Genomic DNA, 116983 nt, shown 5'->3' with positions numbered 1-116983 from the left:
CTTACAAATTATAGTGTGCTTTTAAAAATCACCTCAACATTTAAAATATTTGTGAAACATAATTGAACAAAACTATCTATTTACAGTTGATGCATGTATAAACTACAATATAAAATAAGAAAATAAATAATGGGATTTTAACTATTAAATAAATTTATTTATTGGGTGAAACGCTAGGTTAGCTTTAAATTATTTTAATTCCAAGAGTCTGAAATTACAATTTCCATATTAATTTCCATATTAATCTATAAAATAATAATAACGTAATGCCCAATGCGTTATATTATATTATGAATATTAAATGTTTTTGGTGATTTATCTGTAAAAAATATGTATTAATCTAAAATATTTAGAAGAGTAGTACATCTTCGTTGCCAGCCATAAATATTAATTTCACTCTCCTCGCTGTGGTTGTTGCTTCATTATAGGTTTGCCGGGCAGCAGGCACACCGGCAAGCCGGCAAACCGGCCAGAAGAATCCCGGCTCCTACAGTGGCAGCCTCGGAGGCAATAGAAATCATTAGCAGCAAACGGCGGCGCTATCTAATCTGCGGTTTCGGGGCGACAGTTGCCCCCAAGAGCCATGGTTTCGTCGTGGGTTTGGTTCCGAGTGCCGAGTGCCTGCCTTGGTTGCCTCTTGATTTCTGTTGATTTAAAGCGCTGATTACTAATTTTATTAATTTTTCAACGATCCCCAGACAACCGTTGTTGTTGTTGTTATTGTTGTTAGTGCTGCTTTGGCCAAGAACTTATGGCCATGGAAGAAAATAAGGCCTTAGGTGCTGTTGTCGCTTTTGATTTAGTTGATGTCTTTATGAAACATTTGAAATACGACACTTTTTTATAGCGCTCTTATTGTGTTCGTTCATTTTTTTTGGGAATCTGCGCAGGGCAACTGAAATTAAAAGTGATTTCATTTAACGGTAAGGCGAGGCGAGGCGCCTTTTGAAGTGGCATCGGATGTTGCTCGTGATTTTGTGTGGACTCCTTTGGAATGCCAATTTAAGGCGCTGCTGCAGGCAGCTGTCTGCTGTCTGTTTTCCTTAACCCCTTGATGGCCGGCCGAGAAACGGCGTTAATCAGATCGTTTACACAAACGGCACGCACACACACGGACACACATCTGCCTGGAGCAGCTGACCCAGGGAAAAGGTCCTGTGTGTGTCCTACAAGTGGGAGACCACCATCAGCCAACTAAGATGTCCTAATAGAACCAAACCCCGTCCATTCACATCCACTAAATATGAATCAATGTCAGCACGAAGCGTGTGCTGGACAATGAAGCAGCTTGCCGAAGGTCCGGGCACGTCCTGTCCTGCCACGCCATCAGGATATCTATCGTCTTGGGTCTTAGGCTACCGAACGACGGAAAGACAAATTGAATGCAAACAACAAGTCAACTAATTCCTGGAACAAACACACAGGGCAAAAGGTAGTAGGGGAAGTCTTAGCCGGCCGAGTGAATGAATGAAAAACGAAGCGAAATGCAATGAAAGGAAGCCAACTGAGATGAGATCGTGTACGCAATATCAGCGGATAATTGAGCCTAATAGGATTTTAAGTGCACACGCACACACAGAGTTCCAGTGCCAGACGATCTATGGCCGCATTGTGTGGCTCTGGCTCCCACTGTGCCTGTGCCTCCGCCTATGCCCGCATCCCGGGAAGATCGCAGGACAGAGAAGGACAGGACGGCAGCGGCAGGATAACGGCTGCCGGCTGGGGCGTTCAGAAATCCGTTCCGCTCATTAAACGCACCGCCCAGACTCCAGAGGTCCGGTCCGAGGTTCCCATTTCCACGTCCCTCGCATCCGAACAAGCAGTTCCAGGTCGCCTGCTCGTCAATTTCAACATGAGTCAGCTGACTTTGTTTTTGTTTGTGTTCGCTGGCCGAGGCAAATTGTGCGTGTTGCGGCATAAAAAATACTCATATCACAGGCAGAGGAAGCCAGCCAACTCCACTGCGCGAAAATGTGTGAAGTTCTTGAAGAAATCTACAGTTTCTGAGTAACAAAATGTACTTTAAGAAATGATTTTCATTGCTTTGAAAATATATTTGACATATCACTGAACCAAACAAAAGGTGTCAAAGTCAAGTGGCTGGAAAGAAATCTCGATTTAATTTTACATGGTATAAGAACAACCAGAATAAAAATTGCAATATCCTTATTCCGTCGACTTTTCATAATTCAGCGATGAAGGACAATAGACAATTTTAAAAATGTTCTATAACTGTGAAAACTGTCAGTTCGACTGACTGTTAAAATTGTTTTGGATTCTTCTTCAAAACCCTAGGATCAGCATATTATAACCTTCTGCATCTCAGCTCATTTAGAACTATGGCTTCAAAAATTGATAAATTTGTTTGATCATGTTGAAATGGTTAAGTTAAAATTACAATAACAGGCATATATATAACTAAAAATATAAAAATATTTGAAAATAAAAATGATATACGAATGGTCACTTTTTGCAATGCCAAATATTAGCGGTTTGGAATTATCAGTACACATTATATCGAAGTAAAATACTTTTATTCAAAAATTAACATTCTAGAAGGTTGAAACACATAAATCGGTGTTTTTAAGAACTATGAAAATAATCAATAAAATATTTACCAGTAAGAGTTTTTAGAAGTTTTTCAGGTCTATCGACCATGTCTTTTCTCCCTGTGCAGCTGTGATAAACAGGAAGAATGACCTGCTGCTTAGACAGACACAAAAGAACGACCGGGACCGGGGCAAGAAGTTGCAGCAGCAGCGGCGGCTTATGACGCGCACACAGGCAGGGACAATTAGCGACACAATGAGATTGAGATGCCGGAGGAGACGGAGGTCTGTGTCCCAATGCGCCTTCCGGCAACGGAAGCAGACACCGGGCACCACACACACAGTCTGCAATCCGCAGTCCATCAGCTAGATAAAGTTGTCAGCTGATCGGGGATTGCAGCAGCGAACAGCAGCAGCAGCAATGGTCATTGCATCTCCGACAGCAACATCGGCAGATGAGTAGCTAGAAAAGGGGGCGTGGTTGTGGGGCTAGCGACTACCGAATGATGCGGCACTTATGCCACATTCGGTATTAATTGAGCCCGGTCTAGGTCCGATCCCGCGGAATTCCTGAGTCAGGCACCGGCAATCAGAGGGCCGGAAAGGGAGACAAAGCCCCCAAAGACCCAAAAGCCCGAGACAATGGGGCAACGCTAAGATTTATAAGTGGATATCGAGAATATATGGCCAAGAGACTGGCAGAAATTTCAAAAATTTCCGCGCAAACCAAAAGACATTCAATCAACGCTGACTGGGACATGATGAACTGCCGCCAGGGAAACAAAAACGCATTTTTGGGTCGGGCAAAACAAAAGAAATTCCAGGCGAATTTATGCAGATGATTTATGCATTAAACCGAATTAGAAACAATGGATTATAGCGATTAGAGAAACTGTATAATGCAACTTGGATTCGGATGGACTCAGATTTGCTGCAGCTAATCGTTAAAATAGAACTGAATTGGCCGCAGCTGCAGCAACAACTCAATTAGGTGCCGCCGTGGCAGGGCCATAAAATTTAATGACAACGCTTAATTATAAAATCAATAAGGGAATGCCGCACACGCTGGCTAAAATACAACAAAAAAAAAATAAGCAGAAAATCAGAAAAGCAGATGGGGAACGCGGTGCCATAAGTTTGTCAATTTATACGGCTGCGAAAAGGGCCAACACAACAGCCGGCAGAAATCACGTTAAGCGCAATAAAAAGCGCGAAACATTTTAACGCATCCCGGCGATAAAGTATCTGAAAACATTGCCCCAGACAATGTCCCGGCCATTCCAAGGCGCTAAGCCTCGACGCGAATTATCTTATGTTGCCATATCCCTCTGATTCCGAGTGTATATCTCTGTGGGTCTGTGGGTTCTGTGTGCTCTGTGGGTTCTGTTGTGCCAGGGGCCCACCCCGAAAACCGATAAGTGAAAGGGGCGAGGAGGAGATGATTTGATGAAATGTCTCAATTAGCTCATCATCATCAACCTCATCCGGATCTGGATGCAATTGCGTGTGAAAGACTCAGCTCATCTCGACTCGAGTGTTTTTCGCTTGGCACAACAACCAAGCCAAACCACCCCGTTGTTAAACTATTGGGAAAATATTTTGCCAATTCATTATCGGCGCTGTCCAAACACTATTGAATAAAATCGAAGCAACCCCAAGGGTTTCCAAAAATTTCCATACATAAATCGTAATTAAATTAAAACGCACAAAGCGCTAAGGAGAGCGAGGCCAAACAAAGGACCGAACAATAATAAATAATGACAACTCCTCGCCAAGCAAACGAAATCAGAAACACGAAAAAAAATATATGTGAAGAAGGAAAACAGGAGTTGCAGAAGGAGCACACAAAGCCGGGCAGAATAGGGAATATTTGGTATATGAGGAACCAGGAGCAGCTGCCACAAGGATTCAATAGCCGGGACACACTTCCCGAGTGACCTTTTTTTTTTCGTTCTTCGCTTTTGGTTCTCGGTTGTTGGTTTTGGGTTTTTTTTTGGGTTTTTGGCAGGAGCCAGTGACGTTCGCTTCCCTTTTGCACCGAGGATTCGAGGATTGGGGAAGCGAACGCCACATGCGCCACGTGCTAAGTCGTTGATCCTGCCCAGAAAAACAGCTGCCATCCGCACACAAAGGAACCGTCTGGCCGGGCTCGATCGCTCCCTCTCTTTTCGGCAGGACCTGCCTGGGTTTCTTCTTTTCCTTCCTTTTTTTCGGATGCTATAGCACCTGCTCGTGTATCTGTATTCGTATTTTTTGGGGCGTGCTAAGTGAGGTGCTGGAATGGTAGTCGCTTAAGCGGAGCTGCTCAATCAGAATGTCACCGCAGTTGGCAACAAATGAGCAACAGGCCAACTTCCCTAATTAATGAAGGTAGCCGCGCCGCTTTATCGAGGACCACACACCAGCGCCCACGGACAGGTTGCTTTGCCAGTAAATAAATACGCAATCGGGTTGTGAGTCATGTGGTTAACCCCTGGCTAAATGCCTTGACCACGTGGTTTTCATCCAGCTAAGCTCCTCTTTGGGCCACGGCAGCTGCAGCGGCACCTGCCCATTAGTCCTCGGTCGCCGCAACTTGTTGTTTATTCGCATTCAAAAAGCCGCTTTATAATTTGAACGAGCTTCGCCTCCTGCCGCACTAACTGCATTTAACAGTTGCACAGCTGGCGGGCTTAAGTTGCAGGAGTGACATGCAACGGGCTTCGGCTTGGGGCAGAGCCGACTAATTTGGAGGTATTCGGTTCGGCTCTTAAGGGTGGATCCAATTGGCAAGGGGTTGGGCTTGCCCTAATTTTATTAAGTTGGTTCAGAAAACATCATTTTTAGTGCACCAGTTGCACATCCATAAATACTAACTTTAAATTCTTAAATTAAAATACGTTATGAATATATCAAAACAAATGTATACATTTTAATAATAAAATACTTATAAATCTTAATATTCAGCATTCATTAAAAAACTAGGAACATTAAGGTGCTAACTTATTTTTATATTAACTGGCACTAGTTACACATACAACAATTTAAAACGACTTTATTATTAAAATAACTATTAGCTCTGGAAATTCATGATCGAGAATACTAAGGACCTATAAATGCGGACTTCCTTTTAGACTGTTATACTATTACTATTTATTATTTATTTACTATTTTAAATCTTATTAAGCAAATAAATCAAAACTAATATTTTTTATCCATGATTACTTGTTGTTTGCTGAGTTTCCCACAGCTTACATTCAAATATTTTAATTTATCCTCTGCTTAATATGATAGAGATTTTAGAAGACACCAAAACATCATTGTCGATTGATGTACCGTTGATACACCTGATAACAACTACTATTTAGTAAGGATTTTATTATGTTTCAAAGCGGAATCTAAGAATTTATTCAACATATTTCAACCGAATATATAATTTATTATTAATTATTCTAATGCTAACCTCTACCGACGAGTAAACCCACCCAACATTCCTTTGCTTTTCCCATATTTCCCTTTCCTTTTTCCCAACTTTTAACTCCAAAGCCAACTTTCTCACCTCAAATTCCTTAGCGGAGATGCTGTTCACCAGACGACAAATAGTCTAATAGAAATGTCAAAACGAAATCTGTCCCAGAAACGTCGTGGGGCCAGTCATCTTTCTATTTGCCTAGCCCCGGCACAAGTAAGTGGGGTTAAGACGACGTCTGCGACTGTGGGGGACCGTGGCCAATGCCAATAAACAATAATTCCCATGACTGCCACTAAGGCGAGACGAACACAGCGACTTCCCAGACACTGCGTCGACTTCGTGCACAACAAAGACGGTGGTCTACTAGACCCACGGAGGCAGCAACATCAGTGGATGTAGCAGCAGCAGCAGCAGCAACAGCAACATTACCACCACCATCAGCAACATCAACAAGCCAGCTAGCCGGCGATTCAGGCAACAACAGGTGAGAGATCTGCCTGTTTGCTGCCCCACCGAAGCTGGTTTTTGTTTCTACTTTACTTTACTTTACTTTACGATCGTCATCAGCAGCAGCAGCAGCAACAGCAGCAACATCAGCAGCACCAGCAGCAACAGCAGCAGCAGCAACAGCAGCAACAGCAACAACAGCAACATCAGGCACATTTGCTGCACACTTTCGCGACTTTGAATCCTACTCTCTAGTTTAGCCTTGGGTGTGGGGCACTGAAGTGCAGCACAGTGAAGTGAGGAGAACTGAGCTTGATCTTGTCATTAAACGTGGCCTGCAATGATGGTGCCGCTGGCTGATTGGTTGGGTCTTCGAGCCACAAGTTGCATGACCGATCGCCACCTGTTCGCAGCAAGTTGCTTTATTGAAATTGCAGCTGTCGGCTACTGGTTTTTGCCTTGCATTTCCTAAATCAAATAGTTCACAATTTGCAACTGCTTTTCCCGTCCTTGAGGCAGCAACAACAGCAGCAACAGCAGCAGCCCTAGTTGTCTGGCCAATTCGATCCAATCAAAGCTCCTCATAGTAAATAACTTGTTATGGTGAAATATTTCAGTACCTTGGGCAGCCGAGACAGTGCTTAGTCAAGTTGACAGGCCTGGAAGCCTCGACTTCACTCGCCTCGCTAAATATCTGTCTGCGGTATTTGTTGATAAGCGTTCGCTGGGCAAGGAAGTCTGGAACTTGGGAACTCGGGAACTTGGAAACTCTGGGACTCTGGTCCTCAAACTGAAATGCCAGACAGCCGGCAGCGCAATATGGAACTGGTATGAGTAGATCGTGATGCAGTTCGTCGCCTGGCTTTGTTATTACACTCTAGACTGCACGGCGTCCCCCATTACGAGTGAGCTCTCTTTGGCATCTGGATTCTGGCTCACTTCACTTGGCTTAAGAAATGTCGCTAACTCGGCTATGGGCTTCCAGATCGTACGGCTTATAAGCCGAATCTGACTTTGGTTGCCTTGGAAATTATCTGAATAAGTCGAATGCCATGGCAATTATCGAGCAATTCGGTAGCTCTGGATTCCAGAAGAAGTCAGGCATATTCAGGCAGCAGAACAAATTGCGTTAAAAAGGGGAACAGAATGTTTAGAGCTCACATAACTAAGATGCGATTGTTTGGGTTTTTAAACTTACTCTAACCAGTTTGCACTTCAGTTCTTAACTTATTGACTGAAAGCTACCCAAACCTTTCTTTTGAAATGGCAATGTGGATCACATACTTATAGTTTAGATGATTATTTTTGTATGTCCGTTAGGTTAGGTTAGCTTAGCTTAAATTATGTTTTTATCTGTGAAAACGTAGCTTTATTTATACAGTTCTTATTTTATCTTATATTTCAGCCCATCTTGGTGTTTTAAAATCTGAAATCTATATTAGAACTAGTACAAACTCACAAGGAAATAAAAAGCTAAACAAGTTTATTGGTTAAAAATCTTAAAAGTTAGGAACAAATCTCATCTAATTATTCCGAAGTTCTCTAAATATGTTTCATGTATTTGAACACCAGGCAGAACCCGAGGTTCATTTTCCTTTCCTTCAATCGCTCAGGAAATCAGGCAAGCTCGGATCCCAATTGCCCACACACACGCTGACTATTCAGGCTCTGTCCCGGTGTCCCGATGTCCACCGGTCCGGATCCCCAGTGCCCCCTACTGAATCCCCTTTGCTGGAGCTCGCAACCAAGATCACATAACAATCTCCAACGTCACGTTAAAGATTTCACTTGAAGCTCGCGAAAAATCACCTGATGACTAAATTAAAGTGGCGCTGGTATGCTCTGGGCCTCCAAGTTAGCCAGCTCCCCGCTTGCCCCCGATCCTCGCCAGCTTGTGAACTAATTTCGTAAATTTTTCGAGCTGCTCTCATTCCATGGACAATGTTTTTTTTCGTGTTGTTCTGAATGCTGGATGCTGGGGCTTTCAACCGGCTTTTTGGGCAGACGACTCACACACACTGCTGAATTTTTAATGAATTCCAATGAGAGCGACGGCGGCGGCGGCGTTGGCCAAAATCGCGGTGTGCGGTCGCCTTCTCATGGATGCGCGTTGCGGACCCAATTGCAGCTCCCCAAGCTCCCAGTTTTCAGTTTCTTAGCTTCCAGCTCCGATCTCCCAGCTACCAGCTCCCAGCCTCCATCATTTGTGCCCCAAAAAGGGGCAGGATGGCAAGAAGGCGGGCGGCTGGTCGGTCGGTCACTTCACTTAACTTGCTGCGACTGCGATTTGGTTAGTTAGTTGGACAACGCGGTGCGGTCGACGTCGACGGCGCTGCATTTTGTGCGCCTTGTTAAGAATTTCATTAAAAATGAAGACCTGAGACCCAGAAGAATGTCTCTCGAGTGTGTGTGTGTGTGTGTGAGTGTGTGTTTGCCCCAGCAGGCTGAGACCAAAAAATGTAGTTGTTGTCGCTTTTTGTTAGCCTGCCACCGTGTAGGTAGTGCGCCGGCGTTGCGCCACCCCTTTCCATTCCTCTGCCCTCCTCTCCCCTCCCTTCCCTCACCCTCCTCCTGCTGCCTCAACTTGCATATCTGCAAGACAATCAACAGCAGCAGCAACTCCACGTAGAACTCACCCAGTGGCGCTCAGTGGCCACAGAAACAGATACTACTCCTCTGGCAGTGCCACCAGCGCAGTCGCAACCACGGAGAAGCACTGCGAGAAAAACCCTATCTAATCTTTGTTGGAGTGAATAAGCTACAGAAAATCTTGTTAAAAATTAAGGAAAAATCCTATGATTTATGCTGAAACATCCTTAAGCTATAAAACTACAATATGATTAAAATGAAATCTCAATTTAATTTGACACAAGTAACAGAACCCGTTTATTTGTCGAATTGTATACAAATCTTTAAACGGTCTGTTCCTATTGAGGTAAAAAGTTCACAAGGCAGTCATTTAAGACGGGGTCGAAATTAATATCTCATTGAGAAATCAGCCCCAAAGCTAAAACTGGTCTTAAGAAGTATCCGAAATTTTTAAAGATTCTGTTTACCTTATAGAATACTTGTTATTAAAGTTTATCTTTTAAATTAGTTGGTTTTATAATCTCTACTCTAAGTTTTAGATATTTCTATAACACTAAGATTTCAAATTCGATTGAAAATGTCTTTTAGCAAGAAAGAAAGAATTTCCTCATCAGTATATCAATTTTCCCTAAGTCTGTTTGATTTCGGAATAGTTTATCATTCACATTTAAAATAATAAGTTTTAAAGGAAACTGTTTTGGTTTCAGAAAACAGAATATGTGTTTTGGTCGTTGCTCATTTTAAAATGAAGCGTATAATGCTCGAGTTTTTCGCAGTGCATTAAAATCTCCCTGTCCGTCCCTTTCCCTTCTCCCCGCCAGTGGCCAACGAATCTTCGTTTTTGGGTGCAACGAAACATTTTTAATTGGTTTTGTTTCATTTTGCGCCGCCACAGTCCCGGACAGACTGCCCCGCCACAGTGGCTAGCGTTTTGCTGGGCTTTCGGCCCGGCCATTGTCTCTCCAGTCGGGCTAAAACTCAGATTCAGACTGAGGCTCAGACGGCAGAAATTGACGAACTGCCTTAAATAAGCAACTCAAGGTTGGCTGCCAGTTTTCCCTGAAGACTCCACGCAAACACGGACTGATGCTCGTACTGGAACTCGGACTGCCAGTCGATCGGTGGCCACATCAAGTCAACAAAAGATTGAAAACTCAATATAGCACCGACGAATGGGGCAGGCCCAGTGATGGAATGGATATGGGTATGGGTATGGGTATTGGGATGGGTATTGGGATGGGCATGAGTATGGCTATGTCTTTGGCTATGGGAATGGTAATGGTAATGGGGGAGAGACGCGACAGGGACAGACACGCAAAACGTTGGCCAGTTCAAATCCCAAAATTGGCAATTTATCCTTTATGAACTTACAAAATAGCCGCCGTTTATACCAAAACAAGTTAATTCGTCCGGGAGTCGGAGCCGCAGCTTGCAAGTTGGCACTGGGAGCTGAAAGTTGGAACTTGGGAGCAGTTGCAGGAACAGAAAACGAAACAGTCACAGGCACATATGAAGCCTCTGCCAAGCATTGGACACTCAGAAAAATAATAAAAAAACATATCACTTTAAAATTTGTTGTTCACTGCCTGCCAATAAGATCTACATTTACGATTTGTTTGGTTACAAGAAAAATATTTATCTTTTACCAGCAAGACTATCTCTTACTTTCGAAGCCAACCCAAACCAATATTCATAACAACAGTAATTAATATTTACAGAAAATTTAATTTTACATTTTTTTAAACTAAAGGAATTTGAAATTTTTGTGGAATTACCAAATTAAAACATCATTTACAAATGTTTTCTATTCTCAAATAATATAAACAATATAGAATATGAACTTAAGAAATACAGTAGAATCCGGTTATAGCGACTTTCAAGGGACCGACGATTTTACGTCGTTATACCCGGAAGACGCACTAACCATATAAGTTTTTATGGGGACCAACCAAGCCACCGAGTTTTCGTCGCAATAAACGGACGGACACTATAAGCGGAGTCGTTATAACCGGATTCTACTGTACTATATTACGTACCTACCTATATATTAAAATGAGTAAATCTTTTAATGATGTTCATAGTTTTATTGGATATTTATAGATATATGTAATAACTTGTATTTTGTTTGGTATTCTAGAAATATGATGCCAATTATTTGTGTGTTTAAGTAACTATAAATTTCGCTTTGCTGGCTTCTTTTTTCTCTGTGCATAAACCGTGGCTGCTGACGATGACGAAGGGCCGCCAAGAAAACAATGAAGCCAACACAGACGGACGAATTGGAAGGAGCCAGGTGGGCGAGGAGGAGGAGGAGGAGGAGGAGGCGGAGGAGGAGGAGGAGGAAAAGGAGGAGGAGGATGAGCGGGATGGCCAGGAGCTGCGCAGGCGGCGATGGCGGCGCATTAAAGGCCAAGCCGAAAATGCAACGCTCTATGGATCCGATCGCAGTTGGCTTCTGCCGCCGAGCATGGCTTTAAATAGATGTGCCCAAGTTTAGACAATAAAGCCATAATTGTGCATAAGTGCGCTACACGTAGACGTGAGCGAAAAGGACGACTGTCGCCGGGGGAGGACGACAAAAGGGACTGCGGTGCCGGCCAAATTTGTTAAGGTTCCCACAGTCTCCAAATAAATGTGGAAAGGCAGTTTTTTAAATGCAGATTCACATGATATTTTAAGGTACCTCGAAAGCAGACTACATAATTTGTTGTGGCTCTACAATTAAAATGCTAATTAGAATAAATTATAAAGCCACTTGGAGTATTTTAAGTCATTTATATACGTATTCACCAAATTCTTTTCGAACTTCTATTAATCAGAGTATATTCTTATTTTGCTTTTTTAAACCTTTTAGTAAGAGTAAGATGAAGTATTAGTTAATTAACTGTAATGATTATAAAATTACAACATTTCACAGAAGTATGCTATAAAACTCATACTGATTTACACATTTTCTGAACTAGGTATATAATTGTAAACCCACTTCCTGAGTGTAAATAAAATTATATGTAATAAAACTCTTTGAAGAGCTACATTCAAAATATCAGTTGCACGTTTAATTCCTGAGAATAAACACATTTTATAAGTGTTATAAAAGTCCTAAAGCAATAGTGAAGAGATTGGCTATTTAAGTGGGGCAGTTTAAATTACAAATTGAGTTTTCAGCGGGTCCATCGGGTACCATATAATAAAACTCTTTTGAGTGTTACTTGCAACTCCCCCTGCTCTGATTTACTCTCCTTTTCATGTTGCCTCCACCCCTGAGATCTCTCTTTTGGGGCGTCAAAATCAGTTGCAAGTTTATGGACAGCGCCTGGCTGAACTATCGGTCCGCCCGATCTTTATTTGCCATTATGCCCGACTGCACTTGGCCGGCATGTCATTTGCCGCGGAGTCCCACTCCCCTTCCCCTTCCCCGCCTTCGTCATCCCCCCCGGGGGCAGATGGGCTGCTCCCATGGCGACTGCCTGGCTAATTGCACACAAATCTGTTAAGGCAATTGGCAAGGCAGGTACCGTGGTAGTACCACCAGCTGATGATGATCGGTGCTGGCCGGGGCCAATCAGCGGCGGCAGCGACAGGTGCCACACGAAAGCGCCAAAAAGGCAGGCTAGAACACGACATGCTCCCAGCTAGCAGCTACCAGCTAACCAGCTAACCAGCTAGCCAGCTCCCAGTCGATCCCATCCGATCCCATCCAGATCTGCAGACTTATAACCAGACTGCGGGCAGACACAACATGAAACAGTCCGCACTGCGGCAGTCACAGCCAGAGTCGCGGTTTCAGCTATGATAATGTATATTTTATGAGTTAATTTCAAGTGCGGCCTGCCAACGTGGAGATCGCGTGTTGCACACAGTCAGTCGGTCGTACAGTGAAGCCTCGCTGCGATACTTATTGCTGCCCTTCCAGCTGGGCTCCCATGGCCATGCGCTCATCACGCTTCACAAATTCGCAGCTTGGGCAGACGCTCATAATTCTCAGGGCCTCCTAACAAGATGTGGGGGACTCGGGGTGGCAGGTTTTAGGTCTCTGTTCTCAGGTCCCACATCCACATCCACATCCACATCCTCAGATGTGCGGCTGCTTTGTTGCGGTCTGTTTTCGGTGTGTCTGGCCATTTCGCTTCGCTTTCGGCTCAACATCAGCTCCAACTGCGAATGCGACTGTGCAACAGCAACAGCAACAGAAACACAGCTCGCTGCGATTTCGATTGCGACGACTCCTCCAATTCGCACTTTGGTTAAATTAGTTGCGGTCTGGGAAGTTTGGCCACCATAATTTCCCGTGGCGTTTGCCGACCCGACAAACTCCAACACTCCACTTAACAAGCCGACAGACGCCGCAGTTTCTGCTGATTGAAGCCGCCTGCATCAACGCCATCTCCATCGCCATCGCCATCTCAGATCTTCATCGGTATCGGTGTCGTTGTGTGTGTGGATGTTGCCGGTGTGTGTGCTCAGATGTTGCTGGTGTGCCATTGGTGTTGCCGCCTTCTGCTCACGTTTCGCTGGCCCCGAAAATTGCAGCAGCTAAAGGATTAACCTCAAATTTCTGCTGGCGGTGTTTGGCTTTCAACGCTTAATTGGTTGTGAAATCATCATTATCACATGGCCGACGGTTGGCGTTGGCGTTGGCGTTCGCGTTGTTAACCTACCTCTCATCTTCATCTTGATCTCTCCCAGGGCAATGTTGTTGTTGCTGATGATTGTTTATTAAGCAGCGCCAGCACAGCAAAGCTGCGTGTCCTGCCATCTGTCCAGCATCCCAGCATCCCAGCATCCAGCATCCACAGTCCAGATCAGATCGGTCCATCCATCCAGTCTTGGCCATATAATTTGCGCATGATTCATTTATGATTGAGAGGCTGACTTCGACTTGTTTATACAAAACCCGTCAGCATCGGCATCAGATGCGATGTCTATCCCAGCAGCAGCAACAACAGCAACAGCAACAGCAGCAGCAGAATCAGCAGCAGCAGCAAATTATAGGCCAAGACCACCAAAGCGTTAACTGAAATATTTAGCGAGTTTGTTTCTTTGATTTCCAGGAAGCCTCTCGGGCCCAGTCAAATGAGCGCCGCCGCTCTTTAATTAAGCTCCTCGGCACCGACTTGGCCGCCAGCAGGAAGTGCATTTTTTCCATCCCACCCCAGCCCAGTCAAAAAAAAAAAAAAAGAAAATGGAAAAAATATAAAGAAATAAGACTGAAATGCCCAGCAAACTCAGCGAAGCGTTGACATGAGTTCACCTCTGGCCCGCTGCTCCTGCCGCCCTCCCCCACAAATACACTGAACACTATATTTATTTTGCGGATAAGTTAACATAATCCCTATAATTTGAAAAAATTTTATTAAAGTCTCACGAATATTACCACGTTAAAATTTGAATTTTGAAATTAAAAAACATCAATAACACCTATTAGTATAAAATCACTAGTTAAAATGTTATTCCTTTCAAGTCGAATAATTTCTTAAATAAATTATTTATAATCACCTGAGAAATATTAAATTAAATACCTAAAGATCCTAAGGATTGTCAAAAATATTTATAAGATCTCCCACCTTTTAATATTTTCCATGTCATGTGGACTTACCTCAAAAAACAATCTTACCTAAATTTATGAAATACCGGAAATATAAAAGCAATCACTTTACAAACTGCCAAGGCAATGTATTGGTCATACTTTAGGTAATTTTCTTTTTTGTTATTCTCTGAGTGTAGATAAGATTTTTATTTGAATTTAAGAGAAAATGGATTTCCGCAAAAAATAAAGGTTGGACTGTTTTAAAAAATGTATGAAAGCATTTCAACTATTGTACTCAAATGGTAGCAAGAAAAGCTATATTTTCTACAATTTATATGACTTTTGTCTAACATTGTAAAGTATTTTCTAGTAGCAAGGATGATTTGCGCTCCTTTTTTCTTAGTGCTGGCATGTTCGCAAGTGCCTTTCTGGCATTCCACTCTCCAAATCGTAATAAAAGACACAACAGGAGGGTTGCCAAAAATGGTACGCTCCGATTTTTGCCCCAAAACGCAATAACAACAACGGCAACATCTTCGACGACAGCGGCTGCCCAACATTAATCATAAATTACCAGGTCGTTGAGTTGGCCAAGAAGTCGAGTGGCGGAATGGGGGAAGGGGGAAGGGGGTGTGGTTGGAGTAGCGGGCCAGAGGAGGGCCAACATCGAAGTAGAGACGCCCCAACGTGTGGCGAGGTGTTCGCTGTGCGCGTTTATAAATTTTGCCAAGCGCCAGGCCAACTCTTTGGCCCCAGACCAGACCAGGCCAGACCAGACCAGACAGACCTGGCCGGAGAGCAAAAGAAATGATCATCTTCATCATTGCCGACCCGGCCACGTACTAAAAAATGTGAGATATGGCGGCAGCAGGCCAAGGTTATAATTGGCCCAAAGCGGCCAAACGAACGAGAGGAGCAGCTCGTAAAGCAGCGAGAGGAGGCGGCAACCGTCGGGCATCCAAGGAGCCAAGAAGCCAAGTAACCAAGAAACCTGGTTGAGATTATGGCCAGGATGCCCATGCCCAAAGCCCGATTCCCGATGCCCTATGCCCACAGTGATGCGCACGTGCTTAACCTCTGACTTTGTTTCCGACCATCATCATCATCATCAGCCAGTCAGCCAGTCAGCCAGCCAACTTCGGCGGCAGCTTCTTCAAGTGGTAGCCTGGCGATTAGCCGCGGATCGTTGTTTACTGGGAACCGACGAGGAGCAGAGGCCGTGAGAGGTTGTTTATGGCCCGCCCAAGTCACGCCCACTTGATGGGGAGGAGGCAGGGAGCGGGGGGCAGGAGGCAGGAGTCTCACAGCTTCACAGATGAAAGGTGTATTCGGAGTATTACTTTTGGCCGGGTTAAAGGGATAGAAGCTGGGCAGTTGGGCGGTCATGGGTTTATTACAAATATGGACAGCGAGATTATTTGTCTAATTATTTGGAGAGAGTGATTTATCCCAGCTTCAGAACAGAAAGGTTGCAATGGAATTAAAGAATTTAATTTAAATGATTTGCGGATTTTATAACATCTTCACGAAGACTACTATTTCAATTATAACTAATCGTAATAAATAATACTAATAAATTAAATTTTAAAATATACTATTTTTCATATAATTATTAAAGCAATAATAAAGAAGAAATTCAATCAAAGTGAGCACTTAAGGATAAATGATAAAAGAATGATTTTAAATAAACAAAGGAGCATAGGCAGAAAGTAAAACATTTTATGAAGTTCTTGTCAAAGTCCGTTCTGTAACAATGAATGCCCTGCTTGAAAATAAAGTCTGTGATAACGCACATTGAATAAAAAACCTTAAATAATCTCATTAGTAAAATATGTGGTCAGTCCTAGCTCTGAACTTTGACCACATACTTCGCCTTAGGATTTGCAAGGTAATATTTTTATAGTCTTTTAAGAATATATTCGCTTGACTGCACAGAATTACTTTATTACTTACTCAATATGTCTTGCATTGTGATGAAGTAACTTGCATATGATACCATACTTAACCATAGATGGTCGACGTGTCGCTGCACATTTTCCAGTCACTGAACTCAAAAGCCATCTTATGCCAAAAAAAAGGAGTTGAGGGAAGCACACCCACGCACCTCGCAAAGGACATTTTGCGGCATCCATCCTTGGCAGACAGTGCAATCTATTCTGCGAGCCGCTGACAGGCATTTGTAATACACATTCGAAGAGTAAGGAGTGACGGTCATGGCGCAGTGACCAGTGGCGGACAGCCAAAGGACAACTCGCAGGACATCGCCGCCTGGCTGGCTGCGAGCCAAGCGTATTTACTGCATATTTACAGGGCAAATCATAAAAAAAGAGGGACAAGTAAAGCAATGTGGCCGCTTTAATTGCGCCACAAACTGCACTGGAAATTCAATTTAAAAGCGAATTGCTGACATGAATGGAAGAAGATGGTCGGGGGCACAATTTCAATCTGTTCTTTTCATAAATACGCAAATTTGTCCATTGAGGCGGATGTAAATATTTTGCCAAGACACTTCCATTTAGCTATGCCATCTATTTCGCTATGCGCCTTTTTTGCAGCCACATAAAAATGCCAGCATAGCCAGAGTGCAGAGAAAAATCACTGAAAATGTCTCCGAGGCGAAAGGATACACGAGTAGTAGCGAAATCATCATAATCACCATCGCCGTCATCATCATCGTCAGCAAGGATAACGGGCGATGCTGCGTTTGTGAGACTGTCTGCGTATTTGTAGCCGACTTACAGGAACCGCGGCGCCAAAAACTACTAAAAATAAAGTTTGCATTTTGTCTATTTGTTTCCTGTCGCCTTGTCCCAGTCCCGCATTCCCTTCCTTTGGCGACATTTTCGCTTCCCGCCAGCAACATAAACACAGAAATGGCCATAAAGACAGGTTGACATGCCTGCCATATTCATATGTAGTTTCTTGCAGCTGGCGCAAAACCGAAAACAGTAGATTTTTTACCATTAGCAAGGTAAAATAAAACTGTATTTTCTGAATTAAAAAGATTTTGAACAACTTTGGAGTTATTATTATCGAAATGCTAAAAACTCTTACATTGAGCAAGATTTACCAAATTGCTTATTCGTAATTTCTCTAGTATTTAAAGAAATAAGACAAGGACATTGCTAGTGACACTCCTTTGAAACTTTGTTCATCTTTTTTTTTATGAAAGTTATGATTAGGTAGACGAACTGTCCTACTAATCTGCCCTTGAATGTGGGGGCTATTTATATGTATTCAATTATTTAAATCAATCATTTGGTCATATAGCCAATAGGTTTCAAAAACACCCTTACTTTTCCAAGTAACTCCACTTCGACTTACTCCTCCAACCCAACATCAGTTTTTTCTGTTATGTCGAATTTTTCACAACCGATAAACAAATCTTTCACGGGTTTTCCCCATTTTCTTAGTTTTTCCCTATTTTTCCAAATCAGCCCTCCACCACCAAAACTTTGAGACAGTGCCCCTAGCGGTTGGTGGCAGAACCTGCACATTTTGACTATATTTTACATACGCATCCTTACATTTTACTTACGTTTTTGGTGGCGCCATCTATTGCTTGATGGTTATTAAAAGATGAAGTACGATTACGCTCTACGTAAAAAACGTAATTATTTTTGACTCAACCCGCGAAAAACGAAGTTTGGAAATTGTGTTATTTAATTTCTGTAATTTTTTTATTTTTTTTTTTAATGAATAATGTTATTTGGAAGTTTTGTATAAGGCACACAAAAACATGTTAAGAAAAATAGATGCTCAATATCGGAAAGAACTTCGGGAAATACTTTGCCGAAGTTTAAACCAGTTTAACCTATTGAAACGTCGTAGTGGAATGCAAATTATTTTAATTATTACTTAAATATTTAAAATATACTAAGTACTAACTAAGCATTAAGCTTATAAGCTTTTTATTGACTAAATTGTATAAAGTCTGAAAATATATTATAGAAAATAAATGCCCGATACTGGAAAACAGATTTTCTGGAAATCCTCTAAGCCACATACTCTCCCGCTTGTCAGATGAGTTTGGGACACCGAAACTTGGAAATCCTTTACGGATGCAATTTAGAATTAATTATGCCACACTTACTTGCCACTTGGTCGGGAACTTTTGGGCCAACTCGAAGACCAGCTTGTGCTGAGGTTACAAATTCTCATATGTCGCCACACACACAGGACGCAAAGTGATGAACGGACGGACCGCTCGGGTGGGGGATTGGCAACAGTTGACACAAGAGCATTTAACGCTTCAGCACGTTTTCAATTCAATTTCCACAGCTAGAAGAAGGCAGCGCCAAGGAAGCCGAGGCGTTGGAGCGTGCGAAAACTTAAGCAGACGCACCGGGCATGACAAACGAGGCCGAGGCTAAGGACAATGCCGGCAGGATAATGATAATGAACGCCAGCGGTAAGCGAATTATTGGCGCTGTAAGACGTTGGTGGGTGTGTCCTAATGAAGATGCCTGCAGTGGCAGCCGTGCAATAAATCAACAAATTACGCGGAAAGGGCTGCCCAAGCCTTTGTATCTCGCAGATACCGAGATACTAGCACTCGGCCATATTTGTGCGCAGAAACAATAAGTGAACCGCTTAAAAATGCATAAATCAAGGCGCAAAACGCAGCCAAGGGAACTGAAACAAAAGCGAAGCGAGAAGCAACTGTCAAAATGATAATCGCCAACAACTGTTGAGGCTGTCTTGGCCGTATGACAAATGTTGTCGACTCAGAACGAGGGTGGTCCCAGCACCCAGTACACAGTACCCACCACGCACTAACCAAAATCAATGCACGCCGACAAGACCGAAAAACACATTTTGCTTATTAGTTTCTTTTGTTTGAGGGAAAGGGCACAAACCAAATAACGCATCATAATGGAAAAGAGCAGAACTGAACGATTCCGATCCATCCATGTCGCTCATAATCGTAAAAACAAATGCAAAACGTAGAAGCCTAAGTCCTGACAGGACATTCGCCCAATTGTCAACCCCTTAATCCACTTGTTTCCCGAGCCCAAAATCCTCTTTTGAGTGAGGTCCATTATCATTGGCGGTGGTAGGAATTCCAGATAGCGCAGCTGACCATTTGAGGAATCTCTTCGATATCTTTTTCAAAATTTTGTATGGCTTAAGTCTCGCAATCCGATTATCAGCGGTTCAGGAAAATAGTCCTGCCAATTAATCATTGGTTAAGTAAACATGAATAGTGAATTTAATTAGTATGGCATTAGTTTGAGATGATGGACGCAATGAGTGTTTGAGGGATTAGACTTTAGAAGTCAGCACCAGCCAGTTTGGCATATGAATGATTAACGAATTCAGAATGATCTTCTTTGTTTTGCCTAAAGGGTCGCTTACACTGGGACTGCGTAACTTCGTTTTTTAAAAAATATATACTACGTAAAGGAAAACATTTCCTTATAAATTACACGTGTAGCATCCCATATCTTTTTTTTTAGAAACTAATGTTTGCTCTACAATATCAATAAAAAACAAGAGAGAACGCTATAGTCGGGTGCCTCGACTATCAGATACCCGTTACTCAGCTAAAGGGAGTGCGAGGGAGATGTAGATAGAAACTTTGATCACGCATAACTTTTTAACGAATGGTCCGATTTGAAAAATTTCTTCTACATTTCGATAGGTATTGATAAACACAATAAAACTGCATTTTTACTTTTCCGAAATATTTAAATTTTTAAAATATAAGCGATTGTGGGCGTCAGAGGGGGCGTGGCACCATTTTGAAACAAACTTGCGCTGCGTAGGAACTGCTCAAATCTACATGCAAAATGCCAATCTTCTAGCTTTTATAGTTTCCGAGATCTCAGCGTTCATACGGACAGACAGACAGACAGACGGACAGACAGACGGACAGACGGACATGGCTATATCGACTCGGCTAGTGACCCTGATCAAGAATATATATACTTTATAGGGTCGGAAACGCTTCCTTCTAGCTGTTACATACTTTTGCACGAATACAATATACCCTTTTACTCTACGAGTAACGGGTATAAAAAGAATAGCGATTTCTATCATACAGAAATATCACAAAAAAATTATATAAACATTTTTCACAAGTTGCTGTAAATGTCAATACATTTACGCTTGTAATAGACACTTATAATTATTTCGACCAAGAAAATAACAACATTAAAAATAATAACAAAATTTAATGGCCATGGCATTTTTAGTCTATTTCTCAAATTATGTTTTAATCGTTCGTACATTTTTTTCAATGGAATGCATATTATAAAATTTTATAAAGTTATTTGGGAAAAACAAGTAAAATTTGGTTACATAGCCGATTTGACTTTTTAGTCACAACGTTTGTTATTCTCTAACAGAGCTTTACAGTGCATAAAATCAAAAAGGGTCGACTCAGATAACTAATCTGAATCATCACCGTTGAAATCTGCCATTTTTTTAAACAACATTTAAAATTTTAAATTGCTTGTAGTCCAAAAAGATTTTTAAATGAAGTTAGTTTGGCATTTCTTGGGGCAAAGACTTTTATAAAAGGACAGATCTCTTCGAAAAACGACATAAAGTCAGCACTGATTAACACGGTATGACCTTACTTGGAGCTTTTAATTCGAGTTTCTACGCTTATCTCTTTTGTCTTATGTTCTTTAGTCAATAGAAAATAATATTAACTCTAATTGCTAAGCAAGTTCCAATTAAGCCAAGTTACTACAATTTAATTTTTTAACGAATAATGGGTGAATTGCAAGCAGGAAAATCGCCGTTCAAGACAGAAAGTAATTATGATAATAACCTCAAAATCTGGAGTGGTGGCGAAAGGCGGACTTTATTTTCCACCGACTTGTCCATCGGAGAGATTATCTTCCGGCAAATGGAACGTCATCCAAAACTCATTGCTCAGGTTGGTGATAGATTTAGCAAAAATCAAAATAATTTGGGGATAACTTTCAGATTTCGGTCACGGAGGAAACTGTGCTGACCTGGGAAGAGCTCCATATGAACGCGAAGCGAGTGGCAATTTATATGCGGAAGTTGGGCCTGGAGCAAGGTGACTTTGTGGGAATCATTGGCAGACTGACCACTCACTTGACGGCCGTGGCATATGCCTGTTTTTTCAATGGAACCCCATATCATGCCCTGCACACTGAATACGATGAGTCTACGATTGAGAGACTTTTCGGAATTAGCAGGCCACGACTGATCTTCTGCGATGGAGATGATTTTGAAAAAGTTCAAGCAGCCACGGAGGACCTCCAGATACAAATAATTACAATGCGCAATCATCCAGAAGGATCGCTTCGGATCCAGGATATTTTGAGAATTCCTGTGGGGCAGAACTTTCAGCCAGTGCGATTGAAAGATGGCACTGATCAAACCCTGGCCATTCTTAGTTCTTCTGGTACCTCAGGAAATCCGAAGGCAGTCACCATCAGCAATAGTCAGCAGATTATTGCGAGCTTTGTGTAAATACCCATAATTACCAACAATAAGTTTGCCTTTTAAATAGGATTTTATTTCAGCCCATTAAGCAGCTCTGATATCTTATATAATCCAAACACACTGGACTGGGCCTCGGGCATTACGATGACCGTTAATGCTGGAGTGTTCAGTACAACGAGCATTATTGAAGACAGTGGCTTCAATCCTGGTGCTCTGTGTAGCCTAATTAAGAAGTATAAAATATCGTTTGTGTTTTTAAGTTCTTCCCAATTGGCCATGTTGGCCAACTGCCCGGAATTCGAGTCGGCTGACCTATCTTCTCTAAGGTTCCTAACCTACGGCGGATCCAACTGTTCGCTGGACGTTCAGAAGCAAGTGCGAAGGCGTTTATGCCGCGACTGTCTTAATTTTAGTTATACGCTGACTGAGTTGAACGGCCCCGGATGTATGAACTTCAACTTCGATGAGAAACCCAATTCAGTTGGCCGTCCGGTAAGGGGCATCAAGGTAAAGATCATCGACAAACAGGGCGTAGCCCAGGGACCTAATAACTTGGGTGAAATCTGCATCTATAATGGACAAAATTGGTCTGGCTACTATAAGAACCCGGGGGAAACTAAAAAAATGCAGGATTCCAAGAACTGGTTTCACACTGGAGACCTGGGCTACATGGACGAGGATGGCTATCTATTCATTATTGATCGCCTAAAGGATATGCTCAAATACCAGACCATTATGTACTATCCCAGCGAGATCGAGAATGTCATCGCAGAAATGCCGAACGTGGTCGAAGCTTGTGTCTTTGGCATATGGGACCCAGTAAATGGCGACGAGGCAGCAGCCTCTGTGGTAAAGAAACCGGGCACTCAACTTGAGGCCCAGGAGGTTGTCGACCATGTTAAGAAGCGTATCACCACCAAATTCAAGCAGTTGAATGGAGGCGCTTTAATCGTAGATCGAATTGTTCAGAGTGGAAATAGAAAAACAAACAGGGCAGCCACAAAAGCTGAATTTATAAAAATAATGAAGAAAAATACGCTCTAAAAATATGTATATTATCAGGTTAACACCTAAGCATGTGTTCATAAGTGTCCTATTTATTAAATTAATTTATATACTACGTTATACATATAGCTTAAAGTTTCATCAATTTGTGCCAATTGTAATTCAAATAGCTATAAATCCGAATAGAAAAAAATTGTCTAAAAGTGTAAAAGAAAATGGTTTGGCTAAGCTTTTTAATTGTTACTAATAAATGTTTTAAAAGTGCAAAAAAAAATTTAAATAGTCTCTGCCTTATGTATTAATTATAATAATATTTAAAAAAATTATTGGTATAATTAAAATAAATAGTGAATAATAACTGGTAGTAGAGACAGTATGTCGTAAATGGCAATCATTTTTATCGATTGTTAGGTAGTCATATGTTCCCAAATATTCCCTCTTTAGATAAGCTTTTGTATGTATGTGCTTTTACTTTTAATTTTAGATTCGTGCTTTTAGTCGTGTCTTTTCTGCCTTAATTCAATAGATCAGAAGATTAATATAATAATCCACTCCACAAATCTAGAAAAATTCTCTTTGATAAAGTACTACAGTTACAAAATTCGTAATCATAAAAGCGAAATTTTAGCACTGAATATTGGTTAAATTGAAAGCAGACGAAAAGATGGAAAGCAACTACGATGATAATCTAAAGACCTGGAGTGGCGGCGAAAGGCAGAGTTTGTTTCCTGCGGACTTGTCCATTGGAGAGATTATCTTCCAGGAAATGGAACGCCACCCAAAACACATTGCCCAGGTTCGTTTCGGAGTCTCGAGGAGTCTGACTATCATACTAGCTATTGAACCATCAGATTTCCCTCACGGACGATAGTGTGCTAACCCGTGAGGAACTTTTACTTAACGCAAAGAGAGTGGCAAGTTATATGCGGAATCTGGGTCTTGGACAAAATGACATCGTGGGAGTCATGGGTAGACACACTAATCACTTGGCGGCTGTGGCGTATGCCTGTTTCTTCAACGGAACTCCCTTTCATGCCCTACATAATGCATATGAACCATCTACAATCGAGACACTTTTCGGTCTCACCAAGCCACGACTGATCTTCTGCGATGGAGATGACTTTGAAAAGGTTCGAGCAGCCACTGAAAGTCTCCAGGTGAAGATAATTACCATGCGCAATCATCCGACAGGATCAATTCGGATCCAGGATGTTTTGACAACTCCCGTGGACCGGAACTTTAAGCCATTCCGATTAAAAAATGGCACTGATCAAACCCTGGCCATTCTTAGTTCTTCTGGCACCACAGGAGTTCCCAAGGCAGTCACTATCAGCAATAGTCACCAGATTATTGTGTCATTTCTGTAATTATAATTACCGAAATTAAGTTCAAATTTTAAATATTACTTTTTTTCAGCCCCATGAACAACTCGATCGTTCATTATACGTCAAGTACCCTGGACTGGTTCTCGGGACTCACAATGACCATTATCGCAGGAGTGTTTAGTACAACGAGCATTATTGCAGACAGTGACTTTGATCCAGGTCTTTTATGCAACGTAATCAAGAAGTATAAGATCTCGTTGGTGCTTTTGAGTTCCTCCTACATAGCCATGTTTGCCAACTGCCCGGAGTTCAAATCGGCTGATCTATCTTCCTTAAAGTACTTATTTTATGGAGGTTCAAACTGTTCTCTGGAAGTTCAGAATCAAGTGCGTAGCCGTCTAAGCCACGATTGTCTGCATTTTTGTTATTCCCTAACCGAATTGAACAGTGTCGGATGCGTAAACTTTAATTTTGATAGGAAGCCCAACTCAGTGGGCCGTCCTGTTAAAGGCACTAAGTTAAAAATAATCGACAAGCAGGGCGAATCTCAAGGACCAAATAGTGCCGGTGAGATTTGCTTTTATAGTGGTCAAAAATGGTCTGGGTATTTTAAGAATCCAGAAGAATCTAGAATAATACAGGACTCCCAGAACTGGTTTCACAGTGGAGACTTGGGTTACATGGACGAGGACGGATATCTATTCATTATTGATCGCCTAAAGGATATGCTCAAGTTTCAGAACATAATATATTATCCCAGCGAGATAGAAAAGGTCATTGCCGAGATTCCAAATGTTGTCGAGGCTTGTGTCTTTGGCATATGGGATGCAGAGAATGGAGATGAAGCTGCTGCTTCAGTGGTCAGGAAGCCAGGAACTCAACTGGAGGCCCAGGATGTGGTGGACTACGTGCGGAAACGTATAGCTGCCAAGTATAAACAGTTGAACGGCGGTGCTTTAATTGTAGATCAAATCAGTGGTTGTGGAAGCAGAAAAATAAACAGGGCAGCAGCAAAAGCTTACTATTTAAAACATATGAATAATAATTAAGTTTACCAACTTTTTAAATAATTTTAATAAGAATTAGGGAAAATAAAAATGAATGATATCCAATTATTTCAACTTTACCAATAGCAGAATAAAAGCGAATGGGAAAAATACGTCAACTAATGCAAAAGTACTCATTAAATCAACACCACAAATTTTGGCCAAGACGAGACGCTCCCTCCCCCGAATCCTTGCAACCAACCCCTTGTAGGAAACACTCGAGTCTATTAAAATATGCGCATATGTAATAAGTAAACCACTAAACAGGCGCTACCAAATACGAATCAACCACTTAGCACCCAATTGAAAAGTGTGTGACCCAGTTTTAAAGTCCTTTTAAAAGAAGATTTTGCAAACGCTTAATGTAATTGCCAAGGTCCATTTGCAGCATCAACATTTCGACATATGAGGACTATTCGAATGCTTTTATGGGACACAAGCACATATGGGAGAATCCTTCGTAATGGATGCCATAATTCCGCGCTAATGTTGCAAAAATCTACAAAGCTGGAAGAGCAGAAACAACAATATCGGCAATACCCAAACAGTGACAACAATAGAAACTAAGCTCATAAATTACCATGACAATGGAATTATGCTCTAATTCACCCCGAAAAGTTATTGAACTCTCTCGGCAGAAATTGAAGCCACAAGCGTAAATCTTGGCTGCCTGTCATAAATTTCGCTGTTTTCGCATTCGATTTTCGTTTTTTTCGATTCGATTCGAATAGAATAGAATATTATTTATACGCATGAAGCAATGGCTGAAAATGAAATTGCAATTTTAATTCAATTAGCCCGAGGAGAAATATCAAAAATGGATACCATTATTATTCCTTCTTCTTTTTGTTAAACAATTATTTCTCGTTTAAGGCAGACTTCGAGAGTAAATGTAGAGTAAATTTATTCCGCATGATTAATTCAAGATTCGATTTTGAAAATCAACAGCGATGGAGGTGGAGTGTGGCGGCCCCAAAAAAGCCGAGCAAAGAAAATATTGATTCAAGGTGTTTGAACTTGAAGCACAGGCAAATAAAATCAACGAAACGACGTCATTACATATGATAATGCAGCAAATCGGCATTCGCTAAAACTAATGTTATGAAAATTCGATGAGCACTCAAGGCAAATTATAGATTGTTTATTGGAGCGAAGAACAAATGTTTTTAAATGTTTAAAAGAAGCAATGTTAAATTTGGGGAAAATAATAGTTTGAGGCGTTTTAAAACGATATAATGTGTAATCTCTAAGCAATATTAACTGTAGGTGGTAAAAAATTACAATGTTTTTAATTGGAAAGCCGTTTGGAGCATTACATATGAAAATATGTGAATTAAAAATCTATTTATCTTTTTCTGTCTAGAAATAGGTTAGGAAATTAGTTAAATTTGTCTTTTAATTTATTACATTTTTTATTTATTTGTAGTGCATAATTAATTTTATAAATCGTATACTTGTATATTAACATTTAAAAAGGTAACAAGTCGTTTTTCCTTATTTTAAGTTTCAAAGTATCTAAAACTAGTTTTAATGATAATAAAGAATGTAATTAATCAATTCAAAAATTATCGTTCAATTTAACTTTTATTGTGCAATATACTGAGTAATAAAAGTTCGTCTCAACTTAAATTAAAAGGCCAAAATAATTGTAACCCAAAGATAATTAATCAGAGATAGGACAAGACTTTAGCTGATCTAAATGTAGAGCTTTAAAGATGCCTATCTCCTGTTCAAATGAAATCCAAAGCGTAGATCAATCTAAAGCGAGGTCAATTGGGAATTTAGCTGCAACCGCAACTGATCGATGCACGGGTGGATGGGTGTACATGGCCGAAGGGACCAGCATATGCTGATGCCACATTAGATCGACAACTCACTTGTCAGTCTGTCGGACTGTGTGGCACCAGCCGGCGATGCTTATCACCCGGCAGTGGACCAGTTCCAATCAGAGAGTCAAAGGACGAAGGGCACCCGGGGGAACTGGAAACCGGGGATTCGTAGCTCGTAACTGGGAACTGGAGAATCCCGCGGTGCGGCGCATTTCTCCGCGCATATGTCAGCATTTTTTCCAAATTGGAATCGAAAAATGCTGCACTAACAGCATTTTGTGGTTTTCAGCATAATTAAAGGCAGACGGAGAACCCCCGGCAACGCCCCGGACAGATCGTAAACGTCGAAAAACGTAAGGTGTCCGGACGGGGTTGCGAGTGAGCGGGATTTGGGATTCATGAGGAGTGGTTGGGATTGGCATTGGGATTGGGAATGGGAATGGGAGTGCAGTGTTCGGCGAGTTAACAAAGCCATCAATGGACCATAAACTAAACACTTTTTAAATGCCGAGCGGGGGCTGAGCAAAGGACCTCGGAGAGTCCTTGTTACCATTGTCGAAATCGCACAGATGTTTGCTCAGCGCGAGTGTGATTTTGTTGCCCAGGAAGAACGCACTTTATTAAAGGGTAGTTTTCATCGTTTACGAACTGCTCACAGTGGGAATCCCTGCAATTGGAACTGTCCTCTATCCGGCCCACTGTGCACAGCATTCCGAGCTGATTAGATCTGATTTCGCAAGCCGATTCCGCCCTGTCAGTTGGACAGACAGACAGTGAAACAGAGAAATAGAGAAACAGGTTCCAGGGCAGGGTCACAATTTATGGCACCAGAAAACGTATTGAGCAACTTTAAATGCGGGTCATCCCGGACTGGATGGATGTGGATGTGGATGTGGATGAACCGGGGTGGTGGCAACTGGTGGTAATGTCGGTGTCGTCTGGTGGTGACTTGGTGGTCGCTTCATTTGTGCAGCTTCGCTGAGCATACGCTGCACATCCGACTCAGCCCGAAGAATCCGGCAAATGTTGCATGTTTTCGTTATGAATATGTTTTACAAGTGGAACCGGGTGTGGGTTTTAAGGACCATAGCTGATGATACCTTTCAAAAATTTTAAAAAATATTTAAAAGGTAAAAGAGAAATATTCATTTAATTAATAAAAATGTATATTCAATATTCCCAAAAAAAAATCTTTTTTAAAATTTCAGATATTTTTAAAAACATCATTAGGTTAAAAGAAAAATTAAATTAAAGCCTTTAAAAAAATGTTTTTAGTCTGAAAACTTATTTTTATCAAAGGAAACAACTATGTAATATTCAAGGTTCAAAAACTAGACCGTTATAAAAAGCATTTTAAATAATATTTTTGTTATTTATACTTTTTAAAATTTTTCCTTCTAATTTGTATTAAGTTTTGAAGTTTGGAGTTTCATTTTGGTTTGACTAAATAAACTTAAAACAGAAATAAAATTTGTAAAAATTCCCCGCCAAACCCAATCAATATTCTATTAAGCTCTCATTAATACCCTGCAAGGATTGAGCCTAAGGACTCAAAGTGGATGTTCCTGTTCCGGTTGCTGCCGCCTCTTCTGGCCCACTTGAAGGGCTCTTGACATTATGGTTGTTCAGCAACCAAGTCCAACACTTGGCAACTGTTGCGAGTTCTGTTTGTGTTTTACGAGCTCGAATTGTGTGTTTGAGTTGCGGAAAATATTGCCACATCGAGGCACATAAATATTTATGCCGCATTCGATTGAAAGCTTCTCAAGCGTAAGCATTTTAGATAAAGTCCCAGCCACCACCCACCATTTGCCACCCACTCAGGTGCAGTTGCTCGCTGGCGTTTTGCATATGACAGCAGAAAATGTTGTTGCGCCTTGATTGCGAGCGAATGTGCGTCTCGAACTGATTGGACCGACGCACAGCAAACGGGGCAAGGCAGGAATCGAATCGCATCGACATCGACATCGACATCGTCATCAGCCGATTTGTTAACCAAAACAAGGGCTCTAATCCGACTAAGACTAAACCGGAGGCAACCACAAGAGCCACCACCCAATGCAGTGGCCCTCGGGCCTTGTTAGAGCCAAAAGTGCGACCCTCGTTCGCGCATTTTTAATCCGTTTAAATGAATGACAGTCTAATTGGAGGATTTGGCGAGCTGGAGGACGAGCCGAGCCCAGACGGCTCCTTAATAGTGACAAAGTCCTTGCCATATGCTTGGAAAAAACCACATGTTATTCACGGTATTTAAACAAACAGCAACAGGGGCGGTCGAGGCTGGCAACAACCCTCCGAAATACTCCAGATTCAGATCCAGATCCAGCCCTCCAAATGCATAGCTCTCCAACCCTCACACAATTAGGTTCTCGCCCTGCTCACGTGAAATCCAATTCGAATTTTTATTTAATGCGCGAAAAGCACTTGATTGGATCCAGAGCAATACTGGAGTTTTAGTTTACTCCGTTCTCCAGGGACACTCCGAATTCATTGGGGTGGCAAGTGCAGGACTCTGGCAGGATGCAATCTGTGAAGCACAACTCCGAGGAAACTTCCACTAGGCCAGCACAACAAAATCCCACTGCTAAAAAATGATACAAGATTAGATGAAAAAGATCATATTACCTATTTCAAAAACCCGTTTCCATGATACATATAAGCTGATTAACCAAACTTCGAGTATATCAGGTTGATCTCTATAAAATTATAATACGGTTTAACCCGATTTGGAATCATGTAGTTAAGATATTTTTGCATTATTTTGTGTAAAACAGTCACTGCATTACAGTGCGTCCACTAAAGAGTGAAGCCCGATTATGTAAACCCCTAATAAAAAACTGGATTGTTGCTACCAAGGTCAAAAATCTTAATAAAAATTAATATTTTCTAATCATTTGCTTAATTTTTCATACTATTTGTATGTGAATATGGAACAATCGTAGTTAAAACTACTTTAAACATGAATAAATTAGGAAAAATAAACACTTAATAATACTATCAAGGCTAAAGTTTAGGTAGTTGGCTAAACTTGTAGAATATCATTATATTAATTCACGTTTAACAAATCAAATTGATATTTCATTTTTTTATGTGCAGAGTAAGCTTGAACTTCCAGGCAGCAAGAAGATGTTTCCACCAGGATTTCCCCACAAACCACTAAGATTATGGGAGACAGGCAGCGCATTAACATCAACCAAGGCCGCAATCTCCGAGGAAAAGGTGTCTGCTGTCTCTACGCAAAAGTTGAAGCAATTAGAATTTACATTTTGCTATCTTACCTCGGATAATTGAAACCCGCCGAGGATGCCATGCCAGGGCATAAGGAGCACGTAGCTGTGTCTAAACTCTAGTCGGGAGATTGTCATCTTAGTTTTTAATTTGCTTCCTGGGACGTTTAGTCGCTTCCTTTCAGTTTCTCCGGGCTTGACTTAATCACACAAAGGCAATTTCACGCCTTTTTGCGCATTGTCTGAACCTGACAACGGGGGAATCACTTTGTCACTTGGCAGTTTGATGTATCGACAGTCGCTAAACCAAACAACCAACCCACCTAAAATTCCACCCCATTCCGCAATGACAAGCCGAAATCTTTTAGTTGCGATAGATCAGCAGGGGTAGATAAGCCTTTGGGTTTAGTGGAAATTTTGTGCTCGATTTGTATATCGGAGATTTGCGTTAATTTCTGCGCAAAATGTTTAAGCCAATGGGCCAAGAATGTGTTTGGGATTTTCACTTGACTTCATTTGTGGACACGTGTCACATATGTGGAAATCCAATTGAAAAGAGGGGTAATTCGTGGTAAAATTTGACAATACCCAATAGATTGAGTTAATTGGTTCTAAATAAGATACGATTTTAGGTATTTTGACTTTTATTTAACATTAATCGCTGATATTATTTTTAGAACTTTTATTTATTTAATAATGGCATCTAATTAAAAATACATTTTAAGCAATTTATTTTTTTCATATCAATAAATAACAAAAGGTCCTATAAAAAATAACTATAAATGTTCATTGAATTGTCCTTCCAAATTATTTATGACTACGATACAAGAAATCTTAAACACTTTCAAATGTTTTGGTTGCCATAAGGTAAATTAATTTAATAGTTTACTGTAATATTGTGGAGACTATTTTTAGAATAATCTTTAATTCTTTAATTATGATATCTGATTCAAAATAAGTTTTAATTTTTTCGACCTCAACCAAAAGTATGAAAGCCCATTAAATAGGTTCATAACAATCTTCTTATATTTAATTAAATTGAGGCAAATCTAACACATCTACTGACTTATATACAACAAATCTTGAACGTTTGGAACTATCTGCAGGAAATCTACAGCCTAATCCTTTTCAATACCCAATAATTTATCAATTTTTAATCATATCAGCTTATGGATTGTGCTTCAATGGTTCGATCAGCAATTAATTAAATACAAACTAAACAATATTTTTAATGAAATGACCATGGCCGAAGGCAATCATGTGTTTAATATTAATTTCGTCGACAGCCAACATGGCGGCCAGTGGAATTATAGGCTCCGGCACACAGATACCCACTCGCACACAAGTGCTCGGTGGCTATAAATATTAATTAAAAATGCAACTCATATGGCAAGTGGAACAATTAGCACCTGAAAATATGCAAACATTAAATTGCCGCTGCACCAGACGCACAGCCACATAAAAACTGCAACAAAAGAAGGGAAATTTAAATAAAATATTCGTGAGAGTGAGTGGCGATGGTAGCTGCAAACCTTGTCCACGACTGACCATAACAGACACATATTTTGTCCTGGCAATGGCCACATCCTCACATCTAGGGTCTAGCCGGAAAAAAAAGGAAATCGGGGGAACAGAACGAGACGGAAAACGAACGGAAAACATTGCACAATTTGCTATTGTTGCATGCCCAACACACATATATGTGTATATTTACTGGTCAGTTTGCACTTTTTCCACATAGAGCGAACAATTTAACTGACAAATAAATATTTCGGTCCGTCGAAATCTTTCGGCGCTCAACAGTCGCCTACAAAACGGGGGAACCCCATCGCTATATCTATATCCCTTTGTGTGCCTGTGTGTGTGTGTGTGCCCTGCAATATGTAAAAGCTACGCGCAGCATATACTCAAAATCCAGCCCAGCAGCAACAAATGCAAATACAACAAATGAAACAAATACAACAAATACAGCAACACAAAACATGGCCACATATTCACACAATCTCGCCTGGCGCTGCTAAAAAATCGACAAAAACAACCTGTTCGGAAACACTTGCAACAAGGATATCAACGTCAGCAGAGAGAGGGATAGAGCTAGAAAGAGAGGGCAGGTCCTGCCATATTTTTTGGGGTGGGTGTAAGAGGCGAAGAGAGCGAAAGCGAGAGCAGGCCAGAACCAAGCACCGCCTCTTTTCGAAAAGTTGTCTGCACCGCGAAAGAGCACAGTGGAAAAGGAAAGCAAGGATAATTGGAAAAATTAAAATGAAATTGGCCTGACAATCCTTTTTGATAAAATATTTAAAATAATTTACAAAACAAGATCTAGATTTTATTAGTTGTACAATTTTTCACAATAAATACTACTATATTTTCTGGGCTCATGACTTGATTTAATAGGTTTCATACTCCTCACAGCTTGTGGCTTAATTTTGTATTTGGTTTGGAATAATTCAGAAATATCTTTTAACTAATTTTAACCGAAAGGCATTATAAAGGGATTACTGTAGCACATTAAAATAGGTACATTTTTATAAAAGTTTGGTACTGCAACTCTTTTTAAAATTTCTAAGCTTCATAACCCAACAAACAAAGTATTAATTTTAGTTTGCATAAAAAAAAAGTTCTATCTTTCCCTGGAAATTAATAAATTAATTTTATTTTAGAAAGCCAATCTTGGCTTCCAGCTACAATGATTTTGGAGATTGTAAAAAATAAATAGTAATATAAAGTATGGAATAGTAATAAATACAAAGGCGTAGACACCGGATACGTTTCGGTAACTATTAATGGGCTCAATTATTTGATTATTTACCATTTATAAAAAGTTTTTGGTTTCTCAAAATCCAACTGAATACTTTCCAGAACTACAAATCAAATCTGCATATTAATTAGTATCCGTAAAACCAATTAATTGTGTCCGAACAAAAAAAATCAAATCTGAATAGCAAAAATAAAACAAATGCATGGACACCACTGTGCCCTGCATAACATACAATACTGCAACGTTTTCGAGTGAGCCAACCTGGCCAGTGATGCCAGCCAACCAGGACTCGTCCTGGCCAGGACCCGCACAATAAAACCACAGAATATGTTCGCCAACTGGCAGAGCAGATGGACATCCCAGAGACAGAGAGTGGGCCAGAGAAAGAGAGGCAAGACCCGAATAGAAAGAGAGGGGGCGAGCGAGAAAGAGAGCAGGAACATAAGGGTGGTGACTGCGGCTCTCTGCAGGACCTGGACCTGGACCTGAATCCGAACAGACTCCGAGCAGAATCAGGACAGATGGGCCAAGTGCCGCGAGTGCGGAGAGCTGCTTTTCCCATTTGAATGGGACAATATGAGAATACGAGAATTCCAACTGGACGCGGTGGTGGCAGCGGGTACTTAAAGAGGAACAGATTGCGGGCGGCCAGCAGTCGAAACTGGAATTTCGAAACGCAAGGAACTAGAGAAACCACGACCAGACCCAAGTCCACAAAAACCAAGTGAAAGTCGAAAAGTGTATTGAAGTGAAAATGAATCTGCTCATGGATAGCCTGCCGTCGCACGCGAATCCTGGCCAGCGTCGCTCCACGCCGCCTCAGCATGCCGAGCTCAGGATCTCGACATCGTCGCCGCAGCAGCAACACCAATCACCGCATCTAAGTCAGACAACCAATCTTAATAACAACAATGAGACGCCCACATCGCCAGCCGGTGGAAAGACCACTCTGAAACGCGCCTTTGATGTGGCCTTCCTGATGATGCCCGACGAGCGGATCAAGCAAAAGCAGGCCGAGAAGCAGGCCCGTCTCCAGGAGGCACTGCATCTTCATCACCATCAGCAGCAGCAGCAACAGCAGCAGCACCAGATGAACCACTATCCCACAGATCTGTCTCCTCGAGGAGCATCCTCGCAACCACCTTCGCCGGCGGCCTTGGAGTACATCAGCCTGTTGGAGGCACGCCAGCGGTATCCACAGATCAGCATCCGTTCGCCGCGGGTGTACGATGATCCCAGTGTGATCATACCCCTGGTGGATTCACCTGAGGCACCCTTAACTTCTTCACCACCACCGCCGATGCGTAGTGCTTTCACCAAGGTGGCCTCCTCGTCGCTGTCCACTGCATCGTCATCCCCGTCCACAACTTCCCGTTTGGAGTCACCCGTGGATGTGGGAGCTCCTCCCCTGAGTCCCGATCAGCTGAGCTGCCACTCGATGAGTCCGCCATTGGTAACGCCACCGCCCAGAACCAATAGCGGTGGCCAGAATCCGAATCCCCTGCCCGCAAATCCCATTGTGTACCACAACTTCCGGCCGGAGTATCAGTTCAATGGAGCCTTCCAGGCGGTGAATCCCATGCAGGCGCTGCAGGCGCAGCAGCGACTCAAGCAGCAGTTGCTGTACACTCGTCCACCAGGACCAGGAAATCCCAATGGAGGCGGAGGTCCCATGCCGGGTAATTCCCCACCAGGTCCGCCGTCGGAGTTTCTGCATGCTTATCCGGGATTTGCTCCACCACCGCATCCTTTTGCAGTGGCTCAGCCTCTGCAGAATCCCGCTGCTGCTGCCATACTCTCCACGCTGATTCCACCCACTTTGGCATCCACTTTTACACTGACCGCCCAGAACGTGTGCGCCAAGTGCAACATAAGTTTCCGGATGACCAGCGATCTGGTGTACCATATGCGATCCCATCACAAAAGCGAGGTGGCCTGCGATCCGAATCGCCGCAAGCGCGAGGAGAAGCTCCGGTGTCCCGTCTGCCAGGAGACCTTCAGGGAGCGGCACCATCTAACGCGACACATGACTGCCCACCAGGACAAGGCCAGCGATCACCAGCCGCAGCTGGAGGACTCATCCTCCTCCGCCGGCGACAACGAGATCATCAATGTGGTCGGAGGCACACCGCCTGGTCGCCGAATGGGCGGCATGCCCAAATGATCGAAGCATTTCTTCGGATATTTTTAAGACATCTCCCCAAGACCCATCACCCGTTCGTTGGTTTTCCTTGGTCTAGTCCGTAATGCCCGTTTTCGATTGTGATATTAATTTTAGTTTTCCCCACGCTCCGATTTCATTTCCCTTAGCCTTAAATGTAGTGCAATTTGTATCTTAATTGTGTAACTGGATCTCCCCGTATGTCTATTAATTCTTTGTCCTTTGCAGGGATCCGAAAGGATCTCGAGTTTGATCATTGTAAGATATTATAGTTAAGTTGCAGATCTGCTAACATTAGCATTTAATGTGTGGCAGAATGTTTTAATAAAAATCTAATTGTTATGCCAATCCAATAATTATGGCCTGTTATTATTTCAAAATTGGGGATTGGGGCTTACATTTTTTGCAAATAAAACGTCAAGAATAAGTAAACGAAATCTATTTCGAAAAGGTCTCAACATATTTATTTGAGATCTCCAGTATAATATTACGTACAATAAAAATTTGAAATTTAAAATTTAATTAAAGTTAAACTTTTATGATTGGTTGGTTTTTTGGGATTTCGCTTTAAAAACTTGTATTTAACTGTGTTTAAAAGATTCGAAATTAACTCTAGTAACTCACAAGCTTAAATTTGATTATGGATAAAAATACAAACAAATTTGTAGTACAAACAATGAAAACTGTGAATACTAAGCTAGCGTTCCTGAAAAGGAATCGTTTTCAGATTATGCAGGAAAAAGTGGACATTTTTTTTAGAACAATTTTCAGTTGTTGCTTCGTTTTTATGAACAACTCTCAAATATAGAATATTACTCAAAAATACTCCTCTTTTATATAATTTCTGTATACTTTTGCAGAAATGAATTTTACTTAAATTACTCTACGAGAAAGGCGTATAAAAACAACCAAAATTAAAACACAATACACAAAAAAAATTTGTATAGGCCTATGGATCTTTTTGATTTGACAGCATATGTAGTTCTTGAAAGTTTTTGGCCGGCAACCATTCCTATTGTGAAGTAGAGCAAAAACATAGGTTCCCAGGCCTAGAAAAACCAGCAGAAATCCGCGGGCACATGCCTTTCGACCGAAGTAACATACGCCATGTAAGTAGGGCGAAGAATATGTTCAACTTGTTAGCGCAGTGAAGCTGAATCCTGCAGTCGCGCATCTCCAGGATGCAAGTTGGCCGCATGCAGCAATTAGATGCGGCCGCAAAAACTACGACGCCGACGCTAATGAGCTGGGAACCGAAATGGTAACAAGATGAAAGGATGTCCTGGGGTTGTCCTGGGCCCAAAAGGCTTTCATTCGGCCAGACGGCGCAACTAATACAACGAGCTTCCAGAGTGTTCGTGCAGTTTTTGGCAAGAATGAATTTCGAATTTCAATATTTCCACACTTCTGGCAACCCCCTTTGGACGGATTGTTGAATTCAGTTCCCATGAGCCTCGAATTTGTAGCATGGCAAATTCCTACAAAGCGCAACGAATTCCTTGGGTGGTGGCTGCTCCCCCTTGCGATTTTCTTGCCTCGTTGCTGCACCCAAATGAGCCACATCGAATTGCGTTGATTTAGCGTGGCCAAATCCTGTTAGCCCCGTGCCACAAAAGCCAAGCAGCCACGCGGGATTCTCACAGGATGTCTTGCTGCCTTATCGACTGATGTATCAATTGATGGCATCGCTAAACGGCAAACGTTCTGCTCCGATCCGCTCTGCTCATTGTTCCCATGATGGGATTAGCATTTTATGGCTTTGTGTTCGCTGCTTGCCACTTGATAAAGACATTTTGTCTAGCTCCTTTCGCATGCAGGAAGCGTGGGGTGAAAACAATTGCTGGGAACTGTAATGTAAGCAAATTGGTGGGGAGCATAAAGGTACAGAGATAAAGAGAGGTGAAAGATATATATGTTACGGTATCATGTGGATTTCTTTAACTGACTTTTAATGTCAAAGGTCTGAAATACAAAAGCATAGCTCAGACACTCAACATATTTATTAATCACTCAAAAAAGTAATTATTATTATAAATATAGTAACCTTTGTAATCTTATTTTTAGAAAATCATTTTTAAAAATGTATAAAACTTCAACTTTGATCTCTTAAAGTCAAAACTAAATTTTTGAGGTTCCGAAAACGGTACATACTTAAATTGCTCTGGAATTCGTAAACAAAAGGTGTTCATTTAAAATCTGTGGACATTTCAAGAAGATACTTTTTAGCTATAAAACTAGGAACTTATTTGATATACTTTTGAAAGTTTAATGAAATAATAAAAAACGTCTATTTTTATTTTAAATAACAAAACGAAATTTTTGAAATATTGATTTAATATATATTAAGATTACTTAAACGCTCTTAATTAACTAAAAACTAATTAAGCAACAAAAATCGTTATTTTCCTGCCTTTTAACATGAAAACAAGCTTAAGACAATTCAGTTTTAGTTTTATTTCTTTGCCCGAACCCAACTTCCACGGTTATAGTCGCTGCCCTTGATTTATTTCGTGCATTTCCCCAATGAGCAATTCAAGCTTCCTTTTAAAAACAATTACAACTTCCGGCGCCCACACAAAAACAAACAAGCGACACCCACATGAGTACCCATTGCCGCAAAGCGAACACATCGTCAAAATCACATTTCCTCATTTCATTTACAAGAGGCCACCACATACAGGATGGAAAGAAGGAAAGGCAGTCGGTCTCATGGCAGCCACTCACTCAAAACGACGCCCAAGGCAACACAACCGCAGATTCGCCAAGGCGAAGGCAACTTCATAATAAGCCTCATCATCATCCTGCCGGGTGCTACATAATAGCAGCCATAATCACATTTCATATTTATCACATTTTTACGCCCACCAAGGAGCAATCCGGGGGATCCCATTGCGCAGCGACCTGCGCCGCTTTGTTTGCCTTGTCTAACCTCGCAATTTGACCGTAAATAAATTGCCTGCTCATTTGGTGAGCGGTGGTTCGGGCCCCCTTTAACCATCACTGGATTCAGCCTCATCCAATCCAATCCCCTTGACTCAAAATCGTGTTCAAATACGTTTAAACACAATGCAAATACCGTCATAATAGCACAACAACAAGGCGGCAGGAGCAAGAAAATCCGACAGCTGGAGTAAGCCTGAGCCCTGGGCTTTGGCTCCGCCCCATCAACCCCCTTAATGGCTCCCCGTGCGTATGAGTGATTTCTGCTCATCTGCGCTTAAAAGTATGCAAATGCCGTGCTGGAGTCGCAGGATTGGGGCAGCTTCGCCGCGGGGAGGGGCGTGTCAGGAGATGACTTTTATTACATTGTTGTTACTGCGACTGGTGCCTGGCCAAAGTGTTTTTTAACTGCAGGCAATTTAATTTCCACTTGCTCCCGGTCGTTTTTAATTTTAACCGCAACCACTGCTGCAATCGATGTGGTTTGAGTGTTTGCCTGATGATTAGCCCGGTGGTTCGGGGCACTTAATTCCTTGCCACACGGAAAAAAAACAAAAATGCAAAAACAAAATAGTTGTTAAATTGAGCTTGCTTAAAATTTTCGTTCTGTGGGTAATTACAAAAGTAGATTTGTTGATTTTTGCTTTTGATTAACAAACTTATCAATCCCCAAACTTGTTTAAGGATTCACGTTAGTGATAATAGTGAAGATTTAACAACATTTTTTTGCCGAATTATTTACTAAACTTTTAAGTGTAAAAATTAAAAAATAATGTTTATTAAAGTTTAAAGGGGATTAATGTAAGACCCCTAATAACTTATATCTAGAATAAACAATAAATCATTGCTTAATACAAAATTAAAGAATTACTTTAATATTTGCCAAAATAAGATTCTTTCGTATTCAAGGGACTTGATTCACATTAATTGATACAAAAACAAAGCTCCAACGTTTTTAATTCGCAAAATTAAAAATGGAAGAACTTTCATTGAACTTAAAGTTGATAGCAAAAAAATAAACGAATCGAACTTCAAATGTTTTCTGTGCATTGAGCGCGGCACTATAAGAGCCCCAGAAAAACTGACAGCCAAGCCGCTTAAACTTTGAACTTTGTCATTTCAATTTTCGCCAAACGGATGCGCTTTGTTTCAGGCCACATCCACATCCACAGCCAGGGAATGGATACTCAGACTCAGACGCCATGGATGCTGGATGGCTGGAGAGCTGAGCAAGAGGATGAGGCTGAAATTCGGGCCGAGGACATCCATGAGCCGACCGGAAACATTGAGCCTGACAATGCGACTTTCATTTGCCGAAGCTGCGGAGGAGCTGTGCCATTGTTTTGGCCACGGACAGGACAGGCTGAAGGCTGAATCCTGAAGGCCTGGGGCCAAGCCACTCCCGTGCAGGAAGTTTTTCATGCGCCATGACACTTTTTGTGCGCTCTGCGGTGGCCATTTTGTGCCGTGGCAGGATACCTTTCTGCCAGGAGGCTCCACTTCCATTGAAATTTTCGAATATTTTTGGATGCATGGAAGCTGTTTGCCATGGCCAAAAGACAGGCGGCGGCTTACCGCACACGTATATAGTACATATATATCCAGGCAGATCCCAGGAGGAGCTGGAGCAGGAGCTGGCACATCCTTGCACTCCATGGCCGTGTCCTGGCCGTAATTTATGATGTGCGCTTCCCTTTGCTCGCTGGCAGTTGGCAGTTTTTAGTTTCGCTGCTCGAGTTCTGCGGCTGTTTTCTGCTGTCATAACTTTGGCCCGCATAATTAATAGTTGTAAGCCGCAGCGCAGCGCCTGACTTTTTAGTTGGACCGATGCACAACTTTTGTGGCAGCCTCTCCTGCGAGTCCTGCGAGTCCTGCTTGTCCTGCCAGCGTTGTTTGCTCAATTAACTTAGCAGGTAGTTAATTTTCCGAAAAGCCGCAAGGCATCAAGAGATCCCCATGGGTTTCATGGTGCTTGTTGTGGGTGCTAATTGATTTACGAGTGAATGTTTCTGCGGTCGCCATTTAAGCTGACTTTAAGTGTTGTTTCTCCATCACTCGTAGGTTGTTTCTCTTTGTACTTCATTTTTTGTAAATTTTTCTTGGTTTACTGAAGCATGAAACGCATTTGAAACGCAGACAAGTTTAAGTGACTGGAAATATGCAATAGGTTTGACACATTTGGTATTTCGACACTTGTTTGTTTGAATAAAATAGATGTGTGCTGTTGCTCAGGGATGAATGTGTACAAAAAATCAACCCCAGTTGCCCTACCAGTTAACTAAGAGATTATTCTAATTCAGAGGTTCTAAGAATAAAAAACCCTTAATCAGCTATAATTTAATCAATGTTGATTAAGATTGTATTATGAACAGAACAATTCTTGTTATAATTGTAAAGGTGCTAAGCCAATTGTTAAAATGAAAATATTAAATAGAAAATATGACTTTCCTATTAAATAGAGTTTGAAATACATTTATGTATTTAATTTAAGTACGCATCCTAGCTTCTAGTCGTCCTAACTAAATTTCTAAAACGTTTCCCATAACTTTCTCCGACACATTGAAATCCTGGCCCCATAAATATTCAGCGAACGCCAAAAACCATTTAATTAAGTTAACTTTTATGGGTCGTAAATCAGAGAAACAACGTGGAAAAAACACATATTCAACATTCGCGTGTTTTCCACTGGCCTGTTCCATATTCATGTGAATCGGAATCCCCGAAAAGAGAAAGGGGGTTCCTTTTCACATTCACATTGGTGGCAAGGTGGCGCTGGACTGGCAAAAACAAAAATTCTGGCTAAATAGAATAAATGGCATGGCCAACGCACGACGCTGACCATGTTGTTTGCTCCCAGCTCTTAATGCACGATTTTAATTTGGAATATTCTCCGGGCAGGGGCTGCATATGGGTGAACACATTATGAAATTATGAGCATTAAAATGAAGAATGGCCACTTATCTAAATTACACCATGTGTGGAACGGGCGATGGCGCCGTGGGGTTGCTTGTCATCGAACAAGTGACATACTACCCGGGAATAAACGTTCGCCGCGATCTCTGGCTGGGTTAAGCACACAGCAGCTATATATCATGGCAAATATGCTGAGTATATGGAAATCCCGCCAAGTGATAAATGAAGCACAAAGCGGCAAAAATGACAGCGATACAGCCACCGAGGCACACATATGCCAGGTAAAAACCAGAGAAAGAGAGCAAAAACTGGCAGGAGAAAGCCAAGTAAGACACTTACATCCTTGGCCAAATCGCGGTCGTCCTCCTCCAAAAAAAAAAAATAGCAACCCGCAAATATGTCATTTGACATGCTAAATATTTTGCCTGCGACTTTAGCACGAAAAAAAATCCAACAGCAAAGAAACATGCAAATCAAGTATACGCAAGTAAGCCAAAAGTTGGTTACCAACTAGAATGGAAGTAAGGGTTTACTTTATGACAGTATATTTATGACTTCTGGGTGAAAGGTAGGATTTTAAGAATAAAGTAAAGAATAAGGGAATGTTTTCGATTATTAGTAATACCAAAGTTACGGAGGTTATTGCGGCAGAGAATTGTAATTGGGTTTTATTAATAAGTTAGTTAATCATTCCTTTTAAAACTATTTAGTATTCAATTTCCTGGATTAATTTTGGTTATGATTGTTTGAAATATCATAGTCTTACATACTTTCCAAAGCAACTACAAATTAGATTAAAAAACTTTTAACCAAAAATTTTAAAGACTCATCAATAGTAATTTTTCATCGATATCAATAACAGTTTAAATTAACTTAAAATAATTTGAAACAGTATAGAAAAGATTTAAACTAATAAAGTAATTGATTTATTAGTTGCATTCCCTCGCAGACGCTTAATGGGCAACCATTATTTGTCTTTTTAGGAAATTTACGATGGAAACATTTTTCGATATAGCAAAAGAGAAGAACTTTTCCTTTTTAATAGTTAAAAGTTGCAAATTTTCAATGGCGCGTCTCTGGCAGAGATAAGAAACAGGTTCACCAATAAATATTGACACCATTTTGTGTTTATAGAACTGGAATCGGGAGGGCGAAGGGGAGGGGGGAAGTTGGCCAGATAACGGTGGCTATAATGTCTTTCCCCAGACAAAACACAAATTGAAACTGAAAAGTTTTATTTTTCTTCCTTTTCATAGGGCAAAACAGCAGAGGGAGAGTGAAAGAGAGTGTGGCATGCATATCGTAAAAAATAAAATTATGCAAATTTTTATTATTTGATTATGCAAATGTTCGCGCTTGACGACCCTTGGCATAAGGACGACAATATAGCCCCTCTCTCGCCTTTAGCCCTTCACCATATCGCGGGCTTGGAACTTCCGCTGAAAGCATGGAAAAGCGAAAAAAAGTAAAAAAACGCGACAGTTAGTTGGCCACTCTTTCCCTTCTGACCCACTACTTGGAGTAAATTTGAATTTTTTGCCGGCGATTCCACGAGAGGATCCTGAAATGCGGAGGGGCGCCTCTGTGGAGCATTGTCATATGTGGTTGGAAATTTTGAATCTGTTTGCAACCCCTTCGAGCGTATCCGTTTCCTTCTGTCGCGTGCGTTTCCCATCCCCGCACGCTTTTCCATTCCCCCTTCGTCGCACTTGTCGTATGCGTATTTATATTTTCCCCTGTTATGCTTTATACTCATTGTTGTCTCTCTCTCGCTTCTCGCGCGATTTGAATCTTTTAAGTGAAATATTGTTGAAATCATTTATGCTTGACTGGGCCACCACTTTTGGGGGCCACTGTGCAGTCTGGAGGTGGTTCCACCTCAAACTCCCTAATTTATAAATACAACTTACTCCGCGAGAAGTCACGGAAAATGAGTTTAAATCTTGGCACAGATAAAAAACGTCAGGAAACCCAGAAAGTAGATAAAACTTGAGCATAAAGTTTTACGAGTCTAGGCTTGTAATCAGTTTGAATAATTACCAAAACGTGCTTATGGTTCGGGGAAAAATTAAGAAAATAGGAAAGGTTTCTTAACCAAGAAATTTTGAACTTTGCTTCGCGACAAAATGCATGCCACAATAAAAAAATATAAATATATGGGAGCAAACTTTTCATTAAGATGGTTGCCAGACTAATTATATATTCAAGTTGAAAATAATTAAAAAGATATAATGGCATTTAATGGGATTAATTAATACATTTTGAGCTATGAATTTTAATTTTGGCGAGTCTAAAATTTACATTGTCATGATTTTATTAGTTTAGTACTGCAAATGTAATACATTTTTTTGTTCTACAATTTGGAATATTTGAGAGTTAAACTTTATTTGATTGTTACATTTCATTTCTTTCTAAACGCTCAAAATAAAATAAGTGAACCAAAAGAAAACTGACGATTTAAAAGCATTATATAATAAGTGAAGTAAATAGCATTACACCGCCTTCCAAATACTTATGAAAACTTTTCCCAAAATCAAACCACTACAATGTCAAATTTGTAAGCTGTCAGGCAAACAAATTCACCGTCTAAATCGCGCTTGTGGACAAAAAAAAGTGAGAGCCAAGTTAAGAGCAAACCCATCAATCATCTGGACAACACAACATAAATCAAGCTGAGAGCCAAAGGAAGAGGATTAGTTTGGCCGCCAGGCAACTATTGATGGGCAGGTCCATCAGCATGATGGGCCATAGCCCGATATCGGGCTTAAGCGCCACTTCCGGCATGTGGCATAACCAAAATCCGGAGCCGATACCAGCCAGCCCTATAATAATAAAACAAAATGCTTAGAGCGAAAGAAGAAGGACCAAGGAAGTCGCTTTTGTGGTGGCAGTCTGTTTATTTACGCCGCATTGTATGTAGGAACTTACATATGGGCGAGCCTGGAGGGCAGCAGGGAGTCCGGGGGCAGGAGGAGCCCGGACTGAAAGGGGCTTCCATACGGCGGGGCACACATCACACATGTTGTTGCGAGTACACACGTATGTTGCCTGCAAGCGATAGCGTCGGGACGTCGCCATTTTTTTCGGCAGCCGCTGCTCCCTTTTCCACTCGCAATCTTGGCCAGCAATCGCAGGCGGCACATATGTGCAATCATGTGCAGGCCACCCGTCCTCCAGACTCTTCTGCCCCCCAATCAATTTCCTGTCCCGCTCCAACAACTTTGTGGCGACTCCATTTTGACATTTGCCATTGGCGCTTCGCCGAAACACGCCCCTTTGGTTGCCAGGCGCATGCTCTGCACTTTCCCAACGATTCTCTGCAGAAATCCTGTCGAGCTCGAATTTCGAAAGAGAGAATCAACGGCCACATGGACCATTCTCAACCGCATCTGCTTAGTGTCAAATGGGAGCGCCAGCGGATGGCGGATGCTTTTTCAATAAAAAAAAAGCCCAGATAAGATAGCTGCCAGTGCAAGCTGCACTTGTCAAACTCACATGTCCAGGAAATCCCGACAAGAAATCATGAGAGCGTTAAATTGAAACTTGGGATTTTACGCAGCTTAAGTTTTTTAGCAATTACAATAGAGATTCGAGGTGGTGGCGGGCGGGTGGGTAAAAATAATAAACAAAACAGGCGTTAACACTTGTCATTCGGTCGGCAGGAATATGTCACCTGTGCCGTCCGCATCCCGAAAACTCAAATATGAAACCCACCCATGGGCGAATTCAATCAACACGCCGGACCACCCTCATCTATAAATCTCGGTCCGTTCAAAAAAACAATCTCGCATAAATTCCTATTTATGGCCCGACCATTTGAACCTTTTTGTGCGAACACACAATCAAAAGTCGATTAGCATTCAGGGCAGGGCGGGCAGTTCCCATTCCGAGTTTGGAGGACCGCAACCGAACAACAAGCTACAAATAGGCAAGCGCAGGTAATCGCATTTCGGGATTCGGAATTCGGCTACCCATTTCCAACCCCCTTCTCGTGTGGAAAATCTGCTGAAACACAATGAAAATATTTTGCCACGTCCACAAGGGGATGGAGTTGGGCTGTGGCATGGGGCATGGGACATGGGGCATGGGGGTTCTTGGCTGTGTGTGACAAGTACAAGCCACTTGTGCGTTGATGATAATTTTCGAACCATTTTTCGGGGGGCTAGTGGCTGGGAATCGAGAACTGGAGCCCGGCAGAGATATCCCTGAAAGCGGCTTATGTCGCCTGTGCCATTGTGCTGACACGGCTGCAGGATTGGGGCTTTTGTCTTACCGCCCAACGGCCAGTGAGTCGAGTCGAGTGTCCTGCCCACTCAGGTGATTTATGCTGAGTTTTAATTTAAATGCAATCAACTTGAAATATTATTTGGCAGAACGAAAAGTGAGGATTAGATTGTGAATTGAATTGATTTCTGAGGAAACACTTTTTAAATAAAGTTAAAGACTAAATTGAAAAGTTGGAAAGCAAACTTAATAGATAAAACTATAATACTGGGGCAGGCTTTTGCATTTAAAACTAGGAATTAAACTAGCTTTTCCCAGAGTCATTAAAATTATAACAAGGATGACAATACTTTCAATATATCCAAGCAAAATAAAGTGCTGAAAATCTTGGTGATTCAATAATATTGCATTTTTTAAATAAAAAGCACACTAAGATCATCAACATGTAATGGAATAAAAACATATATTTAACGTTTTATTCAATTTTGAACTAATTTTTGTGTAGATATTTGTTTATTTTTAAATATAGCTGATTTGGATATGGTCTTAATGGTCTTAATGGCCAACAAATAAAATTTATTTTAGGGATCCCCAACGACCAATATTTAATAAACCAAATCCTGCCAGGTGAGTTGCTTTTAGCGTTAAGCAAACATCATTAGGACCATTAGTAGAAGAGCTTAAAAAGCCAAATTCAATTATGTCAAACATCTAGGTGTAATCTAGATGCATTATCCTTGTCTAATGAGCCGCGCTTAGCCGCGGATCCTTATCGGGAGCCAAGGAGCCAGGACAAAAGACACACAGACGCAAATGAAATCAATTAAAATTTATCACATGCCAGTTGCTTCATTAAGACACAAAAGACGCAGCCAACAGCCGTGTCCCCAAGGTGCAATTCGTTATCCACTCGGAGGACAATGGCGGTCAGGATGCGGCTGCCTTGTAATTTGTCCTGCCACCGACTCTCCCACAGACAGTTGTTATCGGCTTAAGGAAGACAATAAAACGGCGTCGGCGTTTGTCGCTTTAAATAATAAAAACATTTGATTTGCCAACTCTGGCACGTGGCAGGACCTCCGAAGTCAGGAGAGTTATCCAGGACTGGCTGAGAATGCGCAAGCAAATCGCAGATAAAGCCAACGCGTAAATTAATGGGCGGCACGTGTCACTTGCTGCTTGAATTGTATTGGATGGCTTGAGATTGGTATGGATTGAATGGAATGGCCGGACACGCTGGGTGGTCCAAGGTTTATGGCATGTGTGGGAGCAGCTTATGGCCAGCAAATTATCGCCTCTATATGATGGCAAGTGGTGACCCCCAGAGTTTGCTCTGCGGCTGATAATTGAGGCGTAAATGTTGGCACACGTCCGGAGTTTGGACCGCCGCACGTCTGGGGCTTAACTTTATACATTGTTGTAACATTCATAGGGCTTATGAAGCGGACTCATTCGCAATTCCAGCTCCGTTTACTGCTTCCTCAAGTGCCATTCTCCCAGTGTTTTAGTGGCCCGCCAGTGCATACAATGTTGATGATAGCCCTATCAAATTTTGAATGCCAACAGCGGCTATAAGGATGCAGCTCATTGTCGAGTCCGTAAAAAGTTAATAAACCCTCCAAGTATCAATGGCTGCGAACAAAAGAATGCGTCCATAAACAAAGGCGAGCTTTTGATTTTCCAGTTGACGTTGCGGTTTCAAAGCGCCAGCCGAAACCTTTGACCATATGCGCTAAAAATATTCGTATATGTATACCTTAGAAGTGGTTTCAAGAAGGGCAATACAAATTCATAAATCTATTTTATATTTGAGTTTACTCAGAGAACTTCGGAACTGAAATAAATACTCACTTATACATTTTAATACAATAATGTATATATAGTTCAGTTTCTTTAGCATTTATTTGAATTTAAATAAAGTTAAAAATACACATTGGTTCAGGCTTAAGTTATTAACCAAACTAGCTTTATGAATTTTAAATAATTATAAAGCCAAAAATCTTACTGAGAAAACCACAAATAATCATATTTTAATACCCCTTGAAAGGGTATCAACAGCAAACGATTAAAGCCACCCCAGTCAAGTATATTCATTGAAATCAAAGTCACACCACCAAGCCGAGGATTACTGGATGGATTTGCAAGGGACGCTTGGCATATGGCCACTTGGCAACACCGAAGAATCCGTCAAACAATGCGAAAAGATGGGTTAACAATTGTCAAATAACCACAGGATATGCACATGAGTGCATTGCCGTTTGATTGCCGAGCATGTGTGTGCGGAAGGATAACCGAAGGTGGGCAGTTGCTTTGATCCTTGATTGGACTGGGGCCACTTGGGGCGCATCTGGTCGAGTGATTGATGGCCAAGGCACAGATTCCAAGATTCCGCATCAGCGATTGCTTTAATCGAGTCCGCAGTGTGAAGGAAGGGAAACTCTACAGCTCCAAATTAAATGGTGTCAACTTTCCTGGAAGGACACCATAAAAACTGATGACCATAACAGATAAAATGTTTTTTATGTTATTGCTCCGCGCTGCGGCCAAGTTGCAGAGAAACCACAAAACAATATTTAAATTTCAAAAGTTGCCAGTGTACCAGTTAAATGAAGCAGAAGCAAGATTGTTGTCGCAGAGGAAACATTCTGAATCTGTGGTTTGCATAGAGGAGTTGGAGTGCCAGCACAAAATAGAAAAAAACAGGGAAATATAAATGTTTAGGGTTCGAAGGGGATGGCCAAAAAAAATATAGTTAGCACTCAGGACCGACCACGCCCCCCAAATCGAATTGACACTCATGGCGGACACATTTTGGAAATTGATCCCAGGGACGTGCGGCACACAACTATCCAAGTTACACTCATAAATCATAAATCAATAGGAGAGAAAACCCTCCGAGGCAGAATAAAACGACTCTCCCCTTCTGCGACAGACCCGGCTAATGATGCCTTAAAAAACGATTCGGCAACTGGTCAAGTGACAGCAAATGGGGGCCAGGACCATCGATGTCCTCAGGTCAAACGCATTATCAAAATTGCCGTTTCAGCTGCCGAGGAGCTGCGCGCCAGCCTGGGAAATTGAATTTCCACGTCCCAAAGTGGGCAGCAGCGGCAGAGTAACAATATTTTTCCAAATCGGCTTTAAGTCATGAAAAGTAATAGACAACCCCCGCTCGCAGTAAAAAGCAGATTGCGAGGCGCGTCAGCCCAAGAGCCAGGAGACGATTGTGGAACACATGCTGTGCGCATATGATGACTGACGACGGCGATGATGAGGCTGGGCCGCTTATCACAAGGGAACAGGCACACGCACGGGTGGCGAAAATCCGGGAGGAGCTGGCTGGCCAAGCAACATGTGAGGCAGGAGGATGCTAAGCCCCCGAAACATGTTTGTACCCAAAACATTAAACAGCTAGGCTGAAACGTATAAAAATATTCGGTAGGCTCTATTTGCATAAAGGATTGAGTTCGCGAAGAGTTTTTCTAATCCTCTAAAGGTTTTCTCAATCAAAATTTAAAGATAGCTAATTTATAATAACAATTATGAATTTATATTAAAATGTTGTCCTTAAATTAACCACATTTATCTGAACGATAGTGCAAAGCCACAGATATCAAAGTTCCACCTTCACGTGCTCAACATTACCTACAGCTCAATAACTCTTCCCCACAAAACCCATAAATTTTAATAAAAAAAAACAAAAACTAATTTAAATTAACATAATTATTAAACTTACGTTAAGGTTAACTATATCATAACTACTCCACATCGTCCGGTATCTCCGAGTCCTCAATTGTTCGCGTGGCGGGTATGTACACTTTGAAGGCAAACTTGGACTTGACAAAGGAGCCGGTATTGAGGACAGTGCATCCGTGCTGACTGCTGCTAAAGCTCTGGCACGAGTCCCCCATGACTATTAGATCGGGCAGCGGGTACAGCCACAAAGCAGGATCGTAGTCCCAGTGCACTGGCATGGCAATCGGATGAATGGGCACCAAGTGACCCTGGCACACAATGGATCTGGCAAAATGCTGCTCGATCTGCGACGTATCCTCGGGAAAATGTAAGGTATTCCGGCAGAACTTGGCCATCAAGTCCAGACGGCAGACAACAATCTGCTGGGTGCAGTACTGCAATCGGCAAGGGTTTGTGGCCAACTGGGTGCGTGGCCAGGTCTTCAGCAATCCCGCTGCCAAGCACTCGGGTATGGGAGCTCGCGGTAAAATATTTGGTGCTGTGGGATCTTCCGACGAGGGCACGAGTATCAGATCCGTTTGCTTCTTCAGCTGCTCACAGCCAGCTGCCAAGGCACCCAATGCATCTAGGTGATGCCGAAGCTCATGGTGATTCCTTGCGCTGGCCGTAAAAGGACCCATGAGCACTATAGCTTGCGGCGGGCAGGAATCGTAGCCCACAAATAGTTGGCGCAGCTTGTCCATGACCACGGGCAGATCCAAGCGGACATCGGATAAGAAAACTATCGTCGTTTCTGTGTTGGTGCGTTCCAGTTCCTGCAGACGAGGTGAGTACTTTAGCAGTTTGGCCGACTCACCGCCCCAGGTGTTGGCAGTGCCGAAAAACGCACGACTACTTGTTGCCGGCTCTGCTGGCGGGAAACCCAAGCCATCAACTGAGGGAAATTAAATAAATTAGCAGGAAAAATATATATTATATATAAATCGAGATTACAGTCGCGAGTCCCTTGCTCGATTTTTGATAAATTAAATTTATTTTTTACATACCCTTGAGCACCCCATTGTTATAGTTTCCCTCGGCCAGCACAAAGCAGCCCTCGCAGAAGAACCCGGCATGAAAGCGGGCACCTGTGAGGTCCAGCTGGACACAGCCGGTGGGATCCTCCACATAGAACTTGCCCTCCTTGAGCTGGGTGAGCAGGCCCAGGACGACGGCCTCCTTCATCGCCGAGGTGGCCAGCAGGTTCTCGGCGAACTGGAGCTTGAACTTCTTGGCCTGGGCCTCGGCACCGACGCCATCCTGGATGACAACCGGGGCAAAGAGATCGTGGCGCAGGGTTTTCTGGAGTAACATGGCATATCGCTGCTGCATGTACTCGGATTTCATGCGGGGAGCGGTCAGAAGTTGGCGAGGCTGGGTGTCCGGTTCGAACTTCTTGATCCGCTGGTTGTACCGAAAACGGGGCACCGTAAATGCATCGATCAGGGCGAATACAGTCTCCCCCTCATCCAAGCCCACCCGGTTCAGCTCGTTGATGGCCTTCTCCAGCGCCGCCCGCTCCACATGCGGCGTCAGTAGCTTCTGACTCTGCAGATTCTCCGTGATCACCGTCAGCCATTTGTCCCGTTCCGCTGCGTCGAAGGGCAGCAGCTGCTCCGCCAGGTAGGAGCTGTTCTCCGAGCGGATCATGAATCCGCATAGCTTAAAAGTGTTTGTTATGCGTTTTCTCAGCGGCAGCAAATCTGCATCCATTGTTATTAAAGTGATTGGCGCGCAAATTAGTGGTGGGACCTAGCATGGTCTATCGGTTGATCGATATTTTGATGGTTTAGTGTGACCAGCCAGACAAGGCGGCGAAAATGACACTCGTATGAGCTATCGATAGCGATTGGCGGTAAAATAATTGGCTTTCAGTTTAAAATTTTGAATGTGAAGGAATGAATATAATCGGCCTAAATGTTTATATTTGGGCTGCATGATTTTTCTTAGATATGCAAATCCTAGGTTTAATTGTAAAAACTTTGTGCAAAAGTACTAAAGAAGATTAATACAAAATAAGAACGATTTAAAAGAGTTTCTCAAAAGTTAAGTTCAGCAAAATTTATAAACTAAAAGAGAAACCCTTTATTTATTTTTAGTGCCAGAACAGTTGGCTTTTAAAGAATTTGGATTTTGTGTGGGAAATAATTCGTTTTGAAAATGCCTTCAGAGGATTGCAAAAAGTATGAGAACTTCCTGCCGCTCATTGGAGACTTTGGACCCTACCAGAGGCGACTGATGTTTTGGATGATGCCCGCCGCCTTTCTGTTTGCATTCACCTACTTTGGCCAGATATTCATGATACACGTGCCCACCGGTCACTGGTGCCGGATTCGAGAACTGGAGGGGCTGCCCAAGGAGGAGCAGATCAAGCGGGGAATCCCCATCGGGAAGGATGGCGAATTTGAGAGATGTCATAGGTACAATGTGCCCTTTGAATCGGATACGAGTGAAGAGACCAATCAGACCAGGACCAAAATACCCTGCAACGATGGTTGGGTGTATGATCCTGACGAGATGCCCTACGAGTCCATCGCCACCCAGTACAATTGGGTGTGCGATAAAGACGGGTTGGGCACCTACTCCGTCATGGCCTTCTTCATAGGCTCCATTGTGGGTTGCCTCTGCTTCGGATACGCCGCCGATCACTGCGGCCGCTTGGTGGCCCTGTTCCTGGCCAATTCCTGCTCCATGATCGGCGGCTGCATCTCTGCCCTCTGCAAGGACTTTTACTGCTTTGCTGCCAGCAGATATGTGGTCGGAATGGCCATGAATAACTGCTTCCTTCCCATTTATATCCTAAGTGAGTGCCTCTAATTCGAGTGCTATTTTCGCTCACATCTGCTTATACAGCTCTGGAGAACGTTGGCATCCAATACCGCACTCTGGTGGGCAATTCGGCTCTGGCCATTTCCTTTACCTTGGGCGCATGCGCGCTTCCTTGGGTTGCCTATTTCATCCGAAATTGGAGACATTATGCCATGGTCGTTGCACTGCCCGTGATACTAATGATATTGATGAGCTTACTGCTTCCCGAGTCACCAAGGTAAGTTTTTATATTATAATAATAGTAGAGGAGATAGCGATTTTTTGAACACCTTAAATTGATAATACTCTTGAAACGATTTTTTAAAACTTTTTGCAACCGAAGCTGAAAAAGTTATTGACAAGCCGATCGAAAAATTTGTCTTAATATTTTAAGATATAATATAATATTTAATGGAATAATATAATTTATTTTTTAACTTTTTGACAAGTTAACACTCCACTAATTCCTAAGAAAAGTCCTCAAAGAATTCTAGTTTAAGCAATTTCTAATTTTTGCAAATCAAAAATAATAGCTGTTTGCTCCTCTTAAATTTTTTCGAAAATATAGAGAGAATATATAGACACTTAATTTTTTTATATTTTTTGATAACAATTAAATCCTAATTTCAGTTGGCTCTTTTCGGTGGGAAAGGTGGAAAGAGGAATGGAGGTGCTGAAAGAGGCAGCACAGAGCAATGGAAAAACCATTTCCGACAAAGAATGGTCAGAGATGCAGCAGTGCCATGAACAGAGTTTCGCCAAAGAGAACTCGGGTAAACATTACACTATTCTGGATCTCTTCAAGACCTTTCGCAGATTTGTCGTTACTTCGATATTGATTATGTGTTGGATGATTGTGGCTCTGGTGTACGATGCCCATGTTCGCGTCGTCTCCTTGTTGGATACCGATGTATTCATTACCTTTTCACTTTCCTCGCTCGTTGAGATCCCGGCTGGAATTGTGCCAATCCTCCTGCTAGATCGTGTTGGTCGCAAACCCGTAATGGCAGCCGTGATGCTGTTCTGTGCGGTATTTAGCCTTTTGGCTGGCTTATTGCAAAGACAATGGGATGTGGCAATAGCGGCAATTATAGCCAGGTTTTTCGTCACAATCGCCTACAATGTGGGCCAACAGTGGGCCTCTGAAATCCTGCCCACTGTGGTGCGCGGTCAGGGATTGGCTGCCATCAACGTTATGGGTCACACAGGTGCCCTCATATCGCCGATTGTCATCTACACCCACCGCTATTACCGTGCTCTACCCATGTTCATAATCACATTGCTCTCGGTGATCGGAGGTGTGATAGTCTTTATTCTGCCGGAGACCAAGGGCACTGTGCTGCCTCATACGATGGACGAATCGGACAAGCGATGGACGCTACGTTGCAGAGAACGACAAAATAATTGATCAATAAATTTTAAATATTTGTGTTTTTCTATTTGAATTTTTATAATTTTTTTTCTAAAATAGAGCGTCACAAATTAAAAATTTTAAAACTACTGCATTTCTATTAACATGGTTAGAAAATACACAGAAGTCTGTGCTAAAAGAATCACAGACGAAGGCGTTCAGTTTTTATATAAGTAAAAAATTTGAAAATGGCGCCCAGTGTGTCAATGTTATCACCTTAAAATCGATTTTCCGATAAATGTGTATCACAGATCCCATTCATGGTTTGAGTCTGAGGTAAAAGTTTGGTATTTTATTCTTTAATGTAATTAAAGGTATTTTCTTAACTAAATTAGGGTCACACCAGTCAGCACGTGTACGAGGAATTGAATTTGCTTTGCTGTTTATTCCCCTCAAAATGGATGTTGTCAAGGAAGTTTTAGCGAAACACCAAAAGGAATTGGAGAAATACAAGCCGATCACAGTAGAAAAGCATTTGGAATGTCGCCTGGACGTAGGAAGTCTACTGATCACAGATCCCAACGATTTCGATGACCGGGAACTGAGGTGAGTGAAAGATCCGGCGAGGACTACTGATCACTAACTGACTTTGGGCTTCTTCCAGGGACAACAAGGAGGAGTACCTGGCCGCACTGACCCGGGAAAACACTCAACTCCTGGTGAACGCCATTTGGGAACTGTCCACCGAGCGGGTGGACGAGAGCATTGTGGCCAAGCTGCCGGAACCCACGACCGTATTGCCCCGCCTCCGAAAACCTCCAGGCCCTCGTCCCCTCACCAAATGGGAGAAGTTCGCCAAGGAGAAGGGCATCAGCAAGAAGAAGAAGGACAAGAAGACCTACGATGAGACCATGGATGCAAGTTTTAATTCTTTAATCCTAAAGAAACCCCAACTAAATCTACGAATCCTTATAGAAATGGGTGCCCACATATGGCTTCAAGCGTGCCGAGGCCGAGAAGGCTAAGGACTGGGTCCTGGAGGTGCCACAGAACGCCGATCCCAATACGGACATGTTCCAGAAGAAGATCGACCTGCGCAACGAGAAGGTGGCCAAGAACGAAATCCAGCGCATGAAGAACATTGTGCGGGCCAAGAAGATCGACATGCCGCGCAGCGGTTACCTGGGACCTGAGGCTGCCTCCTCCAGTCAGCTCTTGACCGCCGTCACTGTGGCCAAATCATCCACAGCCTCTGTGGGTAAATTCCAAAACAAATTGCCCAAGGAGAAGGAGGCACGTGGTCTGGGCATCAAGGAACTGATACCAGGCGGCAAACGCAAGCAGTCGCATATCTCACAAACGCCCGAAAAGGAGGCTAATCTGGATCTTATCAAGAGCGTGCTGAATAAGAAGCCCCGGCTGGACGTGGACAAGGCGATATCAATGGAAAAGCGCGACAATCGTTTGGCGTAAGTTTGATACAATTATTATTCAATTGAGTGTGCATAAAACCTTTATTTATTCAACAGACGAGAAGCAGAGGCTGAAAATGAACCGACCAAGAAGGGCAACAAGAAGCCTAAGGGCAAGGGCAGTCGCAAAGCGGTGGGCAAGAAGTCGAAGGGCAATCGCGGGCAGCGGGCTCCGGGCAAGAAGGCCCAGGCAGGTCGCAAACGTCGCTAGGAAGGATTAAACACGCCTTAGGACACTTTAATTAACGACAAACATTTTACACTTATGCTTAATAAATCTTACACATAAGACAAACAAAAAACTAGGTTCAGTAAAAACGTAAATCCACCGGTGTAGTATGCCGTTTGAGGTATTCGTACACAAAATTACGGAAAACACGGTTAAAATTGCGTATCGAAGGCCAGTGCAGATTAGCGGCATTATCGCGAGGTGTGTGCCAGACCTCGGGGAAAGGAGTGGCCACCAAGTGCAGCACAGGAACATCTAGAAGTAAAACCACTTGGTAATCATGTATAAACGCAAATCCAAACAAAACCTACTCTCATCCAAAAACGGACGGTGATCGTCGTCGACCAGACCGCCGCTAGCACGACTTAAAAACATATTGTTTTTTCCCTCCAGCTTGCCAGCAGACCGCAGGGACTTTTCAATCTGTACAAGACTGGAGTGCAGTCCATGGGTATTTTCATAGAAACTAGAAAACTTCGGATTCCGCGCCCCAATAAGATCCAGCAGCACCAGCACTTCCTGTTATTGATTCAATTTTAGCAAACTGATAATTTCTATTAAGGTCATTGACTCACAATTCGATCTATATTCCGTGGACCCTGCTGAACTTGGCCGGCAGTTTGGGAACGGGTTCGGGCTAGCTTTGACGCCAGATGCTTCGAGCCGTACACGGAATCAGAGGCAGTCCAATCTTTAAACGCCTCCTCGCCATCGAAGAATATGAGCTGGTGAGTTAAGAAATTTTTTTTGGGTTAATGACATACGGTTATTCTATTAAAAATTACTATTTTGTTAAAATATAATTTATAAATGAATCAATTAAAATTCTATAGTTTTAAATCAATGATTGGCACAGTCCTCTTAAACTAATACCTTAATTAGTGGGTCTGAAATATTTTATATTATTCAAAGGGAAACAAATCAAAGAAAAACCATAAATGTACAAAACCAATTTTTAAGGCTCATTTTTCGGTGCTTTACAAAAAAATTATTATTCAATTAATTCAATTCTTACCAATTTTTCTCTACAATAAATCAAAAATTGTAGAACCATTTAAAATCTTTTTTAAATCGAAATTCTATAAATTATAGTTAACTATTGACTATAATTAATTCTAGAGAAAAAATATACAATTTTTAAATATTCTTTAGAGGAGTTCCCAATAAATAACTGGTTCTCGCATAGTTTTTTACGTAGAGTTTCATGAGAAACTATCAAGGTCTGCTATTGTGACCGATAATGTAAACAACTCACCATGAGTCCCACGTCGTTGCGATTGAGAAACTCTTTCTGGAGATACCCGCTCAAGGTCTTGGCGGTGTTCAGGAGAATGGCACAGGGCACCGCGGAGTCTGTGGCCCCCACAAATCCGGGATCGTTGGGGAAGTACTTGCTGTCGTAGTGGCAGGACAGGGCCAGGAAGTTCTGGGCTTGGGGATTAATCGTACCCACAACATTGGCGAACGTTAACTCTCCGAAAACTGGAACTCGCTGCTTGAACTCATCCACTTCCGTCTGAAAGCCAAGGCCGTTCAGCGATTGCACCAGGTACTCGCGCACCTGTTCGTAATGTTAATTTTAAAAAATCAAATGGTATTCCAATTTTATCGCTCACTTGTTGATGTCCCCGACTGCCAACGACGCGTGGCACCAAAATGGAGTCCAGGGTGCGGTTAAAATGGACCTCGTCGTCTCGCCACTGTGATCCAATCTGAAATATAGGTGAAGTTATAGATGGGTTTTTGGAAACCTAACCAACTGTGATTTCCCAAGTGAGTCACAATGGTTTTAATTGTTTTCAGAGGGGGAGCACTAACGTTCCCTGCTGGAGCTTGTGGCTTGGAGGGCGGGAGGAGGAGGAGCAGCAGGCCGGCGGCGGAAAAAAGTACGGAACCGATCCCCATCTTTATGCTTCGGAGCTTGGCGACGCACTAACTGCGGCGATCGACGCCTGAAAGATCGATCTTTACCGTAGTTTTTGTTGTGATTGCGATGCGATGGTTGCCTCTTTGGCGGGCAAAATCATTTCGAAAGCTTTCGGGCTCGGCTCGAGAGAGTTTTTTTAAAACTCTATCATTTTGCGAGAGGCCTCGCAAAGCTTTTAAGCCTACGGTCGTTGGGGAAAAGTTCTCTACAATGACTGCTTTGTCGATTAATTACCGCTGATAACAATAATTACATTGCTCTCGTTCATAGGAAGTTTTATTAATAACCTAGCTTTGATTAACCCTAGAAAGTCCAACAAAAAAAGTAGCTATTTGTAAAAATAAGTCGTAATTTTCATCACATTCTAAAAATATTTTCTGTACGACTCATTTTTTTGAAACCCATAATTAATCTAGAATGTAATAAAAATAAACACCATAAGATAAGTAATTTAAAATGTGCTTATGCCTTTTAATCTTCAAGAGAATCTGAAACAAAAACATTCTTTAAATTCACATTGGTGGCCCATGTTTCCAGGAAATCATGCACAAATCGGACCAATATTTGTATCATATTGCGAATAGTAGGCCAATGTAAATTTTCGGTGTTATCAGCGGCAGTGTGCAGAACCTTCGGATATTCTTGTGGAGCTACATGCATGACTGGTACACCTAGGAAAACAATTAAATAGGTAATAGGTAACGTAAATATTTTTTATAAATTAAACATTGTTACCAAGTTCATTTAATAGACTATGATCGTCTAGAAGATCTTTGTCGTATTGTTTTTTCTTCTTGAACAACACATGAGAATTCGTCAGTTGTCCGGATTTTCTTAGTTCCAGTTCTATGTCAGCAGCCAGATTATGCAGGTCATTGGTAACTTCAAAGTAACTCGCAAAAGTTTGATTAGGCGCTCCAATATAGCTAAGAGTAACTGCAACAACCTATAAAAACATTATAATTGATTGAACTTTGTATAACGTTCCTTTCAAAAAGAAAGTTTTATATATTTATTTCCCCATCTACTTACCATATTTTCTAAAGGTATAATTTCCGATTCCATGAATTCTTTTGCGCCAATGAATCGAATTTCATCCAGGGGATCCGCAGACAATGAATAATGGCCGTCAAAGAAGATCAGCTTTAAAAACTTGTTCAACCTTTGAGTTTTAACATGCTCGAAAACAACTTACAGCCAAGCCCATGTCTATGTTTTCGGAAAACGTTTTTATAAAGAACATTCCCATGGTTTTTGCTAAACTTAGGAGGATGGCACAGGAAACCGCTTCGGTGGCTGAAAGGAAATCCTTCTTATTCCAATCCTTGGGCATTTTGCTATCGTAGTGGCAGGTTAGCATCATAAGATTATCTGCATCCCTATTCATAAAACCTGACAAATTTGTAAAATTTCCCCCTTCTTGGAAGTCTTCCCTTATGACGCTAAAGCCCAAATGATTCAGCTCATGCTCGATAAAGTCATGAACCTCGGAATGTCCTGGACTGCCCACATATCGCGGCCTTAGTAGCTTTGACAATGTTGTATTAAAGTACTCCTCATCGTAAAAAAATGTGAACGGTAGCTTTCGAGTAGCCCAGCGCAGGAGAATAATATTGAGGACCACATAGAAGATGCTAACGATTAGTGCAATCCTACCCAGCATTGCAAAATATATTCCCGGTAAGACTGGCAACAGCGAATAAGTGACTGTCTAGCCCACTACTCAATGTTTCCATAATTTCCCCCATGACTAAAGCATTCGACATGAAAGTTGTTAATTAATAAAGGTCTGTTCCGGGAACCGTTTCTGAAAAATATTAGTGTAGAAAAACAGATTCGGAGGCTTCAGCAGCCGTAAAAACATAATTTTTGTATATAAAAATTACAGTATAATATGGTTATTATTTTTTGTAGATTTTTTATTGTAATAAGACTCTACTTAGACCGGAGGTCAGATTTAAAGGTCCATTTTGGTTGCAGTAAGAAAACCTATCAATAACTATTTGTTAATCGTGTTTAATGTAAGTTAATACGATCTCAAAGAATATTAGATAAATTATTTTTTTATTAAAAGTGAAAATTTGTATTCAGAAGATCTCCACTTCTCTTCAGGGAAGACTTAATCTAGCCATTATATTTATATGTTCGGATTTCCCTCTCCTCGGAATTCTTATTTTCACTGGATGTCGGGCTCGTCTCCCGGTGGACATATGCTGTTTTTCGAAACATCCTGCTGGAGCGGAACTCTTCTCGCGATAATGTCCTTAAGCTGGAGCCCCGCCGCCAGGCGTGTCTGCCGTGGGATCTCCTAGATCCCGGGCCACAGCAGGGCATATGCCAAATCCTTTGATTCCTTCCAAATTCAGCTCCATCGCTAAGGGTTTGCGGGAGTTCGTGGTTCAAGGTTTCCGGCAGAAGCAGGGCCAGCAGTCCGCCCAAGATTGCCATGGCTCCCAAAACGATTAACATGAGGGAGAAGGACACTTCGGAGAGGTACACCACTGGTGGGGACAACATCATCGCCACGAAACCCATCGTGTGGATGAAGGCCACTCCTTGGGCCCTCACCACTGTGGGCAGTATCTCCGCAGCCCACTGCAGTCCAATATTATAGCAGGTGTTTGCAAAGAATCTTCCAGCTAGGGCAGACGTCCTCATAAGCATCGGATTAGTTAGCCAGGCGCCCATCAAGGTGAATACCCCACTCAATGAGGTGTAGAGAAAGGAGCACCAGCGACGACCACACCGATCCAGAGTAAGGATCACCAGGATATTACCCGGCAGCTCTGTGGCGCAAGCGATGGTGAAGAACACAAAGATGTTCTCCGTGTCCAGGACACTGGCCGCCCGAACATGACCGTCGTAGACCAGGGACATCATCATCCAGATGAGGATCAGCATGATCATATAACGGGCCATCCGCCGGCGCTTGAAGATCGAGAACACAGTAAAGTCCCGTCCGTAGAGCTCCTCCTTGTAGAATTGCGTGCAGCTCGACTCGAAGAGTTCGAGTACTTCCGGGGCCACATACTTCTTGTTGATACGTATCACCCGTTTCAAAATCACCATGGCCCGTTCGATGTCACCCACCGACACCAGCCAGCTGTGATCGGAAAATGGTATCATGGATTTTAAGGTTTAAGGTATGGTTAAGAACTACAAACCGAGCAGATTCGGGCAGCACACAGAAGGACAACATGGCCAGCAAAATGGGTAAGGCTGTGAATGCGGAGAACCTCCTCCAATCTCCGGCCGACAGGGCGATCCAGGGCATCAGCATCGTGGAGGGGGAGTAGAACAGGGCCAGTGACAGGTTGGCCACCAGGGTGCGGTACTTGGGACCCACATATTCCAGAACTACAAATAGAAAGAGAGGGTAAGCACATAAATGTAACTTAATCCTTTTAAAAAGTTTAAAGAAATAAAACCATGTTAAGTAGTTGTGAGAAGCGACCTAATGTATGACCTTTTTTATTCATTTAAGAAGGTTCTGTACCATTTTAATAATCTATTCTATGAGGTCATTATTACCTAGTTTTGGGTGATTTTTATTATTTTTTATGTCATATTGTTGGAGAAGCGACCTAATGTATGACCTTTTTTATTAATTTAAGAAGGTTCTGTACCATTTTAATAATCTATTCTATGAGGTCATTATTACCCAGTTTTGGGTGATTTTTATTATTTTTTATGTCATATTGTTGGATGTATTAAGATGCCTACTTTTTGTAGTAAATATATGAGAATACTTTATGGGATGAATTTATTAGTTTGTTAAAGCTTAAATATAAACTTTATTATTTTTTAAGTCAACTAATTAAAGCTACCTATTTTTTTCCAGTCGATTGGACACCATTCTTACCCAAGATATATATCATTGTAAAGCAGGTATCATAAGAGGCCCCGACCAGAAACCGCGACATTGCAAAGGAGAAAAAGTTGTAGGACAACGAGGTGGCCAGGCTGCCCAGGAAGGCGAGGAAGCAGCTGCTGACCAGTGCCGCCACCCTTCCACAGTGATCCGCAAAGTGGCCATAACCCAGACCTCCCAGAATGGAACCCACGAAGAAAATCATCTGGGCGTACGTGGCATACTTGTCGTCATCGCACAACCAGCCGAATTCCATGGTGGCCGAGACGTAGGGCTTTCCCTCCGGCTCGAAGACATATCCTCGCTTGCAGGGAATCGTGGGCAGCGAAGTGTTGATATACTTTCTCTGGTCCTCCGCAAAGTGGATCTTGGTGTAGTTGGTGTCGTACATTCGACAGCGACTGTAGGATCCATCTTTTTCACGCGGGATCGACAACTGCTTGCGCAGTTCCACACTCCTGATAATCATCAGTTCCGGCACATAGCAGTAGTACTTGTGGGGCGTCAGGGACATAAAGATCTGGCCCAGATACACGAAGGCGGTGATGAAGCAGAAGGGGATCATGAACAGGAACAGCATCACCTGAAATCGGCCGAACTCGCCGATCAACGGCAGGAGGTCATCGAAATCTATATAATCTTCAGTCTCCCATTTCCGTCGCGGTAATGAGGTACCCGATATCGTCTTTTTCCAAAAAGAGTCGTAAGAGCTATCATCCTTGTTCGGCTCCATATATCTCACTTTAACCTCATCCATGGAATCACCCGCCTGAACTCCTACATCAGCCTTCTCCGGCTCATCGTAAAATATTCTGTTTCAAATGGGTAGTTTGTGGGATACTCTTGCTTATATCACGTTTACTTACGGTTTCGTGAGACGTGCCTGTTGCCCCCTTTCCTGTTTTTTAAGACGGTCGCTATTCTTAATTGATCCATTTCGATTGTCTTCATTTGCCATATTGAATGTCAAAGATAAATTGAAAATATGACTTATAAATCTTGGCCACATAATAGAATTCTTGAAATAGTTGTAGTCAAGTTACAACCTTAAATATATGTAAATGGAATTTATTGATTAAATACACATAATAAGAAAACATTGTTAAAATTTTTTTATAAAATACAATTTAATACAGCTTTTAACAAAAATTATTAAGATTTTGATGATTAAAAACATTTACGCTAGGTAAATTTTTTTGAAACTTTGTTTTGTTGTTTATATGGTTGTCCAATTTTTATAAATATAAAACAGTAATTTTGCAATCGTTAAAAATAACTATATCTCGGAGTAAATGGGTATATTTTAAGAAACAACGAATGTATAATTTTTTTTTCCCTTTTTTAATTGTGAGTCATAAAAATGGGCTACAAAATGTATTAAAGTTAAGTGACAAATTTGAATGAAAATTTTTTGAGAACCAAAACTTAAGTCTTGAGAGGTATGTCACTTTGAAATCCGCTTAAATTTGGTAAAGTAATGGACTCTAGAAGGCTAATTGTGGAACATCTTTGTACAAGTCGACTAAAAACTAACATGAAAACGGATAAAAAATAAATCAACGTTAAATTTTAAAAGAAAATAGGCAAAGCTAAAATTAGATTTGATTTTAAGAGAAATATCCAAATTTTTAAATGCAATACCAAGTTTACCTTATACATGTTTTCTTATATTGTTAGCTTGCTTATTTGACACATATCTAATGAGAATTCCCATAAACCTTGATTATTTATTGGATCTCATCCAAACAAATCACATCAAATCACTATCATCGGCCAAACATTAATCCCATTTAACCAGCTCTGACTTGTTAAATTCTTCCTATTCATTACCATGATGACTTGGTGATTTTCCGTTCCAGTGCCTGGGCTACTTTTGCTTTCATTTCCGATTCGGTGGCAGCAATTGGAGCACGAAATGGGCATTGTCATTGACTCAACCCGACTCTTCGACGCCATCATTCCTTTTGCGGTTAACTTATTTCAAAAGGTATCCCGCAGAGCATTTTCCACGTTGACCAAATCCCATCGAGAATTAATTTGCAGCTGTAATTTGTGGTATTGGCAAAGCTAAACACAGTTTGTGGCTAATTGCATGAAAATTCGGTGAGCCACAGCCGAGATGCAAGGTGCCCGAAACCGCCTGTTGCTGTTGTTTTCTTAGGAGGCGCATGCGTGAGCCCCAGAATCTCTTACCCCACTACAACTTTCGAACTTTCATTCATAAAATGTATGTTTCGAAATTGAAATCAATGTGGTAGCCTTCGAAGAACCACTAAGCCAGTCCCGATGCGACTTTCAATGACAGCGGTTCCTTTCGGAGTCTCTCGTGCCGGGGATCCCACACTTCGGGCCACACAAATATGCCCGGTCATGCCGCATAAATCAGTGTCATAAATCTGCGCGTCTTGTGTATGGAATTATGTGTCAGTGTCCCGCAACCATCCACAAAATATCCTAGATATTTATCTGCGGAGTGCCAAATAAAAACTCGGCCAAAGAAAAACAACTAAGGCAAGCAAATTAACCGTTTGGCGGGAAGCGAGATAAAGTGGAATTCCCGCGGGCGAAAGTGTAGAAAGTCAAGTGAAAGTGGCGGCTGCCGTTCCCCCCGAAGGAAATCCTTTTGTGTCAGCGTGCTTGGAATGCTCATCTGCGAGGCGTGAGCGACTGAAAGATGGCCATCCTGGAGTCTTGTTGCTTCTGGAAGGATGTGCGGAGTGGCAGTTTTGCCTGCGCCATCTACACATTGGTAGGTTGCTTCTCATATGAATAATTTCTGGCGATAAGATGTGGCCTAAAGCATGGCGAATATATCAGAATTTCCCTTGAATTTTTCAGCCAAGTGCCAAAAAGTTTTACAAAGTTTTTTGGCTGTGTGAGCAGTTTAAGCAGAAGCAGTCAAAACTTACTTTTTATTATACAGTTGAGCACCTACAAATGTCGGATTAAAAAGCAACTCCTCACAATTAATTCAGAAAAGTTATAATAACTTAAGCAAAGTCATTTATGGCATTATGTTAACTTAGACGTAGTTTAACGTAGAGTTCCTTAAATTAAATTAAGAGTTAAAAAAGTTGATCACCATCTAGATGGTAATCAAATTACACATAAAATGTGTTATTTTTAGCGGTATTAATTTGTTAGCGAGCAAAGCTATTTTCATTTGGTCAAATAATCCAAAATATTACATCAGTGCAAGAATTTTAGTTTATTGATAGAAACAAGAAAGGAAGCAAACTTCGGCTTGCTTAAGTTTATATACCCTTGCAGGTGTTACAAAAATTAAATATTTTATATTTCGATTCTTTTGCGTATATGCTTAAAAACAATGCAGATATGTCGAATTTCTGATACATTTTTCGATCGTTTTAAAACAGCTATAATTTTGCATTTTAAAATCATCCAAAAAGAATATATCTTAAAGTATATGGGAATATGTTAAGAAACATTGAAGTTTTAATTTTATTTCTCTGATTTTTCTAATGGGAGCTATATGATATAGTGGACCGATTCCTCCAGTTTCGACTTATATACTTTATCCAAATAGCTTTAAAACCAGCATGCATAAGAACATTAGTCTAGATCGAATCTCCTGGTGATGCTATATAAAATAGTATGTATAAATGTATATATACATTTTTTTCACTGCGTTGCAAACTTTTAACTTAAATTATATTACCCTCTGCAAGAGTAATGTACGTTTTAAGACCCAGACTCTTACAAATTGTTCCAAAATTAAATAAACGAAGATTAAATATCGAGTTTATAAACAGAAATTAATCAAAAGCTATTAACTCCCGACACCCACTTTGTTATTTGCTTATAAATTACCTAATCATGCTTGACTATTCAATTACTAATGAATTTCAAGAGTAATGCCGCACATTAATTGCCAGTCTCATTACAAAAATTCTTGTGCTCGTTGAATTACATTTCCTTAAATGATATTTGTCAAAAGGACCTAACTTAAATTAACAAAACACCTAGGCAAACATATAACAAAGTCGAGTTTCATGCTGCTTGAGCAATTACGGCACTCGATTGTCACATGAAGGGGATTTTGTTGGGATTCCGTTGGGGGGTTTTCCCACACATAACAAAACATATGCCGGAATTTCCATGAACACTTAAATGTTCCTTAAATGTTTTGCGAAATTTCTCCCCTACAGGTTTACTTTGGCTTCTCGACGCTGATGTTTTTGTTCTACCTGCGCGGGGAGCAGGAATTTCTGGTGGGGAACCGCGCTCAACCGATGGGCGAAAGTCTGCTGGAGAAGGGTGATGTGACTGTAGGTGAGGCTCAAGGATGCGGATACTGGAGTAGTCGGAAGGATACTCCGTCCGACCCAACCCATTGTTCCCTGCGAGCGACTCAATTACGTGTGATTTATGCTTTTTGCAGTGACTGTGATATTCAACGTTTTGTTACTGTTTTGCTCGATGCTGATGGTGCTGTCGTCCGTTCTGTTAATATTGGGTCTCCAGCAGGTGAGTCTATTGGAGTGTACTTTGTCCACATCAATTACCAGCACAACCAACCTCATCCTCAATCCCGCATGGAATTGCAGAACAAACGACAGCTGCTGATACCCTGGATTTGCTTCATGCTGGGCGACATGCTCATCGAGTGCTTCCACCTGGTTTATTTGGCCCTCTCCCGCCGCGTAAAGTTTGATCCTATCGTCGGTTTCATCTTCACCATGGACTTCTTCCTCCTGTGCCTCAACGTGAGTTTAGTGTGCAGGGAAAAGCAATCAAGACTATTAAATCTATTGACAGTTTTTCTCTTAATTTGTATGTTATAAGTATGTTTATTTTGTGTGTGGGCTTCTAGCCTGCAGTAAATATTGACCAATAAGTTTTTTTTCATTTTTCGTCGAAATAACTTTTGGCTCCAAGTCAAAATCAATTTAAAGCTGCATTTTACTAACGCTGACTTTTTTGCTGTATTTAATCCGCCTTAGGATATTAAAAAAATTGCAATCAATTTTAATTTAGCTATAAATCAAAAAACAATCGCTATATATACCAAAAAAGTACAAATTTAAAAAAAATTATACAAACGAATTTGAAAGGTATAAAAGTATATTAAATAAAATTAAATGAAAGCATGAACGGGCAATATAATTTGTAAAACCAATTAACCTTTTATATTTTTTTAAAAACCTTTTTGCAGCATTTTGTTTATGTCAACATATTTAAGAAAAGAAACCACAACTTATAAAAATACCCATGTTGTTATGCTTTCATAAGTCACTTTAGCACTGTGGTCATAAAACCCAAAAACTAAGTTTACAATTATGATTTTGGCAACGATCCAAAAATGTTTGTGTACATAATTTATCAAGTGTAAAGAATGGCAAAGGGCGTTTTGAACAACTGCTGACCCCCCTTCCATCACTTGTATTTGCAGCTCTACTGTCTGCTGTGCGTCATCTCGCAGTACCAAACATTCCGCGCCCAGCGAGCGGAGCTGCAACAGGCGAACTCCTCGGCATCGGTAGGTATTCGGTGAATGTGTTGTGCCACTCCCATGTATGCTTACCTGCCCTCCCCCCTTGAACACCGTGTGCCTCCGCCCAACCCAAGCCTATTGTGGTCTTCACAGCAGCCGAGAAGCTAACCAAAACGCAGCAGCAACAGCAGCAAACGCAGCAGCAGCAGCAACATAATCGGCAGCAACAGTTGGAGACCGGAACCGGAAACGGGAAGCGGCGACGAATGCTCGCGGCTGCCAGTCCGCTGATCACCTCGCAGCGGCTCACCAACTTCTCCACCATCACCGAGGAGGAGGAGCAGCAGTCCCGGATAGGTAAGACCCCCTAATGCCCACGTCCCAACCATTTTCATTTAACAAAATATAATAACATATAGGCCACCCACCGGATCAGACGAATGGAGAGCAACTGGCCCGAATTCCAATTATTACTCTGGCTTCCAGCCCGGCTCATTGCAGTGATGCAAGTCCCACTCGTCACTAAGCCAACGTTACGTATTTGTCCCCGATCCCAGCAGAGATTTAAGCAAGAATTCAGATATTTTTACAAATTGATTGTCCCTAGATGGCAGAATTAAAAAAAAAATCAGATTTCCAAGAGGCACACCAGGCTTTTTCAATATCCTTCTTTCACAGCTAAAGACTTACGCATTTCATGCACACATGCCTGGTTCATGTAAACGGAGCAACTTAATCTAAGTGGGAGACACAACAAGGTTCCAGGAAATGATAAATGCACTCTGCCTTTCAGTCCCCAAACAACACAAACTGTCGTAAGCTTGCCTCACTTCGGCTACTCAACTGTAAGTACAGTAAAACTTCAGTGATGTGAACATTCATTCTGACACTTTAAAAAATCGGGAAAATTTGGATTCTGAGAGTATTTGGCAACACCTATTTTCGCATACAGAAGACGCAGGGCTTCTTTTTCCATTTACTAATTATAAAATCATTTGCTTGAAAACCATCATAAATAAGGAAATTTCATCTTTAATTTCAGTGGAATCTTAACAAGTTTAAGGTATACAAATTATTTTCTTTAAGTTACCATACGTTTTGAAAAATTCATAAAAAGTTATGTCCAGTACCAAAATCAGTAAAGTGGTAAAAAAAAGTTAAACTACTATCCATAATTACCATATAATTCAAAATAATCTTTAATTGCTCTGTTTTTTCTTAACTCAACTCATTTTATCCCAACAAAATACGAAGCATTAAAGTTCTCCTTTACCTTAAGGGTAAAATCCGGTGCTTTTCAATGCCAACAGGATGTGAGCTCTGTTTAAGCTCTAGTGCTTTGCATAACCAAAATACAAAGTCACTCGAGCAGATGACCCCAGGTCAAACATTTTTAAATAATTATTCAAATGCTGAAGTTCTGAGGGGCAGACAGCCGTAGGTCCAAAAAATAAACCTAAAACAACAAGGGTTCAGGGGAAAAAATAGACTTTAAAAACTTAATTACCATTTAGAAAATGCTGACTTGACCCGAATAGGGTTAAGTGGTTTTAGTTCCCGGCTAATGATATTATAATTATGCTTTAAAGTCCTAATTAAAAATCCTTTGAAAGTCAAACCAATCTTGTATACAACCTGGCAAAATAATTAAAAATCCTTTGAAAGGCAAACAAATCTTGTATCCACTGCAACCTAATACAACTGCTGGCAAGGGACTACAGACGTCATCAGACCAGAATAGAACCTTCATTAAAAGGCACTTAATCACCCGACTGAATTGGCACTCTTAATTAAACCCCCAGGTGAAGTTGCAGGGACAACTGACACCGGATCGCTACCTTGAAGTGCATATATAGTTTAGGAACTGAGCTGGGCTTCCTGCCGCCAAATGTCGATGACAAAGCGTTGCGCCGGAGAAGCCACACAATTCGGTGGGCAACAGTCCTGACTGTAAAAATGCCATGATGCAGCAGGTTTTACAGGTGTAATTGCTTCTGTCACACTGAGAAAAATGCCCATGAAGTTATAGTCATTTTCACATTTAATTAGCTCTTAGATTATTATATTTAATTTCGGTTGGTTTCATTTTGTATATTCAAAAGGTTTGCTGCAGGTTTTTATTTATATTATTTTAATTATTTCTTAATAAAATGTATTAAATTTTAATATGTTAATTGAAATAATATGCCTAAAACAAGGGGATACAAAAATAAAACCTCATGCATAAAGAACTGTGAAGATATATTTTCAAAGAAAAGCAACAAATTCAAAATGAGTTTTAAAAGTTCAAATAATTAATCCGTTTGAGAAGTTTCTCTTGTCAATCTAAACACTAAACAAGAAATACATAGCCAAATAATGAATGTCACTTACTTTTTTTTTTTAAAACGAAGTAATAAGATTTTTTTCCAGTTGTTTTGTACTTTACAGGAATTGAGAGGATGAGTTCAAAAGACATGTACACATGGTCATGGACGCTATGGAAACTTCCACATAAAGACTCAGCGAATCTGGCAATTTTATTACATTCGGCGGCCAAAAAAATAAGTTGCTTAAATATTGACATTGCCACAGGCAACAGCATTCCGCACATTTCTCTGACAAGCTCCTTAAAACACTCAAGCCAAAAATATCAAGACATTGGTCGAAGTTGAATGTCAAAAAAAAAAACCTAATCTAATGGATTCCTAAGTGGTGGAAAGTCTGCTAGATAAATATCGAGTTTCCGAGGAATTTCTTGCACAAACATAAGTGATTAAGAGTCAAAAATGCTGGCCAATCGATTACAAACTTATTGTTGGACTTAAATTATAAGACAAACAGCAGCCAACAAAAATAAATGGCAGTCGATTTTGGCCTTCGATGAATGTATTTTTAGACCAACATGGAAGAGATTCAGAAGCCATGGAATGCAGATGTAATTACTCATGTAGAAAGATTGTGGAAAGCCATAAATATTTGCATCAAAAAAAATATATTTTTTAATAAAAAGCTCGGCTTATATCTCTAGATTATTTTATCTCTGCATTCGTGGAAATTGTGGAAAGATATGTTGCACTCGCGTTGCAAATCCATGGAATTACTTTGGATTTATTTTATCAACAGCCAGCAGTTGGCACTTTAAAGTAACCATTGTGGGGCACTTAAGGGATATAGCGCCAGACCAGAATGCTAGATCCTTGTCGTGCACACACAATTGACAATAAGCTCACTTACACGAGCCAGAAATGCGCACGCTTTCTATCTAATTGTGAAGGTGGCTGCGCTCCCTGACTCTCGATGCCAGGATAATGAGTTTTCCATTAGCGCTTGAGTGCGGCGGGCAGTGGCAATATTTGCCAAACGTCTTGACTCCTTAAGTGAAAATTCAATTAAAGTATAAGTGAAATCAAATGAAATTCCTGTCGCCCTCAGCAGCCGCAACTTCGGACTCTTTGACTGGCACCACTAGTGGTCGCCATCGAACTTTGGAGGGAAGTATATACACACATGCATTTTTGATGGGACCCAAAAACCGACAAGATGCAAAGTTTTGACAACCGCCCTCTGGCTGCAGGATTAACAGGAACAGGAAGTGTAACAAAGGATGTCCAACATTTCTGAGCATGCATCAAGCCATCGATTTTCGCAACAATAGAAATCCGAAACTTGTGTGTGTCAAAATCAGGAGATAGAACCCTTTAGATTTAATTAAATGTTAAATTTTAAAGCTATCTTATTACTTCTCCCCCAACTCACAAAACATACTGACAGATTTAAGCAAACTTGAGGCCCAAGGACTTTTCCTGCCTTCGCCAGACTTTCTGGACTTTCACTTGATTTATAGCATATGACAACAGGCTAAGGTTATATATGTGTGTGTGTGTTGGTGTATTTTAAAAGGCAGAAAGTAAACAGAATTTTTGGGGCAACTTGACGCTTGACGAGAGCGGCAGCCAGTTTGTCACTCGCTTTATTGCGTATACGCAGCGTGGCCGGGAAGGGGCCGATATGAACGTCCGTTGGCAGGAAATTTATGTAGATTTATGTGCGTGTGCTCGCTTAAAGCCCATCACATTCGCTCACGGTTACGTGTCTATATACATTCAATTAGAAAATTAGCATTCAAATGAAGCTAATTTACGCTCCAAGGAGATGCCATAAAAGATGTAAGCATCTTAATGAATATTAAATGAAGAAAACCATTTGGGATTAAAATTCCTTGGGCCCATTCAAGGGAGGCTTTAATTGAAACATAAAACTCGTTATTCCCAAGAAGTCATATTTGTTCTTGAATATGACCAGCTCTCAATGGTCATTTGGGGGCTGACAAATTGCTTTCTTAATAAGGCAATGCTGCCAAGTGTAAAATCTAAACAGCTTTGTGGAATTAAAGCAGTATTTTCGTGCCGATGACTGAAATATCCCTCCGTCTTTTTAGGACTTCCAACGCACTTCAACAGACACATATCGAGGCGAAAATAATTAGGACATAAGTCGGCAAAGCTTTCGCATAAGCAAAAACCGTTTGTCAGCAATAAATCGTGAAAGTAAATTATGTGGAACAAGGCCCAGACATCAATCTTGTAACCTATAGAAGATGTGGGCTTTGGTGACACCTCTGTGTTGAAATATAACGAGGATTCGTTGGAAATTAGGCAGATGTCGCACATGTGAATGCTTTAGGCCACCATTAAGAGTACAAGAGGCTTTTTCCGGAAACCTTAAGCCATTTTTAATTGAGCCTCTTATTTAACGCGCTGCTTCAAAGTAAAAACCGCGCACTTTGAAACGAAAGCAAACATCTGACCTTTTTCAGACGGAACAATATTAGCATACAAAAGGCTTGAGGTCTTTTTCACAACAAGACAAACTGTAAAGAGAATCCATTTTGCAAATAAAGCCCCACTGGTTTCCTTTTTTTATGAATTAAATTCTTAACCTTTTACATTACTCTTGGAGATTCTGCCAGAACGAAATTTATTTGTTTACCCTTTAAGCATTTCGTGATCTTCTTACATTTTACGAGACTTTTTTAATTGGCAATACACCCACGCTCTGTATGAAAGAAATAAATATAATAAAAACAACATGAATAATAAAACATTTGGCGGTTGGACAGTGCACATACCCTTTTCAAGTTAAGTGGTAAAATAAAACGCAGACTGCTTAAATATAAAAAAAATGGCTTGCATACATTAATATGAATTTCTGCCAAAATTTGAAGGTCGTCTTACCCTCCAGTCCCAACATACCCCCTTTTTTTAGAGGGTACTAGACAGACCGCAGCTGAAATAGTTGCCACGACAACGATTCGCGGGTAAATAAATCCGCAAAGGGAAGTCGGGTGTAAAGCGATTAATTTTTCAGCAATAAATATGCAAATTTGAGAAGGATGAATACCACCAAGTTAAAGATTGTAAAATTCGGAGCCTTGTAATTAAATCCAATTAGCACGGTATTTGATGCATTTAATTGAATATGCCCTAATCGACTAAAAATATACTACGAATAATGCTAGTTTTGTAGCTAAAACAAATTTACCAAAACTGATTACAAATTATAATGTAAATCATCTCCTTGTGTTTAACCAACTACGCATTTTCAAACTATTCCGGAGCGATCTAAATGCAGTATTAATAATAATAGTTTTCCCCAAAAAAACAAACTTTAATGGTGCAAGCACTGTTGTTTGTTGATCTTTCATTAGAGGAGAGCCATTTTAATTTGTCGGCTGGCGTGTTTGCATTTGAAATTCGCTGTCACAACTTAGTTCTGACGGCGCGAGTGCCACTTGACATTTTGGCCAAAAGGAGATGGGTTTTCTAAACTGTCTCATGGAAAAGTAAAGTTGACCTCTTTGACATAGGGAGGCAAAATTTTCATTTTAGTAGGAGAATTTCTATAAATGATAAACCGTCTGAAAGTGCTTGAGCTTAAGTGCGGTTGACAATTGATATGCTTTTAAATAGAATTCTCTTGGAGCGTCAACATAAGAAATAAGCTTATTGCAATGGGCTTTAAGGATTTGAAACTTGTTATGGAACTCGCTGAAAAGGAATTCCTTATCCCTTTATCTCCTTTCCGCCGAATTAGAAGCTCGAAACCTTGACTGAATTACTCATAATATTTGAATGGCTTTTACGTGTCCTTTGGGTGACATTTGCGGATGCCATTCTGCGTTTGCGTCCATTAGTTTCAATCAAATTTCATCGGCAAACATGCCGGACCAATAAACACATGAATATGTGTGTTTATATATATAGGCATTAGCATGCATGATAAATAATAAACATATTATAAATAGCTTTTTCCTCTGCAAACACCATGGCCATCAATCAATGGTGGGCAAACGAATGGGACCAAAGGCCGTTGGCTTCACTTCCACATCGAATTACTCAGCATATCCCACTCAAATAAGTTAGAATGGCATTGGCAAATAAGATTTATGCCCCCTTTTGGGGCTATCCATACATTTGCTGACATTAAATTTGCCAACCCGAAATTAAAGGCCACGCACTTTTGCCCATGAAAATGTTTTTCATGGTTAATTTAAACTTGTGGGCTTTCGATTAGCATATTGAGTGCCAATACCCGACTTCTTCCTGTCAGTCGTGGTTGGCAGGGACCATTGTCAGACGCTTTAAATTAATTAATTAACTTTCGATGTAAACATTTGTTCAATCAGTGTTCCGGCTAAAAATAAGGGCTGTTTTTGACACGGGCCATTACAGTGGAAAGTGGAGAACAAAATGTATTCAATTCTTACAGGCCGTATTTATATTTACGCGTGGTCAAATAATTGCAATTCTAGACTTGCAGTTGTTGTTTTAATGAGCCTGATGTCTGTGCACGCATCAGCAGTCAAAGCATTCTATATTACGTATTTATTAAAATTATTTTTAGCAACAAGCCAATACTATTTTCATTTGATTGGCAGCATTTATTTGTGAAATTTAAATTGGAATATGCAGATCGATATGTTCGGATAAACTTTAATTTGCTTTGGCTTAACAATTTCGCACATGCCACACAACCAACGCAGGCCTCTCAATCACTTAATCCTAGAACATTTGCATATCTGATTGCCATGCTGCTATGTGGAAATGCATTCAGCCGTTGTCACTGAATGTTTATTCATTTATCAGCCTCGAGCGCAGATGTTCCAGAACAATAAACAGGTACAACTAGACTTAAACTAACATGAATGGTTTAAGCATTTGCAAACGGCGAACACGGCGTATACGTAATACAAACTTTAGTAAGCTAAACCAAACAAATGCAATCAGAAACTTAAACGTGGACAAATGCAAGCCATGCCGAAAATGTTAACACAACAATACGTATACGCAGCGGGGCTTATCCATGTGAAATATTGTTGCCATTGTTCTGTGTGCACAACGTGTGCTTTCCATCAGTTCTTTGAGCCTATGTTGGTCCCTCCATCAAATCAAGAAAATCGGCTTTGACAGCAGTAAAGGAACCGAAAACGCAACCAAGTAGGAAAAAAAGTTGTCAGCGTTGTGTTGACATGTGAAAGTAAGCGCTGCTGCTTGTCGCCAAAGTGAACGACTTTAAGTGAAAGCATTACCCAGAATGTAAGCATACTTTACATTTCATCTGCTTTAAAGCTACAACCGCAAGGTAAAAACAGATACCTAAACACGTTATCAATGGGTTCATCTTGAGGGCTGCAAAATTTAATGTCGCTAAATCCACTGGGCAACTTATATCCCCGGGCTAATAAAAACTCTCCCAAAAAGGGTCCACTTATCGCAGGCCTTCAAAAACAAGCACTCGCCCTTAGGAGATTCGCATCGATGTGACAGTCACCATCACGGGAATGGCTTAAAGGAAATTCCTATCTGTGAGCCATAAATGGTTCCTAATGGACAATGCCTTGCTACAGCAGTTGCCCGGCAACGGGATCACATAAAAATGTTTCTCCGAGGAGGAAAAATTCTAAAAATATAAAATTGAATGAACTGCAGTATGAATTGAACATTGGCCCATGTACTGTTGAATACTGAACACCGTGATATAATCCGCTTTCAAATAGAAAATACAGCTTGTGCCAAAAGTGGAAGAGCAGAAAACCCTAAAAAGGTATTTACCTCACGAAAACACAAAGCTGGCAAGCCTTATTGATTGTCAAATGTTTCACTTTCAAATCAACCTTTACTTTTCACGTTTTTATGTCATTTGTTGTCTATTTCCTTGCTTAACAACAACTGCATTGTCAGAACTCCCAAGTTTTATTAGCTGTTAAAATACAAAATTAAAACACTTTAACAATTTACAATATGGCACAGAAAACTATAAAGAATATATATAAAAACAATGGCGTTCTTCCTAGAACATCATAACTTTCTGACTAAGAGAAACACAAAAAGTTTCCGAAACAAATTTGTGAAACTTTCTTTTGCGAAAACTTGTTAAGTTTTCCATTCGCATTATTAAATTGAGCACATATTAAATTCGACTATCATTTATTATCGCTATTTGTTCCAAAAGACCGCACAACGGTGGTTGACGATGACAGAAAGGCAAAGCTCATTGTATTGTTAGTGGTCAGGTTAAATACAAAAGAGCATGAAAAAGCCAAAACCACGTGAATTACTCGCCTTTAACCTACAACTTTTTGTATTCACATCGATAATGAATCAATGAAAATGCTTGGCTGTTGAAATTAACAAAGTCAGCAGGGAGCGAATATCTTTCAAAGTTTTATTAAATAATTACAGTGCATTGAAGGGAGCAAAACTTGACAAAATACAATCAATCAATCAATATACAGCAGCTGTGAACGGAACCTTTCCAACTCCCTGCGGTGAGCCACGTTGAAATACATTAAATTTCGTTGCCAACAACAGCCATCGATGAAATTTCTTTTAAATTTATTATGCAAAAAAATAGACATTTCATATTTACACACAAATTCCTAGAAAACAAGCTGAAAACAAAAAAATTTACTGACAGTTTCTTGCTAATCGGTGGTCATCCATTTTTATGGTTTCGGACACATCATCAAAACATATCAAAGCGACATGCACACATTGTTATGTGAGCAATAATAACATATGCTAACGTTTACGCAAATTTGCTATGACAACCTCAACAATCAAGCGGATGGTTTGGCAAATGTATTTTTAGGCACCCAACATGGCAGACCCAAATAAAACCCAAAGTTTTCCAAAGTTTTGTTGTTCAACTGTCACGCAAATTGAACTTTTGCTTATCATCAATCGCCATCACCGTCTCCACCCACATATGGTACACAAATGGAAATCGAGCATTCTTCCGCACAGATGCCAAAATCAATGGAATTGGGATCATTCATTGTCCGAGAATGCAACTGCAGTGCTTTATTAGCATGAAATTAAAATTTGTGCACACAGAGATTTGTTTATTGGGTATCCACATCTTCGACCCACTACGAGCAAAGGTCCTCGATGGATTCTCCTTGGAGGAGCAGACGCTGCTCCTGTTTGTTCTTCTTTGTTCCGGATTTGCCGCCAGCGGCTTTTCCACGCCTTCGATTTAACACACCATCCGCTTCATCCATCATTCGTAGAATAGTGGTCTGAAATTAAGAGCAAGGAGAATAGGATATTAAAAAATTGTGTATGTAAATTTCTTTTTATTTTTGCTGAAAAATATTACAAATGTATTGAATGAATCTCCAGTGGCGCCCAAAAAAAATTATTTTATGCGGTGTAGACCAAAACTCGCCATAAATGACAACAAAAAACAAGAAATAAAGCAAACTTCGAAGTTTATTTACCCTTTTAGCTGTTATAAAAATTAAATATTCAATAATTAGATTACGATGCCTAAAAACAATAAAGATAGGTCGATTTTCTGATAGTTCCTATGAGAGCTATATGATATAGTCGAGCGAATTTTATAAAATTTCTGAAATTGGTAAAGAATACGATATACGAACAAAGTTATAATTTTATTTTAATTTTTTCCCTATTGTTCCTAGCTGATCAATAATATGTGATTTACTTTAGAGGGTCGAAAACGTGCTCTTCACTGCATTACAAACTTTTGACTGAAATTATAATACCCCGTCCAAGGGTATAAAAATACATTGGTCAAAGGACAATTTTGCTGAAACTACGCCATCAGGTTTTTTTATATTTTGATTATCACTCGGCGCAAAACAAAAAAAAATTACATGTTAATTAAAATAGAGAACAAAAAGTCAGTACTTCAAAAAAAATAGCAGTCGTATTCGGGTTTTAATTATGCGTTTTATATTTAAAATTGTAAAAACAAATTGGATGTATATATTTTTTTCACTATCCAAATCTCACTCAGTATAGTGTTTAAATTGGGAAGGCCAATTTAAGAGAGAATTATTAACTTTCCCAAACCCTACTTTGTAATAGAAATGTTTACATTGCTTTTTATGCTATATAGCTGCCAGCAAAACTCACCTGATCAGAGCAGTCCATTGGAGCCACCGATATATCCCTGACCGCTCTGAACTTGCCCACGTTGTTCAAATGCTCGTTCTCCAATCGGAAATAATTCCAAATAAAACGACGGAAAACCTCCAGGGGACTGAGAATGGTCATCATTACATCGCCTTCGATGTAGCCAGCCTCAATTAGACTCATGGACAAGGTCCAGCTGAAGCGCAGAATTAAATCCTCAATTATGCCAAAGTAGTAGAACCACTAAGGAACGAGAAAGGAGGGGGATAATGAATGCTTTCAAAGGTGCTGTTCGCCCAAATATTTATCGTGGCCATTATTTTCGGAAGGTCCACCTTCTCCGTTCCCCCAAAGACAACACCCATCCGACTCACCGTCGATGAATAAACGATTTCCTCACGCAAGAATCGATTGTCGCCCGCCTTCGAGTCAAACAATCCCCAGTCCATTTTGATGTCCCATGTGTAGGCGTAGCAGGACGAGAAGATGGCCGCCGAAATCCAGCAGTAGACCCAGGGATTGTCCTTGGACAGAGGATAGGTATCTGTAAATCAGAAGAACACAGAGTGAGTGGGATGGAGATGCACGTGCCCCACTGCCAAAACACAATTTACATGAATTTTCGGCCATGAAGACGGGACTAATTGGCACCGGACCGTAAACAGCACGCATAATGTAGGTATATATATTTGCTCTTGCGGTGACGTTGGTCTAGCCTAATGAACTCACGAACCCATAATGAATCCACTTACCCGTGGTGGTGTGATATTTGTGGGCAAATATCACCACAAAGAAGGAGGTTGCATACTTCGCTGCGTTGACCAGATGCGGAAATGACTCCTTTGTGTCGCGGTATCTGCGGATGCACTGGGCGAACCGAAAGTAGGCGGGCAAAATGGCAACAATAGGATGCAGCAGGGACACATATTCCACACAGTGACTGGCAGCTGGAATGGAAATAACAATGATGGTTAAATAACCACTTTGCGGCCCCTAATTAAATCATTCATGCTGGCGATTCCCGGAACTGAATTGACGATTTATATTCATCTTTTATTATGTATGCTAACTTAAAAGCAACATTTACTGGAAATGAACATTTTTCAGGAAAATTACATGTTTTATTCAAGTTTAAAAAGGAAAGCGAAATGTCCGAGCAACGCACAAGAAAACTGAACAATTTGAATTACAATTTTTTAAAATGTCTAAAATTGAAGTAATCCATATGTATAAATTCACTTTACTTTAAATCTTAAGGTAGGAAACTGTTTGGCTCCAATATCAGTTCAAACTTCGATTTATGATGAAACGTTTTATGGTTTAGTAAGCTCATAAATTGGCCAACAAATCGACTGCCTTGACCAGACATTCGTATTTATCAGAAATCTGGATTCACTCACCCTTTCCGGCTTTGTGCCACGTGGGACTCCGACCAAAGAAGCAAATCAGGAAGGGTATATCGAGAAAGGCTGGAACCATGCTGTTTAGCTGATCGGCCAGCCAGAAATCGGCAAAGTTTACGAAGCAGAAAGGCGCCATGATTACTCGGCCTAGGACCCTTAAGGCCCAGTACCTAGCCTCGTGGTGGAAAGTCTTTGTGGGATTGAGCAAAAAGGCAGCCATCAATGTGTAGAGGCACAGTGGAGCTGCGTACTGCGGGATGCCCAATGGATCGCAGAAGATATAGCTCAGCACACAGATGGCCCAGATGACTCCAAACACCGAAGCCACCTCCATGATGTTCTGTTCGGATAAGTGATTGCGTGGATCCAACTCAAAGATGAGGACGTGATTCACACCAGATGACCTCCAACCGTAGACGTTGACGCCCCAGAGGAAAAGGCATTCAATGATCAGGAATGGAGCTCGGAACATCCTCATTCCAGCTCGCCAATTCTCTCCGAATCCATAGAACATGGCCGCAATCACAACCGTTATGAAGAGGACTACGAAGGCGCCGGAGAAGAGGCCCACTTTGAAGGTAGTCCAAGGACTCTGCTGCTCACCCAGTGGAGGCACACGTAACCGCTTCATCGCCCTCTGTCGATCACCTCCCTCAATGTCCTGGGTAACGGCCTGCTCCGTTTCCTGGATCAACCGATCGATATCCTTGTTAGTGTAAAAGTGTGCCGCCTCCACGTGATCCGTGCGCCACCTTGCACCATAATCCACGCTCAGCAGCTTGTCATGTTTCTTAAGTATCTTACGGAAACCCGTGAAGTTGAGGTTCTGGTAGTTCTGGAGCAGTATCAGCCCCAGATAGAATTCACTAAATGCCAACTTGAGATCCTGTATCTTGCGTGCCGGCACATTCTTCTTGCCCAGCGGAGTGCGCCTCTTCCAGGCCGGTTGCTTCTTCGGATGACCCATTTCCAGGGCCTCGGTTAGTTCGCTGCGCAGACTGCCATATTTGCGAGTCGCCTCGGCCATCTTCTCCGAGTAGAATGTGTTGATCTTGGCCAGCTCCTTGTCGCAGTAGTGAAAGAACTCCTCATCGAATTTGGCAAAGTATCGGGTCACCATTTCGCGCTCCACGAGCTCTGCGGATGGCGATTGTTCGATGGCCGCATAAAGCATGGCTTTCATCTCCTAAAAGGAATAAATGTACAAGAACATTTAATATTTGTATTAATTTTGAAGATTTATTAAGGCGCTTATTCAGATTTACTGCATGAAACCGATAAATATTAATATTAATACTAATACAGCACATATTATTTATCACTGTGCATAATTTCAACGCGAAAAAAACCGTGTAACTTTATTTTTCTTATGAAAAATGGCCTTCATTTTGATTAATAGAACTTTTATATTTATTCAACTAAGACGTAAAACTTATCTAATTTATGGTTGAATTTTGTTTTGGTATTGGCTAAATAAATTAGATTATTTAAATATCAAGAACCCATCAATTCATTAAATTGAAATATTAATTATGTATTTTTTTCCTCACGCTACAAGTTCTAAGAAAATATAATTAAATTTCTATAACTTGTCTGTTTAACCAAGGACAATGACTAAATTGTATAGCTTATATAAGCTAATCACTAGTAAAGTGATGACCAAAAAAGCGTTTTTAATAAAATAAAATAGCTTATATTCTTTTGGACCTGACTGTATTTATACCACTATATACCGCTTTCTTTCCCCACTTTTTCATCCTTTTCCCTTTTGTTTACGTCCAAGGAGAGCAAAACACAAAACGCCGCTAATAAGGGCGCATGCGCGTTGAAAGCTCCACCATTTGACAGTTGGACCAACACAGCTGATGGGGCACGTGACGTCACAGCTGGCAAAATGACAGCGGGAAAAGCACACTCGTCCGTGTATCTACACGGATACAGATTTTTCCGCACCTCCAATCCGACAATTTGCGGCACTCACCTCATAGTTAATGTACTGCTTTCGCCACTCCGGCGTTATGTGGGCCGTCAGGTGTTCGGCGAACTTCATCTCGGGGACTTTGGGGGATCTCACAATTGGCTGCACTGCATCCGCATCCGGCTGAACGGCGAGGACGTGGTCTCTTCAAACGCACGTTTTCACGTAAACATCACAACTGGGCCAGAAAAGTTCTTGGATGTCGATGTCGGATGGTCCAAATGGCGGGGGCTACGGGCCGGGGTATCGAGCTTTCGATATGTAAATGGCTTCGGTTTTGTTATTGTCCGCTCGTTCCATTCCTCTCATCCGTTTTCAATGTCAACAATAACAAAAGCGCAACACATATTGAGTTCAAAAATTGATTATATTTGATTAAATTATCTAATTCATAAATTAATTAACTAATTAAAAATCCATAATTTTGCTTTAATAATTCTAATGCATAATTAACCTAAACAATTGTTTGTTCAGTTTAACTAAACATGGTATATAGTAAAGTATAACCGCAGCTGGTAAGCAATATAATTACCAAGCAGTAAATCCAGTAATTAATAACGCCAATTAAAAAAGTAAGTAAGCAACTGCTGGGCATCCGTTAAAAAACAATAATAGAAGACCTTTAAACTTTCTATCTGGGTAATAAAAATAAGCACAAAACAAAATTAAATTCGGTTTGTTGATAACAATACGTACATATGTACCTATAACAGAACATTTAAATTAAATATTTGCCTAAATACATTTATGTAGAAGCGTATATTTTGGTAGTACAATAGTACACAAGGCAGAACAAATGCTAACTTCTAACGATAAAAAAATAAAATTATTGCAATTTTAGCATACAACACCTTTAATCCCTCTATCTGGGTAATAAAAACAGCAATGAAACAAATTCAGTTCATAAGGTTGATAAGATTAATATGTGAGCTATTTCTGAACTTAACTATATATATGTATGTAGCTAAATACAAATTAATGATGAATACCCCTTGTTAAGAAAATAAATGAAATTACTGTAATGGTAGCAAAGCCCAACCATTAGATATCAATTACATAAACAGTATTCAATGACTGGCATTTGGAGGAAAATAAATGGGCTTAGTAGACTTTGCTCGCTATATCGAATCAAGGAAAACCACAGAGAATTTCCACACCCCCAGTCAATGAATGAAACTAGTGGAAATATCGGAAAGAAAACCACAGCAAGAGTAATAAAAACCAATTCCCGAAGAGTCGCCTGCACGAACCATAAACATTACCAGTTCCGCTTATCGCAATTGGCTGGTCCCCCTTCATTGCCCCCCGCACTGGTCTGCGGGTAATGTGTTTCTGTCTTTTTTTTATATTGATTAAAGAACGGGCGGCGGTGTGGTTGCCCCTGTCAGACCCCCACCCGCGTTGAGTCATTTACATGATCGTCTGGAAAGCAGAGCACAATTGGAGAACAAATAAAACGCTCTCGACGAGCGGAACGGCAAACGTTTGGGGCCAGAGTGTGCTGTCAGTCGTTGATTAGTCCGCTCGCTGGCCAGTCATCTCGCTCCCAGATTAAGAATACTTCCTCCCCAGAACTCCTAACAGTTAAGGGGTAGATAAGGATTATCTATTGATATAAATTTAAGACCCAGCACTGGGGACATTTCAGTTGGTTCGAGTAAACCCAAGCAGCAGCATGCCCTCAGATCAGGATCCCACTGCCGAGCAGATTAGCCAGGTGAAGACTGCCGTTCTCCAGAAACTGGAGAAGGAGCCACCAGCAGGTAAGCCAAAGAAATAATAACATGTACATATTATCTGACATGTACACTTATAAATTAGACCCCTTCCACCCCAACGATCTGAAGCGCATTACCGACAGTGACCTATGGATCACCAAACTTCTGCAGGTATATGATTTTGATATGGAGAAAACCATCACGAGGTTGTGGGACAATCTCGCCTGGCGGAAGAGCTTTGGAGTATACGATATCACCGAGGAGAACCTGAACCAGGAATACCTGAGGGATGGCTCCATCTATGTCCACAACAAGGATAAGGACGGAAAACCTCTGCTAATTATTAGCATCTGCAAGCACTCGAAGAGTCGGAATCAGGAGGATCTTCTGAAAATCCTCGTCTTCTGGATTGAGCGATTGCAGCTTAAGAGCAACCTGGATAAGATCACCCTCTTCATGGACATGACTGACTCCGGTCTGAGCAACTTGGATCTGGACTTTATCAGGGCTATTGTCGGCGTGTTCGAGACCAAATACCCCTATGTGCCCAACTATATTCTGGTGCATGAATTGCCCTTCCTGTTAAATGGTATGTTTGTTGGGATTCTTTCTAAAAATCTATTTTATATTTTGCTGGTTTTTCGTCATTAGCTGCTTTCAAAATTGTGAAGACCTTCCTGCCCCCTGAAGCTCTGGAGATCCTGAAGGTTACGACCAAGAAGGACATCGATCAGTATGTGGACAAGGACAACTGCCTGACGAAATGGGGTGGTAATGATGAATACGTTTTTCAATTTGCCTAAAACTGCCTTAAACCTTGTATGATAGTGTAAATAATACGATATTTATTGCCCGGAATTCGCCGTTTGTTTAACTACTCCAGCGAGAAAAGCTTCAAAAGCTTTCGGTTTTATTTTCACTAAAGCGTTCGGAGGTAATTGTAATGCAGGGGGCACACCTCCCACACGATCACGTTCCATTGCGGCAGTACGGGGGTGGGTGGGTTGCCCTTTTGGGAGGCCCATTATAGTACCGCGGAGAACCAGGTGCTCCACATTCGATCCGCACGCCACCCGACTGCCAACGATCGCGGCGACATATCCCCAACGTGGATAGCCGCTGTCGACACCGTTAGTCGCTCATTCAGTTGGCCGCGCACGCTCGTGGAACACACTTGGATAGCTCGGTGAATTCCGCTGGCACCTGTTGTACCTTCACCTGTGTTCCAAGTTGAACAATTTGCTTGTGGGACAAATCTAATCGCAGTGAAAGTGGATTTCAGATTAGAAGCGAAGCGATAGGAATAACAAATTCCCCATTCGATCGGAATTATACTTTAATGTTTAGTCGGTCCACGATTTTGGTTACGAACGAGTGCGTTAACTAGCCGGCAGCATGGGCATCAAGGTCAAGGAGACGACCCCAGGGCAAATCGAGGAGCTGCGGGAAAGGTTTAATCGCAAATATGCCTCATCACCGCCAGCAGGTGAGATAATCCAAACCACTCGACGAATACAAAGTGCAACGTTCATTAGCTGTCAAAACTAATAAATTACATCTGTGTTGTTCAGTTTATAGCCACGCATATTCCCACAGGCTTAATTCGATAATTACTAGAGGTATAGCAGTGTTCTGTTAATAGTTTGTTTACATTATACATCCTTATTTGTAGTGCAAATTTGCCATTTAGTCAATGAATAAACTAAACAGACCGCCCAGCCCAACGATTAGAATGCCTGAAGTGCACTCAAACCTAAGCTTTGAACTTGAGACCTAAGCTATAGGAAGTATGTATATATAGAAATAAGTAAAGCGTATAGTATACGGACTTCCGTAAAACTACCTATCAGCAGCTAAAGGTTAAGTGTTTTGGGTCGAAGTTTAAAAAAAACCGAATGGAATATTTTTAAACAGCTTTCAGTAATTGGAAATTTATAAAAGGTTTATTTTTAGACAAGTGTTTTTTCCTCTTTACTCTGAAAAATAGAAAACACTTTAACCAACCCTATGTTGTTATCGATTCGCTCCTTATCTTTTCCAAATTTAAATTCTGGCGCCTCTTAAACAAACAAAGATTACGAAAAAAATTGCATGGTTAAGTGTTCTTAAATGTGAAACTTTGGGTTAAACATCAAAAGGGCAAAGATAAGAATTAACAGTTTGTGGAAACAGTATTTTGTAACTCAAAGCAAATATGTATATAATCGTATCTGGAATTTATTATCTAGACAAAATATTTTCTTAAGCACAAAGATAAGATTCCAATAATCGCTTTATTACTTTACATGGCCTGTTCCGCTGTCAGCACCCTTTCATCCAACCGATATTGATCGCATTCGTAATGAAAGCCTTTGGCTACAGAGATTCCTGGAAATGCATGATCTCGACATTGATGCGGCCTTTAATAAGTTGTGGGAGACCTGCACCTGGCGCCAATCATATGGGGCTAATGACCTCGACGAGAGCCAGCTGAACCAGGAATACCTAAAGGAGGGATCTATATTTGTGCACAGCACTGATATGGATGAAACGCCCCTGTTAATATTCCGAGTGAAACTTCATAGTAAATCTAAGAATCTGGATGAGCTGATCCGCATCGTAGTGTACTGGGTGGAGAGAACCCAGCGGGAACGGCACTTGACACAGCTGACCATATTCTTTGACATGGCGGGCACGGGGTTGGCCACCATGGATTTGGATTTCGTTAAGCGGATTGTGGAGACTTTTAAGCAGTACTATCCGAATGCCCTGAATTACATTTTGGTGTTCGAACTGGCCTGGGTGCTAAATGGTATGTACTTTTAGGACCAAATGAATCAAATATCAAGCATAATATTATATATAATAAATATTACCATAATGTATAAGTATTTTATAATCTATAATATTATAATTCTCAATTGGTTGTAGCAGAAATTTATATTTCAGCTCTAAACTTTTTTAAAATGTTTCATTTGTAAAAGCCTTTTAAATTTATTCGGCTAATATTTACTTGATATTAAATCGATTTGATTCTCTACCTAATTACAATAGACTTTGAACATTAACCGTGACCATGACTTCTTTCTTCCTTCTTTTAGCTGCCTTTAAGGTCATCAAGGCTCTTCTGCCACCAAAAGCAGTTGAGATTTTGAAAATGATATCAAAAAAGGACATCAACCAGTACATAACCAAGGACAAATGCCTGGCCAGCTGGGGTGGCGAGGATGACTACGAATTTAGCTTCGTGCCGCAGGCCAAACAGGCTGCCAAGCCGGTGGCCGCCAATGCCGGAGATGATGAGCAGTTCGTGGACAAGAAGGTGAGTTACTAAGTCTTGAAGCATATATTAGTATTAGGACACCAACAACGACAGACTCAATCTCAAGCCTGTGGGGCGTGTTGTCTTTGACATGGCTGCACCCGGAAGGAGTCCGTCCCTCGGTCGCCTAATTGCTTTTTCCAAAACCTCACGCGAACCACCTTAAAGCGCTCTCTTCATAATTGATTCACATTCTTGGGACGCGTATTGATTTAGGGTGCGCTGTTTGCGTGTCCTGCGTGAGTTGCCTGTCCCCAACTGACCACTAAGCTTACCGAAACAAGGCTCTGCACTGAGGAATAATAATTATTTTTAGCTTCCGAAAAGAGCTAATAAAATAGGTCCTAACTTGAACATCGCTTCTTGTAAGAAGTACATTAAAGAGGAAAGCCTTCTTTAACAGTTTAAAGTTTACCAGGTTTCGTTTTTCATTTAAAGAAAGTAAAAAATGAATTGAATAATAAAAAAAAGCGACAGTGCTGCCAATTCGACTTTATCCGGAGATATTAATACTTTTTTTAACAGTCTAAAAAAACGGACTATTTGGAAGTCTACCTTTTTTTTGAAAAATAATTGTATTAGCTTAAGTTATGCTAATTGCCAATCCTGTTTTAAAAACCAAGTTTTTAAACAAAATTTATCAAATCTTGCCCCTTTTAACAATTAGGCAAACATAATGCCAGTCTATAAATCGGGGGCTTATTTGAAAAGACGTTAGAAATATAAGACCTTGCGAAAACTTTGAGTTTTAATTTTAATTTTGTCCGGTTTTCAGTCCTGGTTTTCTAGTTTTTTTAAGTTGGCTACTGATAACACTGTTTTGCGTCGTATGTCGTATGAGTAATTTTTTTATAACGGCAGACATGTCGTATGAGTAATTTTTATAAACTTAAAATACATTCGTTTTATTTTTACTTTAATTACACACCAAAATTTACAATATCGAAACAATGAGACATATTTTTTGATTATAATAACTTATTATCGTACAATTTAGCGTTTTGCTATTGTAAATATTTGTTTCAGTGCAGCTATTCGTTTTACCCGCAGCAGTCTGGTGGCTGAATATTACAGCAGCTATTTATAGTCCTTTATTTGACATATTGCTAAACTTTCTTTTTCTGGCTGGGGTCAGTGGTTAGCGGTCAGCTCGAGGCCCAGAAGCATTGACCCGAAAAAAGTAGAGCGCGCATTGCCAAAGGGATTATAGCATGTTTTATGTGTACTTACATATATTCCCAGGGCGAATATTATCCAGCAACTTGCTAACACCCACTCAAGCACACACACCCTCACAACAGCACACCCACACGACGTCATCGCTTAATGCACTCACTCATTGCAACGGCACTTTCATTCTTTCATTTACAGTTTCAGTTTATCTTATGTCAGACGGGAGCAGCAACAACAACAGCTGGAAGAAGCTGATCGAGAGAGAAATCAAGAGCGAGCAGAGAGAAAGGCGAAGAGAACGAGAACCGAATGCCTCGACCAAAAAGCTCTAAGCTGTTTGGATGTGCTTTTATTCAGTTAAATTTCTACAGTGACTCCATCGCTTAATCGGACAAGTACCTTCTTATGATAAATGTGCTCTAAAAATATACTAAATGAGCTTAATTAATTTTTTAAAATTTTTTTATTATAAATATACACTTTCACTTATCTAAAACAAAAGGAAAAACTCAACATTTTTGTTAAGAACCCAAAGTTTTCAAACAAATACAAATTTATATCGATATTTGGCGCTCAACGAATAATCGGACAATCCCAAAATTAACACAAAAAATCGTTTTTTTTCCTGGAATTCGATGCAAACTTTAGGCTTTTTGAATTGCGTTTGGTTTATTATAGAGATTAGGAGCAGAAAACATAAATTTGCTATTATAAAGTAGAAATATGACTCCAAATGGAAAGCAATCCTCTGTAGAACTTCGGCAGTTAGTTGTTAAGGTACATTTTGAAGGAAAAACTGTAAGGGAAATCTCCGAATTAGTTGGAAAAAGCAAATCTACGGTCCACGACATTATTAAGCGGTTCCGTGATAAATTTAGATTTGCCAATAAAAGCAGGGAAGGCCAAAAAAAGATCTTAAATGACCGAGAAGAGAGGTCGGATTTAAAAGAAATTAAACAAGATCCCTTCAAAACTGCTAAATAACTAAAGATTTCTTTACAAAACCGAATTGGTAAAGACGTGTGTCTCAATACTGTGCGTAATACTTTAAATAAATTCAATTTCCCCGGAAGATTTGTGAGGAAGAAGCCCTTTATTAGCCCCAAGAACAAATAAAATCGCATTAAATATGCAAAAGAATATTTGATGAAAACAGGGGATTTTTGGAAGACGGTAATATAGTAGTTATTGAGCTCAAAAAATATTTTTGTTGATTTTTTTATTTAAATAGAACCTTTAATTAATTAATAAAAATCAACAAAAATATTTTTTGAGCTCAATAACTACTATATTACCGTCTTCCAAAATCCCCTGTTTTCATCAAATATTCTTTTGCATATTTAATGCGATTTTATTTGTTCTTGGGGCTAATAAAGGGCTTCTTCCTCACAAATCTTCCGGAAAAAAATTACGCACAGTATTGAGACACACGTCTTTACAAAAAATCTTTAGTTATTTAGCAGTTTTGAAGGGATCTTGTTTAATTTCTTTTAAAACCGACCTCTCTTCTCGGTCATTTAAGATCTTGTTTTGGCCTTCCCTGCTTTTATTGGCAAATCTAAATTTATTACGGAACCGCTTAATAATGTCGTGGACCAACTAACTCGGAGATTTCCCTTACAGTTTTTCCTTCAAAATGTACCTTAACAACTAACTGCCGAAGTTCTACAGAGGATTGCTTTCCATTTGGAGTCATATTTCTACTTTATAATAGCAAATTTATGTTTTCGCTCCTAATCTCTATAATAAACCAAACGCAATTCAAAAGCCTAAAGTTTGCATCGAATTTCAGGAAAAAACGATTTTTTGTGTTAATTTTGGGATTGTCCGATTATTCGTTGAGCGCCAAATATCGATATAAATTTGTATTTGTTTGAAAACTTTGGGTTCTTAACAAAAATGTTGAGTTTTTCCTTTTGTTTTAGATAAGTGAAAGTGTATATTTATAATAAAAAAATTTTAAAAAATTAATTAAGCCCATTTAGTATATTTTTAGAGCACATTTATCATAAGAAGGTACTTGTCCGATTAAGCGATGGAGTCACTGTACATTTGCGCGAACTAGTCACAAAAAACTCATAAGCAACCTCATTTTATGTTCGTGTTTGTTCCAAACTTGTACTAATCGTCATGGGCATTTGCAATCTTTAATTGTTATTAACAAATAAGCAGAGAGACAAAGGAGTAAATAGAAATCGGAGGGCGGAAGCTGCATTGTTGTATCAATTGATATTCATTCTTCACCAAAAATGCCCAGGGTAGGTGTGTGCGTACGTGTTTTGTGTACGGTGACCTCTCGCTAAGTGTTCATACTTATCGAATTGTGCTTAAGAAATCTGTGTCAGTCCTTTAAGAATCAATAAATCATTTATAAACCTTCGAAAATCCCAAGTATTTACTGGCAAGGCAGACTTTATCCGGTTAATTATGCTGAAAGTTGACTGTTAATGGTGATCATGTGTGCGTTACGTGGAAGACTAAACAAAAGCACAACAAACCCCGAAACGGATCGAATTGACTTGCTATTCAAGACGATTATTTCACCTTGTATATTTGCCTTTGTTTAAAATGACAACTGGTGTTTGTTCAGTTTAAATTAAAAAGACAGCAATGTTTTAAATTTCTGCCCGTTGGAGGGTTCAGTGTTCCACCCATCAAGCCCGCATTAATAATTTTCATTGTGCAACGTAAAATAAAAATAAAACAATTTAAATACAGTGTTGTAAACAGCTTAAAATGTTGGTTTGCTAAAGAAACCTACGAAAATAAAATTCAATTGACTCAGAAACAACGCTAAAAACTGTCTATAGTGATAATACCTGCATTAAACCAGTATTCACTGTTAGACCGATCTCAGTGGTACAATAAAAATAAATTAATTAGCTTAAAAAAAATAAATATCGTTTTAAACAGTTAATAATGTTGGTTTGGTAATAGAACCAGTAAAATGTTACCAGTTACTAAGCCTGTTTTAAAGCTAAGTTTATAGTTTTTAAGTGAACAATATTTTTCTTTTAAATAAACTTAAGGAACTGTTAAAAATCTTGACAAAGAAAACTTTTACCATTTCTAAGCTTGGCTTAAAAAAAGTTAAATGATTTTAAGTACATAATACTTAAATAAAAAAAATACTATAGTCAAAAGGGCTAACGCGTTTTGAGAATCCCATATAATAAAGCCGGGAAATCCACCGCTTTAGGGTTGCCAGTTGTGGTTTATTTTGATGGCTGCGAATTAATTGAAAAATTAATCTTCAAGCCTAAAAGTTCGGCTTTAATTATGTGTTAAAGAACTTAGGTCAAGCAAACTGTGTGAGGGAACTTGCGAATGTGACCGATGTCTGAGCCTGAGCGTTATTATTACGTGAGTTACAGATTACATCCGGAGGTCAGTGATAGGGGCGGATAAAACACCCAGATGAAATTAGTAATTCCAATGCAAATGAGACATACAAGACCCGCACATACTTTCCCCACATCTGGCTGAAAACCAAATCCATCCAATTCACCAAGCGGCCTCCAGCACAAGTGGAACCTTCGTCAATAATGCCAGCTCAAGGGTGCCAAGAATAGTAGGGCGGCCCTTGTGAAAATAACACATAAGGCACGTTCGAAGGGGCTGATTGAGAGGGCGGCACCGAACTATCATACTCACCATAAAAGACAGTCATTTAACCGAGTTTTCTTTAACCGACAGGTCACCTTTGCCAACACCGCTCCATTGGTGCTCAAGGAGTCCAACATCAACGAGATGCACACTCCATCCGAGGGTAAGAAACCATCCCTTAGTACATACATATGTATCTTTCCCATCACTTCAAGAAGTATACAAAACATTTTATTTAAAAGTTATAAACTCGAAGTTTATACCGTGGTGTCCCAAGTCTACATATAATCTCCTATTTCCATATTTTCTACAAAGACCTTGCCTATATATCAATATGCACTGCTCATTATGTCACAAATAAATAACAAAGCAGCAACTTGGCTCATTTTAGTTCCCAATCCTTTTATAACAAAATTTTTTGGTCCCCACCCAAATTGAAAATATTCAAAAAGGCCCTATTAATACCAAAGCGGGGACCCTTATATTGCTTTTTCTGATTAGCCATGCTGCAGATAGATCCCAAGGAGTTTGTCAACTTTAACTCCAAGAATGCGGAAGCTACGCTGAACCTCAAGTCGATTGCCAAGTCGGCTGTGACCTATAAGGTGGGTTAATTCCGCAAAGATCCTATACATCAAAACCTAAACTCCTTTACTATTTCAGATCCAAACCACATCGCCGGAAAAGTTCCGTGTGAAACCCCGCTGCGGGATCATCCAGCCGAACCAGGAGGCCTCTATTAATATATGGCTCAAGTCGGAGCACCAGCTCAGTGGAGAGAGCAAGGACAAGTTCCTGGTCATGGCCATGGTGGCTCCGGGCAATGAATGCGGTGGTTCCGACGTGACAGAGCTGTGGCGGAACAAATCCCCCTCAGCGGTGGATGTGGAACAGCACCGGCTGGTCTGCCGCTTTGAAGAAAACAAGCCGAAAGCACCTCCGGATTGTCCAAACAAGGCCAGCAAGGCCAGTGTAGACGGCAAAAAGTGCTCCGGTGTAAGTGGCAATATGGCTATAAATTTGAGAAATTTATATAATATATTAAATTACCATGTACAGCAGGGGCATGAATCGTCGATAGAGCGACAGTTGGCGTTTACCCAGAACCTGCAATATGTGACGCTGGCGCTGCTATTGCTGCTCTTCGCCGGCTTCGGATTTCTGATGTACCAGCAGTTGGGCCACCACGCCTCCACCTGTCCCAAGGCGACGGCGTATTCGTGCGCAAAGCGCAAATAATATTTACTTTCTCCGTGTAATCTGACCAGGCAGGAGCTAAGCGATGCCGCTCGCAATAGCCACAATAATAACGACCACGATTGCGACTGCCCAAAACTGGGGAACTGCGCCTGTGCTTTTGATTTGATGGAATTGGGTCTGGACTGCGCCGATTCCATTGACCAATTCGACCGCGAATGTCTGGAAACCCTGATCCAGACGCATCTGCAGCTGTGCCGCAGCTGTCAAGACATCAGCGACCGGCAGCTGGGCGGCGTTGCTGCCGGCGGCCATCTGCTAGGACTTATAGCCTTCGCAAGGAAGCTGGTGCGCGTCGTCCTTTCGCTGTCGCTGCTGTGCGGCATCCTGTTTGTGAGCTTCTACCTGGGCAGCAACTACGGCGGAAACTCCACCACCACCACCATCACAACCTCCCTAGCCACAGTCGACTCAGGCAGAGGCAATCGTCAGCCGTGTTACTACTCGTAGTCAAGCCAAAATCCACACTTATAAAATCCAGGGTAGTTCGATTTGTTTGCTAGAAATTGCGATTTGTACGTTAATGATCAATTTTTACCCTTGCCTGATTTTTACAGAGCAAGTAGGAACAGAAAATATTAAATTCTTCATAACTACTTGAATGGTTTGCAAGAATATTGCCTGGTTTTTCCTTTGAAAAGTATGAAGGGTCAATCTTTAAATTACCTAATTTTCCTCCGAATTTTAAACAGATTCCTTCGCTTTCGAAGGTTCTTCCCTTTTTTGATCCTTTCTCACAAGTCGAGCCACCCTAAATATATACATATTTATATATACATCTTTAGATCTATGCCAAGAGTATCTTTTTCGTGTTTCTTGACATTATTCGAGTTTCAAGTAAATGGTATGCCATGCTTACTGCCCAAGCCTTTGTAACGTTTTTGTCGGTAATCTCCTATTCCTCCCCGCCTGAGCCAAGAATTTATAGAACACTGTGAGTAGGATATGTCTCTTTTGTAAATTATATAAAAAAAACAACCGATAGCATTGTCGGATTAAAGTTGATTAGTTTGTAAATAAATCTCAATTAGTTTCATTTTGCGTTCAAATACAAATTTACTACGGTTTCGTACTTCAAACGGTTGTAATTAATAAACATTTAGTTGGGTTAATAAAGGGGTTTCCATCGTAATTCAGACTAGTAAGATATAAGCGGACATCTATTTATCAAAATAATAAGAACTTAACAGAATTCAGTTCGTAAATCTTAATACAATAAGCAAAACTTCCGATTTATCTTACGAATCCGGACCATGAGTAAATATTCTTTAAGCGTAAGGTAAGCGTACGGGCTTGTAAACTTAATGCGACGAAAAACAAAGTGGAAAAAGTTAGCGTACTTATACTTAATCCTATGTCTTTTTTCCGCCTCGCTTGGGAGCCGGCTTCTTGGCTTTTTCGGCCTTCTTGGGAGTGGGCTCCTTTTCGGCCTCTTCCTTATCGGCATCATCCTGCGGCGGAGTCTTGTTCTTTTTATTGCTGCTGCTGCCGGATGGCTTCGCCTTCTTGGGAGCAGGAGTCGGAGTAGGTGTAGGCTCCTTTTCGGTCTCCTTGTCAGCATCATTCTGTTGCGGTGTGTTGTCTTTTTTACTGCTGCCGCTGTCGGACGCCTTAGCCGGTATATTCTCCTTTTGCTCCTGCTTATCGGCCTCCACCAGGAAGAGGGCATGCTGGCCACCGCCAGATGCGAGCAGCATCCGCTTGTTCTGTGTGTTCTTGCTCACCACCACAACTGGCTCGAGCTCATCGTCTCCATCGCCCACGCCCAGTTGGTTGTTGACGCCGGAGCCCCAGGAATACAGCTTGCCATCCTCGCTAACGGCATAGGAACAGACTTCACCGCACCCCACGGCCACAATCTTGTCACTCAACTTTTTCACAACCGTCGGTGTCTCCACAACATCTTTGATGTCGCCCAAACCAAGGCGTCCGTACTCCGGACGACCCACTACCGAACACTTGAGGTCTGTGGTCAGCACTACAGTGTGATGCTGGCCGCCGGAAATCTGTTGGATATCCTTGAGTTCCGTCTTGATGGGCGTCACTGCGAACTCCTTGCCCTTCGTCTCATGGGACAACTGCTTGAAGTTATTGAGTCCGGTGGCCCAGGTGACCAGCGTCTGCGATTCGCGCATGAATGTGCAGTAGTTGGTGGCCCAGATGGCTTCGAAGGGTTTGGCCCGTGTGATTATCAGCTGGGTGGGCCGCAGCAAGTCTCGCTTGCCACGACGACCTGGGGGATAAAATGGTTGAATGTGGATGCTAAATATCATAGTTAGTCTGCGACTTACCCTCTCCCGTGATGGAACGCTCTGAGAGCCGGCCCAATTGTCCCTGTTCGGCGCAGCCCACGGTGAAGACCTTGCCGGCCGTGGTCAAGATGACCAGGTGGTCGGAGCCCGAGGCGATGCTGCAGCAAAGAATGCCCTCCATCAGATCGATGGGCGTACGCTTGTTCCCATCGATAGTGAGGCCCATGTTGCCATGGGAGTCCCGGAACGAGCCCCAAGCAAAGACGCGTCCATCCTCCAACAGACAAGCGGAATGCGAGTCTCCCGCTGAAATGCACAAAGCCTTGCCGGGTAATTCGATTACTCCTGGCTTTGATTCGCTTCCATCCTCGCTGGTGTCGCGACCCAGGGCGCCCTCATCGTTGCACCCAAAGGAGTAGATGTCCCCCGATTTGGTCAGCACCAGGTTGTGCATGCCGCCGGCGCAGATGTCTACGGGATCCGGGATTCCCGCCACCGGGCTGAGACGCTTGCGCTCCAGGATGTCCTCGCCGAGACCCAGTTGGCCCACATCCCCGTTGCCGCATACCAGCACGGTGCCCAGTATGGTTCTCCGCTTGGGCAGCTCCAGATGAAAGGCGATCCTGGCGCGCTTCGCTTTTGGAGGCTGTGCCTCCGACTCGCCGGCATTGTTGTTGTTCGTCAGGGCCTTTCTGCGCGGCATTTTTGTTTTTATTTTCACAATTTTTTGTGTCCGAAACTGGTGAAAATGTGTGTATATAATATATAAGGTTAGGGACGCCGATGATGATGCCGTGTTTTCTTGTACTCACAATGGAAATAATGCCGGTCTCTGGTTCTGCGGGAATTCCACGTTGTCTGGATGGTGTTGCTGCGGAGGTTTTTGGGCGAGTGAAAACACCGGAATGCAAGCGAAACTGATTTCGACTTACCTGGGTCGAAGAAAATGCGCGGGAAGCGGTGGCAGCTGGCCTTGGGGTGGCAATCGGGCGGACGATAACAGCATTAACTATCGATAGCAGTCAGGTAACAAAGAGTACTGTACGTCCCAGCTATGTGGGAAATAAATGTGTTTAGAGAAATGACAGTAAATAATTGTTAGTTGAGACTCTTTCTGTTAAAAACTACAATGATCACCCAAATTAAACAAAATCAATATGGTGTAATCAATTAAATATTACTCTAAAATAGTAGTCTAAAGTCTAACAGTTAAAATGAAATATTTAAAGAAATCGCTATGGAATTGAATATTATTATAACTTAAAATCCATTACCAATTTTAGTATAACTCTTGGAATATTATATTCTGAAATATGTAAACTTTATGAGGAATTTGGTTCATCAAAGTTAGGTACACACAAGTCGAATCCTTTGTCACCACGATAGGGATGAGTTGAAAACTTTGTCACCACACTAGAGATGGAGGAGTGGAGTCTTAAACCGTCATATCGGGGTTTCAACGCATAACAGCGAGTACGCAAACCGATAATTTGCTGGGCCTATCGAAATTAGGATATAATGGGATCGATAGGTTGCGCAAAATTTCAAATTTGGTTAAAACAAAAATCTCAATTATATATATTCCAACATACTTGTCCCTAAAATTATTGTATATGCGATTATTGAAAGACAAAAACAATTTTATTATACAAAAATTTTCCATTAAATTTATTACACAAAATACATGGGGTTACAATATAATTGGTAAATTATTTAGTTAAAATATAAGTCTATCTAGCTAGTTCTCTGCATTATGAGTGCATCAAATGCACCACAAAAAGAATCCATTGTACCCATCCCGCTGCAGCACTCCAAATCCTGGCAGCCGCCTCTCGATATCCCTGCCCAAACATTAACATTTAATCCGACTGCCCCATTCAGATCTGTCTGTCTGCCGCACCTGCCACTCAGCAAAAACCATACAAAACGAGTAAAAATGATAAAAACGCGAAAAATAATAATCACTTGATGTCTGTTTGCGTATACATATTGCAGTTTTTGCACTTTTTTAATCAGTTTCGTAAAAATGATTTGAGCGCATTGCATTTTTGTGTGCACACCACGCCCCCTCGCAACCACAGTCGCCGCGGCCGCCCACGTAGTTGATTTTATTATCAATTTTAATAAAAATTTTGTGCACTTTTTGTAGCACCTGGCGGACAGGCATACAGGTGGGCCATCGCATCGCCTGGCGGAATACACATGGACCCCATTTGTCGGTAGCCACGTCAACCGTCGTCAGCACAGCCAATTACGCAAATTAAACAGATTGTTATCCTGTCTCGACCCGGACAATGTGACAAGCCGGGCAGCTTAATTCAATCAACGTGACATAATTACTTAATTAATTAAGTGCGCCCAGCGGTCACACATTCAAATCGGCCATCATTTTACGAAAGTCGTTGAGCGAGCCGTACATCTCGAAGTCCGCTCCCCCGTTCCCGCTGCCGCCCCCATAAGCGGCCTGCCGCTGCGATCGGGTGTTCGGGGGGCGTGGCAAGGTCAGCGGCACGGGCAGAAGCTCCGGCATCACCGAGTGATGCGTGATCAGCGCCTTCAGCGAGCTGAACTCCTTGGTGAAACCCTGAAATGATAACGGGATAAAAGGATAATCCTGATTAAGCAGAACATATTTAAATCTGTGATTATATACTTAATAGTATGATTAAATTACTAGGGGAAAGGTGTGTAAAAATATGAAGTTAAAAATGAAGAAAGTTATATATTCACTTTTATTGCATACTTTTAGACATCATTATAAGTGATTTTAAATAAAAAATAAAAAACAGAAGCCTTTTTAACCTATAAATATATATATTGTTTTTTTTTAAGCTGATGTATTTCATCAATTTCTCACCTTTATTTTGTAACCCCTTTGGTTCCGCAGGATCAGGTAGTGGGCCACCCGAGGCGATGGAGGCGGCACTCGAAGGGAGAGGGCAAAGCAGCCCGGCTTTGTGCTGCTCTGGCGCACCAGAAATGCACCCGGACTCTGCCGGGATAATACCTCCAGGGATATTTCCCTAGGAATCCCCGCCTGAAACCAGGCAGCCCCCTTCAACTCCTGCTGCTCAGACAGGCTGAGATTATCCAGGCGCAAAGGACCATGGGGAGGAAACAGTTTTGGACTGGAGTTGGCTGTAAGGAATAGAGAAGTGAAACGTTTAAAATATATGTGTTATGTATTAATTGTTTCCTTAAAAATTTAATTGGATTTCTGGAACATAATTTGAGTTGTTTTTAGATTAATCATGTTTCAATTTAAACATTTTCCATTTTAGTGATATGTCAATTAAATCAATGCCAGGGCATCCACATACCACTGCAGGTCTCCCTTAGATACTTCTTGTTGCTGGCGGGCAGTTCCACCTGCAGTCGCTGCGTGGCACTCTCCAACGCGGAGAGCGACTGGCGGCAGGAGTCGCCGAACTTGCTGGCCACGTACTTGTCCGGCTCGCAGATGGCCTCGTTCACATAGCCGTCGGAGATGGTCTGAGTGGACCCGCACCCGGATCCGGAGGTCAGGGAGGATCCGCATGTGCTGTGCACCAGCGGGCGACTGTCCTCGTTGCCCCGCAGCAGGCCGATACCCATGGTCAGGCGCTTCACCTGTGGACGGATTGCAATGCACAGAGAGAAACATTTAATCGTGAGACGGGTTAATGGAAAATATATTCTAAGAGGAATACCAAATCTTCTATAAAATTTCTATAATATTTTAATGTCAAGTTTATTTTACTTTAAATAAAACTATTTAAAAGAATAAAATATTTTCAGTTTTCTAAAAAATGTTTTTGTTGTGATATAATTTTCATCTATAATCGCAGGGCAATCATCTCTCATAAACTATTTCGTAAGCTTAGAAATAAATCATATTTATTTATTTAAATCATATATATTATACTAATCAGGGTAGTATAAAAAAGCAAAAAAGTCTTCAAGAAATATAGCTACTTTATTAATATATTTGCTTATTTATATTAAAAGAAAAGTTTACTGTAGCTCAAGATGAAAAAATTGCAGAAGAGCAATTAGTTTTGCTTTACATTAAATTAATGAATGTAAGTAGTCAACGAATTCTTAATATAACGATAATATTTCATAGGAACTTAAATGTTCTAAAATATGGTTTTTCAAAGTAGTTTTTAATAATAGTTTTATATTTTACGAAGCCTTTTATTTCAGTGTGACAACTGCTAGTCGTACAATTTGCATGTTGCATGTTGTCTGCCAATTTGGCAAAGTTTTTGCATTGCTATAATGGCATATTCGGGACTTCTGTTGTCTGACCAGTATCGGGGCAGGTGCAGTTGTTCAGGGATTTGTGGCACCGCCACCTCATCCCCAATCCTGATCCCACCCCCTGCAGATGATCCCCACCCCCGGCGTAAAGTACAACAAACATCAAACACACTTTAGCTCTCACAGCCGGAACCACAACGACGTACCTCCCACTTCGAATTTTAGCACTTTTCCCCCACCCGGAAAACAACCGAGATTGATGTGTAAAATTTTTGGTTACCAATAAAATGTTAAACAGGGCTTGCCACGCCCCCTTTGGCCGCACTACGCCCACCCATCAGCCGCTGGCTCCTGCGGCAAATTACTTTGAAATGAGTTGGAGCCTGAATGGAAAGTTTCTGGCGTTGGCTGATACTGCCTTTCGGGTTTTCCTTCTCGCCGTTTAAATTGTTTCCCATTGCGTTGCGTAATTAGCAGCCTAAACGTAAATTGGACTTGGTTATTTCCTCGTAATTTGCGATAATTATGTTGATTTAATGGAGATGAAAGGCGATTTACTTAAAGTTCTTCGCATTGAGGAGTCGATGGAAGAGGCGCCTTTTCAATTGCAGCCAAAGCTAATTAAATTGGCGCATTGGCGGCACTTGGCTGTTGTTAAGTATGCAATCAGAGCACCGTGCCAACCTAATGCCCCCATTATGCTAATGGCATCGGAAGGGACCCACGCATAATGCAATACAGCCCGGAGGACTAGGACTCCCGACTGCCAGACAAATCCAGACGATAAAGAATGCAGCAAGGCAGAGGAAGGTGGCTGGGTGGATTTTCTAAGGTATTTCCCACAGACAATGGCACAATAGACGTGTCTAAGCAGCAGTTCTCCCGCTGCCATTTGATTTTCTCGCATTCTCCTTGCCTTGTTATCTGTGGAAAACTTTTCACGTTGCCTACTTTCAGGCGGCGCCAGAGAAAAGTTTCCGCCATTGTCCTTTGGCAAGGATTCCATTCCCTAGGCCTAAAAACACGTGACAACGGCAACTGGCTGTCGGATGCATTTGGCGCTGTTGCTGCGATTTATGTGTCATAAAGTCAGTAAGTTAACGGCATTTGCCTGCCATTTCCCAGGCATCCTGCATTGTTCCGAAGGACTCCTATTTTCTAACTTCAAACTGCACTACAGGAAAATGGGCAGCATTTAACGGGATGCCATAAAACAGTTTAAGCTGGAAGTTATAAATGATAATGTGGACTTGGTCTGAGTTGCTGCCAACAGACGAAAGTATTTAGTTTGTGGAGCTAACTACTTGCACTTTAGGATTATAGACTGCAATTCATTTTCTTGTTCATTAAAACGTTAAAGTTTGGAGTTTGCTATTGTTATGTATTTAATGGTTAATTAGCAAAGATTTTATAAACTTGGGAAGGGAAGTGAAATAAGTATGGTTATTAATTATGGTGGTTAGTCTTCTCTTTATTTTTTTATAACTTTTCTGGAAAAAGACTTTTTTGGGAGCAATCAAGATTTTAAAGGCCACTTTTAATAAACGTATAATGTAAAACATTGTTATTTTGAAATTATTATATGTTATTTATAATTATTTATTTTCGAGGCACATTTAAAATTTCTTTCAGTGTGCTCCGATTTTAGTTCCATTTTAGTTGTGTGCAGTTAGTGCACCTTTGTTAGTGGCGCGTGCCAAAGTGCCGTTAGTCGCAAATTTGCATTTGTGCAAATTAATTTAATGAACTCTTTTTCGGCTGCAGGTTTAGTGGCGAAAACACTTTCCAAGTGGAGTACATACTCTAGTCCCAATTGCTTTTAAATACGATTCAAGCAGGCAATTTCAACCAAGTGATTTAAAGTGAACTAAACAGAAATTTAAAACACAAATAGACAAAAGGCATCTCAAGTTAGATAACATTAAGTGCATTACTGAATTACACTTAATCCCCAGTCAAAAGGATTTCCACTCATTTTTTTGCAATTTTCTCATTTTTCGAATTTTGTTGATGCTGTCTCGAATTGTAGTTTTTTCTTTTCTGTCGCTACTGGTCATTTCTTTGGCATTAAGTGCATCCCAAGCCAATGCTCCAATAGGTATTTCGTTTTTCCCCCTCTTGTTTCCTCGCAAATCATCAGCGCAAGCAGATTTATGTTCTCTACAAAGTAATTTGCAAGCAATGAGAAATAGGCTTCAAAGGAACCTGGCAACAATGCAGAAAATGATTGCTCCCTCGACTGCCTTCGCTACGTTCATCTACCTTTTCAATACCTTGGCTAATAGTTAATATTAACAAGCTGAATTTTTTTTAGGGGAGGTAGGGAAAGAGAAGTATATACACTACAACTTAGTTTAAAGTATCCTAAAATGTAATATATTATAAAGATATTTCGGAATTTGTGTTAAAAGAAAACTTATTATTTATTTATTTTAAAAGGCTTGGAGCTTTTTATTTTACATTTACGTTTTTAGGATTTAGTGCAATTTGAAAAGCGAATCTTTCTATATTCACTATTATTTAAGTTCCCGAATAAATCGGCAAGAATAACTTAGGAAAGTGCAATATCAAAGTTTAAGCAAAAAATAAATACAAAATATTTTAAAATTAAAGATTATTGAGAATGAATATTATTTTCACCCGCATAATTTCTTTCTTCGAAAGCCTATTACCTTTTTTTTAATAATTTCAGTATAAAAGGGTGGTTATTTTCTTACAGTGAACCCTGGCAGGACTTACCAGCGGCGGTTTATCAACCAAACGACGGCAATTATTCATTTCAGTGGGCGAATTATCCTCCTCGGAGCTGGGCGAGCGCAGATGGTGCGGATGCGGATGGGAGCTGGAGTGCGGATGCGGATGTGGATGCTCCTGCCCGGCCAGCTCCTGGACATCGTGGTGGCTATGCAGCAGCTGCAGCTGCTCCACCGGACGTCTCTGGAGGTGCGGATGCGGATGCAAGTGGCTATGCGGATGTTGCTGCTGGCGGGGCTGAGGCTGCGGATGCGGATGCGCGGATGGCGGATGATGATGATGGAAATAATGCTGCGGCGATGTCGTTGTCACTGTTCCAGCAGCTGCTTCACTGCGGTTAACAAATGAGTCCAAGGATTAAGGGGGCGGAAACTTTGAGATGAAGATTAAGGGAGTTTCTTTTCTACTCACCTGGATGGCGACTTCTCAGCTGTCTCAATCAGCGTGGTCTCAGCTGTTTGCGAGGAGGACGACGAGGCGGATATAAACGTGGCTGTGTTGTGCTGCGGTTCCAGGCGTAGGCGTATATCCTGCATGGTCATCAATAATGGAGTAATCCTCTATAAATGGTGTGTTTTTTGAATATTCAATGCATTTCTAAAAATAAAAGATATATATAATAATAATTAAAAAAGCTCAAAAAATACATTATTTAAATTTTCCGGGTAGAATAAGACATATTTATGAATAACACGAAAAGTTCTTCCCCTTAAGATAGTTATTGATATATAGCTCGATTAATTTTACCATACATACAGTTACCATTCTTTACATCAAACTAAATTTTGTAGATGCCGTATTTAGATATGACCAATCAGTTTATTTACCTATTCATATTTTTTTCAGCGTGAAGAAAGAAAAATGTAAAGAGCTTGTTAAAAGTTTAAGCAACCCCTTCGAAAAAACCGACGAAACTTTTTGCCACTCTTGAGGGCAAGCACTTCGGTCACTTCTGGACCCCATGCTAATGGCATCGTTGATGATTTCTTGACTTATTTTTCCAGTGCAACATTTTTCGCCTTCAACTCGAAGTTTTTGCTGTAAGCCGCTGCCACTTTCAAAAGGCTTTAAGCCTTTCTGACTGCAAACTTTCTGCCCACAACTGGCTGCTTATTGAATCTCTCAACATATAAAACTATATATGCGTGTTTGGGTGCCTGTGGCCTGTGCCGATAGTTCTTGGGGGAAACTTTTAATGCGATTTTAAGCCTTTTGCTATTAGTTCGCAAATTGTTTCAAGATTTTCAGCATATTAATTTTTAAAGCCTTTTCGGCAGTGGTTTTTATGGTTTCCGGTGGAGTGCCTGATAATTGAAACCGAATGTGGGTTAAGGTTGAGTCGAAGCAAAGAAATGTGAATAGACCAAAGGAGGCCTTAACTTTGCCCCGAAGGTCTCGTCCTGCATCAGTTTTTATTATTCTCCAGCCTGTGCTGCACCACTTTACCCACTTTCAAACAATGAACAATGGGTGTTCTGCAACAAAAGAACTTGCAACATTGAAGGGGAGGCAAAAAAGGGTGCAAAATCATTGGGTGTGGTGTAAGAAAAGCTGCAGCTACAGGCGCAAGTGTCGACAGTTGTTGAGATGTTCTTAGATGCTCTGTGATGCTGCTCTGCATTTAACAAGTATACGCCATGCTGGCCGGGCATTAATTTGGCCCAGGATGAGGAGTCACAAATGTGCTGACATTTGCTGGCACCCCGAGCAAAGTTTTGCAAAGTGTCAAATGACAACAAGAACTGCAACTCGGATTCCCTTTTGGATGGAAAAGTGACTGAGGACTGTGTCTCACATGTTAATTTGACTTGTCATACAGCAATCGCATCCACATGTTGTAGCTACAAGGATAATAAGCTACAAATATCTGCAAGCTGCGGAGTGACAACATTTTGCATAGCACACTCTTGTGCGTCTTTCAACCGAGAACTTACTTACTTCGTTGAGATGAAGCAAGATATAGTGGCTTGGCTCTGTGTTTTTGCTTTGTCTGAAATCAAGTTAAAGTTTTGCTCAATAAATTTCACAAAAAGTTAGCATTTTATTGCTGTTTGTTGGTGGTAAGCAAAGGTCTTTTTATCTATTCACGAAAACTGGAACTGCATGGAACATTACAGCAAAAAGAAAGCGCTGGAGAAGTTTATACCACTCTACTTTTTTTGTAGGAATACATGCAGAAGTCTAAGTTTAACTCTTTGTGAGTTTTTTTTACGAAAAGTTCAGTTTATTCTTTTATTTCTATTTTAAATTACATGTACCACAGACATTTTTAGTAATTTTAAGCCACTTGAAAACGTATTGAGTATATATTTGTTTTCGATTTTTAAACCCTTTTTCTATTTCTTTAAGATGTGTTCAGAGTGATTGTTATCTATTTGGCAATCATCTGGTAAACATTTGGACACCTTTTGGTTAGACTTTTTGGCAGCTCTTATTGGCAAGCTGTTTTTATATCCCCTATCTTTTGAACATGCTTAGCTCCAGTCTGTTATTCTTTCGTTCGCTGGGAATTGAAATTTTCCTTTATGGCACCTGTCCGTGTGTCTGTTGCCATATGACAATCTTCATATCCACATCCTCTGTGCGCCCCATAAGTTCCTATGTACTCCGGACTGTGCTAGTCCGCTTCCGCTCACATCTGCTTGTTAGTTTATTGAAATTGATATTATGGTTATATGCTACTTCCCACCATTATCTCTTCCTCCCAGCGTCTGTCTCCGTTTATATCTATTTTCATGGAGATTTTGTTGCAGAATTCATTGTTAAATCGTTTGGAATAGTTTTTTTTCCCCCCTTGGCATCCTGCAGACAAAGTTTGATTGTCATATGAAGTGTTGGTGTCTCATGTCTGCCGCTCGGGCTTGTTCTACGTCCTCAGTTTCCCATTTGGCTTGTTCATATTTTTCGGTGCAGAACCCAATCCCTTGGCAAATTGCACTCCAGAGTCGCCGGCACAGTCGGTTCTTTATGGACCCCGTTTGGCCAAGTCTTTAAAGCGCTTACGTCAATCAATGGCCTGCAACATGCAACTAAAACGGATGTGGTTGCCGCAACAATCGCAATAACAATAACCCACGAATGTCAACAGTCTTTGAACCCGGCGAAAACACAGTCACAGATACAGATACAGATACAGTCGGGGAAACAATAACCTGGGTGGGCTTTGGGCCGACATGTGAATTGTGGTAATGGAATACTCGGTTAACAACTGCTAAGAGCGAGAAGTAACGGGACTGCCGCTTATACAACCTCAAATGTTGTAGGTGCGCCCAGTGAACAGGAGGCTACAATATTTAAAAGACTCTTAACAATGGCATCGAGCTCAAAGTAGCAAAAATCTGGTCACAAACTTAGAAGTTTGTAATACCCTTTTAGACCGTAAAATTGCGGGAAATTATATGTGAGCACGAAGATTAACCATACATTTTTTTAAAATTTTAAAAATCTTTAAAATAATAAATCTTCCAAAAATAAAAATCTGCAACAATGATTAAATTTGGTCCCCATTGGAAAGTGCTTGAGTACTGACCATCTTAAAAATGTTGCGTAAGATAAGTATATTGCTTAAATTCATTAAAAAAGCAATAATGAAACCCAACAAGATTATCTAATGCGCTTCTTCCGCTAATAAATTCAACTTGCCCCTTCTGAAAGGGTATAAAATCGGCAGTTTAAAGAGCTACAAGTCACGGAAAGAGGGGTTGCGGTACATTGCATACCAGGCACGACAAACACTAGCCACGGCCCCACGTTGGGCGCCACAACCTATCACAAAATTTATGTAGCCATCAAAGCCAGCAGAGTTGGCCCTCCAAATTGGCAAAGATACCAAGGATGCGGCAGAGTATGGGAGCGTGTGGCAGCCACGAATGCAGTTCAATTATGAATTATGCCAACAATTTCGCCTGACATGTTTGCCGTCGTCTTCGAAGTTGCTGAGCCACTAATTAAATGCAGCTCTGTGGGGTCGATTTGTTGTGCTAATGCGACTCGCGTAATTACACAAGCCGCTGTGATGGCGACAACGGCGGCAACATTCCAAGACGATCGGTGCGTGTGTCAATAGAACAGTGAGAAATGGTTTGTAGCCGTTTTAAGAGAAGGAGGACCTGAAAGTGCAGTGCACTGAAACTAAAGTTTGCAATATTCGATGTATGATTTCCAAGTATATTTGGACATTAAAAATTCCTTTTTTAGCGAATCTCAAATTTACTAGTATTGTCATTTAATATATGGAATATTTAATATGAGATTCAAGAGTTTATAAAGTGGGAGCCTTCCACGAAACTTTTACAAAAATCTCAAGAGACCTTTTATAAAATATCTTTCTTAATATCAAATAAAACTAATTATTCAATTAATTGAAATTCATAGAAAAATTCTACATTTTCTTCTTTTAATATCAGAATCATAAATTTTTCTTAAGTTTATATTTTATATTTTTCTCAGTGTTCAGCTCCACGAGGAGCTTTGTGTCCGGACGACGGGCTCCTTGGCGTCGTGTCTCTGTCCGCATTTGGCATGTGCAACAGCAACATCAACGGCAACACCAGCAACAGCAACAAAAGCTGCAACAGCAGCAACAAAAAGCACAACAACAACAATGGGTTCTTTGTTGTGCCAGCTCCTTGTTGTCATAGCCATTGTTGTTGTTGCTGCAATTGTACATTGACACCTCCTGGCGGCCACTATTTTTGTTGCTGCTTTTGGACTGAGTTCGGTCTTCTTTTTCATACCCTAACTAAGTTGTATGGAACTATGATAAGGAGTTTCTAATTGATAGGAATCAAATATTATATGTATGAGTTTATATTTCTTAAACATTACATATATATGAGATTCAAAATCAGAGATGAGAATAAAGTTTAAAAGTATAGACTTGTGGTAAATACAAGCATTAAACCAAAAAGTCAATAACGAAAAAGTGTACTTAAAAACATCCAATAATATCAATCCTTTATTATGGGGAAAAATATTTTTAGGGACATTTAATTCTTTCTTTCTAAGTGGTCATAACATTACATGCTATATATAAGATTATGATTAAAGAATTATTTAGAGTAGAGATTATTATTTTTAAAAGGGTATTTAGAGCTTCGTTCCTTCAAAAGCGATCTTCTTTTTGCCGTATTTTTTGTTTGCTCTGTCATGGCGACGTACATAAAATTTATGTCGCCTAAAGTGCAACTCTGACAATGTGAGCTTGTAATTTGTTGTTTTTGTTTTTTCCGTACTTGTGCCTGTCAGCACTTGGCCATGGCTATTTAATGATTGTGTCGTGCAAATACCAAAAAGCCACGGGAGAAAACCATCCTCCGCTCAAAGTCCGACTTTAATTCCCATTCCGACTCAAGAGACCGAATCCAAGGAAACTGAATCCGAATAAGCCAAAGTCAGCTGTTCAACAAGTGGAAGGAGGGGATTACTGGGGCGGGGGGTGGGACTGCAGGTGAAAGGCGAAAGGAGGCGTGGCACCGTCATGCAAATGTCACATGCAATCATAAATGCATATCGACAAACGCTTTGAACGCCGCCGTGGGGCGACTGTAATAATTTATACAAATGTCTGCGGCTTTTGACTCGGCACTTGTCACCTTTGGGCTTCCCAACCTTTGCCCCTCCACCACCTGAACTACATATACTTTATATATGGAGAGACGCAAAGATAGTTGTAACACCCCCCCAGGCGACAGTTCAATAAAAGTTATGCCAGTCTGATGACACAGTTTCCCAGCAGAGGAAAGGTGATGCGTTTTCCTGGCAGATTGAAAAACTTTTGCCTCGTTGACTGTGAAAATTAAATATGTTTGGCTGCCTTTTTAGGAATGCCTCTTCATTCTCTGTCGGAAGTGTCTACGAAAAATAAAAGGAACTATATCAAAAGGCGGCCAGGGGGAAAAGGTTATCGAGATGACTTTTTTAAACTATTCTGTGTATTTGCTGTATTACTTTGAACCCCCTTGTGAAAACCACTTTTAAAGAAATTTACAAATGTTGCTATCATTCTAATAATTCTAATAAAATTAACCATAATAACTAAAAGTGGTTTTTAATTTTTTTTTATAAATATATAATATTGAAATTATAATATATTAAATTAGGTCCGTATTCTGACCCCCCTTTTTTAAACTTCTAATATGAAAAGAATTTTAAAGTTTACTTCATATTTTTTTTTACCACTTATTTTAATAATGTTTTTTTTTCTCCTGAGACGAAACATATTCTTTCCTCTGAATCGTTTTTATTTCGATCCCTAAAATATTTAGTTATTTGTTATTAATAAAATGTTTCAGTGATAAAGAGAATATTTTTCCTGAGACTACAAAAAAAGAAGTAGTAGCAGGGAATTATGTTATCTGAACCCCAAACATGACTTGCAGCCCCGACAAAGTGTGGCAATAATTTCCAGGCAAGTCGGAAAGCCGAAATGCCAGGGGCAGGCTCAAGGCACGCCTGCATTCCATTAATTAACAATTAGTGCCGTCAAGAGGGGGCCTTCCCTGGATTTCGTGCCCCTTTCTGTATTCTGTATTCTTTTTTCTTTATTTTTTTTTGGAATGCCGCGTCGCTTTCCGGTGAGATGAAATTGGGTCCCGGACTGGACAGGATACGGTAGCCGGTGCTCAGTGCACACAATCAGTTGATAATGATGCGGCAACGCCTTCCGCAATTTGGACCGTTAAGACGGGCAGAATGAGTTAAGAGCTGAGAGCTGAGATCTGTGAGCTAAGAGGGATATGTGGCCAGATCCCGGCTAATGTCAAAGATGACAGCCCAGATGATGACGGGGACCAGGATGGGAATGAAAATGACGACGACGACTGATGACTTGTGTAATAAGTGGAAAGACTCTTGTCGAGAAACAATAACTCGTTGTTGGCTGGCTTTGAACTTGAACTTCAGTGGTGGCTGGTTGCATGTTGCATGTTGCCGCAAACGCAGCTTAATGATGGTTTTCATTCCGGTCTACCATTTTATTTTTTTTTTCTTCTTTCAGCTTGGCTAGATCGCTCGACTGACTGCTCGCGACTCTGTGCGCCTGTTAACTTGGCCATGAAACATTCGCAGCCCGGCCAGAAAATTCACAACCGGCATTGGGAAATCGCCGGCAGACGAACAGGGGGTAAAAAGTGAGTTCACCTCGCCGCTCTACGTGTTTTTCTAGTTTTCTTTTCTTTTCTTTTTTTTGTATTTTTGGTTGCATCTACGCGATCTCCTTGGCTGGATTCTGTAAGCCCCTTCAACCCCGCCCATCATCCTCGGAAGAAAACTCGTTTTCCCTGCCATATTTGTGCGTGGCGGCGTCTTAACCGCAAATCCTTTTAGATATGAATTGAATTCATATATTATTTATGATCTGTTTATTTTTATTGTGCATGCCAGATGAACATCATAATGATGATTGGCTGCCACGATTGCCAGGGGCTGAGGGGCAAAGGGGGAAAGGGGGCGAATGCCATGCCTGTCGCTCAGCCTGTCAGAAATGAGAAAACTTCTAATTGGAATTGCTAATCAAGTCGGGCAATTTTCGGTAGATTGCGCCCGGTACTATATATCTTTTCATTCTCGCTGCACATATTGTATCGCCGGATTGATCGCACTAAGTGGGTTAAGTGGAAGCAAATTTCAAGATCAGTGATTCCCTAACGAAAGGAATTTTTACATTGAAGGGTATTGAGCGAAACAAATATAAAGCGTTGGAATAGTCAAAAGGTTTATGACTTGCAAGGGAGATGGTAAAATAAGTCTCATTACGTTTTTTTGAATATTTTACAGAACAACAGAATTCTATCATTTACTTTTTCTCCTGTAACTAGTTTTATAATTTTTTAGACATTTTAGTCTTTGGTTTGTTGAAAAACTCCATTATCCCTATAGGATTATTGTCGATTTACAGATGCAAAATTATTATATCAAAAATATCTGAAGAATATTCTTAGAAATCATAAAATTAAATAAAATGATTTATTTTGAGTTCCGTTTTTAAGTTATAATGACAATTGAGTTTACATTTAATAAAACCGACTAAGCTTGGAATTAGTATTTGAGTATTTTTTATACCCTTGCAGAGGGTATTATAATTTTGGTCAAAAGTGTGCAACGCAGTGAAGGAGACATCTCCGACCCTATAAAGTATATATATTCTTGATCAGGATCACCTCCTGAGTTGATATAGCCATGTCCGTCTGTCCGTCTGTCCGTCTGTCTGTTTCTACGCAAACTAGTCTCTCAGTTTTAAAGCTATCGAGTTGAAACTTTGCACACACCCTTCTTTCCTTTGCACGCAGTATATATGTCGGAACGGCCGGGATCGGCCGACTATATCCTATAGCTGCCATATAACTGATTGATCGGAAATGCCATAACTTTGGTGTTTGTAAAGTTAGAAAGCTGGGATTTACTATGGGTTTTATATTTGGCCAATCAATCCGACCTACCAAATTTCATAAGGATCGGCCGACTATATCCTATAGCTGCCATATAACTGAACGATCGGAAATGCCATAACTTTGGTGTTTGTAAAGTTAGGAAGCTGGGATTTCCTATGGGTTTTATATTTGGCCAATCAATCCGATCTACTATATTTCATAAGGATCGGCCGACTATATCCTATAGCTGTCATATAACTGAACGATTGGAAATGCCATAACTTTGGTGTTTTTAAAGTTAGGAAGTTGGGATTTTTTATGAGTATTAAGAATGCATCATATCAATAATTTTGGAGAATATAATTTACAGAGTATTCTGCAAGGGTATATAAACTTCGGCTCCGCCCGAAGTTAGCTTTCCTTTCTTGTTTTTTTATAGCATATTAAAAATCTGCTTTATTTTGGCCAGTTCTTTCACTTAAATTTTGGGCCAGCGCTTTCCTGTTTAATACTCCTGCAGTCTGGCAACGTAGCTCGTAGTTTATGACCCCACAGTTCGCAACACCCCCACAGCCCCCCTCCGCTTACGAAGCCGCGAAATGTTCTTCCCACTTTTGGGCTCTATTCTTGGCGGACAATATCCAGTTTAAACTGAGACGAGACCAGGGCCAACGGCGCCCCACACGACGATTCGCAAAGTAAATCGTTGGCAGCAAAGTTTTGTGCCTTGATTGCCTCACCTGCCCCACCTGCCCCACCTCTCAAGTGGCGACCCTCTGCTAACTTGGCCTGTCAGACTGTCGCCAGCAGAACATGGCCTTAATAGTCGGCCATGTTTATATGGCTCATACTCGTCGCCGGGTTGGTTATTACAATTATTATTGTTGTTGACATGCCGCTCGACGCTGACAGCGGAGCAATTTAGCGGCGCTTCCAAGGGGTTGGGAAAATGCTGGGGGAAAACTCTGGATGGAAAATGGAAGATCCCACTCCCCAAAGTGGCAGCAACAAGAGTCCGAAAATTGTTCAAAGCAATTAGACCGCGAAGTGATGGGAAAACGGATCGCTAAGAGTTCAAACGATTGGATCTCTTCGAAACGGCAGCAAATACTTCAAATGCACTCGAAAGTTAAGAGCTTTTCCGGCTCAATTCTCCAAGCAGCGGGAAATGGCACTTTTCACTGACAGCTTGAGGTGTTTAACCCGCGCTGAAAAAAATATATTTTATTATGCTGAGCGGGGGAAAAAAAAGCAAAGCGTGGAATGCAATTAAAATGCAACTTCCCAAGCGGATTATGGCAAACATATATGCACATATATTCAGATCCTGCCAAGTACTTAGCCCAGAAAAGGGATAAAAAGCAAAAGCGGAAGCTTCGAAAAAAATGGGTAAAAAGGGGAAACGTTAAACAGTTTAGCAGTGCTTTCCTGTGCTCCGCTTTAATGATAATGAAGATTATGCCACACGTGATGGGGCATGGAAAAGGGGGGCGTGTTGTGGATGCAGATGATGTGTTGGACTGGAGTTGCATGATGATAATGTTGCTGCTGGCGCTATAATGAAATTGTTTCTGAAGCGTCGGTTTGGAAAAGTGCAAAGCCGAAGCAGAAGCTGCTGTTTCTCCATAGTAACTAATGTGTGTGTGTGTGTGTAGCCTTATGTTCACTAGTGTGTGTTAGCCCCTTTTCAAGTGCCTCTTAACGGAAACCGCTTTGCATTGCATGCTGACGATGGAAATTTTTTAAATACACTAAAAATGAGTTCTACGGTATTTAGAAAAGTAAATAGTAAGGAATTCTATCAGTTTCGAGAATCCACTTTTTAATCTTTATTACTCATGCTATCACAGGCAAATAGAATTTAAAAGACTCTTCGTACTTAGGTTTGACTTTGGACAAGTATTTAAAAAAAACTTTACAAAAATACAATTTCTATTGTTAGTTAAAAACATTTATTTTTTTAAGCAAACTGCACTCTAGGAATATGTTTACATAAATAAAAAAACTGATGATAATAATTAGAATTGTAACAAATATCGCTTTTAAAATTTTATTTTTTGAAGCGTCTACGGACATTAAAAATACTGTATAAAAAGCAAAAGCGGAAGCTTTTCGTATGTTTGTATACATTTCACATTTTCTTCATTTGTTTAAATTAGTTTTTCTAGTTTTCTATATAATTATTTAATATAGCATAACTAGAAAATAAATGAAACTATATTTTTATAATTAAAAAATCTACAGCAATAAATTCGAAATGTAAAAATATATAAATCCATATTTTTGCTTTAAATTCATAGCTTTTATTTAGGTTATAAGACAGAGTATACAGTTTGCAACAAGAATTACTGAATTTTCAGCTCGTTTCACTGCCTTTATTTTCTTGCCCACTCGCGCAAGGAACTACTGAAATGATGTAAACAAATTTCAAGGAAAACAATTTGGATAATTACATTATTTTGATGGAGAGTTACAGTTATTACGGCGGTGGCCATGAGGGACTTAGGGGCGTGGCTTTGGTGGGATGCCGGTGATGAGCTGCCGAGATCCGCTGTGTGGTCGCTTATGACTGGCAATGGGATAATTGCAGGACTGCCGGATTGCACGGCATGCAAATGAGCCCGGGTACTTAACCCTGAGTCGGTACCAATCATAAAACACATTTGCTTTAATTATATGCGAGGCCAATCTGGAGAATTCCGACATTGTCTTAAAGCCCAAGCCGAATTGCATTTTGGGGCCGGCTTACATTTATAGCCTGGCTATAACCGCAGGCTGCCTGCCAGCAACAAAGTGGCATTTTCATAATGGGAAACCGAAACCGAGGCGCTTCCACTTGGCCAACTTACACCTGACCGGCTGGCCAAACAGCCTGGCCTCGATTCAATTGCAGCTTCAATTTATACAATTATTATTATAAGCCATGGCCTGCCACGCCCCCATGAAGGCATCGCTTCGGCCGTAACGCCTACGGGCGATGGCCAGGCAATTGAAATTGATTTGCCCAAAATGCTCGGTGAAAATTGCCGGGTTTGGGGCCGAAACAATTTCCCAGCATTTACATAATTTTCCTTTGTTGCAACGGCTCTGAAACTGAAATTGTAAACTCTGGATCTGGCTGGCATCTGCGGTTTTCCTCCCGGGCCCGTTACGCTTGTGATTTTTCCAATGAATATCGTTAGCATTTCATTAAGAGGCGGCGATATTGCGGTTGCCCCGCTGCCAGCGCTCCTAATCGTAAATATTTCGTGTAAATATTTATACATTTGTTGGACTTCTTGTTCGGGGGCAAACGGAACGCATAAACATGTCGATAAAGAATCCCGGAGCAGGTTCTCTCATCCGCTCCCCTTGTGTTTTTGGGTTTCGGAGACTGGACACTGGAGACTGGACACTGGAGACTGGAAAGTGGGGATTGGGGATTGAGTATTGGGGATCAGAGATCGGAGATCTGGAATCTGGGATCACAAAGCTTGCAGTTGGTATCTTGCCGGTTTTGATGTGCCTCCTGATTTTGATGAACTCTTGGCATCCGCTGGATATTCGTTTCCATTTCGCCTTTGTTCCAGCTACCCGACTATCCAGCTGCGGTCCCGACTTTGATTGTCTTTTAATTAAACGACGGGCGAACAATAAAAAATGCTCCAAACTGGTTTCATTAATTTTCAAAGCCCTCTCCCCCGGTGCAGTGTAATTTAGGTTCCCACTGCGCTATATCTTCTATACTATACTATATACCTGTCCCTCGGTCGGTTGTTATTTGCTTTATGGCTGTCAAATTTGCGGCTTATCAGGCGCTTTATCTAGATCTCAACCTGTCGTCGTTGTTGTCCCTCTGTCAATAGCCACGACTTTATATTGGTCCGTGGAGTTCCATTTCCTTGGCTTATCTTATTAGAGCAAACGAAAATGCAATTCACTAAATACTCGGAAAAACCTTTAATTGGATGCAGGCCGTCTGATAAAGTTACTTTTGAGTGGGCAAGCTGCAGCTGATAAACTTGGAATTTACTTAGTTGCGAGTTTGGTTAGTTAAAAGTTTCCAGTTTTTGGAGGGTTGCAGTAACACGTTGATGGTTCACTCGAATTTTAAAACGGTTGCTTTAAAGGTGAATTCTGGGAATAAATTTACATTTTTTTAGAGGAATAACATACACTCTTTTATAGGTGTTAAAATCGCTCAGTTAGATTCTAGAGCCGTTTATTAGTCGTTAGAGTTTTTAATAGCAGAAAAGTACTTAATAGGTTTTTAATTGGTTTTTTATTTCGATTTAATCGTTTCTATTATTATCTAGGTCTGTGTTGTTTTAATACTATGCATTTGTTACTTCCTACAAATATCCCTAGCAAAAATAATTCGTTGGTGTATTAGGTACCCATTTTAAATTATTCTTCTGTTTGAGTTACTTGATTGCCTGTCGCCTGGCTCGGAATTCCTGCCCACCTCTGTTTAATTTGATGAAAATTAAAGTCACGCCGTTGATATAATTCCACTCCATTATGTGACAAGACAACTCGACGATCCGAGTTCTGTTCCTCCACCTTCATCGTTGGTATTTGCGAGATTTGTTGTTGCTGCAGTCGTTTACCTTAATTCGCCTGTCCAAATTGCTATTTATATGCAGCGCCCTCGCTTTTAATTTGCAGCGCAAATCACGAGCAGCCCCGCCAGCCACCGATCCTACACTATATATCTATATATTCGTACATATGTATATTTGGAGGGTATGGCAGTAGGTTCACCTACTCCTCCTGCAATCGAAAAACAAAATCAACAGGTGGCGCGCATATTTCAACATGCGGCTGCCAAGCGAACCGAGCGAAATATCAATAAAAATGCCATTTGTTGCGATTGTGCACGGAACGGAGTCTCGAAGACTGGGGAGCTGGATCTGGGCAACTGGGCAACTGGGGACCCAAAGTCTTCGGGCTGAGAACCTCTGGCAGCCACACATAGATAATTTCCCCAGCAACCTGGTCTTTTGATGATATTTCTGCTCGGTGTGTCTTTTTTTTTGGCTTCGCTTAATTTATTGGCCACACTTTGCTGCTGCTGCTCTTGCTGTTGCTGCTTTTAAACGACAAGTGTTGCAAATAAAAAGGAAAAATTAAAGCGGTGCAAATTAGAGGTGGAGAGGGAAAAGCGGAGGTAAACGATGGAAAACCAAAGGTGACGTCAACACCAGAGGGCCGGAGAAAAAACGTGTTTGCAGCTAAAAACTATTAAAAAAGCACCCAGATTGCAGTTGTTTTGCTCGTGGTGCGGGGCAAGTGACTTGGTCGCGGTGGCTTAATAAAGGCAGCCAGGTTTAGGGTTAACATCCCAGCGCCAAAGGCCAAAAGTGCTGGCCAATGCAAACAAACAAACAAAAAGCGTTGCTGCTGTTGCTGCTGCTCAAGCACGCCAACAACATGTGTACTTGCTGCAAAAAGTCCAAAATGAAGACATGAGCCAGAACCAGAAAGCCGGTACACCAGCGGCAGCAACAGCAGAGTCGACCTTCTTTTGTGAGGCCCAGCTGCATAATTGCTATGGCAACCCAGCTAACGAGTTGGGGTTGCAAGTTGCAAGTTGCTAGTTGCTAGTTGCCGGGGGACAAGTGGAGACCTCTCTCAGCTGACAGTTGAGAAATTAGAACGGTTTTTGTCTTCCAAATCACATGCACGTGTTGCTCTAGTCCCCGGCAGTTGCTGTCGTCGTTTGTTGGCCGCATCCTCGAATGATTGGCGGCTGTTGCAGGTTGCAGGTGCGTGCTGCAGTTGCTGCTCCTACCCAAATCGCTGCTGTTGCAAGTTCCTGTTGTGTAAGGTCAGGCTGCAGCCAAACCCCATTTGGGGCGAGCTTTATCAATTTCGGTTTATTTTCTACACTTACTCTGGGTAAATGCATTTTTAATAGGAGCTTGGAATTTTAAAAAGATCTTTCCAAGAATCCCAAACATTTATTTAAGTGCTTTCAATTTGTAATTCAAGGTTTTTACCAATATTCCCACACAATGAAGATCATTTTTATTTAGATAAATTATTCTATTGTCATGTCAAAAGAAATATGATTGGAAGCTTTATTTTTTTTAAATATTTATCAATAAGTGTAATACTTTTCTTGCTTAGCAAACTAACTAAAAATGTATCAAGGCTTATACCTCTCAAAAACATTTTAGTATTTATGCCTTATTTAAACAGATTTTCGGATTTTCCCAAAAGTGTATTTCAAAGTATGTTCTTTTTTAGCTTTTATTTTCTACGCAGTGAATATCCTCCAAATGATTTTAATGTCTGTTTGCCTGTGCAAATCTTCATCTTTGTTGCAGTTGTTTGTGTTGCTGTTACAGCTTGTTGTTGCTGTGGCATGGTTTGTCTTAAAGTTAAGGTCTCTCCCCATGAGTTGCATATTCGATTACCGCGTAGGTGGACATTGGCACAAGTTGTTGCTTTTGCTGTTGTGATGTTGCTGGTGGGTTCGTTTGTTGCCGTACGTGATTGCGGGTTGTTGCCGTTGATTATTGCCTTCGCGGCACGCATATAAATCTCGGTGTTTAAATCTCGAGTTAAACTTGTAAATTAAAACCTTAATGAGTCTATGGAGTGGGTCCGTGTTTAATGCCACGCTGTGCAACATGGCCAGGATGCTGAGAAACGAGCAGGGGTGTGATTTATGCCGCTCACGAGCACTTTAAGGCACATACCTGGGTCTGTGTGTTCTAAGAGAATTGCGAAATACCTCCCAATTGATTCTCCCTCCCCCACAGTTGCGAAAAATAGCGTGTTTGTTTCCTTTACGATCGCCAGCAATTAGTTGGCGGCAATCACATGCAAGCCACTCACACTTACATTCACCAATGAAATCCCACAACCGATGGCTTTCTGTTGATTTCCCTGGCTAATTAATGCCCAGTGAATATTCTCACGCTTGGCCAAGGAAAGAACACGGGAAAAAAGACAACCGCAGAACATGTTCTCCATCGGCTGACCAACAAAGTGTAACAATCTCCGGCTTCCTCAATTTAATTTGCATATTTATGTTTGCCTGCCCACGAGTTGATTAATTTCCGACCACTAGCTCGGGCGCTCAGATTGAGATGATTGCATAATTATTTAATTACCTTATAAATAATACTTTTCAGGCGAAGAGCCAGCTCCTTGTGTCCTCGGCAACAGGTGTCCCGTTCACTTCCAAAGGTCACAGGCGTAAATCAATTAATTTTCGTATATTTCGAGGCACAAATGTTGCTGCTTTGTTTGATTTTCTTTTTCGTAAACACTTGTTTCGCAATGCCTTAAATTATGCACACACACTTTTAACTGTTACGAAATAGGCTGCAACTTTAATCCGCCTGCCAACCTGTCTCTTTGTATTTGCGATATTCAACCGAAACTAGCAACACAGCACGGTGTGACTGCTGCGATGTTGCTCTTACTCCGACGACGACGTTCGCTTCCGCTGACTCAACGCAAACGACTAAAAAAGGCCACATAAATTTTGATGCACATTCAATAGGCCAGACCAGGCATTCAGCTGGCAGCAGCGGCAGCAGCAACACACACCAGCAACACACACCAGCAACAGCAACAGTCACACCAGCAACACCAACCAGTTTCCTTCCATTCACACGGACATTGTTTGTGGATCGCAAGTGGCAAGAGTGGATTCCACTTTCCAGCTTCCACATTCGCCCCGTTTACGACTTGCCAGCGGTTTGTTATCTTTTATGATAAGGCTTTAGAACCGCTTTTTACGACCTGAAGCTTCATAATTTTTAATGCCCACTTCTGGGAGCCGCCTGAAATTGATAATTTCCACTATTTCTTCAAATGCTTGTGCCTCGCCTGACTAACTAATTAATTGATGGCTCAATTAGGGTTAGTGCTCCTCGAATGGATAGTTATAGTTAGGAGCAGCTTCAGATGGTCGCTTGATTTTTACGATTGCCGGCAAACATCTTACTGCCACGCCATTCAGTATTTGCGGTGAAGTTGTACTTAAGAAGCGGGTTAAGATGAGTTTGAATGTCTAACTGATGATTAATAAGTGGGTAATCAGCTGAAGTGGCAGTCATTCGAAGGAGATTTGTGGTACTTCAAGAATCCGGTTGAACTGTTAAGATGTTTATTTTCATTAAAAATATTGCTTATTTTAATGACCAAAGTTCTTAATTAAGTCGTGATTAAGAACAATAACAATATGTATAATAAATTAATAATTTAATAGCTTTGCTGGGGAATGTTCAATTATAAA

The 116983-nt window shown here is 41.0% G+C and overlaps 15 protein-coding genes across 16 annotated transcripts; 8 read left to right on the top strand and 7 right to left on the bottom strand.

The window, feature by feature from the left end:
• Nucleotides 1-21175: 21175 nt before the first annotated feature.
• Nucleotides 21176-23276, top strand: LOC108046295 (4-coumarate--CoA ligase 1). Its single transcript, XM_017125902.2, has 3 exons — nucleotides 21176-21452; nucleotides 21503-22014; nucleotides 22072-23276. The coding sequence occupies exons 1-3, from the start codon at nucleotides 21285-21287 to the stop codon at nucleotides 23033-23035; spliced, it is 1644 nt and encodes a 547-aa protein (XP_016981391.1). The 5' UTR covers nucleotides 21176-21284; the 3' UTR covers nucleotides 23036-23276.
• A 218-nt stretch (nucleotides 23277-23494) lies between these two features.
• LOC108046275 (4-coumarate--CoA ligase 1-like) lies at nucleotides 23495-25370 on the top strand. The gene is made up of 3 exons (XM_017125879.2): nucleotides 23495-23792; nucleotides 23848-24359; nucleotides 24413-25370. Exons 1-3 carry the CDS (start codon nucleotides 23661-23663, stop codon nucleotides 25368-25370), a joined length of 1602 nt encoding a protein of 533 aa, XP_016981368.1. The 5' UTR covers nucleotides 23495-23660.
• An 8481-nt stretch (nucleotides 25371-33851) lies between these two features.
• LOC108046277 (MADS-box MEF2 type transcription factor MIG1) lies at nucleotides 33852-35536 on the top strand. Its single transcript, XM_017125880.2, has one exon. The coding sequence runs from the start codon at nucleotides 33939-33941 to the stop codon at nucleotides 35346-35348; it is 1410 nt and encodes a 469-aa protein (XP_016981369.1). The 5' UTR covers nucleotides 33852-33938; the 3' UTR covers nucleotides 35349-35536.
• A 13195-nt stretch (nucleotides 35537-48731) lies between these two features.
• LOC108046293 (DNA polymerase epsilon subunit 2) lies at nucleotides 48732-50910 on the bottom strand. Its single transcript, XM_017125900.2, has 2 exons — nucleotides 50165-50910; nucleotides 48732-50052 (listed from the first exon to the last, which is right to left on the bottom strand). Exons 1-2 carry the CDS (start codon nucleotides 50868-50870, stop codon nucleotides 49181-49183), a joined length of 1578 nt encoding a protein of 525 aa, XP_016981389.1. The 5' UTR covers nucleotides 50871-50910; the 3' UTR covers nucleotides 48732-49180.
• Nucleotides 50911-51305: 395 nt separating this feature from the next.
• On the top strand, nucleotides 51306-53373 carry LOC108046272 (solute carrier family 22 member 3). The gene is made up of 3 exons (XM_017125876.2): nucleotides 51306-51960; nucleotides 52011-52203; nucleotides 52596-53373. The coding sequence occupies exons 1-3, from the start codon at nucleotides 51318-51320 to the stop codon at nucleotides 53371-53373; spliced, it is 1614 nt and encodes a 537-aa protein (XP_016981365.2). The 5' UTR covers nucleotides 51306-51317.
• A 341-nt stretch (nucleotides 53374-53714) lies between these two features.
• LOC108046291 (ribosome biogenesis regulatory protein homolog) lies at nucleotides 53715-55083 on the top strand. The gene is made up of 4 exons (XM_017125898.1): nucleotides 53715-53922; nucleotides 53981-54233; nucleotides 54292-54785; nucleotides 54846-55083. The coding sequence occupies exons 1-4, from the start codon at nucleotides 53774-53776 to the stop codon at nucleotides 54997-54999; spliced, it is 1050 nt and encodes a 349-aa protein (XP_016981387.1). The 5' UTR covers nucleotides 53715-53773; the 3' UTR covers nucleotides 55000-55083.
• LOC108046292 (glutaminyl-peptide cyclotransferase) lies at nucleotides 55000-56967 on the bottom strand. Its single transcript, XM_017125899.2, has 6 exons — nucleotides 56836-56967; nucleotides 56634-56729; nucleotides 56273-56578; nucleotides 55593-55742; nucleotides 55329-55536; nucleotides 55000-55272 (listed from the first exon to the last, which is right to left on the bottom strand). Exons 1-6 carry the CDS (start codon nucleotides 56920-56922, stop codon nucleotides 55097-55099), a joined length of 1023 nt encoding a protein of 340 aa, XP_016981388.1. The 5' UTR covers nucleotides 56923-56967; the 3' UTR covers nucleotides 55000-55096.
• Nucleotides 56968-57394: 427 nt separating this feature from the next.
• On the bottom strand, nucleotides 57395-58618 carry LOC108046279 (glutaminyl-peptide cyclotransferase). 2 transcript variants are annotated; one of them, XM_017125883.1, is made up of 5 exons: nucleotides 58601-58618; nucleotides 58140-58240; nucleotides 57977-58087; nucleotides 57680-57890; nucleotides 57395-57615 (listed from the first exon to the last, which is right to left on the bottom strand). In XM_017125883.1, the coding sequence occupies exons 1-5, from the start codon at nucleotides 58605-58607 to the stop codon at nucleotides 57416-57418; spliced, it is 630 nt and encodes a 209-aa protein (XP_016981372.1). In that variant the 5' UTR covers nucleotides 58608-58618; the 3' UTR covers nucleotides 57395-57415. The 2 variants fall into 2 exon arrangements, with proteins under 2 accessions (XP_016981372.1, XP_016981371.1); XM_017125882.1 differs by having other exon boundaries at nucleotides 58140-58618.
• A 450-nt stretch (nucleotides 58619-59068) lies between these two features.
• On the bottom strand, nucleotides 59069-61779 carry LOC108046278 (beta-alanine transporter). The gene is made up of 4 exons (XM_017125881.2): nucleotides 61682-61779; nucleotides 60807-61627; nucleotides 60109-60301; nucleotides 59069-60047 (listed from the first exon to the last, which is right to left on the bottom strand). Exons 1-4 carry the CDS (start codon nucleotides 61771-61773, stop codon nucleotides 59069-59071), a joined length of 2085 nt encoding a protein of 694 aa, XP_016981370.1. The 5' UTR covers nucleotides 61774-61779.
• Nucleotides 61780-63431: 1652 nt separating this feature from the next.
• Nucleotides 63432-66812, top strand: LOC108046280. Its single transcript, XM_017125885.1, has 7 exons — nucleotides 63432-63564; nucleotides 64985-65108; nucleotides 65218-65303; nucleotides 65384-65542; nucleotides 66229-66315; nucleotides 66405-66627; nucleotides 66690-66812. The coding sequence occupies exons 1-7, from the start codon at nucleotides 63490-63492 to the stop codon at nucleotides 66794-66796; spliced, it is 861 nt and encodes a 286-aa protein (XP_016981374.1). The 5' UTR covers nucleotides 63432-63489; the 3' UTR covers nucleotides 66797-66812.
• An 8778-nt stretch (nucleotides 66813-75590) lies between these two features.
• LOC108046294 (xenotropic and polytropic retrovirus receptor 1) lies at nucleotides 75591-80296 on the bottom strand. The gene is made up of 6 exons (XM_017125901.2): nucleotides 80079-80296; nucleotides 78095-79283; nucleotides 77447-77641; nucleotides 77069-77238; nucleotides 76695-76937; nucleotides 75591-75832 (listed from the first exon to the last, which is right to left on the bottom strand). The coding sequence occupies exons 1-6, from the start codon at nucleotides 80145-80147 to the stop codon at nucleotides 75683-75685; spliced, it is 2016 nt and encodes a 671-aa protein (XP_016981390.1). The 5' UTR covers nucleotides 80148-80296; the 3' UTR covers nucleotides 75591-75682.
• Nucleotides 80297-81539: 1243 nt separating this feature from the next.
• LOC108046283 (motile sperm domain-containing protein 2) lies at nucleotides 81540-82651 on the top strand. Its single transcript, XM_017125888.2, has 3 exons — nucleotides 81540-81838; nucleotides 81897-82382; nucleotides 82445-82651. Exons 1-3 carry the CDS (start codon nucleotides 81751-81753, stop codon nucleotides 82594-82596), a joined length of 726 nt encoding a protein of 241 aa, XP_016981377.1. The 5' UTR covers nucleotides 81540-81750; the 3' UTR covers nucleotides 82597-82651.
• A 101-nt stretch (nucleotides 82652-82752) lies between these two features.
• LOC108046281 (motile sperm domain-containing protein 2) lies at nucleotides 82753-91745 on the top strand. Its single transcript, XM_044457616.1, is given in 7 exon segments — nucleotides 82753-83279; nucleotides 84099-84584; nucleotides 84874-85094; nucleotides 89964-90036; nucleotides 90375-90478; nucleotides 90537-90869; nucleotides 90933-91745. Coding segments are annotated over 7 exon segments (1956 nt in total). The 5' UTR covers nucleotides 82753-83188; the 3' UTR covers nucleotides 91581-91745.
• A 416-nt stretch (nucleotides 91746-92161) lies between these two features.
• Nucleotides 92162-94381, bottom strand: LOC108046282 (regulator of chromosome condensation). Its single transcript, XM_017125887.2, has 4 exons — nucleotides 94315-94381; nucleotides 94195-94253; nucleotides 93422-94121; nucleotides 92162-93363 (listed from the first exon to the last, which is right to left on the bottom strand). Exons 3-4 carry the CDS (start codon nucleotides 94083-94085, stop codon nucleotides 92483-92485), a joined length of 1545 nt encoding a protein of 514 aa, XP_016981376.1. The 5' UTR covers nucleotides 94086-94121; nucleotides 94195-94253; nucleotides 94315-94381; the 3' UTR covers nucleotides 92162-92482.
• Nucleotides 94382-95599: 1218 nt separating this feature from the next.
• On the bottom strand, nucleotides 95600-116255 carry LOC108046288 (DNA N6-methyl adenine demethylase). The gene is made up of 6 exons (XM_017125893.2): nucleotides 115851-116255; nucleotides 100790-100975; nucleotides 100364-100709; nucleotides 96703-96991; nucleotides 96240-96520; nucleotides 95600-95966 (listed from the first exon to the last, which is right to left on the bottom strand). Exons 2-6 carry the CDS (start codon nucleotides 100918-100920, stop codon nucleotides 95748-95750), a joined length of 1266 nt encoding a protein of 421 aa, XP_016981382.1. The 5' UTR covers nucleotides 100921-100975; nucleotides 115851-116255; the 3' UTR covers nucleotides 95600-95747.
• Nucleotides 116256-116983: the final 728 nt, after the last annotated feature.

The sequence above is a fragment of the Drosophila rhopaloa genome, unplaced genomic scaffold (genome assembly GCF_018152115.1).
Source record: "Drosophila rhopaloa isolate 14029-0021.01 unplaced genomic scaffold, ASM1815211v1 contig_163, whole genome shotgun sequence".
NCBI classification, from domain to species: Eukaryota; Metazoa; Arthropoda; class Insecta; order Diptera; family Drosophilidae; genus Drosophila; species Drosophila rhopaloa.
The sequence above is the reverse complement of the archived record's forward strand: the minus strand, read 5'-3'. Positions and strand labels throughout refer to the sequence as shown.

Coding starts and splice junctions, on each gene's coding strand:
- LOC108046294 (XM_017125901.2), bottom strand. CDS start 80,147: ATGAAGTTCGCCGAACACCTGACGGCCCACATAACGCCGGAGTGGCGA. Junction 79,284..80,078: donor AGCAGTACATTAACTATGAG/GTGAGTGCCGCA, acceptor TATTCCTTTTAG/GAGATGAAAGCCATGCTTTA. Junction 75,833..76,694: donor CAATGGACTGCTCTGATCAG/GTGAGTTTTGCT, acceptor TCTTAATTTCAG/ACCACTATTCTACGAATGAT.
- LOC108046295 (XM_017125902.2), top strand. CDS start 21,285: ATGGGTGAATTGCAAGCAGGAAAATCGCCGTTCAAGACAGAAAGTAAT. Junction 21,453..21,502: donor ATCCAAAACTCATTGCTCAG/GTTGGTGATAGA, acceptor GATAACTTTCAG/ATTTCGGTCACGGAGGAAAC. Junction 22,015..22,071: donor CAGATTATTGCGAGCTTTGT/GTAAATACCCAT, acceptor ATTTTATTTCAG/CCCATTAAGCAGCTCTGATA.
- LOC108046280 (XM_017125885.1), top strand. CDS start 63,490: ATGGCCATCCTGGAGTCTTGTTGCTTCTGGAAGGATGTGCGGAGTGGC. Junction 63,565..64,984: donor CCTGCGCCATCTACACATTG/GTAGGTTGCTTC, acceptor TCTCCCCTACAG/GTTTACTTTGGCTTCTCGAC. Junction 66,316..66,404: donor AGGCGAACTCCTCGGCATCG/GTAGGTATTCGG, acceptor GCCCAACCCAAG/CCTATTGTGGTCTTCACAGC.
- LOC108046278 (XM_017125881.2), bottom strand. CDS start 61,773: ATGGCAAATGAAGACAATCGAAATGGATCAATTAAGAATAGCGACCGT. Junction 61,628..61,681: donor CAGGCACGTCTCACGAAACC/GTAAGTAAACGT, acceptor CATTTGAAACAG/AATATTTTACGATGAGCCGG. Junction 60,048..60,108: donor GTGCTGCCCGAATCTGCTCG/GTTTGTAGTTCT, acceptor TTCCGATCACAG/CTGGCTGGTGTCGGTGGGTG.
- LOC108046293 (XM_017125900.2), bottom strand. CDS start 50,870: ATGGATGCAGATTTGCTGCCGCTGAGAAAACGCATAACAAACACTTTT. Junction 50,053..50,164: donor TAACAATGGGGTGCTCAAGG/GTATGTAAAAAA, acceptor AATTTCCCTCAG/TTGATGGCTTGGGTTTCCCG.
- LOC108046283 (XM_017125888.2), top strand. CDS start 81,751: ATGCCCTCAGATCAGGATCCCACTGCCGAGCAGATTAGCCAGGTGAAG. Junction 81,839..81,896: donor GGAGAAGGAGCCACCAGCAG/GTAAGCCAAAGA, acceptor CTTATAAATTAG/ACCCCTTCCACCCCAACGAT. Junction 82,383..82,444: donor ATTGCCCTTCCTGTTAAATG/GTATGTTTGTTG, acceptor TTTCGTCATTAG/CTGCTTTCAAAATTGTGAAG.
- LOC108046275 (XM_017125879.2), top strand. CDS start 23,661: ATGGAAAGCAACTACGATGATAATCTAAAGACCTGGAGTGGCGGCGAA. Junction 23,793..23,847: donor ACCCAAAACACATTGCCCAG/GTTCGTTTCGGA, acceptor TTGAACCATCAG/ATTTCCCTCACGGACGATAG. Junction 24,360..24,412: donor CAGATTATTGTGTCATTTCT/GTAATTATAATT, acceptor ACTTTTTTTCAG/CCCCATGAACAACTCGATCG.
- LOC108046288 (XM_017125893.2), bottom strand. CDS start 100,920: ATGACCATGCAGGATATACGCCTACGCCTGGAACCGCAGCACAACACA. Junction 96,992..100,363: donor TGGTTGATAAACCGCCGCTG/GTAAGTCCTGCC, acceptor ATCCGTCCACAG/GTGAAGCGCCTGACCATGGG. Junction 96,521..96,702: donor TCTAAGGGAGACCTGCAGTG/GTATGTGGATGC, acceptor TATTCCTTACAG/CCAACTCCAGTCCAAAACTG.
- LOC108046272 (XM_017125876.2), top strand. CDS start 51,318: ATGCCTTCAGAGGATTGCAAAAAGTATGAGAACTTCCTGCCGCTCATT. Junction 51,961..52,010: donor CCTTCCCATTTATATCCTAA/GTGAGTGCCTCT, acceptor CTGCTTATACAG/CTCTGGAGAACGTTGGCATC. Junction 52,204..52,595: donor CTGCTTCCCGAGTCACCAAG/GTAAGTTTTTAT, acceptor TCCTAATTTCAG/TTGGCTCTTTTCGGTGGGAA.
- LOC108046292 (XM_017125899.2), bottom strand. CDS start 56,922: ATGGGGATCGGTTCCGTACTTTTTTCCGCCGCCGGCCTGCTGCTCCTC. Junction 56,730..56,835: donor CACAAGCTCCAGCAGGGAAC/GTTAGTGCTCCC, acceptor CCTATATTTCAG/ATTGGATCACAGTGGCGAGA. Junction 56,579..56,633: donor GCAGTCGGGGACATCAACAA/GTGAGCGATAAA, acceptor CATTACGAACAG/GTGCGCGAGTACCTGGTGCA.
- LOC108046277 (XM_017125880.2), top strand. CDS start 33,939: ATGAATCTGCTCATGGATAGCCTGCCGTCGCACGCGAATCCTGGCCAG.
- LOC108046279 (XM_017125882.1), bottom strand. CDS start 58,607: ATGCTGGGTAGGATTGCACTAATCGTTAGCATCTTCTATGTGGTCCTC. Junction 57,891..57,976: donor TTATACCTTTAGAAAATATG/GTAAGTAGATGG, acceptor ATGTTTTTATAG/GTTGTTGCAGTTACTCTTAG. Junction 57,616..57,679: donor TAGTCTATTAAATGAACTTG/GTAACAATGTTT, acceptor TTGTTTTCCTAG/GTGTACCAGTCATGCATGTA.
- LOC108046291 (XM_017125898.1), top strand. CDS start 53,774: ATGGATGTTGTCAAGGAAGTTTTAGCGAAACACCAAAAGGAATTGGAG. Junction 53,923..53,980: donor TTCGATGACCGGGAACTGAG/GTGAGTGAAAGA, acceptor GGCTTCTTCCAG/GGACAACAAGGAGGAGTACC. Junction 54,786..54,845: donor AAGCGCGACAATCGTTTGGC/GTAAGTTTGATA, acceptor TTTATTCAACAG/ACGAGAAGCAGAGGCTGAAA.
- LOC108046282 (XM_017125887.2), bottom strand. CDS start 94,085: ATGCCGCGCAGAAAGGCCCTGACGAACAACAACAATGCCGGCGAGTCG. Junction 93,364..93,421: donor GCGTTCCATCACGGGAGAGG/GTAAGTCGCAGA, acceptor TTTATCCCCCAG/GTCGTCGTGGCAAGCGAGAC.